This window comes from Pygocentrus nattereri, chromosome 7, assembly GCF_015220715.1.
Source record: "Pygocentrus nattereri isolate fPygNat1 chromosome 7, fPygNat1.pri, whole genome shotgun sequence".
Classification (NCBI taxonomy): Eukaryota; Metazoa; Chordata; class Actinopteri; order Characiformes; family Serrasalmidae; genus Pygocentrus; species Pygocentrus nattereri.
The window spans coordinates 28462971-28607149 of NC_051217.1; the positions used below are offsets into that span (position 1 = coordinate 28462971).

Genomic DNA, 144179 nt, shown 5'->3' on the forward strand with positions numbered 1-144179 from the left:
CACAACATTAAAAAATTTGTCCCATGCCAAAAGATATTGAGGTGGGTCCTGCAGAAATCCTTAAAGAAAGCAGACCTCTAGTCTCAGTCATGGCGCAATGTTGTCACTTGTGCATTTAGACAGGAATGCAAGGAAGGCAGAACAGAAATGGAAGAAAGAAAATCTTCAAGTCTCTTACCAAATCAGTGTGTGTGAGAGCTGATGTGCTAGCATAATCGCCAAACTACTGAAATTTGTGAAGATTTGGTTTTTTTGTCCACAAAATTGACACTGTAAAAGAACGTATCTCATTTTCAACCCATGACTCCTCTGACTTACTTACATGTTCTGTTTTCCCCAATGAGTTTGAGCCTGAGTCCGTGTCTTATCTAACCAAATTAATTATGCAAATGAGGTCTAACACTTGCTCCCTGGATGCACTTCCAACACCAATTCTTAAAGATGCTGCTGTCTGTTGGTCCAAGTATTTTGTCAGTAATAAAATGCAGTCTCATTAACAGCATAGTTCGTTGTTTTAAACATTGTCATTAAGCCTCTTTTAAAAAAGCCTGGCTTAGATCCGTCTGTCCTTGACCATTTTAGATCTCAAAAAGGTGGTTGCCTTTTTTCAACTTTCTTCATTTTTAGGCATACATACTAACAAAGACACATTTCAGGCTTTAGAGCACTTCTGCCTGTTCTTCTTAAGGTATCTAATGACTTACTTTTAGCTATTCATTCTGCAAAGTGTGCTATTAGTTCTCTTAGACCATAGCACAGCTTTTGGCGCTGTCTTTGACACACCATTTGGTTGGATCACCTGAAGTGAAAATGTGTTTCGCATCTTATGTGGAAAATAGATTCTTTTCTGTCAAGATGGGTCACATTTCCTCCCCCTCAGCACTTATTACTTGTAGGGTACATCAGGGCTCTTGGGTTCTATTTTGCTTTCTTTATGCATGTTCCCTCTTGGTTTAATTTTTCAGAAGTACAAAATCTCCTATCACTGTTACACAGATGACACACAGCTCTACCTCCTGCTTAAACCAGATGAAAAAGGCTCTCTGTGCCTCATTTTTGATTGTCTGAGCAATATAAAGTGCTGGATGTCTAATAACTTAATCTAAGCCAAGACAAAACAGACATTGTTATTTTCGGAAATCCTGATTCGTCCAGACCTATAGCTAATGATCTGGGGTCATTATCATCTTGTACATGTAAAAATCTTTGTGTAATTTTTTATTCTGCTGTTAAGTTTGAGAAGCAATTAAAGGAGTATAGCAAAACTTCAAAGCATTCTGTCTTTTAAGGACCTGGAAACATTTGTTCTTACTTTTATTTCTTCTTGTATTGAGTATTGAAACTCGCTGTACTTGGGAATCTGTCCATTAAGTTTGTCATGTCTACAGCTCTTAACTTGTACCAAGAGCCACACAATCTTCAAACCAGTTGCTTTTAGCCATTCCATACTCTCGGAAGAGGTTCAGAGGCATCCAGGTCTTTTCTGTAGCTGCCCAAAGACTCTGGAACGCTTTTCATATTTGAATTTAAAAACCCATTTATTTTCTCATGCATTCAAGTCTTTTTAATGACTGTACATCCGGTATGTTTTGTCTTGCCTGTGTAGCTGTTTTACTTTGTTTTATTGTTTTTATTTGCACGTTATTTTCCTTGTTGAATGTAGCTTTGAAGAGTTAGTAGTGGTCGTTTTAATGGATATTATTCTGGCGCACTTCGACCAAAAACTTTTTTAACCGTGCTCTAGAAATAAAGGTGACTTGACTTTTCTCAGTCCAGCAGCGACACTGACGTTTGAGAGCTCCAGCAGCACTGCTGTGTCTGATCCACTCAGACCAGCGCAACACACTCTAACACACCACCCGTATCATCGGTGTTACTGCAGTGCTGAAAATGACCCACCACCCAAAATACTGTGATGGTCCTGACCATTAAAGAACAGGGTAAAAGGGGGCAGTATAACAAAGTATACTGACATAGAGATGGACTACAGTCTATAACTGCTGAACTACAAAGGGCACCTGTATGGTAAGTGGAGCTGATAAAACGGACAATGTGAGTAGAAACAAGGAGGCTGTTTTAATGAAGTGGCTGGTCGGTGTATAATGACAATTACGTTAAAACGAATTGAACAGTGTGATATTAGCACGCGCATTATAGTCATTTTCACTGAACAAATTAAACCAAACTATTACCGGTGTTCTGTCGAGTTGTGCTACGCATCGATATTTGCTACTTTGCGCTTTTGCGCATGCGCAGACCCACAGCCTTGTCATACATTTCCACGCCCATTAATCTATGCTCCCTTTCTGTCGAGTATACGTTCAGGTGAGTAATTTCTTATCTTTTTTTATTGTTTCCTGACCTATAAACATTTATATAGGCTCCTTAATAAATGTTTTGCATCCTGCCTGCTCTCATCGCACTTTTCTGCAGAATGTAAAAACTAACTGATAATGGTTTGTATACAGAAGTTATAATAAAGAAGTTATAATAAACTGCATATCCATGCTTCCCTTGTCCATACGGTGCACATAGAGTAAGTAGTGATGTAAAAAGATATGGGTCTGTACTGGAAGCATTTTTCGATAAGGGATGCACTATTTGACATATGATATTAGTCTATCGAGATATGCTACACATGGAAAATATTTAATAAGGAAGTTATAATGGATTTAAATCCATGCTTCCCTTGTCCATACAGTGCACGTACTTGATTTTGTAATTAAATGTGTCATAATACTGAGTTAGGCTCTATTTAATGGGAAACACACAACTGGAAGTGCAAACCGATAAGGTAGCATTTCTCGATGGAGTAGCACAGATCGATAGAGTCTGCTGACGATTAACGCTACGGTAGCATTTTTCGACAAAGCAGCACAATTCGACAGAACACCGGGTCTTTTGAAACAGAAGGGGACTGAACCCTAGACGTGTTTCTGCGTGGCGTCGAGCGTCCGATGTTTTGGTTGCGACGTCCTGACGTCTCACCACTAAACCAGACTAAGCGCTGCCTGCTGTATTACTGAAGGTGTCCGAGGCGAGCGCCTGACTGAGAGCGTTTCTATGTTTGTCTGGTCGCGAGAGTTCGTGGTTGTAAAATGAGCTCTTCAGAGGACCGGTGTCAAGGGACAAAGCGACCCGCATCTCCAAACGAAGTATGTTCGATTCAAATAATTTTCTATCGACGCTCGTTATTACAACAACCAGCCATTCAGGCTAGCACAGATAGCTAGCTGCTAACGGTAAGCTATGTAAGTTAGTCATTAGGCTCTGCAGTGAGGCTAGCGTTAGCTAACTGGCTAGCGTAATAACTTGTTTATCTATTTAACGCTATTCTACTTACACTTGCGCTGTATCAGGAATGTGACACGGGCCACTGACATATTACAAATGAACTGCATTTCTTCAGAATACACAGTGGACTTGCAGTTTACATTGTTTTCGCAACAGATGACAGGATAAGCGTTAGCAGTGTTTTCTGGTAGGCTGTGTAGCTAGCAAACAAAGATATTTTAACAAAGAGCCATTTTAGTAAGTGAGCCAAAGATACAGTCGTTTGGTGTATGAAATAAAGTTCTGTTTGCCTAGTTAGCTAGGTTAGCTGAGTTACAATGATGTGATCTTGCAGCATCACCCAAATCGTGACATGCTGGCTAATTAGCCACCTGCTAAAAGTAGTTAGCAAGTCATGCTCTTAAGGGAGCCTTCAGTAGTGTCACTAGTTCTAAGTAAACTAAAACTGGATTCACAATTCATTCTGTTGCACAGGCAGGACCCACACAATGGGCATCAGCAGACTTGGGAACAGACGAAAGGAGGCAGAAGTTTCTGAGGCTGATGGGGGCAGGAAAGGTGAATATGAAATTGAGCCAAAGTAGTTGACAAACAGTTTTGCAGACACTGTTAACCTTTTTTGCAAAACATGTTAACTACCTTTTTGGCATTTCTTATTAGAAAGAGCACACGGGGCGGCTTGTTATTGGAGATCACAAATCAACATCAAATTTTCGTACAGGTGAGTAAACAAGAAATAGGAATCCAGTTTTGCACGTGCAGTGTTTGTCCTTTGTGTGTATCATTGAGGAATTCATTGTATTGATGTGAAATGGTTAATGTTAGAGCAACGTGCAGACTAGTATTTCTCTACAGAAATATAGCTGTTTATTTGCAGTCCAAAACAACACACGTGTCTTGAATTTTTATATTTAATAAATGCATTTAATTAAAAAAAAATCTGGGTACTGTTTTCATTTTACCCATTCCAGGCATGTATTTAGAAAATACATATTAGGTCAAAGCTTTATCTCTAAACTAAAGTAAAACAACATCTCGGACACCAGGCAGTGTAAGCATTTCATGTAGTTACTTTCTGTGAAGTAGGTTTTAGATGCTTTAAGTGCTTGAGATTTCACTTTAAATCCGAATTACTTCATGTTTATGATTGTGTGATGCAGATATTTGGAAACTTTGTTGGAATTTGCCTTTAAAGTGAGTTTAATTCACAAGATGCTAGCATAAAATATCAGTTCCAGGATGCCTTGTTCAGAGTGCTCCAAACAGAACGCCAGTAAAATAGCAGTTAGTTCATTCTGGATATTTACCCTCCTACAAACTTTAGCTCCAGTACTAATTTAACACACTACACTGTAATTGTTCACAACTTTCAGATCTCATTGTTTTGGTTAATCAGATGTGTTGTATTAAAATGGGAACACTGCATGATGAGATGTCTGAGGGGTAGAGTTGGGCACCCTTCTTCTACATGATTACCTGTTTGGATATCTGTGATGAAATTCATAATTGTCAGTAATAACATGCCTTTTCTTCTTCTATGGTCTCTTCAGGTGCAGAAGATCAGAGGATGAACTCTGAGCTCGAGCACCAGTACCAACAAGGACTAGATGGCAAGATTTCTGGCCGGAACAGGAGACACTGTGGCTTGGGTTTCAATGAGGTGAGACCACATTCACCCTGTCAAAATCCCATTTCTTGCTATAAGTGGTAGCAGCAGGTGCTTAGGACCCCTGAGCGAGCAGGGGGCTTAGGGAGTGTGCAGTTAATTGTTTTCCACACATTTATTCAACGTTCAGTGATATTGCCTACCCCAATATCATGATATTGTCTTATGAGTAATTACCTCACAATATGCTTTTCTCAGCATATTGTTATTGTCAGCACTTAAAGAACAAATTGCATGTTTCATTCGAGCATCATTAGTCTTGTTTAGCTATTTTAGGTGAAGCCCATTTATCGAGGTACTGAATAAAAATTACTGTACTCAGTTTTTATCACATTTTGAAATGTGACTCTAGTGGGGCTTTTTTTTTCAGTTTTAACTTCTTCAACTTCAGAAACAGTAAACATTGTGCTACATATTGTGTTGTAAAAATTGTCTTCAAGTATTGTGATGCTTGTTTTTTGTCATATCACCCACCGCTGGCTGATGGTCTAATCTAGATAGGCGAAGTTTAGTCTAGTTGTAATGCTGGGGAAAATATTTGGGACCCCCAAATATTTAGAAATGGTCCTGTTTATCACAATAACACTACATATTATAAGGCAAAGTTCACCACATTTGCGTAACATCTCTTTAGCTCAAAAAGACCTGTAGGTGGGCTGCTAGATGTGTATGTGAAGCTGTGGTCATTGTATTTTCCGTTTTCATTTTACCAAATGTGCACCATTCGTAGCAGTGTGCTTTGTCACAGTTTTTAATAGTTTCCCTTTCTATGTCACAGCCTGCTCCACAAACTGAGAGTCAGAGCACCGTTGAATCAGGAAAGCCAGACAGCCCCAACCAGACCTCTGAGAAGACGCACGAACAGCCGGAGGATCAAGAAAAGACACATTCACCAAGCACAGACCATGAAAAACAGGAACAGTCAAAAAACACGCAAGACTCAAAGGAGGACAAAAAAAAGACTTTTAAAATGGCATTTGTCAAGGCATCATAAAAAAAACTTCAGATTCTTTTGTTCTTTTCTCCCTAAAGTTCTCTCTCCAGTGAATGGCAGAGAAAAGGCAGTTTTTAATCAAAACTGCAGCTTTCTTTGAAACATCAATTTGTCAGTTTGGAAGGGTTGCAAAGACAATTTCCTCCCTTTACTTTTTATATGTGCACACATTCTGAAAAATAAAATCATCAGTATCAAGTGTAATAAATAATTGTCCTAACATCAATAAAGCAAATGTAATTTACATCGATACATTGTGGCTCATCGTGTATCATGAGAATGTGTAACATTAGTGGTATGTCAGTTGTGCATGTAGCAATATGATTGCAGAAGCTTATTTGTTCATACTGTTTTTGACAATCTGAAAAGACCATCAATAAGGACAGGATATCAGATGACTACAGTTACAGACATTTTTTATTTTGAATATACTGAGAAAAATATAAATGCAACACTTTTTATTGAAACCCATAAAAACTGTGGGTCATGAAGCAGGAGCCCTGCATAAATATGTTATGAGAGCACAATCTGCCTGTAGCAGCATGACACATGTCTATGAAAAAGTATTTTCATATATTCATATATTTGATCAGTATATTTATTATAAAAATAGCTCCTCTTAAGATGTGTGTTATAAATGTACCAAGTATGATTTGGACAATATAAAATACACAAGCCCTATACCATTGAAAATTTTAATGGTGCAAATGTATTTAGTTATTAAAAAATATGAAAGTCATAAAGCACTCCTGATACAGATACAGGGGATGACAGACAGATGAGAAACAGAAACACCAAACAAAACAGGACTTCAACATTGAAGTAACTAGATGACGATCACAAAGGCAACCACAGAGGTGAACTATATTAAGTTAATTGGCAGCATGTCATTTATAAAATACTTAAAGCTAAACAATTCCACATATCGAAGTGCCTTGAAAGGACAGTTACTAAAATACAACCTTTAATCCACCACATCGCTTGCTAAAACGGTGGCTCGATAATGTGTTATGTGAGAGTCAACTGGTCTGATGATCACAGGCAATATCATTTAACATGTAAGGTTATTTTAGATGACCTCTATGGTGCAAATGATTCAATGTGAAGAATACAAAGAAGACATTTCCACCTTCCTTATCCTTTAATTCATTTGAGGTGTTACCTATTTAAAAAAAAGGTCCAACATCACTACACAAAAAACAAAACAAAATGTTCAATGCTTGTAATGACAGAAAGGCAAAGAGCTCTTTTGCAGGAGCAATATTTTGCTCGGTGCATCCATTATTATGTCCCCCTGTAAGTAACTGCTATATCAAAATGTATAACGTCTTTCCATCTACAACATGCAGAAAATTAGTAATTATCCTAACAGCAAGGGGAAAAAAAGCTTATAAAAATTGCTAATAAAACGTTATGCAAGCACAGCAATTTAAATGAATTTTAATCAAATATTAAATTAGAATCGATCAAATATTAAAATTAGTTTCATCAATATTAGATACCATCTTTGGCAATTTTATATGTGTAAATCCTTGTTGTGAATCCAAAAATGAAAACTTTAGCAATTACACACTGAAAAACAGTATTTACGCATTCTGTTCATTATGTACAATCTTCATATATCTTCAGACGCAGCTTTGGCTGAGAAGAGGAGCAGAAATGACAATCAAACTCAACAGACAAACGCATTAATACCGAGTTTGCTAGTCATATATTACATTCAAGAAAGACCTGCATGTTTAGTGTCTGACGGAAAGTCAGAGTTATGTAAAAGAATCTGATGGATTATGAACAATCAGCAGTGCATTTTACCTTCACACCCAACTGTTGCATTTAATAGAAATTAAAATTCCAATTTTGGGGTCATAAGGGGCCTAAAGTCACAAACATACCATTGCTTTGAAGGATCATTTCCAAGTAATGGATCTTGTAAGGCAGAGGCCTAGTTAAGAACATATAGATGGCAAAAAGTAAAAGGAAATGAAAGGAAAAACCTGAATAAATACAGCACAAAACGAGAAAACATTACTATCAGAGTTCTAGCCATATTAATAATTTCAAATCAAGTAATAAATAAGTAAACAATATCACTTGTTTTAATTCAGACTCTTATCTGGTTTGTCTAGCAGAGCATAATGAATGGTTGATGGCGTACTGGCCCACTAAACAACCATACAGATACCAGGTCTGCCTCTGGTGGCTGAGAACATAAACAACTGTTCAAGACTGCAGCTACACAGGTCTCCTAACAGAAACTGTTAATAAAAATTGTAATATCTGCTAGTATATTTACTTTTATATTATGTACTTTTGACTGAAGTAGAAATATACTTATTTTACTAGGGGTGTTTGCACTTTCATTAAAGTATTTGCACATACAGAAAAACGTATTAAAATGATCTGTTCAATTCACTTAATTATCATTTTAGTTATATAATTATAGTTAGAAATCTTCCACAGAACTGATGTATGCAGCTTTTAACTGGGCCTTATTCTCTGCCTTATGAATTCTATTACTTTGGAATGATGCTTCCCAACAGTGTTACAAATGGAACAAATGGCCATCATTTTAGTTTAAGGCCCTTTTCATCAATACTGTCACTGACATCAATCTTATCGTCACGTAGCAATTACTGGCATAAGCTATTCATAAATATTTAAGTGTTGTTTTATATGTTACTCAAAGATTATGCATGTGTTATGTTCCTGTGTTTGTAGCCCTCAAATAAAATGCAACTCATACTTCTCAGGTTAACTAAGCTCAGAGATCTCCTACTATTTCACCTTCTGTGCATAGAGTTTTCTGTGGAAAAGTCCTGATCTGCTCCTGCTGCTGAAGGACATGGTCTAGGTCTGAGAAGTCCAGCTGCTCTGAGCCTATAGGAAGCAGTGCAGGTGGAATACTAAAAAGAAAAAAACATTTTCAGAGCTATTTTTCACCATAAGGTCCTATATAATAACTGGGGCTTAAAGACATTCTCTCACTGTTGGCTGATGTGGGCGTCTTGAATGCTGCATGTGTAAAAAGCATCCCAACATTTTCTGTTTGAACTTAGCAATATCAAGAATTTTGAAATCCATGGCAGTATTTTATGCATTTTAGTAAGTATATCATATATGAATCATATAATATAAAAAAAATCATATGAGAAAGGGTAACATACTGCCATCACTTAGACAGCACATAAACACTGCAGAGCAGGGAGAGCAGTGGTCTCCATCTTCAGTCCTCAAAAGACAAAGTCTAGCATGCTTCTCTGATCCAAAACTCTGATTAAATCTGGTAATTAACTGAATTTCATTTCTAAGGAAGGAAGTCACCACAGTCTGCTAGATTCCAAGCTCCCACAACCTCAACATAAAATACAAATGTGTCTAATGAATAAAAACTAACATAGCCAGCCAGTGCAATACTTTCATTCATAGTACCTTGATTTAGCAAGTAGGTTCTTTATCTTTTGCACATTACGAATGCGTTCTTCTTTCTCCTCCTGGCTTAAGGGTTCTTCAGGCTCTGTCTCCTGGAAGCGCTTCGGTATAGATATCTTTGGGGGAATAGAAAGCTGAAGGAAGAAAATCTAGGTAAATAAATGAAGGTGCTTCATATAACGCTCACGAAGGATCAGGTAAAGTAATTTCATTGTATGGACAGCCTTAAGCGTAAAAGGGGAATTCCACAAATTTTCTCTGCAGAACCCAATTCATATGTAACAAAGTCATTCTGGATGGTTTGTGAAATGCTTAATTATAGAGAAAGGTACTGCGTCAGAATTATTTGCAATGGATGAGATGAGAACCAAACGCCTGAAAAGTTGAATGCCTTTAATCGCACTCAAGAAATATTATACCGATTGGTATTTGACAAAAAAAAAGATGAAATTCAAATGCAATGATTTGTAACTACCGACAAAGATCAGAAGTGTACACGCTATGATTTTCTCATGAAAGCTGGGCAATACACAAATGTGACAGTAAAAATATTGATGCCATTTTGAATAGGAAAGTTTCTCTAAAATGGACTATACCACATCAAAACTTTCTAAATGACTTTATTTACATCTCATCAATTGACTTTTGTAGGATTATTTAAAAATTATTTAAAAATTGATGGAATTCCCACTTAACACTGAAAGCAGAAGATCAGATCATAATTTTGTGCTATTGAGAGATACATATTTATGATTCTTCTTATTTCATATTTTCATAAAACCACTAATGATCATATTTTTTATGGTATAAACAAACTGAGTACGCAGAAACATACTTCTCTGCTGAGGTCCACGTCAAAGTCGACAGGCTCCAAGTCATCTATTATCATAGGTCTGGCTAGAACTGTGAGCCATTCATCTGTTTTTTGGGGTCTGGTTTGTGGGCTGTGCTCCTCCTGGCCTTGCCTCTCTGCTGTCTGCACTATCCTCCCCGAAAGCTGCAAATCAAAGCCCTGCTCCCGCCTCAACTATGGGCGTGGACAAACAACATACAGCAGAGAGCAGTCAGTCTATATGTTAGATGTGTACACTGTACAGGGAAGACAAATTTCATTTATCTATAGCAAGCCAGGGACCAAAGGACCAAAAGGCGAACAACCTAAACCAGAAATGACTCCCCACTAAACTGACCCCTAAAAAGGTTTGGTTATCCTGGACAAGTTACATGGTTTATTGATGTTCTAATAGAAAATAAGTACACATCATCTACAGAGAACACACTTCTGCACGTTTTAATGCAAAATTTATTTGCTAAACTTAGTTTATAATTTATGTTTATCCTTTACAGGGGAAAAAACTTCAGTACTTGTCTGCAAATTGTAGTGCACATATTCTATTTTATTCTATTCTATTTGCTGAGTTTTACATACTGCGAACCAAAATTAAATATCAAGTTTACAGTGTTTGCATGCTATATTTCCATAGGCCACATTTTATTATGTATTTTTCCAATATGTTAAATTCAACAAATGAATTTAGCATTAAAATGTGCCAAACTGTGTTCTTACTTTCACACAGAATTTCAACAAAATATGTCACTGGACCAGGGATGTTTAAACCTTTGCAAATGACAGTACAAAAAATATGTCACATTTAAAGCTGAGAGTGACAAGGACATGTTGGACTATTAGTCTGATGACAACCGGCCTTCAGACATTAGTGGTCAGGAGCAGGACTAGTCAACATACTGAATTTTCTCAGAATAACAACCAATATGTAACAATTGCCTCGATCAGTATTTCCTTACAGAACTGCTGAAAAAATTAAAGAATGAGTTCCAGTCATTATCCACATCACCAAGAGTATGGGTTACAAACATTCTAGATTACAAATTTAAGCGGTAGAAAACCCATCACCATTTCATGTCATGCTTGATTAAGAGATGCAAGGATGTGTTCGGAATGATGTGTTTCCAGTCAGTGATTCCCAATACATTCAGTAATTGCACACTTCAGACATGCATATTATGAAACCCTCAAAGGCTTGTAGTATATGATATAGCAAACAAGTTAGTTTCATTTCTTCATGGCAAACATCATGCAAAAAAATTCAGAAATCTATGACCATATTAGCTTATTCATAAATCCAACTTGCTTAAAACAAATGTTTTTTATGTAGACACTTCGTACTTCTGCAGCAATAACAAACAAATTCCAATGTTAGTTTAAAATCCACAATTTTATTCATTATTAGTGCAAAGTTCTACATTAGAAAATAAAGTGCCTACGCAGTGTATGAGTTGAGGTGTTACTCTAATTGCTGCAGTGATAAGCCTTGTGCTAACTGACTGCAATAATGTTGAATCTTAGTCCTTTTGAAATGGTTTTACAGATAAAGTCTGATCTAAACTGCACAGTCAGTGGAGATTCTGGTTTTACTCCAAAACTAGGCTGGAAAACTGTCCCTTTGTGAAGGACCATTTCTCGTAAGATCATATCCAATCATCGCAGTCGTAGTAATTACACTGCCTAATGATTTGTCGCTTTTCAGCAGTAAAGACAAGAGTGTGGGTGGAATAGGATAACATGTTCAAGGTCTTCTATCACATCAGAGCAGAACATTTCCTTGGGTAATGCACTTTGGTAGGTAATGCAAAATTGCTGTTCTTACTATTACAAGTTGGGTGTTGATTGGAATATGTGTTCTATGATTCTAGATGATATTCAGCACTGAAGATGGTGATCAACATAGTACCCGTTAGAGAGAAGAGCAATTCACAATCACAATCATTATCTATCTAATCATCAATAACAAGAGAGACCAGTCTCATCCATTAAGGTAAGAGCTGATACAATTATTGTTGCTTGACTCAGCTCATCAAGCAGGACCTGACATCAACCAAGACTTTCGTGTGACTAACCCATGGATGAAGGGTTTTAGAGGTGTTTAAGTGCCAGCTCTTTACCATCTAAGTTCTAGCACAAGCACTGGCTATATAATACAAAAACAATATGTCAAAAAGGTGAGTGGTATTACTTCATATTTAGGATGTCTGTAGTCCTGTCAAAGACAGAATCGAAGTTTGAATCAAAGATTCAGGCAATGGTGTAAACAGGAACCAATGAGGTGGCAATTATAGCAGCAAGAGGGTAAGCTGTGATCTAGTGAGAAACAGATTGCTGCTATGATTCATAATAGCCATTTAGCTCAGCTGAAAGACATCTTTGCAAGGTATATGCAAGAACTTTTGACTGGTAGAAATGACAACAGTTACTAAAACTGCACAAAAAGACTATTATAGCATGTAATTAATGCTTTGGAACATATGGCCCCTGATTTCAAATGCAGCATGATTAAAGGACAGAGGGATGATGAGGCATATCAGGGTATGAGGAGGCACTTCACCAATTTGGTCAGCTATGAGGGAATATGTATGAGAATGTTTTACACACAAAATATATACATCCTTTTCCCAGTCGATCACCAAAAATTACTGAATAAGATTTACTCTAATTTATGAGGCAGCAAGACAGAATTTCTCCCACCATATCAAATTCATACAAAATATAGGTTTACAAATGTTCTCAGAAAATATATTAATGATGATTGTATAAATAACTGTGTGAATTAACATGAGAGAAAATGTACAATTAAAAAAAATGTAAAATCTGTTGTGGGAAAGAGAATAAGCAGAGCAGATTATGCCTTATTCACAAATGTGTACATTCACAAGTCAGAGGTCCAGAGGTTATGTACAGGACTGTCACCTCTTATTGCTTATCTCTGTGTCCCTGCCCACAGATGCACAGCAGACAAGCACACCTTCCAGCCAATTCTTGCACCCGCAGCATGGCCCAGTTCTGCCCATAACATAACATGTAGCTGTATCACCAGCATAGGTTAAGCTTGGGAGGAGGCATTTTGTTAGCATGTTAGCTGTCTGAATCTCAGGCCCTATGTAGGAGGGGCATAGCGAGGGTCCCTGTATCTGTGGGGGAGGGGATAACGTACTGGTCCCAGGTCGGAGCAGATGGTCCGAGAGGAGGCCTGCGAACTGGCTGACAGCCGTTCAGCCTGATTCAGGTTGCGCTTGCGCTCACGCACCAGTGCCCTCTGGTGTCTTTTCATCCTCTCCAGCTGTTCCTCCACACTCATCCTCCCTCGCTGGGGTAGTTGACGGGGCTCCTCGGAGTACAGCTGCTCCAAGGCACTCTTTGGTCTTTCCTGTGGGGCAAAGAAAACAGAGCTTGTGCAGTTGTACATAAGACAAATATCTGTAGAACTGGAAAACTGTTTCACATGTGTATAAAGACTATAAGACCGGTCAAATTACATGTTTTTCTGTTTTATAAGTGAAAATAATTGAACATTTAAATGTGGCATTTTCTGCAAATTTCAGTGCACAACCTTTACATTCTGAGTTTAACATACTGGAAAAAATTTAACTAAATATAATATTTGCACAGGTCACATTTTTTGTGTAGAAATGTGTTCTCTGTAGAGGATGTGTTATTTTCACTTCGAAAATCAACAAAACACAATTTGACCATGGGTCCCCAAACTTTTGCATATGACTGTATCTGTATGAAAGCTTGTGCTTACCATCATTGGTAGGTCTCTTTTCAAAGTGCTGCAGGAGGTTGACTGGTTGAGTCGGAATAAGGAGCCTGACAGACCTGCAGGGCAGAGGAAACTTCATAGTCTGCATTAACAAGACATAAATGTTCCTACTAAAGGGTTTTAAAGAAATGCAAGCAAGCATTCTTACCTGAGAGTCAACATCATCAGGTACAACATCATCACTAGATGGTGGAATACCGAAGTTCATCATATTTTTTTTAAATAAAGAATTTGGTTTAGTATGTAAAAATTGTTTCATAAAAGTTTCAAAATGTACAGGTCACTCCCCAGTCCAGATGGTCCACACAGTAGTTTCCACATATAGAAACTAGGCTGCAAAAACAGCCGAATTTGAGCTTGTAGTATTAGTGCTGTGACAGAAGCGCATTCACATATCTTCATATTCAGCCTACAACAGGGTAGCATTGCCCATTCATGCTGTAGTTAAATAGAGAGTTAAACAGTGTTTTTACAATGAGGCATAATATAAGGCAGCCAATCAGAGTTTAGGTCATTTACATATATCAGTATAGTAAACCATGCAAAAAAGTGGATATCAGGAAGAATGGAATGCAAGAAAAAAAACAGGATACTGGGTGGTACCAGAAATCCAATTATGGCCTCATCCATGCCTAAATATCTATTAAATTAGTGAATCTGAAAGTTATGAAATAGAAGTGCACCTCTGTTTGGGAGTGTCCGGTAGCCTCCTTCTGTCTGGTCTGACACATCCTTACTTCCAGGTAGCTCTGGTTCACTTAAGTACGAACGTAACTCTACCTGCGCACACACACACACACACACACACACACACACACACACACACACACACACGCACACACACACACACACACACACACACACAAATGCAAATCCATCGCTGTGCAAATGCTGTTGCAGTCATGAAGGTCTGTACTTTTTCTGCTCAAACAACTGAATCATATCATTAGCCAATTAAGAAATATGCTGGGAGATGAATCAGGTATCAGACCAGGGAAAACATGTAACATGATGCCAGCAGAGAGGCACAATTAAGCCTAATCCATGGTCAATTTAACACTAAGGCCAGTACTAATTTCCACAGACAAACTTTTTTGCATCGGTGATGTAAAGTCAACTAACCCTGCAATCTCCGTTAACATAGCTATACTCTCTGTCGCGTTTCCTCTCATCTGACTGCCTCTTGAGACCACGCACTGACGTGTGCCTGATGATAGAAGTCTCTTTAGGGAGGGGAGGAATTGCAGGAGGTATGTCCTCACTGTAGTGGAGGGGCAGAGGTGGTCTTGGTGGGGCAGTGTCTTCCAGCTGTTAACAGATCAAATACAGCCAGATTCAACATTTTAAAACAAATATTTTGACTAACTGATGTAAATAAACAGTAGAATCTCTTAAACGAGCTTCCAGGATAAGGGGCTAAGATTGTGTGTGTGTATTGCTACTTAGTCCAATGACTCATGTCATACAGTATAGTAGTAGCATTCAAATGCAGCACTTACCTGGCTCATCAAATTTAACACAGATCTGCCAGGATAAAAACAATAAACTGGACCATTGTTGACTGTGTGTCCGATTTCGATAATGCACCCCTAGTGTTAACTGAACATCTGTTTGGTGGCACCAAGCACATACCCACTTTGGCACAGACTGTGACAGCTGGGTACTGGAGTTCTCAGAGGGCATTGGCAGAGGGCTGGAAGTGAGACTACGCTGGGGGGTGCGTATCTCTGCTGGGGTCGCAGACCTTGAAGGCAACTCTGTCACTGAAGGCACAAGTTTCCTCCCTGCAAACACATGAAGATTGAGATTTATATTTAGAGGTTTACTAGTTCCACTGAATCATCCATCCATCCATCCATCATCTTCCGCTTCTCCGGGGTTCGGGTCGCGGGGGCAGCATCCTGAGCAATGAAGCCCAGACCTCCCTTTCCCCAGCCACTTCCACTAGCTCCCTGGGAGGGATTCCGAGGCGCTCCCAGGCCAGCTGGGCGATATAGTCACGCCAGCGTGTCCTGGGTCTTCCCCGGGGTCTCCTCCCCGGTGGACTTGCCTGTGACACCTCCCAAGGGAGGCGTCCAGGAGGCATCCTAACAAGATGCCCGAACCACCTCAACTGGCTCCTCTCGACGTGAAGAAGCAGCGGCTCTACTCCGAGTCCCTCTCGGATGACCGAACTTCTCACCCTATCTCTAAGGGAGAGTCCAGCCACCCTGCGGAGGAAACTCATTTCAGCCGCTTGTATTCGCGATCTCGTTCTTTCGGTCATTACCCAAAGCTCATGACCATAGGTGAGGGTGGGAACATAGATCGACCAGTAAATCGAGAGCCTTGCCTTATGGCTCAGCTCTTTCTTTACCACAACAGACCGGTAAAGAGCCCGCATCACTGCTGACCCAGCACCAATCCGCCTGTCAATCTCCCGCTCCCTTGTACCATCACTCGTGAACAAGACCCCGAGATACTTAAACTCCTCCACTTGAGGCAAGAGCTCATCCCCGACCCAGAGAGGGCTCTCCACCCTTTCCCGCGTGAGAACCATGGCCTCGGATTTGGAGGTACTGATCCTCATCCCGGCCGCTTCACACTCGGCTGCAAACCGATCCAGTGAAAGCTGAAGTTCACGGCCTGATGTCCCCAATAGGACCACATCATCTGCGAACAGCAGCGATGTGACCCTGAGGTCACCAAACCGGACACCCTCCATCCCCTGACTGCACCTAGAAATTCTATCCATAAAAATTATGAATAGAATCGGTGACAAAGGGCAGCCCTGACGGAGTCCAACTCTCACTGGGAAAAAGTCTGACTTACTGCCGGCCATGCGAACCAAGCTCCTGCTTTGTTTGTACAGGGCCTGAATGGCTCGTAGCAAAGAGCCATGTACCCCGTACTCCCGAAGCACCTCCCACAGAATACCCCGGGGAACACAGTCGAATGCCTTCTCCAAATCCACAAAGCACATGTGGACTGGTTGGGCAAACTCCCATGAACCCTCGAGAATCCTGGAGAGGGTAAAGAGTTGGTCCAGTGTTCCACGACCAGGGCGGAACCCGCACTGCTCCTCCTGGATCCGAGGTTCGACTATAAGCCGGACTCTCTTCTCCAGTACCCTTGCATAGACCTTACCAGGGAGGCTGAGGAGTGTGATTCCCCTGTAGTTGGAACACACCCTCCGGTCCCCCTTTTTAAAAAGAGGCACCACCATCCCAGTCTGCCAATCAAGTGGCACCACCCCCGATGTCCACGCAATGTTGAAAAGGCGTGTCAGCCAAGACAGCCCCACAACATCCAGAGCCTTGAGGAACTCGGGACGGATCTCATCCACCCCTGCAGCCCTGCCGCCAAGGAGCTTTTTAACTACCTTAGCGACTTCGGCCTCAGTAATGGACAAGCCTATTCCCGTGTCCCCAGACTCTGCCTCCTCACTGGAGAACGTGTCGGTGGGATTGAGAAGGTCCTCAAAGTATTCCTTCCACCGCCCAATGACGTCTTCAGTCGAAGTCAGCAGCACACCATCTCCACTATATACAGTGCTAGTGGCACACTGCTTTCCCCTTCTGAGTCGCCTGACGGTTTGCCAGAATCTTTTCGGAGCCGACTTAAAGTCACTTTCCAAGGCCTCACCGAACTCTTCCCACACCCGGGTTTTTGCCTTGGCAACGACTGAAGCCGCAGATCGCTTGGCCTGTCGATACCTGCCAGCTGCCTCTGGTGTCCTACAGGCCAACCATGTCCGGTAGGATTCCTTCTTCAGCTTGACGGCATCTCTCACCTGGGGTGTCCACCACCGGGTTCGAGGATTACCGCCCCGACAGGCACCAACTACCTTGCGACCACAGCTACAGTCAGCCGCTTCAACAATGGAGGAGCGGAACATGTCCCATTCTGAGTCAATGTCCCCCACCTCCCCCGATATCTGGTCAAAGTTCTGACGGAGGTGTGAGTTGAAGATCAATCTGACAGGTTCTTCTGCCAGACGTTCCCAGCAAACCCTCACTATACGTTTGGGTTTGCCTGGTCTGACTGGCATCTTCCCCCACCACCTGATCCAACTCACCACCAGGTGGTGATCAGTTGACAGCTCAGCTCCTCTCTTTACCCGAGTGTCCAGTACACATGGCCGCAAGTCCGCTGACACGACTACAAAGTCAATCATTGAACTGCGGCCTAGGGTGTCCTGGTGCCATGTGCACTTATGGACATCCTTGTGTTCAAACATGGTGTTCGTTATGGACAAACTGTGGTTTGCACAGAAGTCCAAAAACTGAACACCACTCGGGTTCAGATCAGAGAGGCCATTCCTCCCAATCACACCCCTCCAGGTCTTACTGTCATTGCCCACATGAGCGTTGAAGTCCCCCAGTAGGACAATCGAGTCTCCAGGAGGAGCACTTTCAAGCACCCCTTCCAAGGACTCTATGAAGGCTGGGTATTCTGAACTGCTGTTCGGTGCATAAGCACAGACAACAGTCAGGACCCGTTCCCCAACCCGAAGGCGTAGGGAAGCTACCCTCTCGTCCACCGGGGAAAACCCCAACATACAGGCGCCGAGTCGAGGGGCTATGAGAAAGCCCACACCTGCCCGCCGCCTCTCACCATGGGCAACTCCAGAAAAGAAAAAAGTCCAGCCCCTCTCAAGGAGATTGGACCCAGAGCCCAAGCTGTGTGTTGAGGTGAGCCCGACTATATCTAGTCGGTATCTCTCGACCTCGCGCACCAACTCGGGCTCCTTCCCCGCCAGTGAGGTAACGTTCCAAGTTCCAAAAGCCAGTTTCAGCAACCGAGGATCAGAACGCCAAGGCCCACGCCTTCGGACACTGCCCGATCCACAATGCACCGCACCCCTACTACTGCCCCTCCCATCGGTGGTGGGTCGATGGGAGGGGGGACTCATGTAGCTCCTTCGGGCTGGGCCCGGCCGGGCACCATGAGTGAATGCCCGGCCACCAGACGCTCGCTGGCGAGCCCCTCCCCCAGGCCTGGCTCCAGGGTGGGGCCCCGGTAACCCTGATCCGGGCAGGGTACACGAGTCCTGCTTTGTTGTCCTCATAGGGGTGGTTATGGATCACACTTTGTCTGGCCTGTCACCTAGGACCAGTTTGCCATGGGAGACCCTACCAGGAGCTTTTGCTCCAGACAACATAGCTCCTAGGGTCCTTCAAGCACACAAACCTCTCCACCACGATAAGGTGGTGATCCATGGAGAGGTCCACTGAATCAATACATTAAAAAACTGGAATAAAATATCCCTCACCTGGATTCTGCATTGAGTCAATGGTGATTTTAAAGGTGTCTTTGGTGGAACTGAGGCCAGCCATCACATCCTCAATCCTCCAAAGTTCTCTTTTCAACTGTGTTTTCTCCTGAACACATACACATACAGTGCATCACGCACACTATCCAGTATTACTCATCCAGTAATTGATTTGGTCAGTCAGAATAAGTTGTCTAAGTAGAGTCCTTGTCCCCATGCCCTCATGTAAGTGAAAGATAGAGAGAGAAAGAGAAGAGAAAGACAGACACTGAGTCACCTGAGGCACTGTACAGAGGTTCATCTGGGCTTGCAGTGCTTCTCTCAGCAGCTGTACTGACTGTTCTAGCCGACCATATTCCTCCCATGCTCTCTCCATCTCCTGCATAACACATCAACCAAAAAGTAAATCCTCTGCAGGACATATAAAGTACTGACATATAAGAAAACATTAAAATCAAAGGTTCTTGGTCTGCTGTTTACAGTATCACTGTAACCTGATGTAACACCCAATGTAGCTGGACATTAAAGATGGCTGTGCTAGTGTTATTTATGCTCAAACCCACCGTAGCCACTCTGGAGATCTCAGCACGGATGTGGACCAGGTCCTCTTGAAGCAGCCGCTGCTGGTAGGCAATTTTCTCTGTGTGTGCTGGCTGGTCTTGGTACTGCTCCATCTGCTGGTGTGACACATCCAGAACTGACTCTAGCTTGTCCTGGGAAAGGAAGAGAGAACGAAAGAAAAACAGAAAAATGAAAGTATACTGTATGGGTCCATCTAGATTTAACTGCGATAGAAAGTATCAATCTTGGTTATTTATTACACTGTTTTAAAGTGTTAGCAACATTTACAGTCGTATTCAGAAGTTTGATTATGTTGGTCAAATGAAATGTGTCATTTTTCTAAGTGAAAGTAAGTTAATTTTTCTTAGTATACATTTTGCAGAAACTTTAGTACATTACTTGTTCTTATTTGCTGAGTTTAACACATTCAGGAAAAAAAGCATGAAATAAAAAATGTGCCACAGCTTTTGCACTGGCCACATTTTATGTTTTATTTATTTTTTTTGGTCCAATATGTGAAATGCAGCAAATAAAAAGCAATTATGCATTAAGTGTGTTCTCTGAAGAGGATCAGTACTTATTTCCACTAAGAAAATCAACAAAACAATTCATTTGACCAGGGTGCCCATTTGGCATTGTTTAATTAAAGGCTAGAAATGATCAGGAAAACTTCAACAACAACACATTAACTGTGGAAGCCTGTGGTACAATTATGTGATGCGGTACGACTTTGAACCAATAGTACAGTACCTTATCCTCCTTTAGTGTGCTCAGTTTGATCTCAAGCTCCTGCAGGATTTTGTCCTGTTCACATAGACGACTCAGTTTCACCTGCAGATGGCAACAGATAACCTTAGAGACTAACATTTGAAAATAACTTACAGTATTTCCCCAGGCAAGACAGGACTGGGTAAATAATGTATATATACATATGCATATATATTCATACATATATTCTCCACTATTATTAAGACCTGATAAAGAGTACATGTACTTCACTGCTAATCCCTGGTTTGAATACTGTGGGTAGTTTGTGCATTTCTACACACACTGCTTTCCACTTTCCTTAGCTAGACTTCTGATTTCAGGAGCTTCAGTTGTAAGCAGAAAGAAAGCAGAATATTCAGAAGGAGCTTGCTGGGATTCTGTAGCACTTTTAATCATAGCTTGTTTACAATTACGTTGGCTTGAAAAAGCCAGTTTACTGTTCTTCATAATCTTCTTCTTATTATTATTCTATACTCAAAAAAACTAAATGCAACTCCTCGTACAGTTTTCGAGCTAGAGCCACTTTTCAACATCATGGATCCTATAACTGAGATTAGGTTGCTTGTGCTTTTCTAAGGAATCCGACTTACAGTTTTAATAAATTATCGTTCATAGATGATATTTTTTCCCATAGGAATGAATGGGCCGAATGTTAGCGACATTCACATTTGTGATGTCACAATGGGCACCTTTCACACACGCTCACGCACAGAACACTTAGTCTCACAGACTAATGCTCAGCAGTATGAGCACACATAATGAATTTTTAAGGTGGAACAGCTCTTCTTAAGGTAGCAGTAAAATTAATGTGGCACAGAATTTAAGGTGGAACTTTTTTTAAGGTGTCACTAAATTTAAGGTGGACCTTCAATCAATATAGAACTAAAATTAAGGTGGCATGGAATTTCAGGTGGAACTCTCTTCATGGTAGCTCTAAAATTAAGGTGGCACAGAATTTAAGGTGGAACTTTAATTAACATAGCAATAAAATTAAGGTGGCACAGAATTTAAGGTGGAACTTTTTTTTAAAGATAGCAATTAAATTAAAGGTGCACAGAATTTAAGTTGGAACCTTATTTAAGGTGGCACAGAATTTAAGGTGGAACTTCATTCACAGTAGCACCTAGCAACAAATTACCAACATGACGGACACTGCAGCTTCTGCTTAACAACATTTTGGCAAAATTCTATCAAGAGTTTTTAACCATTTAATATTTTAAGGAAATTAACTGGCTTTTTCAAGCCAACTTAACATTTGTTCAAGACCTTCCCCTTTCTAGTTAATTCATACTCTTATATTCTTAGTTGATGAATTCAATAATAAACTCTAGTTAATTTATATTCTTTCATAACATAGGATATAATGTTTAAACTATAGTGAGGTAAATAAACAAAACAATATAATTTCATCACTCTAGTTTGAATACTGTTTATAAAATGTGCTGTAGTAGTTCTTATCAAAAGGCTATTAAAGTGTTTTGCAAAGTGGAATGTTGACATAAAAGTGGAAAACAAATCTACTGCAGAATACACTTCTTATAACCATTTCCACTGAAAGCAACACCTTTTCTTTGAATGAATTATTCATGCCCTTAATCTCTTTGAGTTATTGTTGTTTAATTCCATAAAATATTCATAGCTGACAGAAAAATGATGGCTTTATAAATAGTTAAATATTCCAGATAAAATATTCTTTATGCACAAAAAATGAAAAATAAGGGCCCAAGGCTCTTTTTTCTACTCATTCAAACAGCATACACAGATGAAATCTCAAGAGCCCCAAATGTCTATAATTACCAAACAGTTGAATTAAGTTTATTTGGTAACTTTTTTTCAAAAAGACTTTATGCACTAAAAAATCTGTAGATGTAATGTAGTATATAAAGGAGCAATGACTGAAAGTTTTATGGGATTTGATCATTTCATACTCACATCAACATCACTCTCTGCCACCCTGACTGGTTTGGGCAGCCGTCCTTTCAGTGTTTCATTCCCAGCCATCTGCAGAACAGTGCAAAGAAAACTCATTTTCTCTTGGGTCTCCAAAATAGAATTACAGAAAGCAGAATACAGAAAACAGCTTAGTGTTCATAAATGAACTCTTTATAAATGAACATGAGTATGAGCTGCACTTGCCCTTGGACTCTAGATGAAGATCATGCTAACAAAATAACGTGACAAAAAAGCACTGTATAAAATAAACTCTACATAGACAAATACTGCATCCTTGGGTTTACTTTTTCAAATGAGAGAGCCAGAGAGAGGGACAGAGAGGAAGAGAGCAAGGAAAAGAAAAAAGGAGAGAAAGAGAGAAAGACAGAGGTAAAGTAAGGAAGAAGGCAGAAAGAAAAAACAGAGACTTGCTAACTACACATTATGCTTTGAACATGCACTTGGCCACCCCCCCCATCAAACCGCCAATCAGCCAACCAGTCGTCACATGATAGCAATTGCACAACATGTTGGGAGGAAAGGCATGTGGGGGTGTGTATGGCTTGAGCTAACATAAAGCTGTAGGCACACCTCACATTGTTAAGCAATGAGGGGATGGTGACACTCTGGAGGCAGTCAGTGCTTACGTTCCAGAGAGGTGCCAAACCCCCCGCAGTGCAGGTTTGTAACATACTGTGCACCATGAGGATCAACGGCTCTATGCTTTTCATCTGCATTAAACGAAGAAAAACATCTGGTCAAATGCAGCTCTGTCTCGACTGCTGCAAGCATTGCTCTAGTGTTAGCAAGTTGATCACTACTCTTTAAATTGGACTGAAGCAAATTAATACCAAAGAATAAGATTTTAATTCATCAGTTTGGTGACTTGGCCCTATAGATCAGTGTTGTTGTGTTGAAAACAGGAGAGGATAGTCAAGGACAAGACCCGATAATAGAGAGAAGTCTGACATCGCCAAGCCCCACCTTCAGATCCAGGTACTCCAAGTCCTTCTTCAGCTGCACATAAGTATCATCAGCCTTCAGAAGGAAAAACAAAATAAGACAATATGTAACTTTTCATGCCTGAAAACGCTACCAAACTATTGATTGCTCCATACATTCAGTCTGTAACTGCTCTCATTGAAGCACTGAAACACTCAATAATGAGGGGTGTTGTATGAAATACATGATTAATTGTTATATGTTTCCACCCCAAAGGTGTCATACACGGCACTGCTGAGTTCACATATATCAATGCTATTATTTTCTTTTTTTTTTTGTTTCCAGTTTTACATTTCAAACCATCCATATCAGTGTAGGCTAATGTCTATTGTAGCCCTCTTGTTCAAACACAGCTTTTAAATAGTCTGCAAAGAAGAAAAAGCTGAAGAATGATTATTAAATATATATATATATATATATATATATATATATAATATATATATATATATATATATATATATATATTTTAAATATACAGTCATAATGATTGGAATATCCAGCTACAGTTGCTCTCACTGGACGTCTTAATATTTCTATAAGGACAAACAAATAAAACAAATGTGATTAACCACAAAAAATGGAATGAATTACTATAACCAATCGACAGCCCTAGCTACAACATTAAATTCAAATCCTGAACAGTTTGGTCATTAGTTGATGAATTCAATAATAAACTCACTACACCTTGCAATGCTATGATCTATATGACTATCTTGCATAAGTGTTCTGCTCTTTGATCAATAGTCTGAAATTACATAACGATTTTACCTTTATTTTATCTTAGTTTCACAGACTGCTATGAGCTGTGGTGTGAGTGACTGTCTCACTGACCTGCCATGAAAACAGTATTTCATATTTAGTAATTTTGACATCTTTTCATATGAAGTTTTTATATATGGAAAAAAGAGTGCATCTCACTTGAAAACTTCAAGGCTGATGCACTTAAACCTTAAAACACTTAGGACGAAAACAAAGTACAAGAAAGAATGCATCCACCAAGCAGTAACACGGGCTATTATTTTTTTCTTTCTTTTCAAACAGCTTGGCTGAAGCTTTACAGCAGACAATGAGTTCAGGGCTCTGCTTTAGCTTGAAACACCAACCATGAAAAAAAACTGTCCTAGACATACTGAATATGCAAAGGTAAAATAGTTGGATAAATTATAAACTATTTATTGGTTATTTTTATCAGTTTTTCAAAACTGCCTTTCGTCTCAGCCAACTAATAGCTGTGATTAGTTTAACATTTCAGACTGATCTTGTCAAGCAATTTTTCTCATTCCACAACTGTATCAGTCATTTTACATTTCAGAAGGTTGGTTTGAACATACACCTTTTTCAAGCAGATACACAAACAAAAAACTGACAGCTTTTACTATGAAGCTCTGAAATGAAAACAGGCCTTTAGCAAATGCAATAAGCCAAAATCCATGCTGAAATGATTGTGGATCTAGAGGTGGCTAGTTGCATAACATGCCATGCCAATATAACACTCAAGAACACAGCTATAGCAGCCAAATGGACAGCTAGGCACTCTGGGGCAAAGGAGGCTGGTGTATTGATGTTGCCTGCAGTACAGACAGGCTAGAGGAGTGAGATTAGCCGGACCAAGGCCTAACCTTCGGTCGGGAGAGCTGCCGTAGATGGGCCAGAGTTTGGCTGCGCACCCCTGCCATCATAGCCTGATGTCTCCGGAGCTGGATAAGCAGGAGGGTAAGTTCCTCCGGCTAACCAGAGACACCACAGTGAGCAGAGAAACAGGTGTGATGATTACTGTATGTCAGCCCATGGCTCTGATAGACAGGGCCGATCAAAGACTGTTTCCAGTAAGAGACTTGCTCAATGTCTTAACTGATGCGTTAACCAACTATTTGTCCTATCATCCATTTTATTACATAAAAACAAGACAGTGCAAATAAAAAAAAACTTTCTAGAAAATACAGCAGTGGCACAAGGGTCTTACTGTTTTTCCATGAAGACTAGGAGTACTGACAGTGTGAGTGATGTAGCCTGATGGAGGTATGGAGCGTCTTTCGATTGTGGCAGACTCGAAAAACAAACAGAAACAGGAAATAAGTGAAGCTGTACAAAACAAGTGGAGGTAGCTATACAATAAAATATATTTAGCTCAGCTATTCACAGAAAAAAGAAACGAGCTTTAAATCATTATGTGACCTTTGTTTTGAATGTAACACCTTACTGAATCAAGAGAATGTCAACTTTTTAAGGGCACAAAACAAAACAAACTAAGTTAGCTTAAGCAAAGATTAAAAGGGGTCAGAAAATAAAGAGAACTCCATGTGGTTGCCCTTGAAATGCATAAAAACTCATTTCAATCTGGCATGTTAACATCTGATCTAGGCTGACAGCATTAAAGATAAACAGTTTTAGAGTGAGTTCTCCTGGTTTAGAATGGAAACAAAATATTTTACAATCATTATATGTCAATCATACAAACATCACCTTTACTGTGTAACTGAATTTCTGCATTAGTCAGCTACATACCTTTTGAGAGTATATTCGGTGGGGAGAACTGGACGGTGGCACCTCCACCATGGGTCTGTCCCCCAGGGGCTTAACCGTCACCCGCTCAGCAGGGGTGTGGGGTCTCCGAGGGGACAGCATGCTAGGCCCTGGGGGCCCAGGTGGAGGGATGTCAGCAGGAGTAGGGGGCACAGAGACAGAGCGTGCAACGTCTGGGTTCACTCTGGTGGAAGAGACAGCAGTGGAGTAGTCTGGAGCTGGAACATAAATGGGGGCAGTGGGGCTGGCGTGGCGATACTGCTGCCTCTGCTGCCACTCATACAGCTGCCAAACAGTGCCGTCCCTCGTGGTAGGCTGAAAAGGCTGGCCTTGTGCTGCCCGAAAGTGACTAATGCGGTCCTGGGCATATTTGTAATCGCTGGTAAGCTGCCGGTGTGAGTTTGGTGGACTGTGGTATGGACTCTTGGACATGAACTGCTGGGCTTCAGCTGCTCCAAAATTGGACTGCACTGGAGGGTTTTGGCGTGAGAGGTTACCTTCGCTGGAGATGGCTCTGGGTTTTGAAGCAGGTCTTAATTATTTCCACATCAATAACAAGACTTTTACAGAGAAAAAACTTGGATGCTGAGCTCTGAGGTGTTGTTAAAATTCGACCACCAGAGGGAGATGTGTGTAAGTAATATTTTCATGTAAGCCTCCTTTCACTGCTTATTTTGTTCAAGTGTGTCTAAAGGTAGGTGCAAGTATGCATGCTAAGGAGGGCTACAATGATTTGTTGGCAAAGGCAATTAGTCATTGACACTGATTATGGAAAATGTCAGTTTTGTCACAATAACACTAATATGATTGTTAACTAAAAAATAAAAGTGTTCTGTACTCAATTATGGTTATTTGTTATGCATAAATTTCCAAGTAATGTGAATAGAATACAACGAACTGTTAGTGTTAATATTTCTTCTGTTATATTACTGGACCACAAAAAAACTCTGTAGTTAAGAATGTAAATAATTAACCTAATTAAACTAAAATCAAGCTTGCGGCTAAAAATAGATAATTGTGTGCAAAATAGACATGGCTGTGCAAAATTCTAGAGAAAGGCATGGTAGACGGTGATGGCATTAGAGAGCTACTGAGGTACACTGAGTCAAAACTAGTCTAGTCAGGGCATCAATCAAGCCGCAATAATACGGTATTCAGTTGAAGTGTGCGTATATACAGGACTTTTATTAAGGTACCCAAGGTGGCTCATACGATTACATTTCAAGGACAGTACCCATCAAAATAGCATTAATAAAACTAGCAGTTTCGGTTCTGAAATCTGATTGGCTTGCCGGTTAGTGATTGATTGTTGAATAATGAGTTAGTTACTGCTCAAAAGAATTTGTAAAAATACTTGTAGCGCAGACAGAACTTTCAATAATGGTAGCGCTGTGCCTAGAGCTGGGTATTGTTCAAAAATTTTCAGTACCTCTACAGCTACAGATACCTTAATTTTAATACCTATTCCTGAATGATACTTTTTTCAATACCTTCTTAAAATACTGAGTTAAAAAGTCAATTACTGCTTTAAATAAAAAATTATATTTAACAATATACGTTTTTTGAATTAAGAAATGTTGACATTAATAATATGCTTAAGGAATGTCATTTGGACAGCTAATCAGCAGTCTAGATTTTGAAATAAGCATACTCACTGGCTTGCTGATGGTAATAAGACTGACTACCTAGCTACTTTATCCGATACTCAGTTGGTACCATAAAAGTACTGAATCTGATTATAACTCCTAGTTATAATAAAGGTTATCACACGATCAGCCCTAATTACAGATCTGATGTTTTTTGTGAGAAAACAGGATTGGGTATCCAAGTTCAGACTCACCCTCTGTGCTCTCCTTTTTGCACTTTGACCCAATTCTCCACCTGTTCCAGAGTGCTCTTCCTCCCCTGAGTGTGTGTGGGTGTGTCGGAGTGCGGCGTGGGGCCCCTCTGATATTCCACCAATCCATTTTGCTCCACGGTTACCCCACTCCGAAAAGAAGCTGGCAGGGTTGATGCAGCACGGGAAGGGATGCAGGAGGGGGCGTGAGAAGTCACTGCTACTTCTGGAGCTGACAGCTCGACCTCCAGTGTCCTAACCCCCGGTGACTTCCCCCTCACCTGCTCCATTTCAGGCAGGACAGCCCGGCTCTCCTCCTCCCCCACTAACACCTCCTGCTTCTGCAGCTCTGTCCTGTCATTTTGAGAAGCTTCTGCTTGGAGAAACACGTAGTTTTGGATGTGGTTAATCTGACGTATTGCCTGCTTCTCAACCTTCTCACTTGTGTCCAAGTTGTCTGGGTGATCTAACTCTTCAAAGACACTGTGTGGGAAAAATGAGAGGGTGTTATTTTCTCATTCAGCTGATTAATTTGTCTGGAAAGTGCCATGAGAATTCTACAATTAACCATGACTTAAGGTCTGGTGCCCCTAATAACCATGGCATCTACTGAATGACATAATGTGAGTACCAAAACACAGTTCTGCCAGCTTGAAATTGGAAGTGAAATTGGATGAGTTTAGATTAGAGCAATGCAAGCTTTAGGGCTCTTCAAGCTGTGGAAATTTTAATTAACCCCTCAACCTTCCAAAGGTGACTGATTTCTTGCTCATTCTCTCTTATAAAAGTCAAGTCCTTACTCAGTTACAGGAACAAAAGAGGTATTTAAAGGAAATGTATGTAAATTTCAGTTCCAGACTCGCTTACATTAAAAGATTTTCTGTAAAGACCTACAAGTAATCAAATTAAAAAAAGGATGAACAACACAGTGTTCTGTTAAGTTGGTCAAATTCAGGCATTGGTCATTTGTAAGGTTGGGTAGTAATGCAGTATTTATAACAATCCGGACACAAAAAGGATAACTGTAATCTGTTACAGTTACAGAAAAAACGGCAGTATTCAGATACATCAAAAAAAATCGAGTGAATAGCAGCAAGATGAGCAACTCGAACTCACTCCACCACCATTTATCGTCTCTGTAGTTGGCATAGCAACAGCCAGTGTCATTGGAGGGTTGAGTGCCAGCAGATACAACTTTAAACAACATCAAAAGACTTAGTTTGTCCTCCATTTCTATCACATACAGAGCTCCATCTCCCAAATCAGCTCAAACTGGCCTACAGAAATCTGAGCTAAGTGAGCAAAAGTGGTTGAAGCAATGGCATCCTTTGCCTTTTTTATGAGAGGCAAAAGATCTTTTTGTCACTTGTAGATGTTTTTCCATTTGTGCGCACAACACAGCAAAATTACATGGCTGCACAAAACCACAGATGAGGCACTGAACAGCACTTTGTAGTAGCAAAATGTAAACACTGTACTACCTGGCCATTGTTCATCCTGACTGTATAGCTGTGCTATTTCCTAACATAAGCTTCTATTTACATATCTATAGTTAACTAGGTAAGCCGTATAGGTGACCATGGTAAAGAAAACAGTTAACAAAAAGTTGCAGGGTCAACCATTTGCCCTAGACATCTACAGCTAGTGCTATAAAGGCAGGACAGAAAAAATAGCCTTTATCTTTATTAGTACTGTGTGTGCTAAATGGCTTTAACAGGAAAAGTAAAACAAAAGTAACGAAAAATAATCAGATTACATTACTGTAAAATGGTAATCCTTAGGATTAGGTTACAGTTTAATTTTTTAATATGTAATCAGTAATCTGTATTGGTATATATATTTTTAAGTAAATCTTCCAACCCTGTTTATTTTTATATACTTAATTCAAATTACTACTAGTATACAATACTACTTGTATACAAACCATTTGACCATATGTAAGCGAGTCTATGTCTTACTCCAACAAGACTCATTCAGGCCTCAGACTAACACAGCACCAAAGACGCAGAAGCTCCAAACATTTGCTTGCATTCTGAAGGATGAACAATGAATACATACGCCTCAAGGCTGTAGAATTTGCAGAATTCACAGATGGGACTGAGAGAAAAAAGAACAGAGGGAGATTTTGCACAAGCTTGGTAACTGCTCAAAAAAAAGCACCCACCCCCAACTTGTACAGAAATATACAGTATTATTTAAGAATTCAACAGAAAGATCAGGGGAAATGAAGTGCCAGTGGGTTTGAGTTGTAGATGGTTATGAAGCTATGAAACAAGGTGACTCATAACAGAGGATGAGGAATGGGTTGCAGAATAGAAAAGATCTTCATACACAAACTTACAAATGAAAAACATGGCCAAGTATTTGAGCAAGAAATTCTCAAGTACGGTGCTGATGTAACTGCAGGATGTTAACTGCCAAACTAAAGGAATAGCTCGCCCAAAATGCTAACAACAAGTGAAAGGGGACAATGGGAGTCAGACAGCATTATGTGAACTGTATAAAGCAAACCAGAGTTTTGTTTATTTTTCTTCTTTGTCTTACTTCTGAGTTAATCTATTCATTTAATACAGACAGAAGAACATTAACATGCTGCTTGAAAAGTAACAGTATTTACTGTGTAGGAAGAGACTTACATTGGGAAAACAAATTGAAAGTAGTAAATTGACAAATTAAATGAGCCCTATTCAAACTCTCTACATGAGAATGTTGACATAAACTGATCAAAAAGTTCAATATGAAGGGCATAGTGTTAAGTGGTGCGTGTACTGCACTGTCAGCAGTTGAACCATGAGGCATGTGAATGAGTCTGTTCACGAGCATTTGTGAGCGTGTATGTGTGTGTGCGTACACTATATATACAAATATCACTGGCTTTCTAACTGACACAGTAGCAACAAGTCCTATGTTAATATGTTTGGGCTCATCGACTAGAACAAAGAGTTAAAGCTGGCAAGATGCAGACAGAGAGAGAAAGACAGAAAGAAAAGCACCAGTGAGAGTTGTCACACAAGTCGCTGTTAACAATACACAGCAATCTGCCTCTTCTTTTGGAGCTGCAAAAGAGAGATGCATTGTCCCACTTCTTTCAATCACTCACACAGACGGCCTGCCACCCACACCATATACTCCCTGGTATTCAAACACTGCACAGCAGGAGGAGGAAAAACAGAGACTTATACAGCAACAGATAGACAGATACACACTCCAAGGAAAAAACACTTCCCCTACAACACACACACTTTCAACAAAAATACTGTATATTGTCATAGTTTAGATCCACAGTGATGAGTAAGAGTATAGGCTCTGTAGGAGTATGTGGCGCTAATACGGACCTCTTCACCGTGTGGTTCTGCATCAGCGCAGCCTGGTTCATGGCTCTCACCCAGCTGTTCATGTCGTCCTGCGTGTCTGCACTGAAGAAGTATGTCCTCATGCCGCTGTGCTCTGCCTGTGAGCCAACCACAGAGCTGTGTTTGTAAATGTAGGAGCGCATCCCCGTATGACTGGCCTGTTGAAAGAGAGCAGAGAACATTAACAGAGTAAAGGCAACCCGCACAAAACCAGTGGTTGGCCAGGAGTACACCTGGAAACCACTGCTGGAAAAAAGAGATGCAGAGCTTGTTAAATTGGGTGAAAAAAACAAACATACAGTGATACAACAATATAAAGCAGTATAACAGTAGACCTAGAATGGCCTAAATACTCTTTAACCAGGTTACCACAGACAAAAAGATGCTGAGCACAGATGCCATCAAAACATGCTGATATTATTCCAATATGAATATGGACAAAACACACTGTTTCAAATCGCTCCAGAACATTAGCAACAGCTAATAACTGACAAGGGGAAAAATAAAGAATGGAAAAAATAACACTCAGAGCCAACTTACACAAAGTAGAGCAGAGTTTACTAAAATGGGCGCTTCACAAAAACCATCCCCAGTAATAATCAAAACACAGTCAGCTTTTTAGGTTGGGCATTAAAATAAGTATATATAAATAAGTAATAAATATAGTTATAATAGATATACTGCAGTGCTTAAAAATGATGGCAGTGTTTCAAAATGATGACAGATTTTCAACACTATGCCTGTGTCAAATTTCAGCCCCACAACTATCTAGTGGTCAGTCAAATGGACAGTCAAACACGTATCACGCTTTGCTCTCTCGGACATTAGTTTTTATAGTCTACATTCAGGTCAGCAGAGCAGTTAGTTGGAATCAAAACTGTATGAGGCACTCACTGAATCTTACTGCATTTGTAAATCTGAAGATTCTAGCTACTGGCAACAGCTATCTGAACACTTTGGAAGTATTAATTATGGTTTTACTGCTGTTGCCTAGATGCTCTGTACCAGCCAAGCCTTGTGTATCCCACTCTAAAGCAGCAGAAAATTATTATTATATAAATATTAATCGCAACAGACAATTCACCTAACTGAAATAAGTAACATGTAACACTTACATGCTCCACTCTATGTATGATATCTTTTTCTACCATAAACATACTAGATATCAGACTGAGAGAGACTGAGATGGAGAGACAGGCTAAAAACACAAGGTCTAACAATAGCTTGCATTTCAATCTCTCCCCTAAGTACTCCTTGTACAATGCAGGGCTATTTCAAGGTGCTATCAGATTTGTAGAGCCCTCAAAAACACTTTCAACTGCTGGTTTCCAGCACTGTGTCCTTGGAGCCTTCTAAAAGTAGAATGGGCTGGAGATAAGTAAGAACTAAAGATAGTTAAAGGATATATGAATAGCCTACACTAAGACACCCACAAAAATTTAATTAAATCAGTATGAAATATCACATGACTTCATCACATGAAGTCTTTTTGAGTCATGGAAACTCTATTTTAAAGATAGTGTAACCCAATGAACCAAATCTATTTGCTTAAATGTTCTTTATCCTAAATTTAGTGGATCGGCCAAGACATGTTTGGTATTGGAACTTCTTTTTACTTTAGTAATGCAGCTTATGGAAGCAAGTACCTCACCAATTAGCATGCAGTTTGCTTGTGACTATCCACAAGTCAGTCACACTGGAGAAGAACACAAGAGCAATGGGAGGAAGGTACCTATAGTTACAGTAGACTGGCGCATGTGTCTCACAACTTCTCTGGACTGTCACGCACTCCTCACAGGCAGCCAGCCCACCAATCAGAACAAAAGAAGAATACAGTTCAGCAATAGAAAACACAACCAACTGATCACCACTTCTGTGCTTGAGCTATACTCAGTGGCTGCTGGACCTTATGTGTATAAACACTGGGAAAAAGCAAGTGTGATGAAACCACTACACTGTCAGCGCTACAGTGACAAGAAGATGACAGAAGCACACAGCGTGAACTGTAGCAAATAAACATGCCACATCACATAAGTAAGACTGCCAACATGACACACAATGCCAGCACCGTTAGAGCGAAGCCAGGAAAACAAACAACAAATAACGTCTAGCTTCTCTCACATCTTGGTGCTGCTATGTACAGGTCCAACACGGAAGCCATTTTGTCCCCCTGCCACAGTTGTATTAGCATGTAGAGCGGGGTTGCTGGCCGAGCAGAATGCGCCACAATAAGCTGTCTCTTTGATAAGGGATTAGGAAAAGCTTAGAGTGCCTCGTCTAGCCATCCGAGACAGTCCACTACCAAATATCCAGTGGGATTTGCTTACAAACATTCCCCCTCATACAAAGCATAAAGCAAATATCTCTCTACACAATGAAAACAACAGAGGCTTTTGTTGGTCACTACAATATTCAACAGAATTGCTAGCTGCAGCACAGGATAATGTGAGCAGCCACAGTTGTGAGGTGAAACATTGGGCTAGAAATGTGGAGCAAAAAAAGACAGGAAGGAAAGATGCTACTTACCTTTCTATACTAGTCTAAAATGTGAGAAATTATCTTGACTACTTTTTGGAAATGAGGCAATCCTCTCTAATGCATTTCATTTGACTTTCATGATGCTGTTATAGGTAAGAGGGGGCTTCATGAAGAACAGGTAAAGAGAGTAGAGACGTGCAAGCTAATTGTGGTGTTTCTCTAATGCCTAAACCATGCAGCTAACATACACTCACCAACTACTTTATTAGAGACACTTACTTTGTTGGTCCATTTTGCTGGTGTACAAGTAGATTTATAGTTACAGTTAGCAAGGCTAGCCATTCTCTAGCCTTTGACCAGTTTCTGACCACAGAAACTGCTCTTGGCAGGATTTTTTTTGAGCGTAGGATGATTCTTGACTTAGCAGTGTGAAAACCCCAGCAACACACCTACAGACTACTCTGCCATTACAATGTCTGTACAGTGTCACTGCTGTGTTGAGAATGGTCCACCACCCAAATAAAATCTGGTCAGCAGTCGTATGCTCAGAAACTAATGGAGAATGTGGTAGGGGTAAGCTGATAAATTCTCAATGACCACAGACATATACCGCGGACATATAAGTAGCTAATGAATACAAGGCAGGTCTTTCTAATAAAGTGGACAATAAACACACATAAACTAACACACCAGCTCACAACACACCCATGTCTGCAAAATGCACATACAACACCTCAGTGATATTCTAATGAGCAAAAAAAAAACAAAAAAAAAAACAAACACAAGAGCCTTCCAACAGTTGAGCCTGCAAGCAACAAAGCATGACAGACAACATTCAATAAGACAAAGTGATATGTATTGAAGCTATGTTGAGCCACAGGTATGCTTCCGAACTGGCAGCAGGAGGCTTTTTTTTTAAGGATTGTTAATTATACTATCATTGTGAACGTATCGTGGTATATAGTGATGGGTGCACGCTCAGATCTTACCTTGAAGGCATACTTGCGACTAATGTGGTCTTCGGGCCCCACTGGAGAAACTGTGTAGCTGGGCAGAGGGATGCTGCCCAGCACGTTTTCCTCTCGGCTGTCTGTGAAAAACAGGACTCTCAAAGTTTAGCTACTACTACTTAGTCATGCAAGCACAGCAGTTCCCTTCCACAGTGCTCTCTCTCTCTCTCTCTCTCTCTGGTAGGGTATTCCTCTGCTGCTCAGTGTCTCTCACATTGCTCTGCTAATATCATAATTCACACATTTATATTTAGTTCCACCACTGCACCCCCCCAACTCCCCAACCACTCCTCTGCAGAAGATGTGGCCATCAGTATGAGACAATTTTTAGAAACCATGCAAGATAGTGAGTGTGTATTTGTGTGCTCATGTGCCTGTGACAGAAATCAGTAGTGGTGACGGTGCTGTGATAAGTGATAAGGGTGGCCCGATTACGTGGAATAAAAAAAAAACTTCAAGGCTGTTTGGAGGAGACATTCTCCCAAATGGAACTTGGCACTTTTATCTATATGAGAAGGGGCTGACTGAGCTGAGGCAATGCAGAGCAGGCTGGCTGGAAAATGAGGACACTGATTGCTGTTACTCACTTTAACAACACAAGCAGCCATAGTTAACAAATTCTAGTAAGGCTTTGAAAGAAGTCAAAATAAAATTGATTTTGACTCTAATTTGGACTATGAATTGGAGAGAAAAACGGAGGGATTGAAGTTGATTTTCTAAGTGAAAGTAAGTTACCACATCCTCCATAGGGAACAATCTTAAATGTGACAGCTTCTTGCAGATTTTAGTGTTTAGAGTTGGAAAAATAACCTTAAAACATAAAATATGAAATGTGCCATAACTTTTTAGCTAAAAAAATTAGCAAATATACAACAATTATGCACTAAATTTTGCAGACCTGTGCTCTCTACAGAGAGTTTGTGCTTATTCACAATTAGAAAATCTACCAAACCTGTAATTTGATGAGGGGCAGCCAGACTTTTGCAAAAGACTGTAAATATTTGCTAGGGGTCAGCAAAATGACAAAAATTTAATATATTTTTTGTGACACATTAACATGCTTTATTATATTTATTTTTTTGGAAGTTTGCTAAGTTGGAACAGATGAATAGTTTAAAATCCAGTTAAACAAAACAATTTAGTTCTTTGTAATGAAACATGTAACTGGTCAGTGTTCTTTAAGTATTGATGATGTCATGATATTAATGAACATAGTCATATTATCCACCCTAATATATGCTCTTATTAGCTTAATCTAATTAAACCAAAATAGAAACTTGAATGCAATGACGTGCAAATCATTTAAACCCAATATTTAATTGAAGATAGCATACAGACAATATTTCAAATGTTGAAACTGAGAAATTATATTGTTTTTTTGAATTTAATGCCAAAAACTTGTGCAAGGGGCAACAAAAGACTGGTGAAGTTGTGTAATGCTTAAAAAAAAGCATTGCAACAATTCAAGAATAACATTTCTTAATGTAAAATAGGAAAGAACTTGGGGATTTGGGGAGTCATTTCTACAATACATGTCAATAAAAGATTCAGAGATTCCAGATGCTTTTTATGAAAGAGACAGGGCCAAAAATCAATATTGGCAGGCCATGATCTTTGGGCCTTCAGGTGGTACCGCGGTAAAAACAGACATGATTCTGTAGTAGGAATCACTGGAAATCACTGGCTCAAAAACACTCCTGAAAACCTGTGAACACAGTTCATCTCTGCATCCACAAATGCAAGTTAAAACTCTACCATGCAAAGAAGAAACTTTTTAATGATAACATTTAGACGCAGAGCATCCCAACTTTTTTGGAAACAGGGTTGAATAACTTGGTTAAAGACTTACCTTTGTAGTAAAAGAGGCAATAATCGGCCAGCACAAACCACTTCCGCCTCCAGAGCCGCATACCTGAACTGTCCTGGAAACATAAACATACACATCTCTGCCTAAACACTTGGCTTATGTGATGGAGACAGATCACTGCATGCACACTCTCACTGAAGCTGCCAATGCTAATTTCGGTGTGCTGGCAGCATATACACTATTATATATATATTATATATACACAATTCAGTTAAAGCCACTTTTTCTCTTGTGCTCAATCCACACATCACAGATATAGGCATGCGTATTTGTTTGTGTCTTGAGGATAAGTATAGTGTAAGGGTCCAGCCTGCACCGCCTGCTGCCAGCAGAGGGCATCGGCAGCAAGGTGCCCAGCCTGCACCGCCTGCTGCCAGCAGAGGGCATTCGCAGCAAGGCATAGCAGACTAATCAGGCTATCCTGGCACGCCTGTGAATTCCCCTATTTAAGGCTGAAGCAAATGCCAGTGTCTGTCACACCTTTATAGAGGGGTGACTGTTACAGTACCTACTCTTTGAAAAGAAAAGAAAAGAAAAAAGACAAAACCGCCCCAAAACCAAACAGAAAAATAAAAGGGGGCTGAGAAAAGATATTGCCACAAAAAACAAAAAGAGAGTAATTACCTCCAAATTACTCACAACACACACACACAAAAATATTCAATCCATGCAAAAGTGTTTGCTCCTGGAAGAGCTGAACCTTAAGCCGACCTTCCTCTTACACTCGCAGAGGAAGCACCCTGTTTTCTGTTTACCTTTTGTTTTACCTATCTGTAACTACCTATCTGTATCTAAAACTGCTTTGTTTGAGCATGCCATGCTTGGCGTCGCCTTGGTTTGCCATTGTTCCCCGCCCCCTCATTTCCGCCTTCCTTGAGGTGCTTTGCCTGTGGTCACCTCTGCACTCCAGTGGCGCAGCAGTAACGCTGCAGACTGCCGACTATCACAGCGGCGATTTGAATCTGGGTCACCTCACTAGCAGCAATGTTAAACACGCACTCTGTTGCCCCCATATATCTCTTTACTCTTTTTTTTCCTGCTGGGTTTCAGTTCTGCACTTGGGTCCGCCTCCCCACCACCCCATGTAACATATAGATAACCATGAATTTTTCAGATTGTTATTTTACTGTCAGATATTTTGTAAACTTTAAACAATCACTGTTTCTAATGTCTCTGACGTTGGCATGGCAGCAATCATAATGACCAATCAGTTGTGTTCCAGTAACCACTTTTGACAAACGTCCGAAGGAACTATGGACATCCAAACTATATGTGAATGAATTTTCAGCTGCTCTGTGAGGAGATGAAACTCTCTGTGCTACTTTTGGATTTTGGAATAGAAAGTATTCTCCCCACTGTGGTGAACTCACCTTTTTCCGTGCGTCCTAACAAGCTTTAGCAGCGTTAAATCACAATCACAATCCTCACAACTACGGCATCGTCAAAAAGTCATATTTAAGTATTAGTGCATTTCCAAGCAACGACAGTGAAAGAAAGAAGTGGGTTCATGTCAGTTACAGCCCTGATTTAAACAAAAGTAAACAGAGGATTGGAGAGTGGGAGAACGCTATCTTTAGAGGCTAGTTGTTTTTAGCAGCTGGCTAACTTGAAGTAGCGCTCTTTCACTCACACAACACAGCAAATTGATGATACTGTAGATCAAACATGACACAAAAACATTGCTTTTAGTTTAAACATACCTGAAAGGAGGACTCTGATTGACTGGTGTTACATATATTTCGGTTCAACCCTCAAACTACTATAGAGAAATCCACATGTCTACTAGCTGGTGTTTGAATACTGCGATATGCTCTGACATGGATGCGGCAGGACTGATGCCAGTAAGGCGGTGTGATCCATCACTGATGTACTGAGCCAGCTAATATTTGACATTGTTGAGAAACTAAACAGTTTAGCACTGGTTTTGGCCACTTGTTTAGCATTTGTAATGTGATAGCCGAGCATTCGTCAACAGATAACAGATAAAAAAAAGTTTTCTTAAATTATGACTATTACAAAAATTGCCACCGAGCTTTTCCAGCTGGTAAAAACAGCTCACCAGACACTTTCTCCCAATTTCTGGAGCAGTGGACTATTCTGTGAAATGACAAATCAAGCTTCTCTGGTGAACGCCAGGAGAATGTTACCTGTCTGACTCCTTTGTGCCATCTGTAAAGTTTGGTGGAGGAGGGATAATGCCATGGGGTTGTTTTTCAGGGGTTAGCCTAGGCCTCTTGGATCCAGTGAAGGGAAATCTTAATGTTGTAGCAGACCAAGAACTTTTTATACAATTGTATGCTTCCATTTTTGTGGGAACAGTTTGGGGAAAGTCCTTTTCTGTTTCAGCATGACTGAGCTCTAAGCACAAAGCAAGGTCCATAAAGGCCATAATAAAGCATAAAGCAAAAGTCCAAAAATGGATGGGTGAGTTTGTCATGGAAGAACCTGACTGGCCCACCCAGAGCCCTGATCTCAACCTCATCGAACACCTTTGGGATGAACTACAAGGGAGATTGTGAGCCAGGCCCTTTCATCCAACATCAGTGTCTAACCTCACAAATGCTCTTCAGAATGAATGGGCAAAAATTCCCAGAGACACACTCAAAAATGTTGTGGAAGAGTGGAAGCTGTTTATAGCTGCAAAGGGGGGGGCCAACTCCATATTAATGCCTATGGATTTAGAACAGGATGTCATAAAAGCTCCTGTAGGTGTAACGTGTGGGAATCCCATTATGTTTGTCCATACAGTGCATCTGAAAAAGCATAATTTCTAACACTTACCACTATATCTTTCTACAGTTATTTTGGCTCTACCTACAGCAGTGTGCAAAATTATTTTTGACCAAGACAGTTATAACATTTTTAGCCAATTACTATTGTCACATTCTTTCAGAAATACCCTTTCCCCAAGTTGCTCCTTACAGACTCTCTTTGTAGGTGGGTAATATCAGGCACCCTGGGTAAACTTGTAAACTAAATGACTACCCATCACTTGAAGAGAAATCTCCCCAGCATGGTCTGCCTAAAATGTAAGTAATCACATTTAAGAGAAATAGCCTGTATTTGCCAGTGAATAATCTATGGGATTTAATCAATCACATCTTTGGCTTGTGAGACAGGCTGCAAATTGTCTGTTTCTGATCAACACCAGAAATAGGTCTTAATGTAGATTAAGCCAGGCATGTGTCAGTGAATGCGCAAAGAATGCAATCATATTTTATTTTATAACCAGCTATTCTTATGGTCATTTATGAGGAGATTACTGTATAATGTGTATATACACTTCAACCCAGTGGAGATCTTAACATGTTTTCCATGATCACCATGTTTGTACAACCCCAATTCCAATGAAGTTGGCATGTTGTGTAAAACATAAATAAAAACAGAATACAATGATTTGCAAATCCTTTTCAACCTATATTCAATTGAATACACTACAAAAACAAGATATTTAATGTTCAAACAGATAAACTTTATTTTTTTTTGCAAATATTCACTCATTTTGAATTTGATGCCTGCAACAAAGTCTAGTACCCACACTCTTTTACTACGAAGCCACGCTGTTGTAACACGTGCAGAATGTGGCTTGGCATTGTCTTGCTGAAATAAGCAGGGACGTCCCTGAAAAAGACACTGCTTGGATGGCAGCATATGTTGCTCCAAAACCTGTATGTTCCTTTCAGCATTAATGGTGCCTTCACAGATGTGCAAGTTACAGACTCTCTTTGTAGGTGGGTAATATCAGGCACCCTGGGTAACCGTGGGCACTAACACACCCCCATACCGTCAAAGATGCTGGCTTTTGAACTTTGTGCTGATAACAATCCGGACAGTCCTTTTCCTCTTTGGCCCGGAGGACACAACGTCCATGATTTCCAAAAACAATTTGAAATGTGGACTCGTCAGACACAGGAGACTTTTCCACTTTGCGTCAGTCCATCTCAGATGAACTTGAGCCCAGAGAAGCTGGCGGCGTTTCTGGGTGTTGTTGATATATGGCTTTCGCTTTGCATGGCAGAGTTTTAACTTGCACTTGTAGATGGAGCAACGAACTGTGTTCACTGACGATGGTTTTCTGAAGTGTTCCTGAGCCCATGTGGTAATATCCGTTACAGAATGATGTCGGTTTTTAATGCAGTGCCGCCGAGGGGTCGAAGGTCACGGGCATTCAGTGTTGGTTTTCTGCCTTGCCGCTCACTTGCAGAGATTTCTCCAGATTCTCTGAATCTTTTGATGATATTATGGACTGTAGATGAATTCCTTGCAATTGCACGTTGAGAAATGTTCTTAAACTGTTGGACTATTTCTCATGCAGTTGTTCACAAAGTGGTGAACCTCGCCCCGTCCTTGCTTGTGAACGACTGAGCCTTTCAGGGATGCTCCCTTTACACCCAATCATGACACTCACCTGTTTCCAATTAACCTGTTCACCTGTGGAATGTTCCAAACAGGTGTTTTTTGAGCATTCCTCAACTTTCCCTGTCTTTTGTTGCCCCTGTCCCAAGTTCTTTGGAACGTGTTGCAGGCATCAAATTCAAAATGAGTGAATATTTACAAGAAACAATAAAGTTTGTCCATTTCAACATTAAATATCTTGTCTTTGTAGTGTATTCAATTGAATATAGGTTGAAAAGGATGTCCAAATCATTGTATTCTGTTTTTATTTATGAAGTGTCCCAACTTCATTGGAATTGAGGTTGTACTGGATACAATCAAAACCACTATGAAGCACTCTCTTCATAAAAGACCTCTTAATCATCATAAAGAGCAGATCTTAGTCATTCTCTTTAAAGATGAATGTAATTTACTCTTTTGTTAAAATCCAGCACAGCAGGGTCAACACTCAAATAAGTGAGGCCAAAGAAGTAACATTTGGCCAACAATTCTGAACAGTATCTGCCGAGTTTGCATACATTTGTGCTATTTACTGAGATATTTATGATTGTATTTTACGCTTATTAAGGCACAATGCAGTAATGCAGTCAATGCAGGGAAAACGATTATGAAAGAAAACCTCACCTGCTTGTAGAGCCATCCACGCATCACCACTGGGACATTTGGATTCCTCTTTATTGCACTGTCTCGCTTGCCAAAGCTATGCACCCTCCCACTCGATCTTGAACCCTATGAGACACAGGCGCACACACACAATCAAACACATAACACTAATAGTGACTCAGCACTCACTCATTGCCCAGCAGTGTTAAGAATCTGCCAGGGTCGAGTCATTTATTACAGATTCTTCTGTTACAATGCCCAGGAACACCAATGAGATCCTCTACACTCACCACTTTTGACACACACCAGCACGTTAATACATCTCATACATCATGACCATGTGCCATCTCTGCCAGGAGGTTTTGGCACAGACTGCCCAAGACATTCATCTGCACTAGTCAAAACAAAGGTGGTAGGTGACATGGGTAGCACTGTCTAGCATGGTCTTTTTACTAGGGGTGGGAATCTCTAGGCATCTCATGATTTGATTTGATTACAATTCAGAGGGCTGCGATGCAATTATAAAACAATTATCGATGCATCTTGATGCATCTTTGTTTTCTATACAGGATTTATATTTTCTCATTGTCGGACTTCGTAGTTTTAAAACAAAGTATTTGTAATGATCCATAATGAATTCAATTCCAATGTCTTTTATTAATAAATCAAATGGAAATGATGTGGCAAGTGAACTAGGCTCTCATTCACTGCTTTTGTTTGGAGCACATGAGATGCTGCTGCCACTCATGATGTGCTGTTTGGGTGAAATAAGATCCTGTGGAGGTGGATGTCCACACAGCACGTTACAGCCGCCCGAGCCGTTTTCTTTAATGATTTTATAACTTCAGTTTTGGTCTTGTTGTAGAGAGTGGAGAGGGAGGGTCGCTGTGTCAGTAAAATATTTTCGAGACTGAACTCTAAATCTCCAAAGTGTGCAGCATAGCGCAAAAGGCCCTGGTTCTCAATGACTGATAACTGCCGTGTAGACTACAGGTCACAGAGCAACGAAGTCTCGCCTGGCCAGCAGCTATGAAAAGAGATTTTAAGATGAACATTTAGAGACAAATTTACTTATTTGCATATATAAGCAGCGCAGTTGGTTTTCTGGAACATTAAATCTGCAACGAGAGACTGTCTCTCTCTATAGCGTTGCGAAGATGAAGTCGCTCCTCTTTCAAATCATTTAAATGGCACAACAGTTACATTCGGTGCCTCATGCACAATTTAAGCTGGAATGGGAAAATTCTAACAGAAGCTGGAGAATAAGAAGCGACTTTAGCCTCGTAAAACAGTCGAACGTTGAGAAACATTTTACAAGTAACTGTCCTAGTTTTGATAAAGATCTCTGATGTAAACGGGAGGAAATTGGCTATAGTAAGCAGAGAAAAGTAAGTCTGCATTTTCATTTATATTTTTTAGCTTGTACTAGAACATCAGCACACACTGAGACATACTGGACATTAAATGTTGTGGCTCCCAAGGTGGTTTGACTTTGTTGAAAGGACAACATGTCTCTTCTTAACATTTGGGCTGTGACTCCTGATCTAACCCGGCTTTTAATGCAGAGGAAGCCGGCCGGATTTCTCACTCATCCAGTAGTGCACTTACTCACTTCCAAGTTCCACCTTTCCCGTTCTGTCAACATTTGCTTTATAAATAAAAATGTAGAAAATAGATTTTTGAAATTTATGAATCGATTCACAATCATTCACGTCCGCATCGCGATGCATCTAAGAATTGAGTTATCCCCGCACCTCTACTCTTTACAGTTCTTTAATGAAACTTTTTTTAAGTAGAAATACAGCTCTGAAATTTGCTCAGACACAAAATCTATTGGGAATTCATCAAAGTTGTAATATGCATTGTATTTCTTTCTTTTTTTTACAGCAACATGACCCAAACTTCTCACACAGCCCACTGATGAAAGCTGTGTGAATTCCCTTTGGTCTTGTTAAACATAAGTGAAAACAACAGTTGTTGCCCAGTCAGTTGTTACCCTTTGGTTTGGTACTACACACAGCTACCACAAACAATAATGAAAACACTGGGCCTCGTTCATCAGTATCTTAGTTTCTTCTTAAATTTGATCTTGAGAAAGGTCCTAAGAAAAAGCCTACATAAGATTCATGACATGTTCTTAAAGCGCAGAGTTGTTTGCACCTTTGTTCTCTTGAGTGTGTGTAGATTCTATTCTTATAATACAACAAATCTCAAATAAGGAAACACTGGTGAATGTCAGAATCTTCGTAAAATCTACATAAGTGGGCTTGAAAAAGAAACTACTTCTTAAGAACACTTGGTGAATATGGTCCATTATATAATATGAATTATTTATCATTCATTGCTCCTCAAAAACAGCAGAGATGGTGCTGATTCTTAATTTTTTGATGCCACACTTCTATTCATGAATGAAGGAGATATTTTATAATGACAAATGTGATATCATCTACAGTCTTTTGCTAAAGGAAAAAATTGAATTGAATGTAAATTTATATGTAAATTATGTAACTAATTAAATGTGTAATTATACACCTAATAACGCTAGTCTTAGATCATCTAAAGACATTGGCACACCAAGCATAATTTATTTGTGCAACTTATTAGAACCTGAAGTATGTTATGTGTATGACTGATAATATCTTGTAGTATATGTAAGTATGTGTTTTTGACAGACATTTTACACATTTTTTCATGGCATGAACAAAATTAAAAATAAATGTAAAAAATGCTCATTGTGTATAGTTTTGCTGCAAAAGTACTGCGTCAAAATCTGTGTTTCTGTGTTGTCCGTTTATGTATATTATGCATTTGCGAATGCGAACCACGCCTTGGTAAGTGAGATAATGAAAGGGCTAGAATGAATTTTGGGCTAGAGTTCGGTACGGCTTCTGTGGGTCATGAGAAGGCCAACCCAAACACAACCCCTCCCCCTTCCCTTGAGGAGAAAGGGAAGGAGGTGGGGCACGAAATTAGTCATGAGTAGGAGGAGTGAAGGACTGGTATTTATAGGAAGCTAGAATCAAGTTCTAAGAGTTCAGATGTGGTCTTCAGTTATGCCATAACTCCATTTATGTTCAGTGTTTAAAGGCTTTTAGAAAAGTAAACCATTAGGTTGCAAAAATAAAAATTTATGATGAAAAATTTGGGGTGTAACGAAAACCTATTCAGAAAGCTGGTTTACAATACAGCTGCATCTATATTAAGGCCTCGATCTGATTCAAAGAGCAAAAGGAACCATTTAAAAACTGATTTTTGGCCACCACAAATTGATCCACGTGACACTAAATACTGTATGACTGTGAAACAACAGTGATGTTGCAAAATGAATATATAAATTAATAGTATAATTTATTAATGCAATTTTATAATTGTATCTAGCTAAACTAAAAAGATCACATAGCCACTTGAATGTCCTATGCCTTATTTTAAGCTTGCACAGTTGTTTCAGTTTTTTGCCTTAGTGTTGCACGAGGCCTGAGAAATATAATTTGCAACAAATAAATGGTAAATTTAACTGAACTAAATATTACTGTTTAGTTATCATTTTTGGATCATTAAGTACCCGAAAATATTTGAATTGCACAAGATTTTTTTGTGAGTGAAATAAACATTCATCTCTGCCAACAATGAAATTTTGATTTTATGAGGTAAATAGAATTACAGTCAGCAGTGCAGACATTGTAGCTGCGGATACATCATAGTAACAGATTGGTGGATCCTTTTCAAGGCTTCTAAAAACACAAGCCAGTTGCAGTCATAGTTCGCATCATATACATACAGGTCAACTTATTACTATTACTACTACTATTATTATTATTATTGATTTCATATTAAATAAGTATACTGAGCGAGTTACAAAATGCTTTGGGATATGCTCTCAAAGCACCTTCTAAAGGCAGCGACAGCAACACCGAAGTTGTCTTTCAAAATTAAGATTCATCTGACAGTTCCAGTCGAGCAAAAGCAGATCAAACACCAGGCTCCAAAGAAACAGAGAAAGTCTGTGCAATTTTTTTTTTGTTTTGTCGCTAGCTGCCTTGAGAATGTTTACTCCCCTGAGTTGAGAAAGCAAACTAATTACCAGATCCGCAAACTAACCACGCATGAAGAACATTCTGCAAGCAGCTCCCATCAAAACTGACTTGCTCATGTCAATCCACTGGAGATCCTCTTTTTTCCTGCTTTTCAAATCAGAGGAAATATTTAACAACAAATTATCAAAACTTCTGTTGTGTCTGGGTGACAGAGGAAATACTGTTAGTTGTTAAGGAGATGCTTTCACAACATCTGTATGTCATATTACATGCATATATTTGTGATAATTTTCTTTCAACTTTTTTGTCCAACAAATAAGGAGCATTTGAGCAAAAAGGCTCCTTGACAAAGGCATAATAAAGCATCACTAACGAACACTCAAACATTCATATGACCGAACATAGGGCTTCAGAGGGCTTGAAACGGAGTCTTTACAGAGGCTTTAACAGTTAATAAAATAGAACCTACAGCATAACTTCAGTGCATGGGACGAGTTCCTCTGTAACATCCTAAGCTGATTGGTCACACAAACACACTCCCAATGTTGACAAAATTAGGTGGCAAAGCTGATGGGGTGTAAAGAACACAGGAAAGAAGACTTGATAAACCGAAGAGACTGTGTAACTCTGGCAGTGATTGTTTTGATCAGAAAGGACAGAAGATCAGAAAAGGCTTGCTTAGTGTTTCCAAATTATAAATCATGACCAATGAGTGTGTTCAGCAACTACATTTCAAAAGAACAATGACACTGGCAGTTTGTCATCCAGTCAGAGACTGAAAGGAACACTCATAAGAGGTCATTTTCTTTTGCTGTGACTCAGAATAGAATATGCTTAATTAATCTCAAGGAAGTCAGCAAACAGACCTCAGTCACCTATAAAGCTAATTTAAATGCCACTGGACACACTGTATGAGTCAGTCATTGCAATTAGTTGGTAATCTGCATGTCAAAAATATCTGAAAGTCTCCTACTTACTTGTTGATAAGTATTTGATATCGCGGAAAGATTACATGTAAGCATGTAGGCATGTAAATGATTGACCAACCGTTAACTGACTAATAAAAACTGCTCAGCAAATGGTAACAGTTAAAACATTAATTTTAGAAAATTTCCAACAAACAACAGTTCCTGTTTGACTTTATTGTTCAAATTGAGAAACATTTTTAAATTGTATGCATGAACGAGTAACAGACGCTTGGTTATGCTAGATATCGCTGTTATACAGATAAAAAATCATTTTTGACGCTTTTCCGTTTTTTACAGAATTCGAAAATTCTTGTTACACTTTACATTGTATGTAAATCAGACTGATTATTCTTTGTAGGGCATATTAAATACAGTTTTGGGTCTTTACTTCATATGCATGCTTATGCCTGACCTCATTTATCATTACCACATTCTATACAATCTATATTTTTGATGCATTAATATAGAATACAGCTCAGCCAATCAGATTTTAGACCCAGAACCATCCATTTTTGTAGGGATTCTACAAACTAGTAGACTAGGCTTGTTATTGTTTAGTTGGGTCCATTTTTTTATTTGGCCTTTTTAAAAAATTCTGATTACTTGATTAAGCATATTATCAATAAAATAACATAAATAAATATAATAAAGTATTGCTAATATATATGAAAGCCTACCAATAAAGTCACTTTTAACCAGGAAAGCAATCACTCTACTGAAAATCCTCCTTTCAGCTTCTTTCAGCACATCAGATACAGCCCCATCAAGGCATTTCAGCGTATATACTTCTAGGTTTCACCCTTCTGGTGATGTTTAATTAAACATGCTATGTGTGAGCAGTACAGTGTTGTGCCAGTAATGGAACTTGCAATTCTCTGCCAGCCATGCTGTCCTGGGCTGTCCATTCATCACCCCTTTTACTATCAATGAGTCAGCAAACACAGAATGCACACTTGCGAGGCTGTTCGCCAGCTTGTTAAAATGTCTGCACCACAATAATGGGAAATGTCACCCATTAACCACTTTTAAGTCATAGGACCATGCTAACGTCAGCTTAGAGGTGGCTAAAGTGCCTGTGGCTACATTTATGTTAATTATATTGAAGGAAACACAGATGCACCATTACTGTGACGCTGTTACTGAGTCTATTCACAATAAAAGATTAAGAAAGAAGTGAAGCTCAAAACACCAGCCTGCAGTGGCATTGACAAAGAGCAGGAAGACATGTACTAACCTTAAAGACTGGTGTGGTGTCCAGGGTAGAGGAAGTGACTGTGGTGGAGGCTTCACTGACTGTACTGGAGGGCCGGAGGGTTGCCTGTAGTTTGGGCATGTGTCCACTCGGCCTGTAGAAGAAAAGCACAGCAGAGAACAGACAAGATAAGAGACATTTCTCTTTTTGTAGAGTTTTTTTGTGTAGATTAAACAGGTCTATATTGTGCTACCATCTAAAAAGTGGCTGCTGGCACTCTGTGAGCAGGAAAAGAACAGGTGTGCAAGACTGCCTTTCTTTGCCTGCTTGTCATTCAATCTCTCTCCCACACACACATTCTAAGCACATCATGCACCAACCCCCTGCAAGAGAGATCATATGAACAATACCAAGCATGCCTGTTTCATATCAGGATGTGCCAAAATGATATGTGGATTTTACATAGAAAGACATACTAATAGAAGAAGGAATGTATAACATGCATGTAAGCAAACAGGAAAGTGTTCTTCACATGCAACGTAACAGCACAGTGGAAATACATGCCTCTCAAAGGAATCAAGAATAGTTTTCCAGGGAAAACTTCACACTTCACTATATCTCACCTAAAGTTATTACAAGGAAGAGGCACCCAAAAAGATATAAAACGTAACAACTGGGAAGGAATTACAAAGGGTTAACTAGTATGTTCAGAAAAGGAGCCTAGTAAGAAGGGATTCTACAGTACACAGGTTATCAACTGGGCTTCCTCTTGACAGTATGTAAACTATATCTCCAAAAGTATCTGCTCATATGCCTTCACACGCATATGAACTTCAGTGACATCCCATTCTTTATCAACAGGGTTTAATATGATTTTAGCCCACCCTTTGCAGCTATAACAGCTTCAACGTTTCTGAGAAGGCTTTCAACAAGGTTTATTTTATGTTTATTTTAAAGTGTTTATGGGAATTTTTGACCATTCTGCCAGAAGCGCATTTTTGAGGTCAGACACTGATGTTGGACTAGAGAGCCTGGCTTGCAGTCTCCGCTCTAATTCTAAATCTAAAAGGTGTTTTATCGGGTTGAGGGGTATGCTGAAGCATTAAGAGATCCTTTCACTGGAACTAAGAGAACGAGCCCAACTCCTGAAAAAACAACCCCACACCATAATCCCCTCTCCACCAAACTTTACACTTTGCTCAATGCAGTCAGACAAGTACTGTTTTCCTGGCAATCGTCAAATCCAGGCTCATCCATCGGATTGCCAGATGGAGAAGCGTGATTCGTCACTCCAGAGAGCATGTCTCAACTGCTCTAGATCCAGTGGCGGCGCTTTACAACACTACATTCAATGCTTTGCATTGTGCTTGGTGATGTAAGGCCTGGATGCAGCTGCTTGGCCATGGAACCCCATTCCATGAAGCTCTCCACACACTGTTCTTGAACTAATCTGAAGGCCACATGAAGTTTGGAGGTCTGTAGCGACTGACTCTGCAGAAAGTTCAGCTCATGAGCTCCTGAGAGTGACCATTCTTTCACAAATGTTTGTAGAAGCAGTCTGTATGCCTAGGTGCTTGGTTTTAGACACTTGTGGCCATGGAAGTGATTGGAACACCTGAATTCAATGATTTGGATGGTGAGTGAATACTTTTGGCAATATAGTGTATTATTCTCTTCAGCAATGAAACACATTCTTAACACTCACTTTGCGACTTAAGAGAACAGTCAGGGCAGCGATGTGGAGTGAAAGTACTTCAATTCAGTACAAACATGTTCCTTTTATTACTGGTAACTGACCAGAATGCTGCCTTGGAAAATCTTTCTAATTCCTCTTATGTTTTGCTTTTCCAGAGTAAAATAAATAAAAGAATCTTCAAATATCAGTTTGAAATACAAATCAAATCTGAACACCGGTGTAATATCGATCACTTTAAGCAACTATCAGCTGATATCAAAATGATTACAATTTTGACGTGCATCCCTAGTTAATATTGAACTTGTGTGTAAATTTATGTCATGTTCCTATTCACAACACATCCATGCATAAACTGGTACAGGTATATGGTACAAGTAAAAACCTGAATGGTTACCATCACATTTAAATGTCATTTAGACAGTTGCAATGATTGTGCCTCCAGCAGTGACTTGACAACATCTCAGGTTAAAGGTGTTCCAATATTGAAAGATGCACTGGCAGCCTGACAAAAGGCCTGGCCTTCTGTCACTAACACAACTAATAAGCCAGACAGTCTTGCCTTCATCGCTCAATCTAATTGAAAGGTCACACATGGGCCAAAGCAATTTACAAAGAGCCGGAAATACTCTATTATAGTGGGGAGTTAGTACAGAGAGTCCCTTGTATTCTAAAAACTAACTAAATAAATGGCAGACAGGGTTACAGGAAAAATGTGAAAAATGAAGGACAGTTATAGTATTGATTTTAAAGATCAGACATCATGTTTACACTTAACTCTTGTAAATAGAGAGGAATTCCCTCCAAAGACAGTTCCACATGTGGCCTTAAGACTGCATTCTGAGAAGCAGCCTTGTGTCTGTCTGTCCCAGTTATACAAACAGACACATGATAACTTTTCAAAATACTTTAAAGTGCTTTTTAACATTTTCATTACAGAAAGGCATATCAATTACCATTTTATTTAAATAATATATTTGCAACTTATTTGCAAGACTAACATAAATGCTACTTTGCTCAATTAGATTAAGCTAGACCCTTATTAGTCTGACAACGGGGAAATTTCACCTCTGCATTAACTATTTTACAGTGTGGTGCTCTTAATCACAATTGTTCTCTTCAGTAATCTCTCAATAGGCAGGTCATGCATCTGCAAGTCTCTGGAATTATGAAAACCATCATTCTTTTCCTTGTAAACTGTCAAAAGGATACGACATTTAAACTAAACAAAACAGCACAAATGTATGTTATAATGCTGGACAATATATGGACAAAATACAGTTTTAATATTTGGCTGTGTGTATAGATATATATGCATTTATGTCCATTTTCTGTTATTTACATCCTGAGAACCTCACTAAAAGTTACCTTCTTACAGAGCAAGACAGATTGATCGGTCACACAGCCATGATGAGGGCTCCTGGCCAAATAGGTCATCACCTGTGAAATCTCTTCTTCTCCTACTCAGTAAAGAACCATTTAGAAAGAAGTGACAAAATTCCAGCCCGCAAGCATAATCCATTTATGAGCTATAACTATGATATATAATATAAACTATAATATAAACTCTAATTCATATAATTTCTTCATCACTACAAATGCAGCCAATCAGCCAAAGCATGTTTGGTGAATGAAGTTAGGTTTTTTCTTTCTATTTGCATTAGAACCATGAGAATAATGTTGTGAAAAAGTAATGAAAGTCTATGTCCCCAAAATCTTTCCTGGAAATACCTGCCCATGCACTTCTCTCAACTCGCTGAAACTGCATCCAGCTCGTAAGAAATACTACACATACTTGTTGCTGTGGTTTAAGACAATGTATAACTATGATCTTTAAAAACAACCAAAACATCACCAGGGGGGCAACCAGTTAACCAGAACCACTTTTCTTCTTAGCGCAGTATAGTAGATTCCACTGAACATAATAAAAGGTGAGGCTGTTTGAATTCACAACGCAGACACAGTCAAATAACACTTGCTATAGCAAAAACACTACACAAGTGTACCACAAAATCACCAAGATGTCTGCTAATTAATTTAAGGACCACTTTTTTCATCATAAATGAGCTGCAGGGATAGGGTGGGTGATATATTTTCATATGTATCGCAATCTTTTGACATACAGACACAAGGAAAGCCTTCAAAACTGTAAGTACGATTTTCATTAATTTCACATAATATGCCACACTTAATCCAATTAAATCAGACTATTTATGCTCACTTTACAACTAAACATGCAGCTAGTCAGGGTTCTTTAGGTGCAGACAATATCCACAGTATCAGAGAAGCCTGTTGTTCATCACAAATATTTAACACAATAACAATGAAATATCAGCATCCCACTGACCTCTGTTTCAGTAACACTCAAAAGCTCAACAAAACATATATAAAAAAAACGATGCTTACCACAAAGTCCCTGTGTCCCAGTTTGGACATTTTCTAGGAAATGGTACATGGCCAAAAGTTGCAGATTACATGATTAAAGATCAATAGGCATTCAATGGTAATCTACAAGACTACCCAAGGATTTTCCTGTGATGGAAACTGTAGAATGTTCGTTAATTCAGGTTCCAAACTCGAAAATACCAAAATAATTCATTTGACAAGGGAACCTAACCTACAAATCACTGTGCTAACAAATGCCCACTGGGTGATGCCCCACGCGGGATGGTGCTGCCTTACTTTCGTGCAGCATAGCACATAGTCTCTTAGTTAGTCGGCAGAGTAGCAGTAGCCTTAGAAGCTGCTGACAAACCGGAGCCGGGACCAGGCCGCAGACAGAGAGGCTTAACCGACCGTCTGTGAGCTGCAAAGAGACGTTACCTAGATACCAATGTATTCAGACTGTGTCTGTCCCCCGAGTCAAACATAAATGTCAAAAAACTCAAACAGTAAATCTAAATAACCTAACGTATATTAAACAATCATATCCAGACTGTAGCACTAGCACTTCAAAACTAAAGATTGGTTTACTTAACATAAGATCTCTAAATTCAAAAGCAGTAATAGTGAATGAAATCATAACTGATCAGAAATTTGATGTGTTGTGCCTCACTGAAACCTGGATTAGACCCGATGAATATTTAGCATTAAACGAAGCCACCCCTGCAGGCTATAATTATATACACAACCCCAGATCGTCCGGTAGAGGAGGCGGGGTCTGCATAATTTTTAGAAATTCCCTAGCTGTCAATCAGAAACACTATGATAATTTCACTTCTTTTGAGCTTCTTTACATCAATATAATTAATCCAATTACAAAACAGAATGCATTTTCTTTAATTAATATTTACAGACCACCAGGACCCTATGTAGAATTTTTAAAAGAATTTAGTGATTTCGCTGCAGATTTAGCAGTTTGTAGTGATAAAGTAATTATAGTAGGAGACTTCAACATTCATTTTGAAAAAGTTGATGACTCATTAAAAAAGGCTTTTGCATCAATTCTAGACTCAGTTGGTATTGCTCAAAATGTAACAGGACCTACGCATTACTGTAATCATACTCTGGATCTGGTTTTGACCCTGGGTGTTAGCATAGATAACCTAGATATTCTTTCTCAAACCTCAGTAATCTCAGATCATTATCTTATTTCTTTTAAACTTCATCTTAGTCATAATATACGTACATCCCCCAGCTACTCTATGAAACGTTCAATAACGCCCTTTACCGCTCAACAATTTACTGATAACCTTCCTGATTTATCAACCATAGTGTACTCTCCAGGTAACCCAGCAGAACTAGACAAACTAACTGATTGTTTAGAAAATACCTTCCGGTCTACTTTAGATGGTGTAGCACCACTTAAACACAAAAAAGAGAGACAGAAAAAACTTGCGCTGTGGTATAACGACCAAACTCGTACTTTAAAGCAATTAGTACGAAATTTTGAGCGAAAATGGCGATCAACCAAACTGGAAGTATTCCACTCTGCTTGGAAAGACAGTATTGTTGAATATAGAAGAGAAATTAATAAAGCCCGATTAGAGTATCTGGCCTCTCAGATCGAGATTAATAAAAACAACCCTAGAGTTCTCTTTAGTGTTATTTCTAAACTGACTAAAAATCAGGCAGGTACTGATCCTCAGATTCCAGCAATCCACACTAGCAATGCTTTTATGGACTATTTTGATAATAAAATCGAAAATATTCGGGACAAAATTCAACAGATAAATAGCACATCTTGTCTGTCATCTGGTGTGGCTGATATAGAACAAAATCCAGCTACCGGTTGGAATACCGGCTATCAGGTTGGAAGTTTTTAACCCACTACATCATTTAGAACTGGAGAAAATTATCTCCTCATCAAACTGCACAACCTGTACACTTGATGCAGTTCCCACAAAACTATTAAAACAGGTATTACCAGACATAATTAAACCACTATTAACAATAGTAAACTCATCATTAAACCTGGGGTATGTTCCCAAAGCCTTTAAACTAGCAGTAATTAAACCTTTGATCAAGAAACCAAATCTTGATCCTAGTGTACTATCTAACTATAGACCTATTTCAAATTTACCATTTATTTCTAAGATTTTAGAAAAGGCCGTGGCCCAACAACTTGGCTCTTATCTGCAAAGAAACCAGATCTATGAAAAATTCCAATCTGGATTTAGGCCTCATCATAGCACTGAGACAGCTCTAGTTAAGATAACAAATGATCTGCTTCTTGCCGCTGACCAAGGCTGCGTTTCTTTACTGGTACTTCTTGATCTGAGCGCAGCTTTTGATACAATAGATCATAATATCTTCCTAGAAAGATTAGAGAAAATGGTCGGTATAACTGGAACTGCCTTATCGTGGTTCAAATCATACTTGACCGATCGTTTTCAGTTTGTGAGGGTAAATAATATACCCTCCAATTATACAAAGGTTAGATATGGAGTTCCACAAGGCTCTATCTTAGGACCGTTATTATTTACGTTATACATGCTCCCCCTGGGCAAAGTTATTAGAAAACATAATGTTAATTTTCATTGTTATGCAGACGACACGCAGCTCTTCATATCAGCCAAACCTGATGACAAACAGAGAATAAAGAAAATGGAGGATTGCGTAAAAGATGTGAAATCATGGATGTCACACAACTTTCTTCTATTAAATAGTGATAAAACAGAAGTTCTTCTATTAGGCCCTAAAGCTGCTAGAAATAAATTATCACACCCAATGTTGAATCTGGCCGACTTCTCAGTCACACCTGGTTCAACAGCTAAAAATCTTGGCGTTATCATAGATTCAGATCTAGCATTTGATAAACACATATCTAATGTTACTAAAACAGCTTTTCTACATCTCCGTAACATCGCCAAGCTAAGAAATGCTTTATCCTTACATGACGCAGAAAAATTAGTACATGCCTTCATTACGTCAAGGCTAGACTACTGTAATGCGCTACTGTCAGGATGTTCTAGCAGTAACTTAAATAAACTTCAGCTAGTTCAAAATGCTGCAGCCAGGGTCCTTACTAAAACTAGAAAATTTGACCATATTAGTCCAGTCCTATCAGCTCTTCACTGGCTTCCAGTCAAATTCCGCATAGACTATAAAATTCTCCTGTTAACGTATAAAGCCCTACATGGGCTCGCTCCTGAGTATCTGAGAGACCTTATCTCCTATTATGAACCACCACGATTACTTAGATCACAGGGTGCTGGCTTCCTAGTAGTTCCCAAAATTCAGAGAAGCTCTGCAGGAGGAAGAGCTTTCTCTTATAAAGCGCCCCAACTCTGGAATAATCTCCCCGATAATGTTCGGGACTCAGACACAGTCTCAATCTTTAAGTCTAGACTAAAAACTTACTTGTTTAGTTTAGCTTTTGGTAGTTAATGTTAATTCCCTTTAGATAAGGCTGCAGATCCAGGGGTTCATGGACATAGTGAATTGTGGGTAAACTGAGATGCTGGTGCTGCTGTCACTCACTACATGCAGTCACTCAGGTTTGTGGACGGTGGAGTGGGTGAATGCCAGTGTCTCAGGGAGCCTCCGTGTCTATGTTACCTTCTGGCTCTCTCCCTTTAGTTAGGCTGTTATATTCAGACCTGCCGGAGTCATTAGTCACACTCTGATAATTTTTTACATTTTCTGTTCTTCATAAATCCAGTCTAAACTAATTCCTAAATCTTTCCTTCCTCCGAGTTACTGACTGTCCACCGGTCCGGCCCAATACTGATGGATGTCCCACCCTCAAGTCCCCCTGTCCCCCTGATTGACCAGACTGATGGAAGTTTCTGGAACGCAGCTTCTCCACTACAGATCACATCCAAATCTATATGAACTCTAATTGTTTCCACTGTTGATTATACACACCTGAATATATTAGAACTGCGTGGATGTAAAATTGACTTTTCAATGTTTAACTTATAAGTTGTCTGACCAGTGGTAGGATGGTCCCCCCTTTAGATGTGAGTCTTGGTCCTCCCGAGGTTTCTTCCTCCTCCAGCTCTGAGGGAGTTTTTCCTTGCCTCAGCGCTCACGGGGGTTCTGTATATTCTGTATATTATGTTCAGTGTTTTGTCTGATTCTCTGTGCTGTGATTCCCATTTTTGTAAAGCTGCTTTGTGACAACATCAGTTGTAAAAAGCGCTATATAAATAAATTTGATTTGATTTGATTTGATATTGCCAAAAGTGATATATTACAACTAGTGTGAAGACAGAATTATAACGAGAATTTAAGAGCTAGAATTTGTGCAGACAATACCACAGTCCCACTTCAAACCTTGAAATTTGTAAATAGTCCATGCTATTCTACTAAACAGTTCATTTAAAGATGAAATTAGTTAGTTTAATGACATTTGTAGTACATACATAAAGATGTGGGTACTTATTTATGGATAAGTTTTTGGGTGACTGTAGAATTTATTGTTAATTAGCTACTTTGGCTTGTATCTTGAGTACAAAACTAAAAAAAAATCAAATCTGGACACCAAATGTTGGCTGTATGACTGCAGTTAGGCTGACTGGAAAACTGTGTGAACTTGCTCTTTCACTGAAATGTATCTTTAACTCTGAATCAAACTGAAAAACCTATTTACACTACAGTGTATTATTATTAGTAGTACTATCTCTCTTTTCCCATTTGCTTTCTTTTCATGGAAGTAGTTCTAGTTAATGTAGACATTTTAATGTGATTTTAACAATTTGATGTTATTGGTTTTAAGAAGTTACATAAATATAAGGCAGTTTTGCACTGTTTATAGATCAGCTGCACTGTTTTGAGATGACGACTCTGCACAAGAGCATAGAATTTTGGAATATTTTGTTAAAAAATAAAATGGTTTATTTTTCTTTAACCAAGATAATCAGTGCAGCATGTGATTAGAGTGCTGTTAAACTAAAACATTTTGATTTTGATCTAGGAAATTATAAAAACAGAAAAGAGAATAATATCAAACCTAAATTACATCCAAAGTTCAAATATCTTATAGTCTGTCACTGCAGCTCCTTAAAAATGATGTAAAATCAATGACTCATCCAAAAATGACCAAAATTGATAAGGTTTAAATGTCTCCTTATGCTGAATGAATGCTGATTTGCATTAAATGTTTTAATCTTGCACTGGCTTCAAATATGAGGGTCTATGTCTACTTTGTTTCTCTTTATCTGACAGAGTCATTTAAATGCAGTGCATTGTCCTCTTTTATTGTTTATTTATTGTGAAATGAAATGTCATATGTTATGAAATGAAACCTCAGCTGCAACTACTATAAAGAAAAGGAAGCCATCAAGAACAGTGCTTTTTGATTCAACTCTGAAGATCATGTTCTGCATGCACTGTTGGCTACTATTAGTCACTGACCTTGGGCACTTCAAAGCCTCTTGACTCAGCATAAGAGAGCATCACCTCCCACAATCTGACTGACTGTTGGGAAAACACATGATTTTAGGATTAAAAAAAACTGTGTGTGTGTGTGAGTGAGGGAGTGAGTGAGAGAGAGAATCCTGAGGTCTCTTTCCACCTAGCACAGGCAGACCAGTTAAATTTCTACTCAAATTTTATGTAAAATAGAGAAACTATGGTTACACTATATGATTAATTCTTACATGATTACATTCAATTAATAAACATTATATCCCCCTGGGTCCCCCATGTGTATCCTATATTGTGTCCATATCTAATAGTCATGGAAAAATCCTCAGCTATAGGAGCTCTGGTAATCTGTGGATTTGGTATATTTTAATGTGGAATTAGCAACAGTGAAATTGGAGCTATCTGGAGCTCACAAGCCAAGTTTGCTTCTGAGGCAAAAATGGACATCCATTACTAAAATATAATTCAATTATTATGCTTACTCTATCCAGTAATAATATAGCCACAATCTAATTCATCCAAAAACTCCATGCACAGCAGACACAAACAATCGTGTACCCTGCCTGGGAGAGGGTCACCGGGACCTATCCCTGGAGCCAAGATTGGGGTAGTGTTCCTCAGCAAGCGCCTGCTGGCTGGGCAGCCCACGTAACCTGGCCGGGCTCAACCTGAAGAGGCAACATGGGGAGATCATGTGGGCCCACCACCCACAAGGTCCAGGCTTGAGGAGCGGTGCAGTGCCATATAGGCAGTAGGAGATTGCAGGGAGGCCCTTGGTGGCCTAGGCCCCTGTGGCAGAAACTGGCTCTTGGTACGTGGAATGTAACCTCACTGTGTGGAAGGAGCCGGAGCTTGTGCAGGAGGTTGAGAGGTACCAACTAGATATAGTTGGGCTCACCTCCACCCACAGTGTCGGCTCTGGAACCAAACTCCTGGATAGGGGTTGGTCTCTCTCCTACTCAGGGGTTGCACATGGTGAGAGGCGCCGGGCGGGTATGAGGATACTCACGAGTCCTCGGCTGGTGACCGTGCAGTTGGAGTTTGTCCTGGTGGACAAGAGGGTCGCCTCAATGCAAATTAAAATCGCAGAGAGGTAAACTCTGACTGTTGTCTTTGCTTATGCACCAAACAACAGGTCAGAGTATTTGGCCTTCTTAGAGCGAGTGGGTGGGGTTCAGGAAAGGGTCCCGCCTACAGACTCCATAGTCTTACTGGGAGACTTCAATACTCATGTTGGCAATGGCTGGGAGACCTGAACAGGCGTGATTGGGAAGAACAGCCTGCCTGATCTAAACCTGAAAGGTGAATTGTTATTGGACTTCTGTGTCAAGCAGGGATTGTCCATAACAAACACCTAGTTTGAACAAAAGGATGTTCATTAGTGTAAATGGTACCAGAGCTCTTTGGGTCAAAGGTCAATGAACGACTTTGTTGTCGTTTCATCTGACTTGGGATCTGGATGTTCTGGACACTCGGCTGAAGAGAGGTACTGAGCTGTCAACTGATCACCATCTGGTGGTGAGACGGATGGGCAGACCCGGTAGGCCCAAGCGAATAGTGAGGGTATGCTGGGAACGACTGTCAGAGGCAAATGTTCAGAATGATTTTAACTCCCACCTCCGGGAGAGCTTTTCTCATGTCCCAGAAGAGGTAGGGGACATGGAGCCTGAATGGACCCTGTTTAAAACCTCCACTGTGGAAGCTGCTAGGCATAGCTGTAGCCAAAAGCTTGTGGGTGCCTGGCTTCAAGGAGGTTCTGGACAACTATTCAGCGACACAGGAGCAGTCGGGGTGCCTGTGGCCAAACTGTATTCGGAAATTGTGGAGAAACTCTGACTTCCAATAAGGATATTGTTGGTCGGTGGTACAAGCACTTTGAGGAACTCCTTTTGGCATGTCAAGCTCCATTTCCCTGGTGGAGGTCACTGAGGTAGTTGGCAAGCTCCTCAGTGGCAAGGCACCGTGGGTGGATGAGATTCGTCAGGAGATGCTTAAGGCTCTGGATATTGTGGGGCTGTCGTGACTAACATGCCTCTGCAATATTGCATGGACCTTGGGAACAGTACCCTTGGACTGGAAGACAGGGGTGGTGGTCCCTAATTTTAATAAAGGGAGACCGGAGGGTGTGTGCCAGCTATCAGGGTACCACACTGCTGAGCCTCCATGAGTCTATGCCAAGGGGCTGGAAGGGAGACTTTGACCGAATTTTCCTCCTCAATCTGAGGTTCAACTATGCGGATTCAGTCCTGGCCATGGAACAATGGACCAGCTTTTCACCCTCTCACAGACTGTTGAGGGGGCATGGGAGTTTGCCAACCCAGTCTACATGTGTTTTTTGTGGACTTGGAGAAGGCTTGTGAGAGGTCCTCTGGTAGTATGGGGTGCTGGGGCTACTGCTCCGGGCCATTCAATCTCTGTACTCCCAGAGTGAGAGCTGTATTCGTATACTCAGCATTAAGTCAGACTCTTTTAGTGTGAGCGTTGGACTGGAGTGGAGACCAGGGTTGTGCCCTGTCTCCACTCTTGTTCATGATATTCATGGACAGAGTTTCAGTGCGTAGCTGGGATCAGGAGGGCATTATGTGTGGAGGCTGGAGGGTGGCGTCTCTGCTATTTGCAGATGATGTTGTTCTTTTGGCGGAATCACATGGATGCCTCCAACGCTCGCTGGAGCGGTTTGCAGCTGAGTGTGAAGCGGTTGGTATGCGGATCAGCACCTCCAAGTCTGAGTCCATGGTCTTATCCTGGAAAAGGATGGCATGCCCACTTCAGGTAAGGGGAAAGGACCTGCCCCACGTGGAGGAGTTTAAGTATCTTGGTGTCTTGTTCACGAGTGATGGGAAGAGGGATAGTGAGATTGGCCGCAGGCTGGGACAGGTGGCAGCAGTGATGAGGTCACTGTACCGGACTGTAGTGGTGAAGAGGGAGCTGAGCCATAAGGCGAAGCTCTCTGTTCACCAATCGGTCTATATCCCGACCCTCACCTATGGTCATAAGCTGTAGGTAATGACCGAAAGAACAAGATGGTGAATACAAGCGGCGGAAATGAGCTTTCTTCATAGTGTGGCGGGCTACACTCTATTTAATAGAGTGAGGGGCTCGGTCTTCCAGGAGGAGCTCGGAGTAGAGCCGCTGCTCCTCCGCATTGAGAGGAGCCAGCTGAGATGGTTCGGGCATCTGATCAGGATACCCCCTGGACGCCTCCCGGTGGGGGTGTACCAGGCACTGCCTAACGGGAAAAGACCCTGGGATCGTTCTAGGACCCGCTGGAGGGATTATATCTCCAAGTTGGCCTGGGAGCGGCTGGGGTCCCCAGGAATGAGCTGGAAGAAGTTGTGGGGGACAGAGTCATCTAGGATTCTCTGCTCTCTCAACTGCTACCGCAACCTTATCTGGACTGAGCGGTTAACAACGATGATGATGATGAATGACCCATGTCTGCCCTTATAGTTCAGCAGGGGTCAGACGAATGTGGATCTTAGTTAAAGAAATGGTTTTATTTACTTGAGACAATGGAAAAGTCCAGAAGCAAGCGTGGGTTGATACCAGTACAGCATAGATGATCATCTCAGCAGGCAAACAAGGACTCGAGGGTAATCCAATATTCAGAATAATCAAAACAAGCAAAACGGTCAAAACCAGTAATCCGAAATCAGGCATGTAGGTACAAAAGGGCAAGGCAAAAATCCAGGTCAAAAACAACAGGCAAAGGGTCATACACAAATACAGAAACAGGCAATCAAAGAGAATGTTCATAAATGAAACAATACCTCTCAAAGATCACTAGCTAAAGCCCGGGCTTAAGAACTATTCTGAACAAGTCACATGACCACCTAGCACAGGTGTAGTGAGATCGTGTGATCGGAGATAGGTGCGTGGCCGATCGTTACCAGACACGTGACCTCCCACTGTCTCCTGGGTAATGGAGTCTGCTATGGACTCCGAAGCTGTCAGGAAGTCCGGAGTCACGTTTCCTCCCAAAGTATCTTGGGAGATGGAGCTGACAACACTGAGAGTATCTGTCCGCGGCGTGACACCCTTGTTACCAAGTTTATTCTATGCTTTGATGCAATGATTCTTGCCTGGTTTGCAATTAAAAGCCTCTAGCAAATCAGCAAAAGTTAATAAAACAAGAAAGGCATTCTACAAACAGAAGTACAAAACAGAATAAACATATTTGGTAACGGATGGAAAGTGCAGATATGACACTGATTCAATACCAGCTATCGATACAGAGCTGATATTAGAAGAAAACCATAAATCAAATATAGTAGTGGAAAAATTAAACTATTATGTTTCGATCCCATTAAAAATTAAGCCTGAATTACCACACACACTTTGTCATGTCATGTTCTTAGGGTAGTAGTAGTGTTTGAATAGTTTGAGCATGATATTTTAGTCCACCTTCAGATTATCTTGAATGCAGTGAATTGCTTCAATTGAAACAGAGCTCATTTTAAAGCTTTGTAGCTTTTAAAGAAAAAATATCAGAGCTGTATTGGATAATACTCAAACTATCAATACTGGCATTGGTATCGCTATCACATCGCCTCTATGAAATTGTCAAGTTTTGAAATATATCACACACAGACATGATTGTCTCTGCATAAAGAAGCCCAGTTCTGCTATTTTCACAGATAAGGGCTGAGTCACATGCTGAGCCCTTTTCAGCAGATGCTACGGCTGGCTGCTATGCTGAAAGCCTATGACACATTGGCTGAAGCCCTCATATAGCCATGTACGCCCACATAGCTGTTAATGAGACGCATCCATCAGAACGGGGCCCTCCTGCTCTCAGGCAGATGGGAAAGAGAAAGAGGACTGGCTTTGGCAAGACCAGCTTTAATTTGAGCCACTTTTAGAAAAACTGGGGCTACAACAGTCTAGCGGATAGCCGTTAAAACTGGACTCCAGCGTTAACACTGGAGAAACAATGGAGACATCTATCTAGGAAAGTGTGAAATGAGGAAGCAGATAATGAAATTGTGTTTGCTCTATCTTGTATAAGCTTGGATGAGTTAACACAGTCATTTCTGATGTATAACTGATGTCACTGCATCAAGTAAGCAAGGTAATAAATAAATGCATAAATAAATAAATCTGCATTGTGTACACAGAACTCACATTCTCGGAAATCTGCATATGGAGACATGTGACAGCATCTAAGTGTCTCTGAGAAAGTTCCCTTTCACATCGTTCAAAAAATGACAGCACCAGAAAAATCACTTCAAAAGCTAGTGCTTAGGGATTATCACACTCAAAGGATGGAGAAGGTACAATGTACAGAATCTCACACAACACCAAGGATGATGCAAGAAAAAATGCTGCAGTTCAAACACTAAACTGATGCCAACATAACGCTGTATGAAGTCCCTTTGGTCTCCTTAGGAGCAGAACACAGGTCTAGCAGATGAAGAGAAATCAAGTCCAAGTGTTTGAGTAGAGGAAATGTCTCTTTTATTTATACACATTCTTTAAACACTAGGGGGCATTTCTGAGTTCAGCAGCCTGCTGCCATCATGTGCCTGAAGTGGTGAGTTTCTGAGTTTGGAAGGTATGGCACAGGGGAGCACTGGAATCGAGGGCAGGGCCTTTTTTCCCCAGCTGCATGTACAGTTTGGGCTGCTCTTTATGAGACACAGAGTGATAACTCAGATATAGACTTGGGGCGACCAGGGAAGAAGTGTCTAGCACACTCAGTCATTTATGAAATAGGATACTAGAACAAACTATAGCCTTCTAGCTGGAGCTGTGCCAGCGGCTCTGAGAAGTCTGAGCTGCAACAAGCTCTGTTATCTTCAAAGCAATTCCCTGAAATGCATCAGGATTCACAGAAAAGTTAGCAGTAAACTGGATAAACTGCCAAAACTGTACATTTCCAATGGAACATAACTAGCTTTTTATACGTTATATATGTTGTATGTTATGAATAAACAAAAAATATTATTTTCAATCATTTTATGCACATTTATCACAACACATTTTTCTTACTTTAGTATTTTATGCATTTGAAAGAAACAAAAATATATAGGAAATAACCTAAACCAAAAGAAAGAGTCCCACTTTCCATTACATCTTAGGCAAATCACTTCACTTATCTGCAACAGCTTGCTCACAATCTGACACTGCTTCATGCTACTATAAAAATAATGCCCCATGACATCATGTTCATGGCACCACTTAAGAACATTTCATAAAGGTAAAGCTGACAATGACAACAGCTAGCAACTCCATTATGCTACAGTATAAAGCTGATAATGTCATCAACGCACTGCAAAAAATCATTTGACACTGATAATTCTTTTTAAAGGTGTTGATATGTTTTGGTATTTCTGAGCGGGTACAAAATACTCATTCTCAAAATCACCCTTAAAAGCAATAATGTCTCAAGTGGTTTTAGTCATACACCTAACAGTACAAATACATTTCCATTTTAATCATTGTTTCAGACCACACCAGCTTTCCATCTGTCTTTGGCCCATCAAAACACAAGCCCTTCAAACCTGTCACATTGAGTTGAGTTAATTTTTTTAACTTGAAAGTAAAATAACTGTAAGCTCAATAGTGATCTAGTCAAATCATACTCTTCAACAGTCTACAGCTTTCTAAAACACATTTAATGATTTACTACATTGTAATTGTAGTAGAGTTTTGTAGTTGCAGAGCAGATCATGCACTGCACTATAGGTGTGTGGAGGCAACGTTTCCCTGATACAGCAGTAAAACATGACTGTGATTTTGTTGAAATAAACATATCTGCTGTTCGTGGTGCCAAGTTTTCAACCATGTAATTATAAAAGAAAAGTAGAAAATAAAAAGAACTAATATCCCTGCCTGAAGCGGTTATATGATGGCCTTGAGTTGGAGGCAGCATGGATTTTTGTACTGATCATTTGATAATTCTAATTGCTCCACATGTGATTTCTTACTCATCTTTGCTCTGTTAGCATCAATAGCCACCTAGAGTGTTTGGGGCACTCTGAGGTAAGGTGACATGGATGTCTAGAATGGCTACATAATGCACTCAACCAGTACAGCTATGATTTAGAATAAGATGACACTGTTCACTACTAAATAGAGAAAAGAATACCGTTTGCAATTAATTAGTTCTCAAGTAATTAAATTGATTAAGAATATCTAACAGCAAAGACTCACGTAAACAATTTCCATGTGTTATATTATAACACATATGTGTATATGTGTTATAGTTATATTTGCCTAAACTCTGCATGTATAAGCATGCATAGGTACACAGTTTATAAATATGATTTTCTGAGGCCTGCATACGATGCCACTACCAGTAAAATGCTTTGTTACTGGAAGTGCACCTTGCAGGTTTGAGATCACAGCGGATCAGTAGCCCTTGTTCAAAAGACAAAGGAGCAAAATGTGAGTGGGACACAGCATGTAAAAGTAAGCTGAAAAAAGAAAAAGATTACACAAAAGAAACAAAAGGAAAGAGAGGCACTCACTGCTCCTGCAGTCTGAACTCCGTGTTCTCTGTTGTGAGCTGGCCTGTCACTGGGTGTCTGAACACTGTTGTCCTCTGGTTATGGCTGAGGGCAAAAGAAAAACAAAGCAGCACAGCATTAGCACGATGGTAGTTTGGCCATTTACCACTTACATGCGAGCATGCACACGTGCACACACACGCGCTCACACACACACACACACACACACACACACACACACACACGGACACACACACACACGGACACACACACACACCATTTAGGAGAAAAGACAGGATGTGATGATATTGCCCATGGCTTTCTCTGAAGGCATTACAAACTTAGGTGAGCTAACAAAGGCTTTCTTAGATAAGCTTATGTAAAGCAGCTTGACATGAATCAAACGTGGCAGCAATTATTGATCCTAGTTGACATTTTGCTGCTCTCAATATTAACAGACAGCAAAGACAATCAAAGCCTGAATTTGTCTGTAGTAAAACCATATAGCATATAATGTCTTTGAAACGCAATTGTTTGTCTCCAATTCTCTGTTTTATATGCTCTAATTTAATGACTGATTTACCACAAATGAACAAAAACATGGCTAATTCACACTGAACACAAGCACACAGTCAAAGCTGAATTAAGCGTTTTTTTTCTCTACACAGAAGTATTTCTTCTAGTCCAACAGCCCTTCAGACTAAAATACATTTAGGGGACATATACATATAAAAATATGAATAAAATGTTGCCCAGAACCGCCAGAACATCCTCAAAGCACATTGGTGCATTTCACAGCACTACAAAGTTTCAGGAACTTCAGTTTCATTCTTCCAAAAGATATTCCTTCAATTAGTGTTTGATGATGGTGGTAAAGAGCACAGCAACACACAGGTCCTAAATTTCCCATAGGTGTTCAGCTAGGTTGAGATCTGATGACTTTTCATTGTACTGTTCAATAAAAGATATAATATTCACTAAGAGAATACACACGAATGCAGAGTGAATGTCAAGGGAATTACAATATTTTAAAGTTTAATGTCCCACTGCTTTAAAAAACAAACAACACCGTCCATACTATTTCATCTGTAGAACATAAAGCTACATGCAACTAGGACATATTTCTGTCTCTGCTCACAACCAAAAGCTTTTTTTTACCCATTTTAATAGCTAAAAAAATGCAGTTCACTTAAGACATCCATTGTGTGAAATGGAACTGGTGCTCAAACGGTCAGAGTTAATATACTTTCAGCTTTAATTTCAGAACAGGCTATTTCACTAAGAAGCCTGAATGACTAGTTATTCTAGATTGTAAAAATCACTTCAAATTGCTAGAACTATGGTGGCTTTCCTTAATGTATAGAAGAGTCTGGGACAGAAACTGATTTCATAATATCCAGTGGCAAGTTGCATTTTCAATCTTTAAAACTGAAGTTTGTGTCATGAAGACAGGACTTTATTCCACATCACTGTCTAAGGTCTGTGTTGACGTGACAACCCAGCTGGCATGAAAACCTAGGAGGCCCCACCTGATGAAGTAAATGACAGAATGATGGATTGAGGCCGATGCTATATGCACCAACTACAAATCTGTAAAGGACACTGAACCAGGGCATGTCAAATTCAACAGCTAATTCACCTGTGGAGTTATGCTGTCACTCTTGAGTGTAAACAAACAGACCTGAAGATCATTGGTCCACAGCAGGCTTCAGAGACATGGAGTAAACAGATGTCAGCTCTTTCCCAATGTGCTACATATTGTGTTCACTAGTGTGCACTGATAAATATCTTGCATTTTGTTGGCTGTCATCATGATGAACATGACTACATCAACTCATTTAATAAGATTTGAGATTTTTTAAGACTTTTTTTTTTTTGTAGATTTAAATGGAAAAATCTGGAAAACAATACAGTCACACAGTCATATATACAGTCGTATACAAAAGTGGGAATACCTCATTATTATACATAGTTTGTCAAAAAAGCTATAATATAAAATATGCCCCAAACTTTGCAGTTTTCCCACATTTTTTTTTCCCCCAATATGTTAGTCATCAAATAAACAGTAATTGTGCATTAAAATGTGTACATTTCTTCATTAATTTATTTTTTTTAAATGTGTATTTCTTCATTACCAGATATGCAATGTGCCATACATAGACTTACATAAACAACATATATACACCTGACTCACACTTAAACCTAAAGAAATGTCTTGCATGTTACAGGAAGAGCGAAAGAAATCGTACACATGAAATTACACAACTATGGAATGCATGTTTACAGGGATCACTGGCTTTCTGCATTGCATCAAAAAAAATTGCCGTTTTTGAAACCTGTTTGAACTGCACTAACCACTAGTTAGAAGAGGAAACTTCTAAATTTGCACAATCAGTATCAAGTGGCTGCAAAATCAACACCATCTGAACATTTATAAGATGGCTACTTGATTAGCCCTTTATACGACTGGCAACTGGCATGATACTTCTTGTAATCCAATCTTGATGACAAGAAAATCACAGTGACATTAAGCAGCATTGAATTTGAAAACATAAGGGGGAATCAGTAGTATTGGCTTTAGAGTTACATAAAGCAGCAGAGGGAGAAAACATAAAGGTTTCTCTCTATAATGGACAGCTCTGAGTACATCTAAGTGAAATAATTGTCTCCATGTTGCTTGACCCATGTTGCTGACATGTTATAAAGGGGATTCGAAACACACAGCTTCAACACATCCATTTGCCATGTGAGTGTGTGGAGTCCAAAGGTCACGTCTATTTAAAGACATCCAGACGAGTTGTGTTTGAAATGCAGTGGAGGATAGGTGAAGAGCATTCTGCTGAGGGGCTGTCCTGCAGGAACAAGGTTATTCCTATTCACATCACTGACAGAGTACTATGTGAGATTTTTAATGAATCTTTTGACGGCAAATGAGCAGAATCACTCCATAGACATAAGTTCTGAATTCCGCAGACTGCCACTGGAACGCAAGTCTCCTAAAACCAATGAAAGCGCTAACAAAGGCAAAGGCTGGACACCCTAAATGTTGAACATTTTAATGCTGCTAAATAAACGCTTTTGGCCATTTTTCCTGTTGCCAGGAAATGAACAACTTATACTTGAAATTATTAAATAAATGGGATGGGTGATCTCTGTATATACAAAAATTGGCAGTTCAGCCAACAAATAAGCAGAAATCTCTCAAAAAATACATCTAAATACATCTATGCGTCGTTTAAGTACAGATATTTACTTATAATAATTTATAGTGAAGTTCCAACAAAGGTAAAATCACGAACTAAACATTAATTCAACACTATATGTTCCAATTCATTTAGATTTGCATTTAGAATAGCATTCTTGTTAAAGAAATATCAATGTAACTAACTCTCCACACCCAACAATCCATCTCAAAACATGACTTGAATAAACAAAAGTTCTCTGAATTAAAAAGAAACACTGAAAATTAGAGCTAACACTGTGTTGTATTATCCAAAACATCTGCCAGGCCTGAGAAACTGTACTTAAGCTCTACTGCGGCTGGCTTCCAACCAAGCTGTAAGCTGAGACTGCCAGGGTTCCGAGCTAAACCTTTTGTTCTGAGCATAAACATGACCTTGTCCCCACTCAACCTGACTCTTCTGCCATGAGGCGTGAGGAATAGAGAGAGCACATTTTTCTACCTGTCACCTCGTGGCTCAGGGTTTCAGATTCTCTCATGAACTGCTCATATTTGTTGGTTGTTACCGGCTGCATTTGCCCTGTCTAGCATCAGTGAGACGGGCGAAATGCCAGCATTAGAAGTGGTGTAATGTGGCAGTGACAACTTAACAGGCAACGGATGGGGGTGGTGGGGTGGTGGGGCCTCAAAGCTCACATGTCCACAAAAAATAACTGCTGCAGATTTCATGCTATTTAGCAAATGTTTGATAATAATCTCAGCTACATTTCTGAGAAACATTAATGTTAAAATGTATGTTTTGCTATATGCTGGATAATAAAGCTATTAGCTTTCTTGTTTGCTTCATACACTTAATAAGGAAGAGTGGCATTGTGTATTGACTGTGTAATCAGGGTACAGTTTAGATGGCAAGCAGATACTGCAGCAAAATAGACTGCCAGCAGCCTTTCGTGATGCAGGTTTAATTTTTCATGAGGCTAATCAAAAAAGTAAAAAAAAAATCGATGTACCGTTCTTAACTCAAGACTCCTTGTAAAAATATATCTGAAGCTGATTTTGTAAGACCCACTGAGGTTTGTGTACTACCCATGCATGGTGAAAAATTTAAGTGGTTGTGTCTGAGGGGGCATACTGGGCAAAACTAGATGTTTTTTTTCCTCTTGTCTAGTCTAAGCCCTTTTTTCCATTCACCACCACCACCAGTCACTGGACTGCCAGTAAAACTTGGCTGAGAATGGTTTTGGAGAATTCGTAAAAAACAGGGGTGCCAAATCCTGGTCCTGAAGATCTACTACCCTGCTGACTTTAGCTCCAACACTTTTAAGTGTTGAGAGTGTTGGATATGAACTCTCCAGGGTGGAAATGCACCTGGACCAGGATTGGGCTCCCCTGAGTAGCACAGGCCTGGCCCTGTACATTCTGAAGAATTTTCTAATATCAGCCTTTTTTTTAGCCTGATCTGTCTAAAGCAATTTCAACTATATCTCATTTCCCGTAGTTCCTAAAGCTCCCTAACGAAAACCATACAGGATATTAAGGGAAAGTCTGTCTCACTTTTCTGGTCCAAAAATACACAGCAGATCCCACATTAGCATAATGCAGAATAGCAATGCTCTATTTAATATGAGCCACACAGACATACCTATGTAGCCTGGGTTAAAAATCTGTTTATTGTTTATAATATATGTAAAATATTCTCTTGTGTTTACAGTTCATTTAAAACACACACGCTTACTTTTGTTAAAATATGATCCGGTTTCTTTAAGAGCAGAGCTCCCCCCGCAAAGCTAGGTTGGAACGTACTAGCTCAACATGTGCTTTCTGCCAGCAAGTTAGAGTAACTTTTATCTCATTGGTTTAGTCCGTATAACTAGCCTATGGTGGCGCTCTGGGGGTGGGACTTAGAGAGACGGGAGAGTGAGCGTGATCGAGAGCGAGAGAGGCGCGGAGTAGCGACGAACGGAGAGCGACGGGATATAGCAGTAGCAAGGAGGTTTGGAGAAAGTTCTGTGAAGTTCCAGAGAGTTCTAAAGCTTGTAGCTTTATAAATTGTTCTAGCTGAGTTCAGTGTACAACTGACAGTGGACTGATTTAGAGTATCAAAGCCACAGTGAAGAAGTTTTGCTGTGTGCGCGCTCTGTTAGCTGCTTGATTAGCTACCGCTGCTAACTCTGAGTACTGGAGGTCTGTTCACTCGTGCTTCGAGGGAGGACATTAACCAGATAGCGTTCTGAACTGCCGCGTTGTTCAGAGTTCCTCGTGCTCGGAGGGAGGTCCTGCTCTGCTGCGTGCTGTTCCTGTCGTGAGTTGTGTGAGACTGCCGCTATTCCGACCACTGCTCCACTAGCTACCAGAGGTAACCTTGCTTTATTTGGCTCTACGAGCGAAGAGGCCATTTTCTGTTTTTACGGCCACAACGTACCCGAGCAACGACACAGGCCTGCAACGAAGTGTGTGTGTGGGCCCACATTTAGTTCTGAGTTTTGTTTATTTAGTTACCGTGAAGCTAAAAGCTACTATTATTAATCTGTTAAGTTTGTATTAGAACTAAGTTGGATACTGCAATTGAAAAGTGAGTCGTTTAGTTGAATTATTGGGATATTGAGAGACTGCTTGAAATAGGAGCTCATTCCAGTTATCTAGAGTATTCTATATACATATATATTTTTGTATATTTTTTATTTGACAAAGGGATATATTGCATTATTATTACTATATATGTACCTATTTTTTATATTGAATATAATTATATCGACTCTATTATACTTGTGTCATATGCATTTACTTTCTGGGGTTTTAAGTTTTAAGTTATGCTAAAGACAAATCAGCCTATCTATCATAACTGCTAATAGCATCAGGTTTATAGGAATAATATAGCAGTTTGACATAGTCAAGAGTTTCTTAAAAGAACCCGCAGCCCCTCGTTTTAGTAACTTTCATCCAGAGACAAGGGGAAGGGAAGCGAGGGCGCTACATAAATGGAGGCACCGCTGGGATAGGATAGAGTTGGGCTATTAGCTAACTTAGCTTAAAATTTTTTGTTTCTTTCTTAAACCCAGTTTTACAGCTAAAATGGCAGATCAAACAGAACTTGTTACAACGCTTCAGGGTTGGTGTCGGGGTGAGGGCTTAGATGAGGCCCATGCACTTTTAGTTATCGTCCCAGAAGACACAGACATATCAGAAGTGGAAGACGCATTGCAGACTGTTAAATGTCTAGGTCGCGTGCGTGTCAGAGGGCGAACATTTAATTCAAAGCTGAGCAGTCTCATGGTCCTATGTGAGTGTAGAGAATGCCTAACTGCAGCGCATGTTCCGGCAGAAGTTAAGTCTTCACGGGGTCTTGAGAGGTGGCCTATTGTCACTATGAGTGAAACCCCAAGCAGTGCTACACAGTTCAGCCAAAAACTGCTAAATTTGCTGAAGACAGAAGGTAAAACAATTGAAGACCTTCACACTGTGTTCCCTCAACCTAATTGCCCTACCAGCCCCACTGAGTCTATCCTGAGAGCTGTTGCTGATCTGTTAGACAAGACCAGACCTCAACACGAGGGTGGTAGTTATCGCAGACTGCGACTCTTTTCAGGAGTGCTGCCTACTCCTGCAGGTGAAGAACAGCTAGAGCACTGGCTAGAACAAGCAAGGCTCATGATTGAGGAAAGCAATTCCTCTGACAAAGAGAAAAGGCGTAGACTGATGGAGAGTCTTAAGGGGCCAGCACTCGAAATAGTCAAAACAGTTCGAGCAACTGCTCCTGACATTAGCGCAGAGGAGTGTCTTGACGCACTCGAAAGTGCGTTTGGAACTGCCGAGTCCGGAGATGACTTGTATTTCGCCTTTCGCTTGATGCAGCAGGAACCAGGTGAAAAGATATCTGATTTCCTCAGACGCTTGGAACATTCCCTGGTGAAAGTGGTCCAACGAGGTGGTCTTCCTGCTAGCTGTGCTGACAAAGCCAGATTAGAGCAGTTGTTACGAGGTGCTGTGAACTCTGACCTCATGCTGTTACATCTCCGTCTGCGAGAGAGAAAGATGGAGCCACCATCTTTTCTAGAGCTTCTGAAAGAGATCCGTATGGAAGAAGAATATGAAGCTTCCAAGCAAAAACTTCATACTTCAGCAAAAAGAGTACAAGTAAAACAGGAAAATGATGTGAAACAAACTGAAATTCAGAATCTGAAGCGTGAAATAAAAGAACTGAAGTCTATGGTGTCTGCAGTGGTGATCAAGCCCGCTCAGACCAGTGCTGACCAAGTACCGGTGAATGGATCACACCACTGTGAGAAACCCCATGACTCAGAATCGATGGCTTTGCAGAAACAAGTCACACGACTTCAACATAAGTTTGAAAAGAGGACAGTTGAGCCTGGTTCTTTAGCTTCCGTCTCAAAAGTAGAAGCCTCAAAACCAGCATCCTTTCCCAAAGAAGCACCCAAAAATGCAGAGCAGCATTTCTGCTATCGTTGTGGTGAAGATGGCCATTTCGTAGCAAAATGCAGAAACCGTGAAAATCAGGCAAAAGTAATTAGAAAACTCATTCATGCTCTGAGATCAGTCAATGGCAAGCCTCATTCCAGTGACGCTGTAGGGAGAGAAGTTAACTGTGCTGTAAAGAAAAGTGCTGTTCCCAGACACAAGTCTTCTCTTATTCCTGATGGTCTAGTTGGTCCACCTAGCATTATGCCACTGAAGGTGAATGGAAACCCGTGTAACGCACTGTTTGACAGTGGTTCACAAGTAACCATCATCTTTGAGCCCTGGTATCAAAAGTTCCTACCAGATGTTCCTATTCATTCTGTTTCTGGTCTAGCTCTCTGGGGTTTAAGCGAGTCCAACCTCAGTTATCCTTACCATGGTTATGTTGTGGTAGATCTTGAGTATCCAGCAGAAGTCTTGGGAAGAAAAAAGACTGTGACTGTACTTGCTCTCATCTGCCCAAGCCCCAGAACTTCAGATCAGACCCCTGTCATTGTGGGAACTAACGCTAGCCACGTTCGACAACTTGTGAAACAGTGCAAAGAAAATGGCATTGATATTGCCCACGCCCTTGGTATAGAGCTGTGTGATATGGATGAGCAGAGGAGCTCCAACGATACCACAAGTTCTGTGAAAGAAGAAGAGGATGTAGTTGGCTATGTAAGATGGCAAGGCCCAGGTCCTTTGATCCTGTCCCCTGAGTGTGACTCTGTTGTCACATGCAAAGTTGAGCTGAAGCACGGAGTTGATCAAGAAATTCTGATGGTGGATGAATCTCTCACAGCCCCGCTTCCAGCAGGTGTGTTGCTACAGCCCATGGTGGTCCCAGGTCGTGCTTTAGACCTGAACAGCTTCCGAGTCTCGGTTAAGAATGAGTCTTTGAAAGAAACCGCCATACCAGTAGGCACAGTAATTGGACACGTACACCTCACTGAATCAGTCGCAACCATTCCGTCTGATAAAGCTGTTTTGCCTGAATTTGATCCCAATCTGATCAACTTTGGAAATTCGCCTGTTTCAGAGGAATGGAAAGCCCGACTTCGAAGAAAACTGTCTGAACGAGCCAGTGTTTTCTCTCTACACGAGTGGGATGTTGGATTGGCCAAAGGAGTTGAACATAACATTCGGCTGTCAGATTCCCGTCCCTTTCGTGAGCGATCCCGACGTCTTGCCCCTGCAGACATCGAAGATGTAAGAAAACATCTCCAAAGTCTTCTGCAGGCTGGTATTATTAAAGAGTCACGTAGCCCCTATGCCTCTCCGATTGTAGTCGTGAGGAAGAAAAATGGGACTGTTAGGATGTGTATCGATTACAGACTGCTAAATAGTAGAACTGTCCCAGACCAGTACACTACACCGTGTATTGAAGATGCTCTGAATGCCCTGTCAGGGAGCAAGTGGTTCTCTGTACTTGACCTGCGAAGTGGCTATTATCAAATAGCCATGGCAGAAGAAGACAAGGAAAAAACAGCCTTTATCTGCCCTCTAGGGTTTTACCAGATGGAGAGAATGCCGCAAGGGATTATGGGAGCTCCAGCTACCTTCCAAAGGTTGATGGAGAAGGCGGTTGGAGACATGAACTTATTACAAGTTCTCGTGTACCTAGACGATTTAATCGTCTTTGGACGGTCCCTTGAAGAGCACGAAGAGAGACTGCTTAAGGTCCTTGATCGACTGCAAGAAGTTGGACTGAAGATTTCCCTTGACAAATGTCAAATCTGCTTGCCAAAAGTGAAGTACTTGGGGCATATTGTGTCAGCTGATGGTGTCTCACCTGATCCATCAAAAATTGAGGCAGTCACTAGTTGGCCCCAGCCCACCAACCTGAAGACTCTGCAATCTTTCCTAGGCTTCTGTGGTTATTACAGAAGATTTGTTGCTAATTATTCTGCTATAGTCAGGCCCTTGACAGAGCTCACAAAGGGCTATGCCCCTACTCAGAAGGGCAAAAAACAAAAAGACCAGGACAAAGTGTACTGGAAAGACTCTGAACCATTTGGCGAGAGATGGGACCAGTCATGCACCGATGCTTTCCAACAGATCATTCACTGTCTAACGCATGCACCTGTTTTGGCATTTGCAGATCCCCAGAAACCATACATCCTGCATGTGGATGCTAGTTTAAAGGGACTGGGTGCTGTGCTTTACCAAGAATACTCTGAAGGTTTTAGACCAGTTGCCTATGCCAGCAGGAAGTTGAAGCCATCTGAGAGAAACTATCCAATTCACCAGCTTGAGTTTCTGGCCTTGAAGTGGGCTGTTGTTGACAAGCTACATGATTACCTTTATGGGGCAAAATTCACGGTACGCACCGACAATAACCCTCTGACCTACGTACTCACGACTGCTAAACTAAATGCTGTTGGGCACAGGTGGCTGGCTGCTTTATCGACATATGGCTTCAACGTCCAGTACCGGCCAGGCAAACACAACATAGACGCTGACCTACTCTCGAGGAACATGCCTCATGAGAGCTATGGGGACTGGGAAACTATCACTCAGTCTGGTGTGAAATCCATTTGCCAGCGAGTGAGTATTCCTGATACTTCTGAGCTTCCCACAAGGTGTGTGGACCAGTTAACTGTGTCTCCTGACTGTGTTCCGGATATCTATGCATTCCCGACTCAGCTGGAATTGACGTCGCTGAGACAGATGTCAAGAGCAGAGATTAAAGGGGCTCAAGAGAGTGATGCTGTGATAGGACCAGTTATGCGGGCCATAAAAAGTGGAAAATGGCCAGAAAACCTTGATTCCAGCTCAGAACTTGTGCGCTTGAAGCGAGAAACGGGGAAGTTGGTCTTAAAAGATGGGCTGCTCCACCGTGTAAGTCAACGATCTTCTGGGGATGAAGTTGTTCAGCTCGTACTGCCACAGGAGTTCCGAGAAGAAGTGCTGAGATCTATGCACGACCACATGGGACACCTGGGACTGGAGAGAACTATTGACTCCCTTAGGAGTAGATTCTTCTGGCCGAAAATGTCAAAAGATGCAGAGGAGTACATAAAGAACTGTGGACAGTGTGTCACAAGAAAATCACCTTGTCAGAGAGCTTCTCCCTTACATCAGATTGTAAGCAAGGGACCAATGGATCTTGTTTGCATTGATTTTCTGTCTATAGAGCCAGACTCAAAAGGCATGAATAGTGTGTTGGTGATAACTGACCACTTCACCCGCTATGCACAAGCCTTTGCAACAAAAAGCCAGAAAGCTCAAGTCGTAGCCAAGACTCTTGTGGACAAGTATTTTGTGCATTATGGACTTCCAGCACGGATCCATTCGGATCAGGGAAGAGATTTTGAAAGCCGCTTGATCAAAGAACTCTTGAACTTGATGGGAATCCGTAAGTCAAGAACCACTCCGTATCATCCACAAGGTGATCCTCAACCGGAAAGGTTCAACCGGACTTTACTGTCCATGTTGGGCACCCTAAGTCAAGAGCAAAAGCGACATTGGAGTCAGCATATGGGACACCTGGTTCATGCTTATAACAGCACAAAGTGTGATGCCACTGGGTACTCCCCATATTTTCTCATGTTCGGACGGGAGGCAAGGCTTCCAGTTGACTTGTGCTTCGGGACATCCCCAGATGGCATAGATGGGGACAGTCATTCCCGTTATGTTGCCAAGCTCAAGAAAGACTTACAACAAGCCTTCAAGCTTGCCTCTGATGCATCAGATAAGAGACATCAAAGAAACAAGAAAAATTATGACCAGCAAGTAAGATTCCACTTACTGGAAGTTGGCGATCGAGTACTGCTAAAAAACTTGGGACTGAGAGGGAAGCACAAGCTGGCGTGCAAGTGGAACCCGAACCCCTATGTTGTGGTGGGAAAAATGCCGAACCTTCCAGTTTACAAGACAAAGCCTGAGAATGGTAGAGGGGGAGTGAAGACTATTCACAGAGACCATCTGCTACCTATCGGTCAGAGTGTGAGAATCCCAAGAGCTGGCCAAGACAACCATCCTGTGGTTAAACCAAGAACCAGAACTGGGACTTGCTGTAAGGAAGAGGAAGACTCATCCAGAGTGCAAGAATCAGAGTCAGAGCAGACTACAGATTCAGAGTCAGAAGCTGAATACTATCCTGCTTCAAGACGTCATAGTCTCACAAGATTGAACCCAACTGTGCCGGCAGACCTGGTACAACACGACAATGACACTGCTCCTTGTGTGGAAGCTAGTACTGTAGATGATTGCTCATCAGCTGATGACAACTCTGAGCAAGAGTTTCAAAGAATGAGTGAGCCAGAGTCTGAACATGATGTAGATGTTCATGATCCTAGTGAAGTAACAGTTTTAGAGCCTGACCCAGAATCAGAAACTGACATAAACCTAGCTGAAGAGACAGACCAAGCTGAAACTAGACCAAAAAGGGTAGTGAAACCTATTGTCAAACTCACATATGATCAGCCAGGTAGTTCTAAAGATCAGACTCTTACTATTATACATAGAGGAGTGATAATTAAGGTTATTTCATGTTCGTAAAGTAGACTACATACACCCTTATATTTAGGTTTTTATTTGTTTGTCTGATGAGGACATCCAGACGTTTGGATGGGGGAGGGTGTAGCCTGGGTTAAAAATCTGTTTATTGTTTATAATATATGTAAAATATTCTCTTGTGTTTACAGTTCATTTAAAACACACACGCTTACTTTTGTTAAAATATGATCCGGTTTCTTTAAGAGCAGAGCTCCCCCCGCAAAGCTAGGTTGGAACGTACTAGCTCAACATGTGCTTTCTGCCAGCAAGTTAGAGTAACTTTTATCTCATTGGTTTAGTTCGTATAACTAGCCTATGGTGGCGCTCTGGGGGTGGGACTTAGAGAGACGGGAGAGTGAGCGTGATCGAGAGCGAGAGAGACGCGGAGTAGCGACGAACGGAGAGCGACGGGATATAGCAGTAGCAAGGAGGTTTGGAGAAAGTTCTGTGAAGTTCCAGAGAGTTCTAAAGCTTGTAGCTTTATAAATTGTTCTAGCTGAGTTCAGTGTACAACTGACAGTGGACTGATTTAGAGTATCAAAGCCACAGTGAAGAAGTTTTGCTGTGTGCGCGCTCTGTTAGCTGCTTGATTAGCTACCGCTGCTAACTCTGAGTACTGGAGGTCTGTTCACTCGTGCTTCGAGGGAGGACATTAACCAGATAGCGTTCTGAACTGCCGCGTTGTTCAGAGTTCCTCGTGCTCGGAGGGAGGTCCTGCTCTGCTGCGTGCTGTTCCTGTCGTGAGTTGTGTGAGACTGCCGCTATTCCGACCACTGCTCCACTAGCTACCAGAGGTAACCTTGCTTTATTTGGCTCTACGAGCGAAGAGGCCATTTTCTGTTTTTACGGCCACAACGTACCCGAGCAACGACACAGGCCTGCAACGAAGTGTGTGTGTGGGCCCACATTTAGTTCTGAGTTTTGTTTATTTAGTTACCGTGAAGCTAAAAGCTACTATTATTAATCTGTTAAGTTTGTATTAGAACTAAGTTGGATACTGCAATTGAAAAGTGAGTCGTTTAGTTGAATTATTGGGATATTGAGAGACTGCTTGAAATAGGAGCTCATTCCAGTTATCTAGAGTATTCTATATACATATATATTTTTGTATATTTTTTATTTGACAAAGGGATATATTGCATTATTATTACTATATATGTACCTATTTTTTATATTGAATATAATTATATCGACTCTATTATACTTGTGTCATATGCATTTACTTTCTGGGGTTTTAAGTTTTAAGTTATGCTAAAGACAAATCAGCCTATCTATCATAACTGCTAATAGCATCAGGTTTATAGGAATAATATAGCAGTTTGACATAGTCAAGAGTTTCTTAAAAGAACCCGCAGCCCCTCGTTTTAGTAACTTTCATCCAGAGACAAGGGGAAGGGAAGCGAGGGCGCTACACCTATCTATCCTCTCAGGCCAAGATCTACCCACAGGCAGCTGCATGATATGAGTCTGCCATAGTGGAATCATTAGTACTGAAGCCTGAAAGCAGTGTCCAACGAATCAAACAACTAAAATAACCAATATTTCTCATGGCCTTGATAAACTGGATCAGGCATGTTAGATCAGGACTGGGCATCCCTGCTGTATATCAATCAAACAATCTTTGTGAGGGAAAATCACACTGCTAACTGTATCACAAAGCTAACACAGTGGTAACTGGACCGGGCCCAAAGGATAAGACTGATTTTGGTCTCTTGGGGCTACAGTATGGAGATTGTCCTTGGCTTGTGCCTGTGACAGAATCACAGCAGTGATGTTATTTGTGATAACACACTCTCTCTCGTGTTCTTGCTGCATTTAAAGAACATGTCACGGAGTAGCCATGACGCTTACGCCAATCACACACCCACACTCATACACCCAGTCATTCACGCAAGCGCACAGGTGCAGAGGCAGCTATCTGCCGGCATTTTTAAAGCTCCAGCTGACTGACTGAATTTCATATTTCACCCTTCGCCATAGCATCTCATTCGCATTTGTTACAGTGGGCAGGGAGGCCTACCGCCACTTCGTAGCATTTGTTTGTTTTCACTTCACCACTCACATTTTCAACACACGCCACAGTCCTAAATATCCATCCATCTGTTTAAAACATTGTACCGGTGACAGTAATAACCACACTTACACATGTCCGTTTTTTTTTTAGTTTAATGGTTGTAGTGATCTCTACAAATACCACGGGTTCGGTGGGTTTGCCAGCATGCCAAACGCTTTCTTTTCCTCGGACGAAACCGAGGGACTGGTCCATTCTACAATTATTGTGGGGGAGTCAGTGCGCTCCGGGCGGCGCAGACTATTTTAGCGGGGGTGTTTTACTGAGTTTGGGGAAAATGTATTTGACAATGTGTAGTGGGGATTTTTGTTTAGTGAAAATTATTTTGGGTGTTTATGTATTTTGTGTTTATTCTTTTCTGTTGTTTTTCATTTAGAATGTTGTTATTTAGTTGATTGATTTACTTGTGCAATTGGGCTCATCTGTGTGGAGGGGCTACGGGTATAGAAGCCCAGTAGAGGCTCCAGAGCAGAGGGCTTTTTGGGTGTAGATGCTTTGGGAGAAGGTACTGTGTCTTGGCTGTTTAAAGTAGTTGTGTTCAGGGTCATTCATTTGACTTAGCCCGGCAAACTTGAAGCCTGTTGCACTGTATTTGCTTTGTTTGACGAAAAGTTTTAGAAAAAAGAGAAAAAATAAATAAAACGGGAAAGAAGCTTCACTACATCTCTCTGTCCACTCCACCGCCGTTCATCCTTGCAACAGAACAGTTGTGCAAAACAGACAAAAGCCTAAAGCAAAGAAGCCCAGAATTTTGTGTCAAAAGTGCTCTAATACTAAATTTTGTATAAAATCTTATTTTATACAAGTTACTGTGCGACATGACTGTGCAAACAAATACATCAATATTAGACAGGTCAACACTTCTGCATGGTACAGACTGTAAATACCACAGCCAGGTCAACAAACATTTTCTATTTTATGATGGAGAGGTCTACATTTATGGCACCAGCACTAAAGTTAAAGGCAAGTGAATATTACAAGTACACTTGAGGGGTTATTAACTGATAAACCTCAATTTACAGTTTAAAAAAGCATAAATAAGTTTCATGTATGTGTGGCGTAAATAGGATCCACTTGGAACAACACAGACCTGCTTCCTGATTTTCATTTATGAATAGCCTAAATAAAGTTGAACAATCACAAAATTTATATACATATAAACATATTTATATACATATGAAAAGAAAAAAGTAAACAAATAAAATAAATTAAAAAAGAGTTCTAAAGAGCTGCGCAGCAACTGTTCATGTGACTAACATGCAAATTCTCATAGCTTATAGAGATGGTAGAGACTTCAGTCCAGTGGCTATCAAGCTATCGGCTATCCAGCTATCGAGCCCAGAAAAACACCAAAAATATTTGTGGTTCAATTCCTGCTTTGTGTTTATTGGGAATAAATGGCATTTGGTGAAGTTACCTCACAGTGATCCTGATGACCATGACTGCCATGTTATTTCCAAAGAGGATAATGTATTTATGAATAGACTATGTCAGATATGTCACACAAACGTTACAGCTCAGTTCACTGACATGATCTGGTCAAGATCTTGTTTACAGCAGCAGAGTGTCAAAGAAAATAGAGCTAGTGAGATGACGTGGAAATTCACCTCAGTCCTAAGTCTTCACTGTGATAAATGGGGAGGGGAAGGGTTCTCATGTAAATTTCAGAACCAGTGTGAGGCCCACAATTACAGTCATCACAAAGCTGAAAATAAGATTTAAATACAAAAATAATGTTAATCACACAAATTGCAAGCACAAAAAACAAAAGAAAAATTTTAACCTGCTTGGGGGATCATTAGAGAGCTCAGTGTTAACCATGCAGGGGAGATGATATAAAATAGAATACATCGATACCAATACTGGTATTGGGTACAGGGCTGATACTGTGCTCATTTAATCATTCATTGATAGCAACATTCTGATACCCACTGATACCATGTGAAGTAAGACAAATGAACACTGCTGCACTAACAAACTAATAACTCAAGCTGGCAGTAAAGGGGGTTGCTCAACCGTCTGGGCACATTACCACCAAGAATACAGTGTGTAATTTTAGTCCATTTTAAACACACAATTACCAAACATTGGATGGAGACAAGACTAGAAAAACAGAGGCAATCGAGTCAATACATCCTACCAAAGTTTGTCTATGCCGACTTTAGTTTCTACTCTTTGAATGCATATAATGATGAGGTATAATCATTAATACTGTACAGATGACCGTATTGTTATATTGTGAGCAACACCACCTGGTTTTAGCTTCAGTGCAGTGTTAGTTCTCAATAGTACTCAGTGCACAGCATGTCATTTTGAATAAAACAGATTTACAGTTTGAGCCAAACTAAATACTTCAGACATAAAATTCCACAATTAGATCCTCAGATTAGCCTCGGATATGATTCCAACTGTCACTGTGCTACAGAGACTGTTGCTGAAAGACACAGGGGTTAAAACTAAGAAACATACTTTACTTACAGCTGGAACTCAACCTGTTCTTCTTTACTGCAGCACTACTTGAACAAATTTAACCAAAGTAGCATAATTAGCTAATGCATATCTTTAATATACACCTCTCTGTCTCACATATACACACACAAACACCTTATCTAAGCCGCCCTATCCTCTTGGGTCGTGGAGCATCTCCCAGCGGTCATTGGCCAGAAAGCTTCAAATACCAGGGCTCTGGTCCATCATAGAGCAGACCGAGCCAGATTTTACATTAAAATCAGCTAGATTTCAATATTACAATGTAGTATCACATGTATGAGAACACAAAATTCGTAGCATTAGTAATGACACTACTACATAATGAATATTGATCACTGTGACTCAGTGTGTAGTGGTCAGCGTCATGGTCATACATACTTTCAGCAAGAGGTTCTTTATGCTCCAGCTGCCTCCCACGTTAGGTCCCTGCCATGGAATTAAGGTCTTGGCACAAAATTAACATGGCTATAAATATTTATGAAGGATAATCTGAGGTGATTCCCCATTGAGATTTGGAGATGACGGCAGTGTACTCTGAGACTTTGATGGCTGTTCAATTCCAGGATCAATAGTGACAGAGAGACAGGCAGGATGCAGGAAAGTAAAATGCAGGGGAATCAGAGAGTGTAAATTAGGGAGGAAGAAGAGTGAAGAAGCCACTTTTAACTGTGTTACTTTTGGCTATACGGTTTTACAGGTTTCACGTACAGGAAGCCAGCAATATAAGTGGGATACAGAAAAACTAGAAATGCCTGTTACACATTTCAGTGCACACACCAAAAAAACAGAAACCAATAATGAAGAAGGCATTTTACATGAAAAGGAGAGAGAAGGGTTAGAGAAAGGTCAACTTTGGTTAGAGGGCTTCTATTTAGTCCAAAGGAGGAAGCATAGAAAGAGTACTGCAGCCATCTAAAACCTATCACACATCGCACAAACGCTGCAGCAGAATATACCTCATAGGAATAGTTGCACAAATGCAACTATAAACAACACGTTCAAGTTAATTTTACACTCTGCGCATCCAAACCTAATGGAAAAAAACTTTCAACATCATACAGTGCAGGGGTGACCTGGTGATTTACCAACCTGCAGAGTTTAGTTCCAAATCTAATCTAACAGCTGACTGACTGCCTTTTTTAATGTGCATTTCACCTATTATGGTTTTTTGTGGTCTGGCTGAGTTTAGAAACATTGAAATATGCTGGGAGTTTCTAACTATCAGCATGTGACAACATCAAATGTTGGCGGTGTTCTGTGCACTTTCATTAAAAAAGGTTTTGAATGTTTTGACACCACATGTCATTTGCTTAGTGTAATGTGCACAGTCATAATACAAATAAAAAAATATGAATGTAAGATTCTTTTCAAAAGTGTGAGCAAAATGTCCAACCCTGATTGGTAACCTTAAGCTCATAACTAACAATAAATGCTTCATTCAAAACAATAAAGCAATACATTAACTTTTTAGACTCAACCTGTTAGTCTCCATTTGATGCTGCACGCTGTTGAATTCACCTTTTTAAACTTCTGAAACTTTCAATCCACTCAGAGTCAGTGGGCCATACATATATTGTTTGGGCACTACCCTCAAAATTTCTTTAAATATTTGTTTAAACATCGACAATTTGAAGTTTTATATAACATCTCATTGTGAATGTTGTAATGCCATGTGCATTTTTCAGGTGTTTTCAGACATAAGCGGAGAATATAGCATTATTATGAGTTAAGGCTAGAGCTGGATCATGACAGTAACAAATCGCTGATAGAGCCCATGCACCATGGTTGACAATCATATTTGATTATTTAAATTAACTACATTAATCATATTTGTCTTGTGACCTTTGATTTCTTTGAGCATGCTTACTTTCAATTTGAGGTCCATCTTCATATCAGTCTATCAGTTGTGTGGCTTCAGAACAATTTGAACATTTATTAAACCTATAGCAAAAACTACTAAACTGTGATGTGGAGCGATGAAGCGGATGCATACGCTGAGATAAGCGAGTTTTATTTTGGGCAAAGCCAGGGTCATGGTTGATACAGTCCAGGTTCAGGTAGCCAACACGAAGAGCAGGAGGGACAGATATGACAAGGAACACAGAGGTCCAAACACTTAACAAAACACTTCCAACCATATAATACATACAAACAGCACATCAAAACAAGCATACATGCAGCACAATCAAAAATACATCCAAACAATACATCCAAAGACCAACAAGAAACTCAGGAAAACACAGGGCTTAAATACAAACAGGGATAAAGAGTGATAACAGGACGCAGGTGGAAAATACAGGTGGTAACAATAAGGGGCTGAGTCTGAAAACAAAGGGGCTGGACTGGGAAGAAATCAAAACATGACATGCACATAAATGATACTTTTTTTTTTTTTTAATAGACAGGACTAAAAGGTAAGTGGGGCAGTCGTGGGCTGGAGGTTAGGGAACTGGCCCTGTGACCGGAAGGTTGCCAGTTCAATCCCCAGTGCCGACAGTCCATGACTGAGGTTTCCTTGAGCAAGACACCTAACCCCCAATTGCTCCCTGGGCGCCGTGGATAGGGCTGCCCACCGCTCCGGGCAAGTGTGCTCACTGCCCATGAGGAGACTGGGAAGGGCCAATCGTGACAAAAACCATAGCAAAAACAAAGTGAGCTTTCAAGTATTTTGGATTCAAGAATGTTTTTTTTTTCTCTCTTAAGCAGGCTTCTGTATGATGTTCCCATACAACCTGCCATGTGGAAATGGGCTACTGGAGAAAAGAGTTGCAGAAAGGAGCAGCGTTTTGGTCAGTATCTGCCTGCTATTTAGACAGCTTTTAAAAAATGCATACTTTTAAAAACATGTTAGCTTGCATCTGGTTAGGTTTGGTTAGTTTGGCTGTGCTGACCCCCCCATAAGGAAGATATCAACAAGAATGAAAACCTCTATGCCAGTGGTTCACCAGCCCTGGTCCTGGAACACACCTGCCCTGTATATTTTAACACACGTAGTCTAGCTAATCAACAGTAACAAGCCCTTCCAGAGATTAAGTAGGTGTGTTGTATGCTTAGTATTTTCCAGCAATTAATTAGACAGCAAAACGCATACTGCCAGTGTCAGCTTATCAGTCACATAATCTTTTCCTCAAAGTAACGGCCTCATTAGCACAGAGCAGAGGTTCTGAAACCTAGGCATGTAGACGTGCACCTAAGATGTGCAGCTGAAAGCATTTACTTTGTGGGATGGAATTATTGTTCAAAGCAGAATAAATGTATTCATTTTCTGAGGACCAAGAATTTGAAGAGGTTCAATTCAAAAGCACATATAGACAAAAGGGTCATTCTTTAGAAACTCATCTAGGACCTCATGTATTTCCATTTAAAGAAAAAAAATCTGTTTAACTAATGCAGCCACGTAACATTTTAAAGATGTGCCTTAATTTTTTTTTAGTTAGCATTAGTTTAAGTTCTTACAGTATTACAATATTTTGTTTGAATTTTGTAGAAATCAGTGATGCAACTGGACAGGCCCTGGGTAAGTTGACCTAAATTTAGTCAGGCCTTGCCCCCAGGCCAAGAGAAGCAGGAACTATCCAATATAGAGTGTACTTATACTATGTAACTACATTAATCATTCAACATTTATGGACAAATAAGATATTAATGATACAGCTGAGTGACATATTTAACTGCAGTCATTTTCACAACCAGTCCCATCACCACAATTTGAAAGAGCTCCTACAATGCAGAATGCAACAAAGATATTAACTGAATATTAACTGAATATCAACTGAAGACCCTCCAGGGAAAAGGATCAATGAAGAAGTACATTCATTTTGTGCGGATAGTGCTGAATGCAGAAGGGATGGTGTAGGCTAGATTAGAAAATAACAACATACCTTGAAGCTTGAAGTGAAAGGTGAACAAATAACATCACCAAGTCTTGTAAACATAACCTGTGCTATAAGTCTATATCAGTGATATAAGATCTCAAGAGAGCAGCTTTCTGTTTTGAACATACACTGAGCAGCACTGTAATCGTTTGCATGGCAGTGGGAATGACTCTCTTTGGTTTTGATCCTGAAAGCCTATGGGAATGTATAACTCAAAAGTATAACTCATGCTGGGGATGCAGTACTTAAATGTTATGAAAAGAAACTCAACAATGAGCAAAGTCCACACTGCATAACTGCATCAGCTGCACAAACAAGTGGATTAATTAAGGTGGCATGAGTTTAAAATGTAATGCATGTATTTAATGTGTGGCCAAAAGTCTCTCCAGTTTTAAAGATGACCGTGTGTCACAAGGCACATAAGCAAGTCTATTTCAGAATACTTAACAATTCATTTGTGGTTTGAGGCAAGTGCAGGAGGGTATACAGGTGCAAAATAATAACTGGAGGTGTAAAAGTTTCCATTCCTTGTTAGCTACATTAGCCTTACTCCAGTACAAAACTAAAGAAGCAAACTTCAGACACCAAACATGCCTTGGCTGATTAACTACCATTGGGATGAAAAGAGCACTGTGTAAATTGTATTTCTTAAACTACTGCTCTAATTTTCAAATGTGAGTATTTTTAAATAAACCACCTCTGTCTCACACATACACAGACACAAACACGTTAGGTGCTTATTCTCTTGGGTCATGGGAGGTGCTAGCGCCTCTCCCAATAAAGCAAAAATCTTTATTATTATACCCCATTTCCAAAAAAGTTGGGACGCTGTGCAAAATGTAAATAAAAACAAAAGTCAATGATATGTGAATCATTTAAACCCAATACTTAATTGAAACAAATCAAATGTTGAAACCAAGACCTGTTAATGTGGTGAATTGGCAAGAGGTCAGTAACATGAGTATAAAAAGAGCATCCCCTTTTCAGTCTTTCAGAAGTAAAGATGGGGATGAGTTCACCACACTGTGAAAGACTATACGAACAAATAGTGCAAAAAAATCAAGAATAATGTTTCTCAACATAAATTATCAAAGAAATTGGGGATTTCCTCATCCACAGTATATAATGTCATTAAAAGTTTCAGAGAATCTGGAGAAATATCTGTATGCAAGGAACAAGGACGAAAACCAGCATTTGCTGGCCATGATTTTTGGGCCCTCAGGCGGCACTGCATTAAAAACAGACATGATTCTGTAGTGGAAATCACTGCATGGGCTCAGAAACACTTCTGAGAAATACTGTCTGTTGCTGCGTCCACAAATTCAGAAACAATGCCACCTTCTCTGGGCCCGAGCTCATTTAAAATGAACAGAGGGGAAGTGGAAAAGTGTCCTGTTGTCCAACGAATCAAAATGTGCAATTCTTTTTGTCCTTTGGGCTAAAGACCACTCAGTTTGTTATCAGTGCACAGTTCAAAAGCCATTATTCATGATAGTATAGGGGGCATTAGTGCACATGACATGGGTGATGAACAAATACATGTTTTGGCAACATATCCTGCCAAATTCATTTTCTTCAAAACTCTTTCAAAACTTTTTCAAGTTTTTCTCCTTAAGTGTGCTACCCTAGCACACATAAGACAGTGCAAATCAAGAAAACATGTTGAAATGTCAAAACATTATAATTTTGAAGGATTCATCATCACAATGTTAGAGGTCAGCAAAGATGCTGCAGGCAGTGCCCGAGGTGAACTACCTTCTGGCCAATTCTCAAGGGCGTCTTGAGGGTATATGTTGCCATGATGGTGACATAATAAAGTTTGTGGGACATCTGGTGTAGAACATTATAGGATAATTGAGTAATGTAACTAGACTGTTCCCAGAAAGGCAAGGAATTCACATAACAAATTTAATCACGTTCAATTAGGAAATACACTGTAATAAGCCTTCAAAAGCCTTAAAAACCCTTACATAATGTAAAATCTATTTTTATTTACACCTTCTATCACAGCAAGATGTAAAAGCCATGTTTACAATACAAAGAGGACCTGAGACCAAACAAGCTATTCAGAGTATGGTGGCTGGAGAATCTGGGTTCACATACCACAGCTCATTCTCCCAGGGTGGTGGCATCATACAGTAGAGGACATGTAAAGCATCTTTAAATAGCAAATTAATACCTAGAATGGGAAACATGGAGGGGCAATCCATACCTTTTGTGAGAATCAAGATCAAGTTATATACATTCCAAAATACATGAGATACAGTATTTGAAACTCTTCATAGAAAATCTGTTGAAACTGCTAACAAATAACTCCAACATCAACAAAATAACCAACAGAAAATAGCAGTTTTCTACAAAAACTATTCTGCATTCAATTACAATGCAGCACATGTTCTACACTTAGTACAATTGCCTAATTGACAGCCAAGCTCCAAAGCCAATTAATCCATCCAGTGTCATTATAGTCTGGACACAGGCCATCAGCACACGCCTATCTGCTCATGCCCTAGGTTTCTCCCACTAATGGGACTAAATCGAGCCAACTGGACTCTAGTGTTACCATGCCCGAGGGTACTTCTGACAGCCTGATCTGATGTATGGAGCATCCAGACCAAGACAGACATAACACATCCAGTTATCATTATGCTTGTGCATAATCAATCATATGTATAATTCATGTAAGAATTAGACAGAATAACTCAAAGCCACAAGGCCTATTCACCCATGTCAAGCTTTAAACATTAACAATTATAACTTCATCAGATACAAGCACACAAAGCTGCTGCACAGCATCATATCCTGTTTATTGAACTTGCAAAATAGGCTATTAACCAGCATCTGCGTCTTTCAGTTGCAATGGCACTGGCCCCCCATTATTAGCGCTAAAGAAAAAAATTATCGGACTTGATGTTTGAGTGTGTTAAAACCATAAAAATCAACTTGGTGTGCAAAGATTTCAAGACGACTAACCAGTAATCAATAATCAATTAAAAACCATACTTCTGATGCCATTTTACCTGTGTGCCAGCTCTCCAGCATGACACTCACTCATGTCTCCAACTGCTGTATGTGTAAATTAAAAGAGTCAGTTTTTTTGAATAGCAAATAGTAAATAAGGACCTTTGATATGCAAAATTAGAAACTCTGTAACATTATATGTTCTCCTAAAGCCATGTCTGAACCCCACCAGAGGGAGGCAAAGAGTCTGCATCTTATGTTTTGTGAGAGTTTCTTATCTGGAAGCACAGAAAGATTATTAAAGCAAGTTTAAGACTACCGTACACCTCAGAAGATGCTCTGTACTGCACCAACAGAGGGTCTCTGACACAAGATACCAGACAGTATAGAGCTCAGTTATTTACACCCTACTCATATAGATGCAGTGTAATAAAACTGTCAACACCTTTTAATGAATATATCAGATTTGCTATCAACTACATAACTCTACAAATTCACTGGTATGCAGCTAAAATTATGAGGTGATATACAATGTGACTAGACTAACAGTCAAGTCAAATGTCATTTATAAATCATTTATATTTTTCTATAAAGCTTGCAAAGCAGCTTTACAGAAAAATCTAGGTTTAAGCCCCCATGAGCCGCAATGATGACAGTGGCAAAGAAAAACTCCCTAAGAGCAAAAGGAAGAAACCTTGAGAGAAACCAGGACTCACAAGGGGAATCCATCCTCCTCTGGTCAAGACTGGATAGAACAACAACAACATAAGAGCAATAAGGTTTTAACATCAGTGTGAAACTTTAGATTGGCTGCTTTTCTCAGTGTAAATTTCAAGCTTCAACTCACTTAGTTGAATTTCTGATATGGAGTTGAGTATTTATTGTAGTACAGTAATAGAAAGATGCTGAGTGGCATTCCTGTCTCTGGTTATTGTTTCTCGATGTGTCTGGTATGTGGTAGCCTGTAGCCTTAAGAAAATTGTTGGTGTTTGTTTTGTTTTTTTTTATTGTGGTGGTATTAATGCCTTACAAACTCAAACATCAAACTTGATCGAAATGCTAATCTGTAGTAAAAGAGTCAAAATAGGAGTGCTATTTTGGATAGTGCAGAACACTCCTACATAGAAAAAGGGTAGAAAATCAGTAAGTGGTCAAAGCCTTAAACTCCATAGCTGATTAGTAAAAGTTCCAGCCAACTTCAAATTATTCTGTCTCTCACCAGTGCCTTATTCGCTGATACCAGGGTTTGCTTACATTCAGAAAGTGCATCAGGGTTACAGACCTTCTACAGCCAAACAGATGAGACGCTGATGTCAAAAAATCCTTAAAGTGCTAAAAAGAGTGTACAATAAAACATGTGGCACTTGGTTAGATAAAGAACACAGCTGTTTAGGTCAACTCAGGCTAAAAGAATCTTTTGGCTTAAAACAGCTTTTAACTTCACAAGGCCTAGCTCTTTCCTTGTGTGGAATAGACTGAGGTTTTGTCACCAGAGAGGCTGTGGAAGAGCCTCTAGGCATAGGGACAGAGAGACAGGAAGCAGGTAGTGTGGTCCTTTGATCTAAGCCTCTTCCAGCTGACCGTTTGTTCTGCCAAATCCATTGTTCCCTCCTGATTCAATCTGCTGCACATATGAGTCACACCACACACATGGGTGTATACACATATGCACAGAGGAAGGGAAGATTAGATTAACTAAGAAATGCACCGTATTTAGTGAACTGTGAGTACATGTGGGCGTGTGTTCCAAACTGGTAGACAGAGGCTGAATAAGAAGCATGCTGAATGTTACAGGGGCTCTGAAAGTGGGGGGACACATTTCTTGTGTAGCCTTAAGGTCAAAAGACAATAACAAGATAATCCAAGTGCTTGGAAATTCTGGTAAATTGAACACACAGTTCTTTGTCTCTCTGGCCAGAGGTCACAGGATTAGAAAAACGCAGAGGAGAGTGCACTGGAGCTCAGATTTCATAGTCATTAGACTGTTTATGCACCAAATTTGAGCTGGACCAAATGCAATCAGTTGTATTTCATCCAACTCTAAATCTGCCTGTAGTTCACCACTAACCACACTGACCTGAGATATTGATTATGCTTAGCTGCACAAAATAGTAACTGAGCCTTCTTTAATTTTATGTAGCTGCCATAACAAATTAACTCACTGCTTTTGCAATGAATAAAAAGTGAAGGAACAGTCCAACAGTCTGTTTTTGTTGCTATTGAGATTTAGTTTTTCTATTACACACATGTGATGGAGAATGTGATGCAGTAGCCCTGGGAGAGTCCAGGTCAGAAATCAAAAAATAATTTTCACTATATAAAAAAATGAATGTCAGCCTTCCTGTGGTAAAACAATGTGCTGCCATGGTTTAATGTTTAGCATTTATGGTCTTATCAGGAAGTTACAGAGCATTTAAAAACTGTGCATTAAAAAGGTGCATTAGATAGACAGTTCAGTAAACAAAGTTTCTGAATAGACTAGGACCTTGGATTAATAAGGTTCTTAAACAATAACCTGCATGACGAACACAGCATCAGCATTGTTTTTTTTTTAACAAGCAACGAGGTAGAAAAACAAACAGAAACAGATTTCCCACACACTGTTCATCTGTCAACAGCCAAACACAAGCTAATTCCAAAGAGAAGCTGAGCATAAACTGGACTATGTATCATGCAGGCTATGCAATTAGCATATGATTAGCATATGATTTTTCAATAAATGTGTGGATCAGGGGTCAACAACTGGTGAACTGTGGACTGGTTGAGGACCCAACAAATTATATAAGCTGACCAATATAATTTAAAACCGAAGTGTCTCATCTGTTCACAGTCCACAACACTGGTCAAAAGTAGAAATGTTAAGCGCAACTGTGAAAGACAAATTACACAAATTATTCTACCAACAACAGTTCTGAGGACAAATAAAATCATAATCATGAAAGGTCCACCACAGTGCTCAGTGCAAAAGCACACAGTAGCCAATGTCCACACAATTTGCATTGGACTAACTTTGCATTATCCATATTCACTTATGCTAGATTGGTAAGCAACAAATTTGATGTAACTTTTCCTCATTTTACATGAATTGCTATGTAAAGAAAATGAAGGATCCATGACTGCTGGATCCAATATGGGAGTTTTTAATTGTCGTTGTTTTGTCCCAAAACATAAACTAACAGTGCCTTACTGATATGCTGATTCATTTTCATTAAAATGCATCACCATTGTGCCAAGATGATATCAGATTTACTTTTCCCATGTTACAAGTGACACAGAATGGAAAACTGTATTTACATTGGCAGGTAGAGGGTGGTAAAACAGGCCAATTCCAAAACCCTCAACTGTTCCACTGTTAACAATTTTGACTAATTAATATGTATGCCCCCAAAATTGGCATACACAGCCTATTTTCTAGCCCAGCAGATATTGTGAAGAATGAAAGCAGCACAACAGAGCAACACCACTGAAAATGGCAGACTCCTTGCAGAAATGGACAATATAGAGTGGGCTTTGCTCAGCATTTGACACTAAACAGACTGAAGAGGAGGGCAGTTTAAAATGTATTAGCATCACAACTCCTACAGCAACCTGTAAGTAGCAGCCATGCTGTGTGATTTTGACATGGCGCTTCTGTGTGTGCCATCATGGTGCCTCGCTGTAAACCAGCAAATCAGAGGAGAGCTTACCAAATTATTCATGAATTCACCAAAAAAGGGTAAAAGGCTATTTCATTCTTGAGCCAAATTATAGGGTTGGAACTGGACATGTAAAACCACAAGAGGACATGCGGGCATATTAACCCTGACCAAAGTCACATACGTTATATATAGACTTTAGAAAACAATTTAAAATACTTAATAAATTAATTCTATTGCAACTTTAATACAACAACACAAACCTTGCTTCATTGTGGGCAATGGAACAAGAAAAACACAGCACAAGGAGTCAGGGCTTTAAAACAATCCCACATTAAAAGAATATCAACACACATAACATTACTGTTTTACATTTGTTGACATTTACAATACTAATGGACAGACTTGATGTTTTCGCTGACCCAAAGTTTCAGGATAATTCCAGCTTTGCATATCATTCATTTGTGTCTCCTGGTGTGTCCTCTCGCCTGCTAGTCATCGCTCAGCACACACATTTCCACTTATGCAATTCTATGCTGATACGGAGCGCACATTCCATTTACAGTTGTATTTAATTTAGTCAAGATCTGTCTGTGACTACCGCTGAATGTGGTTTGAATAATTTGATCAAAATCTGATCACAATGCATCCTGGCCGTGTTCATATTGGCTTTTCAAATGAGTGAAATGTGATTGCAATCCAGTCATCAAAAACGAACATTGATGCAGGGTATGGACAAAGCCTCAGAAAGACCTGACATACAGAACTGAAAAGGGCCACTGAAAATGGATAGATGAACTGTACATTTAGAAAACTTTGCCTCCCTAATTACTCCTAGTGCATTGTTAAACAGTCCATTTAGATCATGAAATAATGATGTAATATTATGAATCCTGTTTTTGCGTTTTTCACATATGCAGCCTTGGTTTTACGTGGTACAGAGTCACACTAATTCAGCCTGACAAAAACAGAGCTTGTGCATAAACTCACTGACACAGATGAAGCGCCACAGGGGAGAACAGGCGTGCTTAGGGGTGCAGAATTAAAATTCAAATGTGCTAAAGCATATTGTTGGCACTCATTCCCAGATCATTTTGGAGGATGATTAGACACAACACTCCCTCCATCTTTGGCTATGTCCTTACACACCTTCACCTCATTCCAAAGTTATATTTAGGTACCTTTTTACTGAGGCAGTTTGTGCTCCTTTTACTTTTCCCTAGATTCCATCCAATACAACGGATCAATCTTTGTACTCCTTTTTGGTGATTCAGATGCTATTGGCTCCAGGTCTTTTAAGATATTTGGTGGTTATGGGTTCTGTGATTGCACACAAAGCTACTGGGGATTATGATGGATCTGCCTCCAATGAGCATAGCATTACCCAGAGGCCCTGAGAGGTCTTCATAAAGGGCTAGCATGAATTAATAATGAAGGCCACACATACACACACACAGCACCCGAACATAAGCTAGGCTGCAGCCCAGGTCCCGTGTTGTGTTGGAGACCGACATTTAAATGCCAGAGTTTAGAGACAGACATGAGAAGCCTACAAAAAACTCATCAGACAAAAAAAACCTTCACAACATACATTTTAAACTGGCCAATCCGTTACAAATCAGTACAATTAAATACATCTATATTTTATGTTATTTTGAGTTTCTACAGTATTTCCAGGAATCTGCAGCATCTTTTTAACCACTATTAAACAAGAAAGCTCTGCATACATTCTTACCTTATGTGACCCTGCCCGAAGCATTTCCATAGACAGCTGCCTAGCATGTTGAGCCTCGGGGCTGAAGGCACTAAGCTACGATATCTGCTTTTTCCTAACCAAAGTCAAACCCCTTTTACTCACGGAACAGGTGGACCCTGGGAAGCTATCGTGCCAGTCCCTGCACATCAGGCAAACAGATGGAGATGGGACAGGAGAACAGGGTCTGAATTTCATTTGCTGTTTCCCTGGCTCACACCAATCACGCATTCACATCTGATCATCCCTCCCTGATCTTTGATCCTCTCAATCTTCTCACAGTGCTTGGTAAATCAGAAATCACATCAGGCTGCAAATTACAAGTGGGGCTCCAGCTTAGACACTGCATTTTCTTTCTTTCTTTTTTTTAAGCCCTTTAGTCTTCGCTAAATAGCAAACTCTCAGTCTACCGTACCCAAGATCTGTTCTGGGATGGAACTGGTTCATGTTCAGATTGCAGGAGCAGACTGGTTTCCTAAGAAAAGTTCTTTATAAATGGTATTGGAGAATTGAAACAGCGCTGTAGGTTTCTGTTTCTGCAGATGTGAATGTCTCAACTTTACCCATCTTATCTGTACTCAGACACAAACTATGGCTGAATATTGCAGATTTACAAAGGCAAAACAGACAACCATCTGACGTACGTCTGAAGCATGTCTGAAGTAATGGCTTAAGTGTTTATTGCAAAAAGGGCATAAGAAGGAATGCTTACTCATTTGAGAGATACAGGTTGGTTATCCCTCACTAATCCTCCATGAGCTGTGCTGTGTGGCGGGTAAGGGAATGAGAGCAGGATGGGCACAACACGATGAGTCACGGTTCTGAAACAATCTGCTTTCTCACTTATGCCTGCTACGCACCCACCCCAAAATATTTACTGTACAGTGACAATTGATGGAGCCCAAACATTAACACAAACCCACAGGCAGGCACACATTCATATTGCTTACTGATGAGATCAACTTCAGCTCTCTCTCTCTCTCTCTCTCTCTCTCTAACTTACACACACACACACACACACCATCACAACATTTTTCTTTACTCCCATAAGACCTTTTCTTCAAATACAAGACAGACAAGTCCCCCAGGGAGGCCATCCAGTATCACACAGGCCTTCCTGCTGAGAACAGCAGCCTGGCACAATAGCACCAAGGAAGCTTTCCTGCACACCAGCACTGACAACAATTACATTAGTGTGGAAATTCAGCTTTTAGAAACAAGTTGGACAAGTTTTGACATGCCATTTCTTACTCAACAAAAATCATCTGTTTGGTCTACAATGAGAATTGATATTGCAGGTGTCCACACTTAAACAAAGCCAAGTTCTAAAATTATACATGGTCCAGACCACATTAAATAAGTGCTTAGTTAGGAGGTTTTAAATGAATGTTGTCTGCTTTTCACAAGGCTTTCACTAGAAAAACTGTAATTATGAAAGGGTCTAACATGAAATTTTCATTTATGTATGACTGCTCCGTCCATGAGGCATTATTACCTGAAACTTATTTAGAAAAAAATAAGATGACTAGATTAACTACATTTACTTTCCTTACAAAATGGGTGGCAATAAATAAAAACAAAGCAATTTTTGTTCTTATATCTATAATTACAGCACACTGAGAATGTCATTTCCAAATGGTAATGAGCTCCCTTAAAAAGAAGAAAGTGAGATGTGAACACAATCAAAGACAGAGCTGATGAACTGCAACTGTAAGATAAGTGTAATTATGTAATGACATAAGTGAATGTAATTTGAGGTCTACTGAAAAAACAACCCTTTTCAGTGCTTCTATTTCCTCTACATTCTGACATGCATCCCTAGACAGTAAACAGCAGTTTCCCTCTGTGGAATCAGAGGCTCTGGGCCACATTACTGGGTTGCAAAGCAATTCAGGATTTTGATCCTGACAATTCAGTCAGCAACTTAGCCTAGGTATTCGATTTTTCATCACAACTCTTGTTTGTAAAATGAAGTGCACTGAAAAAAGCACACAATGATCTCACATAAAGATAAATGAAGGGGGGTAATGCTGTTTTGGAGCACACCTATGACAGCGTGGACGTACTTTATCAGATAGAGTCAACTGGGTGTGCACCGCAAGACGAAAAAAACATGCAAGTACAACTGTTTCCCCATTGTTCTACTCCTCCCAAAAACCAAACATTACCTAATTTTCATGCCATAGTGATGATGTTTTCCGAACCTGCCCTCAACACTAGAAGAGATTTGGGCTTAATTTCACAATGGTCTTCCCAGAAAACATTTGTAGGCACTGCAGGTTAAGTGGAACATACCTTAACATTCCAGATTTTTATGACATATTTCTGGAACCACAAAACCTCTTCCACCAAATTTACTCAACCAGCCAGTTCAACCAGTTTCAGAGAGTCTGTTGGAATTTTCTGATTCACATGCAGTTGTAAAGCTTGTTCTTGTTCACAATTATTACTATGAAAGCTACCATGTAATACAGGTGAGTGCAGTTTGACAAATTTATGGTTTGGGCCAGTCCAAATGGAATCAGGTGAAAATCTAAAACAAAAACTTAAGCTCATTAAACAAAGCTATCATACTTAAAAGAGCTTATGTAGAGTATAAAGAAGACGTTTCATCCATCCACCAAAACCATTATGACTGGGAGGTATTCCATCCGTACAGCAATCACTGTAGACATGGATCTGAAATCTTTTAAAATGCCACAAATGCTACTAACAGGTTCCTAAACGTTGAACATATAAGCATTTGTAATGTGTTCTGAACATCTGTACCAGATGTTCTTCATGTGCGATGCAAGAGAGGGAGAGTGACCCACCTGCCGGGCACATGGTAGAAGGGATGTCCAGGGTTTGGTGTGTGTTTGGAGTAGCCTGACTGACTCCACATGGCTAGTTCGTAATCCAAACAGCTCCAGGTGTCACAGACACACTTCCAGTCGGAAGGCTAGAAAGCCACATTTACAGCACTTGCATTCTGATTGCTTTCACTTCCAGATGAAGGTGAGATGGGGAGAGAGGAAAACAGAACAAGTGTGAAGTCTGTATGAGGACGAGAAGGAGATGGAGAACAGGAAGAGAGTCCACAGTCAGAGAAAGCTGAAGAGCTAGTGGTAGTTCACGCATCTGCTACAGTCCGCTGTCTGAAGCCTGGTAAGTGTGAACATCAGCAAAGAGCCGTCAGAGATTTCAGCCGAGAACAGGCAAAAGAAGGAGATGCTCCAGAAGCTGAACGTTTGCCTTACACACGCTGCAAGGAGCCTCAAATCTCTGCCTCCGTCTGTTTCCTCCACTGGCTCACGCAGTCACCAGCCTGAACGTTCACACACACACACACACGCACACACACACACACACACACACACACACACCAGTAGGTTGCTCTGACGTACCACTACACACACACACACAGAGGAGGAGGAGGAGGGAGGGGAAGAGAGAGAGAGAACCTGCTCTTTTACAATCACTCTCACTCTGTTTCAGGCAAAATGTGCTTGACTGAGAGGAAAGGTGAGAATGAATACAGGGTAAGGCTGACAGATAGACTGAGAGAGGTCTATCTGGAGAGAGGTCTATGGTTTTGTTTTTTAAGGGTTTTTTCTTTGTTTCAACTAGACCATATAGCTAAGTTATATAAACAAGAGTGAGAAGAAAAACATTTTCCTTTTTCAGCTAATTAACTATCCCCATAATCTGCAATCTGAATCATAATCAGAATCACATTACTTCTGAATGGCAAGCTTTACTGTCCTGACATGACACATTTCATTCTAAATGACACAGCGCAGGCAGGTCAGATTATTACCCTGCTGCATGAGCCATTACGCCCCAGTTACTGCAAACAGAAAAATAACACAAATACATACTTTACAGACGCAAAGCCAGGTCTTTAATCTGCCAGGCAGTAACCCAACCACAATGTCATTACAGAGAATCTCCAGGTTAAACCCACTTAAGAAATTATAAGCAAAGTAAAATTTTTGTTGCATTCAGAGAATTTTACAAAACACAGCAGGTTTATCTTTTCAAATCCAAGTACGTCCACTAGAGGCACTGTAACATCATATGCCACGTCAAGGCTGATTAGAAGTGAAATTAAATCAGCGAGCAGGAGTTTGGGAGGCTGTGCTACATTGAACATGATATTTAGGTAGTGACGTGGCTCAAGAACGCAGCAGATGAGTGCTATATGAATCTTAAACCATAGACCCATCACTACCAGACAGTCATCCAATATTTATATCAGTATAACAGTATTTTTAGACACATTTGATCACTGCAGATTAAACTATAGAGGTTTCTACATGTAGGCTTTTGATTGCATGATTTCTGCAATGCAATGAACACTGACAGAATCACGAAACTTAACTTTTCTGAACATATTAAATTGTGCAATTTGTCCCTATACCATCTAAATATATTCACATTTGTTGCTCATTTAACAACCACTAATCTTTGCAGAAATCCTGTTGTGCCTCCAGAGTTTGGCAGAATACCTGGAAGGAAAGGTAATGGCTCAATATCAAATACAATGTGCTGGTAACGTATTCTGTTACAATACATTAAAAAGCAAAGTATTCAGAACACATTAGGGCTACATCTTGATAAAGCATGTGGGAAAAAACGCTGCTGTTGTAATTTTTACTTCATTCACACTGTACCTCACTGCTACTGGTTGTACATTAGTATGTTTTACAAAAAGCAGGAAATAGTGATCCCACAGCTCCCTGAGCAGGATTGCCAACTGTCTCAGGAACTAAGCAAAGTGAGTTACAATGCTTCTAAAAATAAATGAATCTCAATGCAAATGAATACAGTTTAATTGGATATTACATATCCTCACTCCACAAATCAGTATTAGTGATCTAGTGCAAATTGCCTTCTTTATTTAATTTCCTTTTTTAGTAACAGCTTCTTGACAGCGACACACCGTATCAGGCCCATATTATTTTGTTGTCTTCTCACAGTGGAAGGATGGACTGAAACAGCTGTGGATTTTTTTCAGATCTGAAGCAAAAGTAGAGCTTGATTTTCTTCTGTCTCTCAAAGATGAAAGCTTGAAGTACTGCTATCTGGACATGATAGTTTTAGTGGCCTATTGTGTCTTGAAAAGTTGTTAAGACTCAAATTTTCCCAAAAAAATCTTTTTATAATTATTTTAACTCCAGATTTGGAAAGTTCAGTTTTTTTCCACTAAGTTTCTTTTGAATTTCCCCTTCCCTTATGCAAGCAGATTATCTCATGTCTAAACTCTATGTCTAAGATATGTCTAAGAAATATCTCATTTAGTAAGACAGCTAAGGTGTGTTTGGGTATTTGCTTGTGTGAGTGTCAGGGTTTCTTTGAATGGGAAAAATGTCAGTGAATCCTTTGGGAACCTCTTTTGTTGGGACCATGTAACTCGTTTTTAAGATTGGAAGGACAGAAGAGTTCAACTGGCAGTACAGTGCACAAAAAGTAAAGAGTGGACAAATTAAATACTGACAGATTTGATGTTATTCTATGTGTTGGGGGCTAATGTGTTATTTTCTGTTAAATATATGTTTCAATTTGTATTTGTTTCCTGACACTGAAATTTAAATAATGTACATAACAGCTATTTATTTATTTACTAGAAATTAAACAATTATAAGTTATATAGTTGTCTCTAAATTCTACACTGTACTGTACTCAATTTTGCTAAAGTCATAACACTTCAAAATAAAAAAATATATCCTATACAAAACTTGTCATAGTTACAAAAACAACATTTAGTAGCTGTGTGATTTTCAGGTAATGATGTGTGGTAGTGTGTAAAGTCCAATACAACACAGATACTAAGCTAATTCCTGAGGAGATTATAAGTTCAATTATCTCTATTGATCAAGAGAAAGTAATGCTGAGATAAATATCTCTCTCTTCACACTGATTTACCAGGAACTTCGGTGTCTGCTAGGAAGTCATTTGTTCCTCTTCAGAGTCTGTCTGGGTTTAAAAAATAATAATAAATAGGTTTTGATAGTGCCACCTTGTGGAGAGCCTTCAGCATGCTAAACATGAGTGAGTTAGTCTGTGAAATTGTGTGAATTTGTTTATAAAGTTGAACTTTATAATTTGAATTTTTAAATTTGAACAAAATTTTCTAATTTGCTATTAATTAATATTTTTTAAAAGTTCAAAAAAGCAAAATACTATTTCTTTACTATTTGTGTTAGTGTAGTTTTTTAAAATACACAGTAAAGTAAGAAATATAAAAAAATAAATCTCTCAAAATTAAAAAATGAAGAAAACCCCCCCCAAAATTTAGTAAAGAAAGTAAAGAAAAAAGTGGCCCAAAAAAAGTTGGAAAAAAATTAAAGGGCCCAATTTGCAATGCTTGGCAGGGGATTGTGTGCATGGGAGATCCTTTAAGGCTGTGATTGAGCTGTCAGGTAGTTTTCCAGTCTTGTCTTAAGGCTGCAAATGTGTCTGTGCTGCTGCATGTATCTGCTGATCACCACACACCCTCAGCCCACCTACACAATTCACAAACACACACACACACACTCACTCGCACACATATAAACCATGTAAACAAATACTGGAGAGCTGACTAGCTCATTTAAATAAAGGACAGAATTTTATTTTTTTTCTATTTATTTATTTACTTATTTAATTATCATTATTATGATTTATTATTATTATTATCTTTTTTTTTTTTTTTGTCTTTCCTCCCTTCTTCTCTTTCTTTCCTGTCCTCTTTTATTGCCTGTCAGGCCTGGCCAAACAAATAAAATACAAACTTTAACAAGAATAGGCTTTAGTAACCTATAGAGCTTTTTCTTGTGAAAACAAATATGTTTGGTACATCAGTACATTCGGATTACCATTCCGATTGCAAAAATGGCCAGACATGACAGGTTTTTAAAAAATAAATAAATAAATAAAATAAAGGACAGAAACCTAAAGACACTAAACAAAGTAATAAAAATATGCATATGCAGACGAGCATATATATGTAACATCATACAATCTTCATCCCTGAACTGATTATGTGAATTGTGCTATAAATGAAATCAAAGGAGAGCCCATGAAGCGATATTTCAAATTAGCTTACCTACACTGCACACAGACATGCAAATACACTTACTTCCCACAGACAAGGTGAAATCTTTACTGAAATTCAACCCTTCAACCATACAAAGACACAGATATGCACTTACATGTTTGCTTAGATATATGAAATTAATAAGATTATGCAGGTATTATTTAAGGAAATGTATTCCAATATAAGAAACATCATATTTTACAGTGATAAAGAAACACTCTTTATGAAACAGACATAATGTATGGATGTACTGAAGGCGATTAAATGTGCTAGGGCTGAAACGTAACTCGAATAATTCGATTACAAAAAATGTTCGAGGCTTCGTTTAATTCATGTCACCAAAGTCCATCTATTTTTAACGTCTCTGCTATCGTATCACTCCCGCTTTGTAGACTACTGCGCATATTCCCGTATCATTGCACTTCTCCAGGCAGACTCGGAGTCTCTACAGCGTGCGTTTACGATTGCTAACTGATATGAACACCAGCATTTGGTAGAGCGTACAGTATTTGTAATTATTTGTAGCCCATGTTATGAGTCGATAGTGACTAGGCATAATATGTAGCAAGACAGCAAATGCACCAAGATCTCACTCATGTAATTTATCTCTCCTCATCTCTCCCTCCCGCACACACACACGCTCACACACACACACACACACACACACACACACACACACACACACACACAAACACACACATACACACACACACACACACACACAGACGGGTTACATCTCAAAACACACCTTCCCCATACATGAGGAAGTAATAAGAGGAAGTAATAATAAATGCAACAGATAGACAAATTAATTTATGACTACATTCACTACACCCTTTTTCCTTTTTTATTCAGATAAAACTAAGGACAAATAGGCTAAACTATGTTTGTGAAGCTGTATTACATAGTTTTTTTCATGTACATCATACAATTTTAAAGAAAGGTTGAATAAATGGGCTTAGTTCTGGAGAAAATAAGCCAAAGGTTTTAAGCTTTTTGATCTAGTAGAAGTGTTGAGTTTGAATAAAAACCTAACCTTAACCCTAACCCTTGTGAGGAATAACAGCCAATTGCTCGCTCATTTTAAGAGACCTTTCATGTTGCATAACACACTATCGATATAGTTGTTTAAAAACACAAAAGTGTGATTTATCTGATTACTCGATTAATCAATGAAAAAATTTACAGAATACTTGATTCCAAAAATATTCGATAGTTGCAGCCCTAAAATGTGCATTGTATTCACTAAATCTGCTTCACAAATAGTTACATTAGTAAAAAGCATGCAGGTGAAAATAATCTCAATGGCAACTAGTAATCTATGATCAATAGCGCTGAATAAACTTAGATTTGTTGCATCTGTTTCTCTGCATACTTTGTTAGCCCTCTTTTACCCTGTTCTTCAGTGGTCAGGACCCCCACGGACCCTCACAGAGCAGTCACAATACAATATGATATAATACAATACACCATGCAGATATAATACTTTAAGAAGAATGTTTATGCTAATATTAGCATAACACTTCATATACCACCTGATATATTATGTAGCCAAAAAATGGTCACCATCTCTAATTAGTGGATTTTGCCATGATGACCATGGCAGCAGAACAGCTGTATACAAACATAAGTTCACCGTAGGTGATGCCAAGCACTGGCTAGTGTGCCATAAAAAACTACTGGTTCTGTTGGACTCTTCTGTTGGACTTCTGTTGACAACATCATTACAACGCAATGAAAACACCCACTGTAAAAAGCTCGATTTCACTGTATGAAATGAGCTAAATGGAATTAACCATTAATTAACCTGTAATATTAAAACAAAAATCCACGCTATCACTTTTTGTCACTTTTTAAATGCTAATAGCACCTCTTGTGGAGAATTGTAGCATGCTAAACACGAGTGAGTCTGCATAATTAAATCGTTGGGATGTAAACAAAGTCTCTTTGGTGACAGAAGCCAGGACTTGCAATTTCTACAACATAAACATAGCCATTTTATTTACTATCCACAATAACCAGTAAACCTACATGTCTGCTGAGGTTTTATATGGAATTTTGACATTTGTAAAATAATCCTCCTTGCAGACAATGCCTTAAATATCTGGTTCTAATCACCAATGAGAAAAAATATCTCTCTAACTATCTTTATCTCTATCTTTCTAACATGCCAATGCAGCTGTACATTTCATTTTGATGTGGGAGAGTGTGTGAGTACGTGTGCCTGTCTGAGTGTGTCTATGTTTTACTAATTTTATTCTCCTAGTCTCATGGGTCTCAGTGAACCAGATATTTTACTCCAGGTCTGTGAAATTACTTCCTGTTATTATTACATTTAAAAATTCCATTTAAGCCTAGTCCCTACAAGTTTAGATCGCCACACATAAAGAGAGTAATGACTCATCCCAAAGGAATAGACTGAACTAAGGGACATTGGGAATCAGAATCTCTTTTCATCTGAGGACTGTAGATAATGCACAGCACCACTACAAAACAATGGAAACCATGACATAAAATTTAACAGTGCATTACATTCAGTGCTTGAGGATGTAAGTACACGGTTTGCAGAAAAATAATTTAAAATGTTTCTTCTAAGATCAAAGCCTCAGCTGCCTCTTTAATCTGGCCCTCTGCAAATTGCAGTTCTGTGATTTCTGCAGATAAGTACTAATTATACTAATTACTCCTATTATTAACCCGAGTAATACTCTTATTTTAGTAGGGCAGCCAGCTTTATACAAGTCTAGGGACTAAGCGCTTTAAATTAAACCCATCAGGACTACTGTATTGACACTTTTTACAGAATTCTCTCTTTAGGAAGAAAATAATATAATGAGGCCAGGAGTTACTAAATTAAAACCACAAATCAATATATTGAGACCACATATCAAGTTTCCTGTGGCCATGTGGCCTCAATATATTAATTCATGACCATGCCTGGTCGCAATCATTTAATTTGTTGTTTTCTTATTAAAAGATAATCCCCATTAGTGACAAAGACATATGACATGATATTATTGTGCAGAGGAAAATAAAAATAAAAAATAAAAAGCAAAACAAACTCATAAAAGAAATTTATACAAAATGTATACTTAGCAACTTTTCTGTTGCTAGGTTATTCAAGCAACTTGTATTGCCGGCACTGTGCCACTGCATCTTGCTGCATTATTTAAACCGAAAAATAATCAAATAGGTTTAGTTCACTCAAACAGACACCAAATGAATGAAAGAAGAACAGAAGAAAAGAGGCGGGAAGAGAAATTGTTGGGATGTGTTACCCACACACATGCTGAGACACAGAACACATACTTAAATTCCACACACACGCTTCAAAAATACAATGAATGGCACAATCATTCATCCCACATGCATTCCTGCACTGTAAATTCTCAGAACACATGACTGTGATCTACATAATCAGTTGAAATATACCAGGGCCAGCCTGCCAAATGAATAAATCGAAATGTAAAATCAAATGATTTCACCATTAGGTGCTAGACAGAAAGAAAGACTTAAACCAAGACACTGGGTAATACATAATAAACACCGCTGTACACAAAAGTGCATGATAATGTCATAATCACTGTATCAGCAGATAATTGCTACGTGTGTTTGACAGACGTTTAGATTTGAATTATTGCTATTTCAAACCAGTATTTTATGATTTATTCCAGGTGAGCAGAACGTTTAAGTACTATAGCTACACTACATGGCCAAAAGTATGTGGACAGATGACCATCAAACCTACAGTCATACGAAGATGTTAGTATACACCATGAAATGTTTCATTTTTGACACATGTGAACATATCAGTATTTGATCTTCAATTAAATAGCATGTAGAGATAAACGTTATGTATTAAACAAAGAACTATGGAAATCTGAAATTACATGAGTATTATTGTTAAAAAAGTAAGAATAGCCCTGGCTTCAGTAACTGGTATTCCCCCTTTGGCAGAAACAGCTTTATGTAGGTGTTTTCTGTACCTGTCTTCCAGTTTACTACAAATGCTGTTTTTGGTTTTCAACAAACATAACTTTTAGCACTATGCAAACTTTAGTCTTGCCCCAATGTTCTTTTTAGACAGCAAAAGCTTCCTCCTGGTGCTGCTCCCATGCATGTCAGAGTTATGCTCTTTTTCTAAAGGCAGGCACATGCACTTCTACAACAACAGTGGCAAAAGCTACCTGCAGGTCCTCTGATGAAATTCCAGGGTTCATTAAATACTTTTTAGCATCTTACAGTCTGCTCTCAGGTTAAATTTGCTGGGGTGGCTAATTGCCAATGGTTTTAAATCTTCTCTACAGTGGAATGATGGATTTCCAATATTTTCAATATCTTCTTAAACGCATACCCAGACTCACTGGCATCAGCAACATTCTTACTCAAGTCCGCAGAAAGCTTTTTTGATCTAAACACTACAATAATAAAGAGCAACCCAGACCAGATATCTGAGGTTTAAATAAGTTCCTCCAAACCATTCTTTAAAAGAGTTAAAGAACCTGATCTGGTGCACTTCATTTCAATTTGACATTGATTGAAGTGATATGCAGGGTATACTTACTTTTTCTACACAAGAAAACTGCATTACTCTTTGTTTCAGTTATACAAAGGATGACAAAAATGTTACTTCTAAGTGTCATGTTAAACAGGATATTTGGTGGCAGTCATGGGCTGGAGGTAGGGAACCAGGCCTGTGACTGGAAAGTTGCTGGTTCGATCCCCTTAGCTGACAGTACATGACTGAAGTGCCCTTGTGCAAGGCACCTAACCCCCAATTGCCTGCCGGGCACCATGGATAGGGCTCCCCGCTGCTCTGGGCAAGTGTGCTCACTGCCCCTAGTGTGTGTGTTCACTAGCATGCATGTATGTGGGTGTTTCATTGCACGGATGGGTTAAATGTGGAGGTCTAATTTCTCTGTGTGCAAACACAGTAGGCTAATGGTTCTGAATTCAATCATACTGAACTCAAATGATATAACCTTTATGTATCAACAGTTTAAGTGAAGAATTGGTATCTGTAACTCCAAATATGTTGAAAAAGTAAAAACCTTTCATGGGCTGTACTTCTTCACATGACTATATGTGAACTTGTTGGACATCCTCTTCCAAAACCATGGGCATTAATATGGTGAACAGCAGTTTTTTTACACGCAACACACTTCAGCGGCTCTGCTCAGTGAGTTAGCATGGTCTACCACATCATGGCTGAACTTGTGTCACTCCTAAACACTTCCATTTCACAATAAGTACTTACACTTGACTGGGGCAGATCTAGGCAGAAATTTCACAATCTGACAAGAGGCAAAAGTGGAAACCTATGACACTGCCACCTTTCAAGTCACTGAGCTCTTCAGTATGACCCATTCTACTGCCAGTGTCTGGAGACTGCATGGCCCTGCGCTTTTAGACAGCTGCAATAGTCTACTGTTTCATTATATCAAACAGTTAAGAAACTCTGACCAAAATGGATGATGGAGGCCCTCTGGTGGAACACAGAGCTCAGACTGCTCATGATTCTTAAACATGAGAATATATAACATTAGAGAGAAGGTAATTACTATTCAAATTATATTTTATGTAAGAAACTGAAATCATATCTCAAAAAGCATTCCTTATTTATTTATTTGGCTAAATCAGAACATGTAGCTGCACAGCAAATGAAATGAAATCAGACAGAGCACTTCAACCCACTTCCTTCAGAGCTTCAGAGCTTGTTATACTTGTAGCCACTAGGGCTGCCATGATTAGTCGACTAGTCACGATTATGTCGACTATTAAAATAGTCGACGACTAATTTAATAGTCAATGCGTCGTTTGTTTTTTTGTTTGTTTGTTTTTTACTTTGTTTTTCTCTCCAAACTGCTGTGTGCTGTGTATATAATTTTCTTCATTTTGCTTACTATTACAAATCATCTCATGTCTTTAAGGTAAAGGAGACCCTCAGGGGTGTCAAAGGTTTCCTCACGCTGACTGCTGATGTGTGGACCAGTCGTGCAACAGAGGCTTACCTTGGTGTGTCTTGTCATTTCCTGAGTGAAGATTGGAAAATGAAGACCTTAAATCTTTCTACCATGCCTCTTGAGGAGAGGCATACTGGTGAAAATATAATGACATGGATAGAAGAGGTTTTAACAAAGTTTGACATCTTGCCGACCAAAATAAAAGCAGTGGTGCATGACAGTGGTTCCAATATGGTGGCAGCAATGCGACTGCTTGAAGACAAACATGGATGGGCCTCTATCCGCTGTGCTGGACACACTTATAGTCAACACTGCTCTCAAAGAAACCACCATCAGCAGAGCACGAGGTGCTGCTAGGCAGCTAGTAGAGCACTTTAAGAGAAGTGAGCTGGCTAGTACAAAGCTAAAGATGAAACAGGAGCAAATGAATGTTAAGAAAAATGCACTGATCCATGATGTCAGCACAAGATGGAATTCCACATGATTGGGAGACTCCTTGAACAGCACTGGCCTGTCACTGCCACTCTTTCAGATCACGAGGTAACTCTGAGGGGGAAACACTACTTTGACTTGAAGCCAGAGCAGTGGGAGCTGCTTGAAGAACTGAAGCAAGGGTTGGCACCTTTTGAGACTGCTACTGTTTACCTTAGTGGACAGCAGTACACAACCATTTCAGGTCTTCCACAGGTGGTCAAAGGGCTGACACGGGCAGTACACCAAAGCCAATTTGAGACAAGCTCAGGAAAACATTTCATTACCAATGTAGAAAAAGGGATAACACAGAGATGGGGGAGTCTTTCCACTATTTCATCAGACAAAGAAAATCCAGTTATTATTGCAGCTGCTTTGGACCCCAGATACAGAAAGCTGAAGTTTTTGACTCCTGAAGATGGCATCAGACTGCAGGGGAGTGTTGAAGTGCTTGCTGTCAAAGAAGCAAAAACAACTGGGACACAGGATGCAAAACTGCAGAGGGCCAATAGTTCAGATAGAAAGAGTGCTCTGGAAACCCTCCTTCAGTCTGACACAGATAAAGTGAAAATGAGGATAGAGAATCTGAGTACCGAAAGGTCCAAGTTGTGATAAGTGAAATTCGGCTGTACTTTGGTGAGGCCCCACTCTCTAAAAAGGATGATCCTCTCCAATGGCGGAGTGAAAATGAGGGGTGTTTCCCCACGCTGTCAAAGCTATCTAAATCTTTTCTGTGCATCCCTGCAACCTCCACCCCATCAGAGCGGATTTTCTCTGCAGCAGGGAACATCTGCTCTCAAAAGAGAGCAAGCCTTTCTCCAAGACATGTAGAAATGCTAACTTTCCTGGCTATGAACAAGAGCCTTGTGCAGTTTGGGATTGTATAGTCAGAGTGTAGTAAGTTGAATGCAGTTGTGAGCACTGAGCACAAAATGCACTTTTGTTATATTTGAGTCAGTGAGACCAAAACTTTATTTTTGTGAATAATTCCTTAGTTTCAGGTACCTACCTAATTTGATTTAAATGCATCATTAAATAAACCTAAATGATTTAAAGTTTGATGCCAGAGACAAAAAATTATTTCCTTATTAATGTATTTATTTTTGTGTTGTTTAAGCCAGTGCCTTATCCTTATTTTACACAGTTGTTTACACTTTATGCTAAACAGTTATATAATTGTTTGTTGCAACAAGCTGCATATTTCATTAAAGGTTTAATGAACTATGATCTTAATTGTTTTTATTTTTAGGTAGCATATAGCTGAAAACTAATGATGGTTATATAATAGCAGCTGCATTCTAGTGCGATAAGCTGTATTATATATATATATATATAATATATTTTTTTATATATAGTTTTATATTCAATTAACGTATGATCCGATTAGTCGACTAATCATAAAAAATAATCAGTGATTAGTCGACTATAAAAATAATCATCTATAAATAAGACGTCTCATAAACTCAGCTCTCTGAGATTTTCGAGATCAGAGAAAGCTTGAAGCTCAATGGATGAATAAAACTGCTGTGTGGGACAAACAGTGTGTGTAAAGTCTGACTTTTTCTCAATATAATCCCTGTAATTACAATGTTTGCATTTAGTTATGAGCATCTAAAATTGGTAGTAATGTAGTAATGGGGTTGGACATACAGACCTTAATGATAATTACTCATCATTAAAAAGCATTCACATATGTCCTGTGTGCACCATAACACAGGTGTAAAACATATTAGTTATTACTGAACTACAACATTAAGGAGAAACAAATGACACTTGCCATAAGTGAGCTTTTGACTGAAGGGAATATTCATGAGATATGACACATTGTGAATGGATAATCTGCCTCTGTAGATAGCAAACTACACTACAAGTCACATGATTTCATGCTACAGGCCGGGTAAACATTTACTCTGTTTAGCATATCCAAACAGTGCCTCACTTGTTTCAGAGAACCACCCTCTTACACAGCAAAATACTAAAAAAGTGGCAAAAAAGTATTAAACCTTCGATTCAGTAACCAAACCCTGCACCATGAACATTACTGCTGAAGTCAAAGAAAAACTTGCATCATACTTGCATAGAAATAGGGCCTCATCACAGTACACAGATGATGCCACTTAAGGAAGCAAGTAGAGCTGCAGCCAACACTCAGTAATATTCAATAATATTAATATATTTGAAAATGTTAAATGAATTTGGATACTAAAACAGACAATTAATTTAACTGAGTAATTAAGATAGAAACAGAAATAGTTTTAATCACATTGTCATGACATCACTGCTGGTTACTCCATATAACACCACATAGACTCAACAAGCCTGTTCTCAATTTGCTGACACCCACTTGAAAAACAGGACTCCCCCACCTCCAAAATTCCAGTTTAACCCCTAAGACTTTTGCCACATCGTCCAGCTATAATTTAAAGTACTTTTAAACATGGCTATGACTCTCAAACAGCTAGTATGCCCATTAGTAAAAGATCCTGCTGTCCTTCCCTCCCAGTGAGAACTTTCTCAGGTTTCCAAGCCATGGATGGCACATGGCGCTCCTAGGACACAAATCTTAATCCTGTTCCTTAGCTTAAACAACCTTCTTCTACATATCTCAAATAATGTATGGCTAACCAAGCTGATGTCATGAATATTCAAAGTTCAAGCATGTTACACTAAATATTCAATAACCAGCTACTATTAAACCGAATAATATCCTTTCAAAATGATAAGGCAACACTCAACATATGAATTTGCCTCCCAAATCCTGTCCATTCCTTTTAAAGAAATATTCTAAACTCAGTCACTAAGTGTGCCAGCTGCCTGCAGTCTACCTTCATTTGGGCCAATGAAGCAGGGCCCAGAAACTGCTGAATGTGCTGTACTAAGGGTGGGATCTGCAAAGAGGAGGGGGGCACACAACAAGCTTAAACCTTTAACATATCCAATTAGCCTTCACACAGCACAATGCATATAAAAATGACTATATATCATGTATTCTCCAGGTAAAAAGTACCAAAGACAAATACCTGTCTACTTTGAGGAATGCCTTGTCTTCCTGTGGCCACGTAAACTTGCGTTTGACCACAACCATCTCATGACCCGAATCCCCTTCAGAACTAAACACACAGCAATTCCCCATTTCAACAGCCGCAGTAGTTCTGAACCTGTCCCTTGCAGCTCCTTTCCTCTCTCACACTCATTTTCCCGTTCTCTTGGGCCACATCACTATGCCAGGACAGGACACATGATCCTCTGACGCTGCACTCAGATGCCAGTGCTAATGTTTGCAGTGCTAGGGGTTTTTGGGGGGAAGGGGGGTGCAGCAAAGAGGGATGGAGCCAACGCCTTCTGTTATCCTGCAGCATGACATTAGCCACCAGCTTCGTCTGCCCCATAATCCCTCCTTTGTCTCTCCACCTCCAGGCAGAGCTGAATACATCAGAGCCCACAGCACAGCCAACAATCAATGATAAACATCAGAATGAGGCACCAAATAAACCAGAATGTTCATGGTTGACCATACAGATGACCTCATGTGCTCATGTACAACCATGCAGAGGGACAATGATGAAACAGTTTCATTAAAGAGTTTTTTCCAGGTTAGCCAAGAAAAGGAAAAGAAGAAGAAAAGAAGCTAAGCTTAAAAGTGTATTCCAGCACACTGAATCGTGGTTATTACAGTAAACTAAAAGGAAAATAGATTGAAATGATTAAATAACAAATATTTTCCTACAACTCTCTAACAAATAAAAAAACATTTTGTTTTTTAGCAATAAGATCTCATGCCTATTTACCACAAATGGGACAACTTTTGAGAAAAAAAATCTTTAGTTCCACTAAGTACTCTAAGAGATGGTGCATTACTGGCTACTGTACTGCACTAAAACTGAAATTATAACATCAAATAGAAAAAAAAGAAAACAGGAAAAAATACACAAAACAGAAACAGAAAATACCACAGAAATAATATTCTACATTAAAAGCACATAACTATTATAAACTTACATTGAAAAAAATGTTAAAAAAAAGTTAAAAACAAAGTGGTGGCCAACATGGTAGTTTAGGTCTTTTATGAATGAACAGTACTGAGAGTCAGACTTTTTGTTCACTTAATTTCCACTCAAAATGGCCTTTAAGTACATGTCATTCATTTTTCAGGAGAAATTTCTGAGAAGAGATTTTCATCGGGCCACAACTGTCAAAGTTTGGGGCATTTCAATAATAAAACATCTTGATGACGGCCAATATGGATGCTGTGCTTACAGTATGATTGTAGAATGACATGTTTGAGGAACACACACACGCCTACCCCTACTCATAAGTAATGCTGCGGCCAAGTGCACATCAGAAGGTTGTATATAGCAAATGGTTGACCAGTCAATGTGACTTCACTTCTTTTTGGGTGCTTGTTTGTAAATACACCAGTTACACTGGAAAAAAAAGCATGGAGGTCCTTAGAAAACATATACTGCCTTTTCTCTGCTGTGTTAAAAAGAGTGCATCAGTCACATATTTTTCACAATCACTGCACAAGTTTAGTGTTTTTCATTCATGTTAAAGGGGAAAGGTCGAGGTATACACTCAAAAAAAATTAAGCCATTCACACACACACACACACACACACACACACACACACACACACACACACACACACATATATATATATATATATATATATATATATATATATATATATATACACATTTCAATTTTCACAAATGTTAACAGCAAAAATAAGAAATACAGGAAAGCATTTCTTGTGATGTAGGTGTAGAAAATAGAGAGTGGGCTAAGTGTGTATTAGGGCAAAGCAGTCTGTACAGCTGGCGCAGAGGTGAAGATGACTCACTGCCAGATGGAACAAGGCTGTCTCCAACCCTCTGGAAAGGAGGAAAACTAAATAGATAAAATAAGGATGGAGAGAGAGACAGAGAAAGACTGAGATCCTGAGGTTGTCTTATCTCTGAGGCAGGTATCCTAAAGGCCTTTTATGATTAAAGCTCCTGCAGAGCCCCGATAGCGAGTGATCAATCAGTATTTGAAAAACAAACCTCTAATGGGCAAAGCCAAACGTTGATGGCATCACAGCTGATAGGGATATACATAGGTTTCATTGTTTTTAAAAGTGAATGGACAAGAGTTAACATATGGAAATGTTACTAGGGTCAGCACATCCTTTAAATGATAGTCAGGATGTGCTTCATACATTAAAGCAGGTATGTACCCAGACAGACCTCAGTGGGGATTGAGCCTCTGCCATTTTGGTTGTAGTGTATAATAATTGTGCTTTAAATAGTCACTCCAGAAGATCTGTTTCATTGAGGCTTAGCTCTGCGTTGCTCCTGAAGCAGAGTTTGGGGGTCAGCTCTGATTCACGGCCCTTGAGCACATCTGATGCAGTACTGATCACCAATGCAGATTCTGGCAACTCCGACTTCATGGATGCATGCAGGACTACAGTGCTGGAACTCCAACCAACAAAGCACAAAATCTCTTTAAAAACATGTCACATTGCATAATATGGTTACTTTTAACAACCTAATGCCAGCGACCAAGAGTTTTATTGTGAAAAATAGGTCCTCAGAATAGTAGCAATTAGAGCACATAGTGGATGACATTACAGCCTTACAAGGTGTATATATATGTAGAGCATGTCACTTCTTAATAAGACAATAGAATTGTTCTGATCGAGGAGACCTTGATTGCAATCAGGAAAATAGGAGCAGAGTGCCTAACATTTCTTCCTCACTCTCTATACAGCAGCAACCGAGTCAGAACCAGCCACTGAAGCATTGCTTGTGAAGCGAAATGAACAGACAATAGCGCTCAGTGGATTTCTCCCACTCACACAACCCGCAGGGCACATATAAATATGCAATATGGCTCTCAGAAGTTAGCTGCAGTCATTAAGAAGACACATTAATATCAAGTACAGTATGACGTACTGTTTGGATTATGCTGTTTGGAAGTGACCTAGATTTTTACCTCAAGAGGGGCTGCAGTGGTTGAACATAACTATACAGTACAGGGTCAAGAAACTGCGGCACAGTTGAAGGAAATGTTAGTACTTGATGTGCTGAAAAAAAAAACAATAAGCTAATAACAGAAGGTTCTAGGACAAATCTTTAGACACCTGACTGGTAGCTTGTGTGACATTTAAACCAACAGTACAGTCTGTAATCACTCTTATGATTTGCCTGACATCTACGGGAGGCAAATCCAGCCAATAAAGAAATAAAAATTAAAACAATAAAACGTAAATGCCATTTTTGTTATTTCTTTTTCCAAACATCTGCACAAATATCCTGCCAAAATTGAAAGTAAAACGAAAAACTAACATTTGCCATTTCATTTCTGACATGAGCACAAGTAATTTCTGACAAAAATAAATTTAAAACAGGTATTTCTCATTTCATTTTAGTAATTTTTATTGTATTTCTTGGCCACATGTAAAATGGAAAAGCTAATAAAGAAAATCCAAGCTTCACTTTTTCTTTGGCTTTTCTTAAAGAAATGCAGAATATGTTTCAAAACTAAAATCAAAATGCAGTGATTACATTGTTATTTCTTTTTCATAGCAGTAGGCTGCACATCTGACAAAATTAAAATGAAAATGCAAAATTGACAAATCAACAGCATCAGATCAAATGCCGTCAGCGGAAGTAATGCGGAGGTAAAATTTCCCCACTGTGGGACTAATAATGGTCTCTTAATCTTAATTCCCTGAGGACATCTGGTCTGATGTTCAGTTTCACCAGATCTGAGATATGACGATGGTTTTTCTCGAGACTTGAAGTCATTTATCTTAAGGAATGATGCTGGTCTGAGGTCTGAGGATGTCCTAAAATGTACCCTGTAGCCCTGCCTAGTACTAATTAACATATATTTGCATGTTGAAAAAGCAAAGAGGGAACTGAAAAGTAAATATCCAGCAGGTGGTGCTGATGTTTATTTGCCTTTTCATTCTGACACTTAAAGCGCATCCACGCTGAAAACTGAATTACAAACCATCACTTTGCTGTTGATTTATTCATTTTGCATTTTCAATTTGTCAGATATGCAGCCTATTGCTATGAGAAAGAAATAAGAACATAAATGTTGTGTTTCGATTTTAGTTTTGGCACACATTCTGCATTTCATGAAGAAAAGTCAAAACCATAGTGAAGCTTGGAATTTCTTTTATTAGCTTTTCCATTTTAGATATGGCCATGAAATACCAGAATAATGAGTAAAATGAAATGACAAACTTCTTGTGCTTATGTGAAAAATAAAAACGCAAATGTAGGCATTTCATTTCATTTTTAATTTTGGCATGATATTTGTGCAGATGTTTGGAAAAAGAAATAGTAAAAAGAGGTTTGCACTTACATTTTATGATTGTAATTTTACCTACTTTTTAGGCTGGATTTGCCTCCCATAGATATGATGCTACAGCCACAGATTCCAGATGCAAAAGCCAAAGCCAGAATCAAAACTAAATCCTCTGTTGGCTTTTTTGAGCACATAATGCAAAAACATACCACTAAGCAGGCAACAGCTGAGCAGTCAATTTTGTCCCATAAACATGGGTCATGTAAAATTGATTGTAATTTCTAAATGATTCACCTGATATAGACATACCCTTAAGATGACTGACTGCAATTTAACCTCAGATTTACTGTTTCATTTCAAATCCAAAGTGCTGGACAACAGAGCCAAAACAATAAAACTATCCACTATCCACTATCCAAATACCACACTATCCAAATGACATTCAGCATCCAGATTATAGATGAAAATTTGTAGATTGCACCTAGCATTTATCATGCTAGCTTAACAAATGATTACAGCTGACTAATGTTTGAATCTTACCATCATTTTCACGTAATGAGGCAACTGAAGAGAAGCCAATTTCAGCTTCTTCCGCTCTTCAATGTTCAGTGAAAAACATTTTTTTCATTTTCGTTCCTCATTCAGTTTCTAATCGCTGTTCACTGCAATCCTAATTATGAAGGAAATTAAGAGTTTTTGTTATAAAACGTTACATCATATGGAGAGCAGTGTTAGCATGTCATAAAGTTTGGTAAAGTAAATCAAACTTGCGCTACTCAAATTGTTTCTTTCTTTAAACACGCCTCTATCAAACTGTCCCCAAAGCCAATTACAATAGAAAAACACAGAGCCAACAGAGTAAAAGAGTCAATGGCAGAGTGTTGACACCAACTCCTAGATTAGTGGAGTTGTAAAATGAATTCTTTTGGAATCAACTCTATTACTATGCAGAATCCCTGCTAGAGAGCACCGCAACCCCTTCTGAGAGCTGTGAAATCCTCCAAACATAAAGTAAAGCATGTGATATAGTAGTAATTTCTTAAAAACACACTTGACCAGAAACAGCAGTTTACTTGAATAAAAGGGAAAGAGATCACACAACTTTAAACGTTTATTCCGCATTACGCAACCTGGCACATCTTCAGTCATAGTATTCACTTCATAGATGTAGAATATATTGACGTATTAACTGAGGTGTTCACTAATTGTTATTCAAACACTGCAGTAGGAGCTAAACTGCTGTAGAAGACACCAGCTCACGACCTGACCAAAGCAAAAAAATAACTGGAGCTCAAAAAAAGTTTTAATTCTTTTTTATTACGAGCTTCAGTTCTTTTGTGCTTTGCCGGTATTTCCTACTGCACTCCTACTTATTATTGTGCTTGTTTAACTCTTTTTAACTGGTTTATATTCTATATTCTCTGTAATGCACTCATTAGATTAGGCTGACCAGTTCAGCAAAAAGCTACCAACAATGAATATTGAATACAAAATATCATTATAGAGTATAATATTAAAGTTAAAGTAAAGTTAAAGTAAAGTTTTTAAACACCAGCATATTTTTTATATACCACAGTACTCTTTAACTGTATTTAAACTAATATAAAATAAAGCTAACTTCACCGTAAGTGTTGGTGTAAATTAGATGTTAATGGTGATTCTACATTGATCGCAACACTCAATCTATAAATCAGCATTGCAGAAACTAGAAAACAGAAAAACAAAATATTAACACAACCAAAGCAAAGCAAAGCTCTATAAATTTAGTTTTACTCTCACGCAGGCTATTTTGTGCAAATGAATATTCATAAAATCTCAAACAACCACAGCAAAAATTCATGCTCTTAAGTCAAATAAACCTAATGTTTGTAACATATCCCATCACTTCATTAGAAAATCAGGGTCGCACTCTATGGTTTGAGCAACACACGTTTGTTGGTGCGTTTTGAAAAGTTAAATCTTCAAAAGTGTCAAGATACATGTGGACAAGGCTTCAATTTCAGATTTGTAATCCTTTCCTCTCCTGATATAGTCACAGTGCTAGAGTGATACTTCAGTCAAAACCTTACACTCAGTGGTAAAGATAAAGTGTAGTTACAGACTTAAACACAATGTTTCAGAGCCCATCTCTGCCACAACTGACCAATTTCAACTTAGAACCTGTAATGAACCTAATTACTTAATTCTAAGCTAATTCTAACAAATGTGGTTTGTCATTCCATTACAGTTACATTTAGGGTAGCAATTTAGTACAGTAGCGAAAAACTACTATGCCTTATGCATAATCAAATTTACACAGTAAGCCACTTCTGATGTGATTTAGCTTGTTCAACATCTTTAACTTCAACTACTGTCCATTTCCATGAACACGAACTGGTAATTACTGGTAAGTGACATTTTTATTATGTGGCTTTTTATGCCTCTTTCAAATGTATGGCTTTTGATAGCTTTCAACTGTTAAATGAATCAGGTCAGGTCTGAGGCTGATCTAAAATTCAGACGGCATGAGTGGGTCCAAACAGTGAGTCAGACAGTTGCTCTCAAACGTAAAACCTCAAGAGAAAATAAGAGACTCCCACCTGCTTCCCACTAGAGTCTGGGCAGAAAATCCATAAAAAGGAAAGAATCCAAACACACAGAAAAAGGTACTCTGAAAGCACCAAATAAATCACTGACAGTCTCAGGTAGGCCTATGTTTGCCTCAGTTGCATGCTTACTATAAGTGCATCAATTGCAGCCCACATGTATGCAGCAGGCAAATTATCTACAAAACAGAGAAAATTATTCCAGAATTTCAAATCAGTTGGTCCTGAAGGGACACAAAGTTTCTCTGAAACTGAGCACCATCTAATTTTCAGAGAAACTTTGTGTCCCTGGCTGATTCTGCAAACCTACCTATCTTCCTCTAGTACCATAATATGAAATAAACCCATTCAGGTAAGGGGTCTGTTTCAAATATGAGCAAGTATTTCATATAGTAAAAAAGGGGTACTGTATTTCTTTTTTCAAGAATTTTGTTTGATGGTAAAGGGTATTTCTACAAAGTTTGACACATATGAACAATTTTATGCATGTATCTGCGACTAAATTGGTTTTATATTATTGCAATCAGTGATTTCAAACTTATGAACAGTAGCACTATTGCACAGACCATGAAAGCTGAACTACACCACTGCACCACAAAGTAGTCGTTGATACATTCCCCAGCAGAGAAAACAATTCACCTTTGATGTCAATTCTAGTTAATTATCTACTAAACCCAACGGATTACTTTCCTTGTTTACTTCCTTATTGTTGGATGCTACACAGTTGAGTGGGTAACTTTATCCTAATGAGGGGGCAAACAAACCAGAAAGGAGGTGAAGAGAATCACACAATAGATCACTATACCACAACTGACAACAGTTTTTTATTAATTGCATTTTGTTGAGTTGCACAGATCTGTGTACATGTACCTTGTTTTGAGACATGTGTTTTTCTTTATGTGTGTATTTTGCTCAAAAATTGCAATGTTTTTGTCAGGAAAGCAAGCAAAAATTGACCGAGCTGAAATGACCTTGAATTAGTTTGTGGAGACATGCTCAAATTTATTTCACTGAACATGACCTACAAAATACAATTCATTTGTTAAACATTCACTAATGCATTATTAACATGTTCATTATGACTTATGATTGGATTGATTTAACTGTATACTTTGTATGTTTATAATTATTTATATAAATATTAATTTCTGAACTTAAAGGTTTAATTCAAGGCAAATTTAGAAGTGAAGCATGAGCCTCAGTGAGTTCTGCCTGATAAAAAGTCAACTGGGCATTGGTAGGTAATTCACAGTATGGTGTGTTTCAAAATACAAGAGAAATAACAAAATAAACACACAGGCATATTATCTGTTATTGTCGTGTATTAAGTCATGTATATGTCATATATTATGTATTATTCTGTATAGAGAAAATCAATGAAATCTATTTGAAAACAGGGCATGTCATGAAAAAGAATTCCCAAATTAGTGTCTAGTATGACGACCATTTGCCTATAGCAGCACATTTCAAAGAAACAGTCCTGTATTTTGCGAAACGGGAGCAAAACCAAAATCATTAAATGTATATCTTTGGTCGGTAAATATGGAATAAAACAAAAACGATGCTTGTTAGGGTTAATGGGTTTAATGTAATTCCTACAATCTAATATCTGAGGTGTATGTCTACAAATTTATTTCATAAACAGCATTTTATCAAAAAAAAAAGTGCACAGAGCACAACACTGGAGCAGTTATGCCACATCATTTGCATCTGATCACACTACGCCTGTGTCTGCCTACAGAATGTAATTAGTGAACAGTCAGTGCTTATTTCAGATTAAACTGCAAGCTTTACTTTCCTAAAACACCTGCCATTTGTTGTGACTAAAGCAAGAACAGGTCAGGGTGGTCTCTCCCTTCTGCATCACTGGTCAAAAAAGCCAGGTGGCTCTAGTAAGCTAGTCAGGTAAGTCCAACAGGTGCCACCCAGTTCAGAGGTTGAGAACCAGAGGTTGCAGTGTTGAGAACCAAACAAACAAGGAAAATGAAGCACCGTCAACCTCACTGTGCTTCATTTGTGTTTTCTCATGTTCCTTTAATCCAAACAGGCATCACATTCGTAGTGTTGACTTTAACTTGAATACACTGAGCAATACATTTTGGAACAGGATGTTTCTGTTTGATTAACAGGAGAACAACCGTTAGAAGCACGAGTTGTACTATATATGAATTGCTCCATGCCTTTTAACAATATAAAGAAAAAACTTGCAAAAAGATTTTTTTTGATGAAGGTCTACCACATTTCCATAAATGGATCACTGTCTGCCTTGATTTTCTACTAAAGATGAATGTACCATCTGCTGCTCAGTGTCCAGATCATGCCTCAAAACTCACACAGGCAGGAGTTAAGACCCCAGGGCGACAGAAATATATTCCTCCCAGGTTTATCCCCCAGTTTTCCCCATTTGTACCAGGGATTTGAGCCCGCTCTGTGGCTCAGTGCACTCCTGCGGAGAGGCTGAGACCCATCTGTGGCCCACCATGAGCCAGAGAAGATTGTCTCAAGCATGCAGGTGTTCACGCACATGCATTAACAATTCTCATAAAGCTAACTCATAAAAGCAGGGCTTAACAAGGGGTCAGCTACGCGAACATATATGTACTGCAACATCCTGCAGCAGCACAGAGACAAGAACCAAGCACAGTGACCTTTGTAAATACCAGTTATAACGAAAGTATACAGCAGCTTAGCTTTCTCACTGATTTACCCTACTTCAAATCACACAATGAAAAGACGCAGCTTTCGTTGCGTCACCTATTTTACTGAAATATACTTAATAATCTAAGCAGAAACTAGACAAGACACCTGAAACTGAGCCAAGATCACCAACCAGTTAACAACATTAACGCCGCCTACGTGCAACGTTTATTACAACCATTACCAGCAAAGGCATCCCTGACGGACTAGAACACAAGACTAAGTACAGTATAAGGGTCTAAACAAGGATTTTACTGCTCAGGTCTAACATTTATGGCTATGTCGTTATAAATCTAAACGATAAAATCAGGGTGGGCGTGTCGGAGGCCACACACTCACCACAGCCACAGACTTTGAACTTCGACCACAGGGTGCAACAAAACCGTGCGCTGTAAACGAACCCGACGCGTTGTTAACCCATTCGTCGATTCAGCCGTAGACGCCTCTCATTAGCCTAATACACAGTAATTCTCTAAAGCCCAGTGAGGATGAGCTGAGCCAGAATTAGCCCACCTACTAACCTCGAGGTAACGAGGCTGAGACGTGCTTCGTTTACACGTTAACTGACGTGAGGGGGGAGGGGGGTCGCAGACATTGCTGCAGCTTCAGTAGCTTAGCAAAATCCAAGTTGACTTACTCTATAAAGAAGCTCGCTCCCTCTTTAGTGAAGCCCTCCTCCCAGCCCTTCGGCAGGTCTAGTGCGGAAAGAGAAGGACACACGTTTCAAACATATTATTACCAATAATGTTAAAAAAACTAAACTTTCGGCTCGTTCAGTCACAGCTTCATCTCATTCCCACCTACCTGAGCGTATCATGTGTCCGGAGTTCACCGGCTCTCCGGTGCGCGGATGGAGCCAAGTAGTGCTGCGCGTTTCATCGCTGGCGGGGAAACAAACCACCTGTTAGCGGATGCAAGAAAAAAGCCTGGAACATAGCGGCGCTCACACGGAGCCGTGCGGTGCCATTTCTGTTTTTTTAGTTAAAACACTCACTCTATGAAAAACACCCGGCCGTCTCGACACACCCCGTATGACCAGTGCTCAGGTAAAGTGTCCCGTTGGAGCGGCGCCGCCATGATGCCGCGTAAACGGCGCTCGGGCTCCGCTCTCCCGGGAGCGGCTTCACCCATTAGCCGCTCCAGAGTACAGGCTCTTAAAGGGGAGGGGCCAGTCCAGTATACACTCAGCCGACGAAAAAGGCTGCGTTCAAACCCGCATACTACATACTAAAAAGTGTGTCAAAACAGGGCACTGCACGTAGTACGTTCGTAATACGCCTGCCAGAGAAATGCGTTGGTGGTGTTATAACTGTTGATAATGAGAATGCTACCGCTGCAAGAACGTCACCAACTGATGTGCACTTAACTAAAATCCTAAAGCACAAGCGTGTTTTTTGAGATAGGTCTTTGGTTTTGGAACGCATATCAACTATATTCTCGCCCTCAGATGCTGCACTCACACTAAACTGGCCACAGTCTCTCTAATTCTATTCTGAGTGGCTATCTGTACATCATGTATGCTCCATGTTTAATCTGTTTTATGGGAAATTGGGAAACAAATTTTGCAAGTAACCGCTTGCTCTGTCTGCGGTGACAAGTACAACCCCAATTCCAATGAAGTTGGGATGTTGTGTAAAACATACATAAAAACAGAATATGATGATTTGCAAATCCTTTTCAACCTATATTCAATTGAATACACTACAAAGATATTATGGCGCGGTGGAGGAGGAAGAGACTGCGAACCGATCCATTTTGACAGAAAAATGCTCTTTTATTTCGATGTCTTAGCAACGTAATCACCCAAATGGGTAAATGGACCTGTCTCCCACACAGCACACGAGGGAATGACATCAACAACAATACAACACACGCACACGGCAGGTGACAACTTATACAGTACAACTACATAAAACGGTAAGGGAAGACTCAAGCTACATAACACACATAACCAAACACATAACTAATAAATACATGCGCCAACATTACACATAACAGGAACCAATACCGGAGCCGCAGGGGCTCATGGGAAGTAGCACTGTCCCCCTTTGGGCCGACGCTACAATATTTAATGTTCAAACGGATAAACTTTATTGTTTTTTGCAAATATTCACTCATTTTGAATTTGATCCCTCAACACATTCCAAAGAAGTTGGGACAGGGGCATGTTTACCACTGTGTTACATCACCTTTCCTTTTAACAACACCCAATAAGCGTTTGGGAACTGAGGACACTAAGTGTTGAAGCTTGGTAGGTGGAATTCTTTTCCATCCTCGCTTGATGTACAACCTCAGTTGCTCAACAGTCCGGGGTTTCCGTTGTCGTATTTCGCCCTTCATAATGCACCACACATTTTCAATGGGAGACAGGTCTGGACTGCTAGGCAGGCCAGTCTAGTACCCGCACTCTTTTACTACGAAGCCATGCTGTTGTAACACATGCAGAATCTGGCTTGGCATTGTCTTGCTGAAATAAGCAGGACGTCCCTGAAAAAGACATTGCTTGGATGGCAGAATATGTTGCTCCAAAACCTGTATGTACCTTTCAGCATTAATGGTGCCTTCACAGATGTGCAAGTTACCCATGCCATGGGCACTAACACACCCCCATACCATCAGTGTTGCTGGCTTTTGTACTTTGTGCTGATAACAATCCAGACAGTCCTTTTCCTCTTTGGCCCGGAGGACACGACGTCCATGATTTCCAAAAACAGTTTGAAATGTGGACTCGTCAGACCACAGAACACTTTTCCACTTTGTGTCTGTCCATCTCCGATGCGCTCGGGCCCAGAGAAGCCAGCAGCGTTTCTGGGTGTTGTTGATATATGGCTTTCGCTTTGCATGGCAGAGTTTTAACTTGCACTTGTAGATGGAGCAACGAACTGTGTTCACTGACAATGGTTTTCTGAAGTGTTCCTGAGCCCATGTGTTAATATCCGTTACAGAATGATGTGGGTTTTTAATGCAGTGCCGCCTGAGGGATCAAAGTTCACAGGCATTCAGTGTTGGTTTTCTGCCTTGCCACTTACTTGCAGAGATTTCTCCAGATTCTCTGAATCCTTTGATGATATTATGGACTGTAGATGATGAAATCCCTAAATTCCTTGCAATTGCACGTTGAGAAACGTTGTTCTTAAACTGTTGGACTATTTGCTGATGCAGTTGTTCACAAAGTGGTGAACCTCGCCCCATCCTTGCTTGTGAACGACTGAGCCTTTCAGGGATGCTCCCTTTATACCCAATCATGACACTCACCTGTTTACAATTAACCTGTACACCTGTAGAATGTTCCAAACAGGTGTTTTTTGAGCATTCCTCAGCTTTCCCAGTTTTTGTTGCCCCTGTCCCAACTTCTTTGGAACATGTTGCCGGCATCAAATTCAAAATGAGTGAATATTTGCAAAAAACAATAAAGTTTATCCATTTAAATATTAAATATCTTGTCTTTGTAGTGTATTCAATTGAATATAGGTTGAAAATAATTTGCAAATCATTATATTCTGTTGTTATTTATGTGTTACAGAATGTCCCAACTTCACTGGACTTGGGGTTGTATTTTGGACCAAGATTCTGATATAGTTGCAGGATTGAAAAAAAGTGAATTTCATGGTAACATGTTTAAATGTTATTCAATAGTTTACTTTTTGCTGTACCCCATTATACAAATCCCATACATGTCAGAGAAAACAGTGGTTTGTGGCTGGTTATGTTGCAAGTCAGTCCTCAGCCATGATGAGCGCCTGAAACATTTCATAAATGCATGTAACCTAAACAACTAACAACAAGCATCCAATACTTAAATATACAGACAAATAATACATACCAGAAAAGTTATTTGTTAGAATGTAGTCTCCAAGTATCTGCAGGGCACATTAACCCATGGCTGCTGCTTTAGTTCTCAAGAGCAAAGATACCAAAATTAATATTATTATTTATAGCACATTTTGCAATGGATAGTCACAACACAACTTTACAGAAATGTGGTTATAAACCCCTCCTGAGCAAACATAGGGTAACATAAGCCCTAATAATATAGAGAAGAAACACTGAGAGGACCCAAGACTCAAAAAGGGAAGTACATCCTCAGTTAGTCCACATACTTCTTTTTAACATGATCTTTTTTACTACTATAAAAGGTTGTGAAGATTAACTTTAGAATGATCCTGTGTGTATTGCAATAGTTCTTGACCAACTGCACTGTACATTATTATGCTTCCCTAGATTAACACACAGGTCTCTGGAGGCTTGGGATAAAATATTACAATATATGTATTATGAGTAGGAATCTCTTGGCACCTCACGATTCCATTGCGATTCAGAGGGCAGCGATGAGATTATAAAACGATTATTGATGCATCTTTTTTTCTATACAGGATCACTTTTTTCTCACTGTGTGACAACTTGGTACTTTTAAAGCAAAGTATTGTAATGATCTATAATGAATTTACTTTCAGTGTCTTTTATTAATAAAAAATGGAAGTGATGTGGTGAGTGAACTGGAAGACTCTCATTCACTGCTTTAGTTTGGAGCACATTAAATGCTGCTGCCACTCATCTGCGATAAAATGTGCTGTTATGGTGAAATAACAACCAGTGATAATGGATGTCCACACAGCACGTTACAGCTGTCCTGCCCATTTTCTTCAGTGATTTTATAACTCTGGATTTGGTCTCGTTGTAGAGAGTCAGGGTCTCTGTGTCAGTAAAACATTTTTGAGACGGCACAGCGCAAAAGCCCTGTTTCTCAACGAGACTGCAGGTCACTTAGCACCTCACTTAGCAGTCTCTCCTGGCTAAGCTAGCAGCGAATGACAAGGCAGAGAGAGATTTAGCCGAACATTTGGAGATTTATTCGCATTTATAATATTTTTTATATAAAAAAATATTTTCCCGTTCCACCTTAAACGGTGCCGCATTTAAATTCGAATTTAAATTGGAACGGAAAAAATTCAAACAGGAAGCGGGAGAATAAGAAACGACTTCAGCCTCGTAAAACAGTCAAACAATGAGAGACATTTTACAATAAGCTGCTCTTCTGAGGAAAAGTTTTCTGGCAGAGATGGGAGGAAAGCAGCTAACTACAGCTGAGCTGAAGCTTAAAGCAGAGTAAAGTAAGTCTGCATTTTCGTTTATATTTTTCGCCTATACTAGGACATCAGCACACTCTGAGACATACTGGGCATTAAATGTTGTGACTCCCAAGGTGTGTGTTTTCTTCTAAAGGACAAAATGGCTCCTCTTAACATTTGGGTTGTGACTCTGGGAGCCGGTCGGATTTCTCGCTCATCCAGCTGTGTTCTTGTTATGTGCTGCCAGAGGCTGTCCGGGCGCTGCACTTACCCACTTCCAAGTTCCGCCCTTTGTGTTCCGTCAACATTAGTCTTCAGAGTCCGTCATTGTTTGTCAAGCTAACTACATTGAATATTTGGTTTATATTGTATCTCTGGCTGGAGTAACTTGTAACCTGAAGGCACTGTATTTATGGGAATGGACATAATAATGCTAACACCAAATAAAAGGCCATATAGCACCTGAATCACTATAATAAAATCTCAGTAGCACAGATGCTAATTCACAGTATGTGTCCACTAGTAAAGAGGTCTACAAGTCTTTGCTTTCATATGTGGGTTTTCAAAGCAACATGAGATGACTAAAAGTACGCAAGATGCCAAAAAATCAGGTCCTGAGTTGTCAGGAGAAGAGTCATGACAGCAAGTACCAAATACAAAGAAACTGCATTGGCACATACAATGGTTGCAAGTTAAAACACTGACAGGTGTAGACAGACAGTCAGAAGGCTGCTAAATACAGAAAAGGTTTGGGTCTCATTCACCAGTATCTTCCTGGCTTTTCTAAAATGTGTTCTTGAGAAAGGTCCTAAAAAAGTTTAGATCAGATTCATGATGTGATCTTTAATCGCAGAATTGTTTGCACCTTTGTGCTGTTGAGTGTTGTAGATTTTGTTCTTACCTAAGAATAGACCTCAAGTAAGAAAACATTGACGAATGTCTGAATCTTTGTGACAACAGCAGAAGTGTGTTTCAAGAAAAAAATTATTCTTGAAAACTGTTGGTGAACGAAGCCCTATGTTCTTAAAAATTACCACAGAGCAGGATCATCATAGATCTCAACACAAAACTTGTGCTGTGGGCTTTAGAAAGCTGCTTGGTATTCAAGGTCAAGCACAAGACTAGTGGTGCAACTACAGTCATATGGGCCCCAGTGCCAAAAGAAATGAATGGGCTCCTCGTATGAAAGTTATTGTAAGTTCAATCAATAAAAAATTGACAATATGCGAGTTTATTCCATTGTTATGCCTCAAATGAAATGATGTGCTCAAGGCATGCCATGTCACCCACCAGCATTTAATGTTGCAAGTTTGTTAGACTACCTATTTGAATGTCTCGCTGTACTGCAGACATTGCATGGACACAAAACTGCACTAATTTAGTGAAGGATAGATCAGATAAAACAGTTATTGGATAGTAATTGTAAATGCTGAAATTCCTCAAGGAAGGAGAGCTTTGGGAGAAACTACACATGTAAATTTGTGTGCATTACAGGGGTAAACATGATGAAAGACAGTGGAACTGCCAAAAGCTAGAACTAACAAGAGCTCAGCCACATAGCAGTAGACCACACAAACTCATAGAGCAGGGCTGCCGAATGCTGAACCACATAGTGTGTAAAAAAATCACCCATTACTCACTAAGGAGTTCCCGGGAAATGGAATGTGTTTTTTAGAGGATGGACAATGGTCTGGGTCTCGTCCTCTTAGTTCCAGTGTCGGTTAATGCTACAGCATTCAAAGATATTTTAAACAATTAAATGCTTTAATTTTGTGGCAACAGTTGGGGCTCTTTCCTATTCCTTCATTATTGTGCTCCTGTGCACAGACCAAACTCCTTGGATTGATGAGTTTTGGGTGGAGGAACTGCACAGAGCCCTGACCTCAACACCAATGAACACCTTTGGGATGAATTGGAAAGTCAATTGTGAGCCAGGCCTTCTCATTGATCATCAGGGCCTGAACTCATAAATGCTCTTTTGACTTAATGGGCACAAATCACACACACACACACACACACACACACACACACACACACACACACACACACACACACACACACACACACACACACCCACACACACACACACACTTTAAATGAAAGTTTGGACTCACCTTTTCAATAATATAAAACCAGTTTTGTTGTGTCACATTTACAGTAAATAATACCATCTTTACAGTTAGTTGTTTATCACAGAATAACTTTGGGTTCACAGAAATATTAAACGATTGATTAAAACTTCTAAAAAAGCCCTTTTGGCAAATTTGTAATAATTTGGTAAAGTTTCTAATAAGTAACAAAATTTTTAATGTGTCAAGCCATTCCAAACTTTAGTGTATAGTGTACAGGTAGTGTATATACAGAAAATGTTTAACCCCCCCCTGGTCAAATTATGAGAATAAGTTTACACATCCTTCACAGGGAACAAACTTAAATATGCTTAAATATGCTTAATGCCAATTGCTAAACGTGGTGGTTGCTCTAAGATGGTATAATAGTTCTACACGGTTGCATAATAGACAAGGATATAAGGTTGGTTTACAGGACCCTAGGGAGCAAGCACTGTTCCAACATGATGTTTACATATTCTAAGATGACAAAGCCTCCATACACACTGCTATACAAATTCAAGAGTCAAATACTAGACACCAGACCTGCGCATCATTGCACTTTAGGGAGAAGTTCTGAAGTGAAGCGTTAGCTTTACACTTTCTTCATCTTTACAACTAGATGCTTTTCTTATTGATCAGTAGCACAATAATTCTCTATAAACAACCAGGGTAATATTAATACAATGAAATACATATTTTACTCACCCCTGCATGCACTCAAAATATAAGTACAGTTAAATTTTACATTAAAAGAAAGAAGGATAGTGAATACAGAACTTGAAAGAGCAGTTTAGTGATTTAGTGAATGTCATGACTACTCTGTAGGCTTAATTAGCCTAGAACATAAACTGCTGTCTAATATAGATCATGCAAAGTGGTACTTTAATCAAAATATTGCCTGCTACTGCTCAAAAGCCTGTAATTACTTGTAATTACTTAAATACTAATACTTTATTTTACTGTGCAAAATAAGAGACCAACTTCCATTTATTTAATTTCCAGTCAAAATCTTTTTTAAGTACAAGTTGTTTATTTTTCAAGAGATATTTCTGAGGAGATTAGATATGAGATATTCCATTTGAGTAAAGAGAGGAAATTCAAGGGGAAATGGATGAAAAACAGGAACTGACAAAACTAGAATAAAAAATATATATCGCAAGATGTAGAAAGAATGTGACTCTGCGTTAGACCTGGTAGACCAACAGTACAGTCACCAACCATCAGATAAACAACACAAAGCTTTCATCTTTGAGAGAGGAGAAAATCAAGCTTCCCTCTTGCTTCAGATTTGAAAAACAAATCCATGTTTATGTCCATCCTTCCACTGTTAGAAGACAACTCAAAAAGCCTTTCAACCACCAAGCAGATGTTACTGAGAAAAGGAAAAAAGGAAGAAAATTTGTAGATTAAACAAAAGAAGCTGCTGGTATTCTCAGAACATTGGACTGGCCACCCCAGAGTCCAGACATCAACACCACTAAAGGTTTCTAGGATTAGTCGAATTGTGAAAAGCAGAAAAAGCTACCAAATTTTGACTCTTCTGTGAACTGGGGAAAAATATTCCTGCAGATTTCTTTGAAAAGTGCAAAGTGACAGAACCAGCCAAACAAGAGGCTTTACTTGTAAAGGGTTTGACAAGAATTGTAGTCAGTGAATAGGTGTAGGTCGAATCTAAAAAAGACAAAACCCAAAAAAAACAAACATAACAAGGAAATAATCAGGCAACCAGATCCAAAAAGGTGAAGTCAGAAAATCCATTAACACTGTCAGAACACAAGAAGACAAAATAGCCGACAGGAAACGCTCAGTAGCTCTACTAGGAGAAGCAATACCTCTCCAAGAATTGAGTCTTAAGCCCAGGTTTAAAATCTAAACTAAGGCTAGTCACATGCGACACAGAGGAGGTGAAACAGATCAGTATTCAGGTGATCGTAAACGGTAATAGGTTCTACAGTCACATGATCGTCCCCGGGGATTCTGAGAAATTGAGTCAGTGGGTGAGTCAGAGGTGGAGGGATAGGTGACATACAGCTGAAAGCAAGTATCCCAAAAAGAATGAAAGCTATAATAAAGGCAAAGAAAATATATATGGTACTGAAAAAGCATATGTTGTAACAGTTCGGACTTCTGTGTATTTTGTGTTAAGTATATATGTTTTCTGATGTGCCGATGCTGAAAAATAAATGACTTTTTTGCCAGGAAATTAAAAAATGAAGGGTTATCTCTGACTTATTCACAGTACTGCATAAGCAATAATAATTTATCGTGTGGATTTAAATGTTGTAAAAGACATCAAAGGCACTTTAGAATAAAAAAAGAATTGTACGCTGCTACCTTTATCGTTCAGCTAAATATAATATGTTTGACCACAGTAATATGAATTGTCATATGTCAGTGTTTGAGTTCAAACACTACGAGTTTGTATGCAGCGCTTACCAATTTTAAATAGTTTCTTCTTGACGCCTCAGGATTCGAGCTCCCTCCATTTTGGATGAAAACTGATTTTGTCTCTCAGAGAGTTGTAGCTGGCACGACTGTGAGCTCGGAGGTGATCTGTAGGAGGAAACAGGCCAAGGCTCTGCGTATGGCTCCAAGCCCAGTGCAGATACAGCAAAGCCTCAGAATATCCGGTTTGCTACTGATCACTGAGCTGCAGTCCAGTCGACTAGGGTCTGCAGAAGAACAGTTCATCAGGACTCTGCCACTCTGTAAAAATAACTGTGTGTGCTGATTGTCTCCTAAAAAACTGGAGATGAGACAACTAAAGATTTTATATCCTATACACTTGTATTTTAAAATTGCCCCTAGCACATTTTTTTTTAATCCAAAATTTTATCCAAAATTCTATATTTTCTTTTCCTCATGGCAAAAAGTGAATAGCAGACTTCATTTTAGATGGTGATCCTGTAACTAAAGATTTTCCTGGAAATGCTTCTTGTTTGTTGCTTTTATCTGCTTGGCTTGAACTTGCTTTGAGGTTGTGTGCTGGACCACTGCACCGCTTGCACAAAGCAGATTTTACAAACACAGCAAAACATGACAAGTTTAGAGTATATTGCATTAAATCAAACAGGGTTCAAAATGCAGAAAGGCTGGTACAATGCAGGCACATCCATAACAGGAACAAAGCAAGAGTAAAAAATGAACAAGAGAAACAATCCAATGACCAAATCTAAGAGATGCACAGGAAACCACAAGACTGTTCAAAGAGCGAAGCCAAACAATGTAGTATATTTACGAGTTAAGCCGCTGGTGTGAGTGTAATCATGAGAGTGTGGAGCTGCAGTGAGCCAATCCTGGGAGGCAGAGTGCAAGTACAGTCTCCCTGATCTGCGTCCCCTGCCTGATTTGCACCATGCATGCACACCACTGTGACGCATGCTTAGAGAATATTACTTTTACCATCTCTACCCACTCTGTACTGCATATGCGTGAGCAACTTACAGCAAAAAACATAAATAAAACATAAATAAAAACAGAATACAGTGATTTCCAAATCCTTGTCAACCTATTTTCAATTGAATACACTACAAAGACAAGATATTTAATGTTCAAACGGTTAAACTTTATTGTTTTTTGCAAATATTCACTCATTTTGAATTTGATGTCTGCAACACGTTCCAAAGAAGTTGGGACAGGGGCAAGTTTACCACTGTGTTACATCACCTTTCCTTTTAACAACACTCAATAAGCATTTGGGAACTGAGGACACTAAGTGTTGAAGCTTTGTAGGTGGAATTCTTTCCCATTCTTGCTTGATGTACAACTTCGGTTGCTCAACAGTCCGGGGTCTCCGTTGTCGTATTTTGTGCTTCATAATGCGCCACACATTTTCAGTGGGAGACAGGTCTGGACTGCAGGCAGGCCAGTCTAGTACCCGCACTCTTTTACTACAAAGCCACACTGTTGTAACACGTGCAGAATGTGGCTTGGCATTGTCTTGCTGAAATAAGCAGGGACGTCCCTGAAGAAGACATTGCTTGGATGGCAGCATATGTTGCTCCAAAACCTTTCAGCATTAATGGTGCCTTCACAGATGTGCAAGTTACCCATGCCATGGGCACTAACACACCCCCATACCATCAGTGATGCTGGCTTTTGAACTTTGCACTGGTAACAATCCTCTTTGGCCCGGAGGACACGACGTCCATGATTTCCAAAAGCAGTTTGAAATGTGGACTCATCAGACCACAGGACACTTTTCCACTTTGCGTCAGTCCATCTCAGATGCGCTTCGGGCCCAGAGAAGCCGGCGGCTTTTCTGGGTGTTGTTGATATATGGCTTTCGCTTTGCATGGCAGAGTTTTAACTTGGCCCATCCTTCCTTGTGAACGACTGAGCCTTTCAGGGATGCTCCCTTTATACCCAGTCATGACACTCACCTTTTTCCAATTAACCTGTTCGGCTATGGAATGTTCCAAAAAGGTGTTTTTTGAGCATTCCTCAACTTTCCCAGTCTTTTGTTGCCCCTGTCCCAACTTCTTTGGAATGTGTTGCAGGTATCAAATTTAAAATGAAGGAATATTTTCAAAAAACAAAGTTTATCTGTTTGAACATTGAATATCTTGTCTTTGTAGTGTATTCAATTGAATATAGGTTGAAAAGGATTCGCAAATCATCGTATTCTGTTTTTATTTACGTTTTACACAATGTCCCAACTTCCTTGGAATTGGGGTTGTACAAGTGTATAGTAAAGCTTTGGGAGGCCCTGGCTATTTAAAGGGTTAACAAAGCCTATTGTTGATGTCTAATTATTAATTTAGCCAGGCCCTTAAGAGTAAAATATCATAACAAATCAGTCATCCTATTTCATTAATAATGATTCTTTTCATTAATAGATGTGTAATACAAACGCTATGATAACTTTTGGGATAACAAATTCTCCCAGAAATGTCCACACAAAAAGTCTGATATTCCATTTCAATTTTTAGAACATATAAGATTAACTTCTTCTTTCGGCTGCTCCCTTTAGGGGTCGACACAGCTGATCATCTGCCTCCATCTTGCCCTATCCATTGCCTCCTCTACTTTCACACCAACCATCTCCATGTCCACCTTAACTACATCCATAAACCTTCTCTGAGGTCTACCGCTTCTCCTTCTACCTGGCAGCTCCATCTCCAACATTCTTTGCCCAATATATCCACTATTCCTCCTCAACACATGTCCAAACCATCTCAACCTGGCCTCTCTGGCTTTATCTCCAAACTGCTCCACCTTCACTGTCCCTCTGATCTGCTCATTTCTAATCTTGTCCAGCCTTGTAACTCCCAAACAAAATCTCAGCATCTTCATCTCCGCAACCTTCAAACCATACATCATAGCAGGACGCACTACTGTCTTGTAAACCTTCCCTTTCACTCTTGCTGCTATCCTTCTGTCACACATTAGCCATGACACCCGTCTCCACCCACTCCATCCTGCCTGCACCCTCTTCTTCACCTCTTTTCTACACTGTCCATTGCTCTGGATGGTTGACCCAAGATATTTGAAGTCATCCACCTTTACGACCTCTACTCCTCGCATCTTCACCTTTCCACCTGCCTCCCTCTCATTCACACACATGTATTCCGTCTTATCTCTACTGACCTTCATTCCTCTCCTCTCCAGTGCAAACCTCCACCTCTCCAGATTCTCTTCCACCTGCTCTCTACTCTCACCACAGATTACAACGTCATCTGCAAACATCATGGTCCATGGAGCCTCCTGCCTGACCTCATCTGTCAACCTGTCCATCATCATTGCAAACAAGAAGGGGCTCAAAGCTGATCCCTGATGTAACCCAACCTTCACCTTGAAATCATTTGTCACTCCAACTGCACACCTCACACATGTCCTGCACCACCCTAACATACTTTTCAGCTACACCTGACTTCCACATACAGTACCACAGTTCCTCTCTTGGCACCCTATCATATGCCTTCTCTAGATCCACAAAGACACAATGCAGCTCCTTCTGACCTTCTCTGTACTTCTCTACCAACACTCTCAACGCAAAAATTGCATCTCTGGTACTCTTTCTTGGCATGAAACCAAATTGCTGCTCTCTGATCTGAACCTCTCGCCTTAGTCTCGCTTCAACAACTCTTTCCCATTCCTTCATGGTGTGGCCCATCAACTTTATACCTCTGTAGTTACTGCAGCTCTGCACATCACCCTTGTTCTTAAAAATGGGGACCAATACACTTTTTCTCCACACATCAGGCATCCTCTCACTCTCCAAGATTTTGTTAAACAACCTGGTTAAAAAGTCAACTGCCTTCTCTCCTAAACATCTCCATACCTCCACAGGTATGTCATCTGGACCAACTGCCTTTCCATTCTTCATCCTTTTTAAAGCTGCCCTCACTTCCACTTTACTAATTCTCTGCACTTCCTGATCCACTATCTCTCCCCCCGTTGTCCTCCTCTCTCTCTCGTTTTCCACATTCATTAGTTCTTCAAAGTACTCCTTCAATCTACTCATCACTCTCTGTTCACTCACTAGTACATTTCCCTCTCTATCCTTTATCAGCCTAACCTGCTGTAAATCCTTTCCAGCTCTATCTCTCTGTTTAGCCAAACGATACAAGTCCTTTACTCCTTCTTTACTGTCCAACCTCTCATACAGCTCATCATAGGCCTGAGCCTTTACCTTTACCTTACCATTCTTTTTGCTATACGACTAGCCTCACAGTACTCCTGCCTACTTCCTTCATCTCTCTAGTTATCCCACATTTTCTTAGCTGCCTTCTTCTTCTGAATATTCTCCTGGACTTCCTCATTCCACCACCAACTTTCCTTGTCTTCTTTCCTCAGACCAGACGAAACACCCAAAACATTCTTGCCAGTTTCTCTCACCACCTTAGCTGTAGTTTCCAAGTCCTCAGGTAGCTCCTCACTGCCCCCAAGGGCCTGTTGCAATTTTTCCCTGAACTGCCTGCAACCATCCTCCTCCTTCAGCTTTCACTATCTAATCTTTGGCTCTGTCTTCACTCTCTTCCTCTTCTTTGTTTCTAATCTCATTCTACAGGCAACCATCCTATGTTGCCTTGCTACACTTTCCCCTGGCACCACTTTACAATCTCCAATCTCCTTTAGGTGGCATCTCCTGCTAAGGATATAATCCACCTGTGTGCACCTCCCTCCACTCTTGTATGTCACCCTGTGTTCTTCCCTCTTCTGAAAATACGTGTTCACCACAGCCATTTCCATTCTCTTTGCAAAATCTACAACCATCTGACCTTCCGCATTTCTGTCTTTCACACCATACATACCCAGCACCTCTTCATCCCCTCTGTTCGCTTCACCAACATGTCCATTGATGTCTGCACCAATCACCAATTTCTCCTCTCTAGGGACACCATCTACCACTTCATCCATCTTACTCCAAAATTCCTCTTTCTCTTCTAATTGACAACCAACCTGTGGTGCATATGAACTGACCACATTCAAAATCACACCATGAACCTCCAACTTCAGGCTCATGATCCTGTCTGACACTTTCTTTACATCCAGAACACTTTTTCCAAGCTGTTCCTTTAGGAATCCCTACTCCATTTCTCTTCCTCTCTACACCATGATAGAACAGTTTGAATCCACCTCCAATGTTCCTGGCCTTGCTTCCTTTCCATCTGGTCTCCTGGACATATCTACCTTCCTTCTCTCCATCATGCCTGCAAGCTCTCTGCCTTTACCAGTCATTGTCCCTATGTCCCTACTCTAACCTCCACACTCCTGCCTTTCCTTCTCTCTCGCTGCCTTCTAACCCACCTTCCTCCTCTCCTCTCTGATGGTCTTCGACCTACAGTAGTCCAATTTCCACCGGTACCCTGCTGGTCAACAGCACCGGAGGCGGTCGTTGTTAACCTGGGCCTCGACCGATCTGGTATGGCAATAATATTTGTGATCCGCATGATAGTTTTGGCACAAGTTTTACGCCGGATGCCCTTCCTGACGCAACTCTCACCATTTATCCGGGCTTGGGACCGGCACCAGAAGTACACAAAGTACACCCCTAATGGCTGGTTTAGAACATATAAGATTAACAATTTATTTAAATTCATAAGACGTTACAGGATGTATAACTTACTTCATCAATAGTAAAATACTGATATAAATACAGGTCTTACTATTTGCATGAGTTTTAGATAATACAGTGTCATGCAAAGTTGAGCCCCTTTCAAACAATATCATTTATGAATTTCTGGTCTACATACATGAACTAATTTTAATTCATGCATATACTTATTGTAAAGCATTACCGAATTTGTATGTTTATAACACCTTTCACATTATACAGCTTCTAGACATTCATTCAACAATCATCTGTATGTCCCTAATTATTAGAGTAACCAGTTTCAGACTGCTGTGTAAGAGAGATGACATCCAAAACAGAGACACTTACAGCTGCTTTGCCAAGTCTTCACCCCTCACAGTCTCCCTGTGCTTATAGAAGGATCACCCAGTCTTCAGTCCTCCATCAAAACAGCCTAAAACTTATGCTCAGTACGCAGGCTGTGACAGCCAGGCTTGTGACTGTTACTAATAGAAACAGAGGCAGCAGAAAGCAGGACATATCCTAGGATGACCCAAATACAACAAACAGTCAGGAGACCACCGTCTCTCACAGCCCAGTGGTGGTCCATTTCATCACTGCATGAAAGCAGACTGAGGCTGTGGGACTTATGTTCTGAGCTAGTAACACATTTAAATAAAAAGATAACTACTGGTCAACTGTAATATCCTTCAGTGCTGTCTGTGTTCATGCTGTTGAATTATTGTCCTACAGCAGCTCAGTATGAAAGCAATGGAGCAAAGAGCGCAAAATTACAAGCCTTTGTTAAATATATTGTTTTATGACAAGCTGTGCAACAAATTACATGAGTGATATTTGATGACTATGTTTCAACTGCAGTAGGATGATGTCCTAGATGAATAATTTCCCATGATAACAGAAAGAGAGCTCTTATATTCTTTTTTTGTGAATTTAGTAAGAGCTCTGTCAGGCTTGTGGTCCTATAAAACAGGGGTTGCACGCTCACACAAACTAAACACACAAAGGTAATCAATGTCGCCCTCTCCTGGAGCCTCTACTACAGTAACTCCTTCAATGCTATACATATGACAGGAAGAGCTTTAGGAGACACTAAGACGAGAGTGAGGCAGAAACTAATGTGGGATAAAACATATATTTTTTTTATGTAGTTAAACAAATACTATGCTTTTGGCTATGTATTCCCATAAAAATAGCATCTATGAATATTAACAGCAATCAAACTGATGTTTACCAGAATTCCCCTCGAGTCAGTTTTTGTACCATTAAAGTAGCTTCTTTAATCATACATGTATTTAATTAAGCTGTGTTCACACTGTCAGCTGTACTGTTTTATTCCCTCTTTTGGTGGCAGATGCAATGTCAATTAATATTTAAAGTTTTAGAATTCCGTCTGGCGACTTGTCCAGGGTGTATCCTGCCTCGCGCCCAATGACAGCTGGGATAGACTCCAGCACTACCCTGTGGTGCAGACGGATTAGCGGTTTAGATTTTATAATTCCCATATTAGCTCTTCCACTTTGTGGTCAACAACAAATGTGCCAACTTGATACAGCCTAATCATGTTTTTGAGGCATATTTTTTTCTGTTGAAAATACATAAAATGTACTTGAAATACATAAAAAGGACATACAATGTATTTCAAATACATAACTTGAAAGCTTGTCTCATTCCAACAATATAGCATTGTATTGAAATAATTGTGTTTGCACGTGTTCAGTTTACCAGACTTTATTGCAATGGTGACATCTACATCCCTCCTCAGTGCTTTACAATTAAACGTACCTGTGGAGCAAGTTGTAACATTTGCATTCATGACTATTAACATTCATAACTGACCATTCATAACTGACCATTCATAACGGTTAACGGTAAATGCTGGAAACAAAAAATGATCTTTTTATTTGGAGCAGAAATGTGCAGGCTGCTTGTTTAGATAATAAATATATTAATCTTGCTTAAATACTATTAAAATGATTTAGCAAAAATGAAATGTGTTACATTCTCTCTCTCTCTCTCTCTCTCTCTTTCTCTCACACCTACACAGCTCCACCAAAGGCTAGGCAGTAAGGCAGGGGAGAGTGGAGCACACACAAAAATAATAAGCATAAATGTAATTTTTTTGGAATTAAACAGATTCAAGTAGAACATGCACACACACAGACACACACACCTGCACTGTATCAAAATATAATTACTGCATTTCACTGAAATACTTCACTTGATTTAACTGTAGATCTGACTACTTGCACATTTTTTAGCTCACGTTAACATTGTTACCTGCTAGAATACTGTATCAGCCAAATATTATATTCCATTGCATTCCAAGCTCATATATGCTAGGTTATCTGCTAATATGCTAATATGTCACAGTATGATACATCCTCCTTTGCACAACTCCACATACTTTTCAGTACTGTGTACTGCCTGTGTTCTGTTTTGTATTTATTGTAAGATTTTGTTTCTGTACTGTATTGTCTGCACTGTGTATGTTGTACTGTCTTGTAATGGTATTTCTATGTTGGTCCTGGAGGAATGTTCTTTTCGTTTCACTGTGTACTTGTATAGAGCGGAAATGACAATAAAGCCTGGCTTGACTCTTCTAGTATTCACATAGCATTGTGAATGTTCACAGCTCTCTGACAGATATTTTTCAAGATTCACCATAAAGACCTTTTTTGTATTGTAAAAGGATTTTAAAATTATTTTCATGATTTTAGTATTTTATGATATAAAAGTATTTTATTGTTAAGTTATGTAAGTCACATAATTCAAACCTATTATTGTAATAATGCTCTTGGTTATTTTACCAAAACAGATGGATGGTTAAAATAGAGGCTAAAATAGAGCACATGGTGGGGTTATTTATTAAAATGTATTATGTTGAAAAATTCATCTGGTTTGAACAACATTGAACTGTATTGGATTAATTATATCATTAAGAAATCATTCTACCATCACTCTTTTTCTCAAAGTCAAGGACTACAGTAATTCACATTACTACATACTCTATTACTTTTTACTTTATTTTAATATTTAATTAAAACTTTATGCCCAATTGGCCAAAAACTTTTTACAATGAAATGTATTTTCAATATTAGCAAACCACAATAACAGTTAGGTCTTGAAACATTTGTGAATAAAAACTACAAAAATCCCCTTCAAGAACTGAATTAATAACGTGAGCTTTGAAATTACAACTACATTATCTTTGCCCACCTAAACCAATGGGGTATCAACATGTGAAAAAAATGCATACCGAATTCTTCTTACTGATTTATCAACATGAGGAAGTTCAGGTATCACTCTACTTGAATGAGACAAAGGATGCTGGCCTTGGTAAATCAGCCCATGTCTGTAAAAAATGTCATTTTCAAAGAATTAAGTTTTAAATCTCAAGCACAAGGGCAATAATGAAGTTTTACAATATTTTTTAGTTGTGGGTGTCAAAAATCTACTTGAGCAGGGACAGTTTGCCTACACTGTCAGAAATGTACAGAACCCTGCTGGTGACATCCTATATAAATAAAAATAATGCGTGGCCACAACTTAGTAAGGTGTGGGAATGAGATGATTAAGTCGTGGCCATGACTTAGTAAAGCATGGGAACGAGATCCTAATGTGTGGCCACTACTTAGTAAGCCACAGTCTCATTCCCACGCCTTACTAAGCCGTAGCCATGCATTAGCATCTCGTTCCCAAGCATTAATAATGCGTGGCCACTCATTATTTTTATACAGGATGTCACCAGCGGGGCTCCAAAGAAATGAAGGTTGTGTGCAGGTACATTTCTTATACTCTTATGGTACAAACAATGTAAACGTGTCTTCAAAGGTACATCAATGGTTTTAAGGTCCAACTGTCTGTCTTAACCCTCGTGTGGTGTTGGGTTTTGTGGGACCCATTTTCCATGTTTACCAAAATAAAAACAAAGCTATTTATTATTATTTCAAACATCAGATAACACATTGTTATTTTATGTTCTCCACAGAAAAATGATCAAAGGCCAAGGAATCTGACATTGAAATAATACATTTATTATTACACATTTATAACACACATGTGGTGTGGGGTGATCCCTGTGTGTAATGAAAGTGTGGAGGTTCTGTGTCCCTTCACTCTGTTCTCCTCCTACAAGGCTTGCTGTTATTGTGTGTGTGTCTGTGTGTGTGTATGTGTTTGTATGTGTGTGTGTGTGTGTGTGTGTGTGTGTGTGTGTGTACGTGAGGGTGGATAATATGGGCAGGCTGCTAACTAGCTAAAGCTGCAAAAATTTCATATCTATCTAATTTATATCTGGTATTTTTACATAAATTGATATGTTTATTTAAAAAAAAAACAACAATAATGCAGTGGGTCCATCAGACCCATTGAGTAACAAAAACATGAATACCACACAAGGGTTAAATAAGTTTATTTCCCAGTAGAAAAGTATGTATTTGTATATTTTGACAACCTAATGTTTTAAAACAGAACAATAAAATAAAAAGGCTGGAGATGATATGGGGTGTGGAGTCACCAGGTCTCTAAAATTATAAGACGGGTAGATGTAGGTTCATTAGGTGAATAACTCATTTTGATAATGTGCCTCTACTCTTCTTAAAGCATACATTTGAGGGGAGTATATTGTCTACATTCCTGCTGAGTTAACCATCATAGCATTCATAAAACAAGATAAGCCCAATATAGAGCACTTTGCCCAACATCACCAAAGAGACAGATTCAGTACAGAAAGCAGATATTCATGCAGAAATATATTGAATATATATATACAGAACATATTGTCCCTGCCTATAAGTATGGTGCTGGATCTGTGGTTATGTCAGGCTTGCTTATAAAGAGTTCTGGGAACCTTGTTGTTCTGCAATTCACCATGCACATTTTTGTCTATATACCTGATACACTTGAATATCTGGCTATGCACTAACTGTCTATACGTCCAATACACCTATAACACTTGCCTATTCACATCTTGTCTACGTTCGACACCTGTACCTTGCACTATGTACTATGCGCATTTTGTCTGTCTTTTACTGTCTTTTGTCTTTGCACTGTTTACTATGCATCTTTTATTACTGCACTGGAAAAGTAGCCCCATAGTGTTTCGTTATACTGTACTACCCTGTATTGTATAATGACAATAATGTTTAACTGAATTGAATTGAATATGTAGCATATTGGATTCCAAGCTTTAGGATATGTAAGAATTGTGACTCTCTCCTCCAGCAGGACCAGCAGAGTGATGCCTGATTTAAAGCATTGCTTGAGATGCAAATGTAATAACTGTTCTCTAAGGAAAAAGCATTATAGATTATTTTCTAAGCAATGGCATCACAGTTAGATTATAATTTTTATAGTGATGCTCAAATAATGTGGTGAAAAGCTTTTTGTATCAATTATTTTTAAAAAATAGGAGATCAGCTTAGTGTTATCACTACAGCTCATTGCCTAAACAGAAACTAAAAGAACTGAACATCTCCAACATTCCTGGTAAAACAAAAGCTACTAATTACTGTAAACTTGGCAAAAGATGACAACAGACTAGATACTAAACTAACTGACAGTGTACTCATCTTGCACACAAAGGGCTGGTGTAGTTGCAAGTTTTCATTTTCATGCATATGATTACACTTGTTTGATCAATTGGGTCTCAGTCTTCAAACACCTGATCATGTGTTATCCTACTTTTTTGGCAATGAAAACCTACAACCACACCAACCCTTTACAGATTGACACATCCTTTTGTACCTTATCATTGACCTCTTTGTGATAACACACAAGCCTGGCAAACAACAGTAAGCATCTCGGCCTGTGCACACACTGGATGGTTGGCAACACCTAATAGGTAGACCCAGGAACTACAAAGACATAAAGTACATGAAAAATCAGAGACCACCCTTTTGTTCATTGAATTTCCAGTCCTAAAATATGTCATTATCAGAGAAAGGCAGAGAACATATTATAGAAAATGTTTATAAACATATGTAATATAATGCTATTGTCGGATCAAAACCTCGTGTCTCCAAAAATGTAACTTTACAGGTCAAGGTAAAAACATGCTCTACTTTTAATGTAAGTCAATGGAACCAGACTTTTTAGTAACTATGGATACTTTCAAATTATGTCAAAAACTGAAAAATGACAAAAATGGAGATACAAGGTTTTGTTTCGACAGCTGTGATAATCATATTATATGTGGTCTGCAATGTTTATAAACATAAAACAAAATATCAATATAGCAATATTAAATTCAGCAAAAAGAAATTTTAAACAAATCAGCTCATGAAATCTCTTCTCTCCTACATATTTCACAGTGTGTTTAGGAACCACAGCAACGGGAGCTCTGAGGTGCATAGTGCATAAAAGTCACCAATGTTCTGCTGACTCACTAACTGCAGAGTTCCAAACCTCCTCTGACATTAACATGGCCAAGCAGCTGTATGCAAGCCTTACATCATCAAGCACAATGCCAAGTGTTGGATGGAGTGCTGTGAAGCACACCGCCACTTCACTCTCGAGCAGTGGAAACGTATCCTGTGGTGTGATGAATGCCTGACTGCATTGTGTCAACTGTAAAGTTTGGTGTAGGAGGGATAATGCTGGGGTTTTTCAGGGCTTGACCTAAACCCCTTAGTTCCAGTGAAGGGAAATCTTAATGAATCAGCATACCAAGACATTTTGGACATCAGTCCGGGGAAGACCCTTTTCTGTTCCAGCATGACTGAGCCCCAGTGCACAAAGCCAAAGGTCCATAAAGGCATATTTGGGTGTAGAAAACTTGACTGGCCTGCACACAGCCCTGCCCTCTACCCTACCAAACACCTTCAGGAAAAACTAGAACAGAGATTGCAAGCCAGACTCTCTCATCCAACAGTGTCTGACCTCACAAATGCTCTTCTGGATAAATGGACAAAAATTCCCACACAGTCCAAAATCTTGTAGAAAGCTTCCCAGAAGAGTTTAAGTTGTTATAGCTGCAAAGTGAGGACAAATGCCATATTAATGCCTATGGATTTAGAATGTGGTCATAAAAGCTCCTGTAAGTGTAATGTGTAGGTGTCTCAGTACGTTTGTCCATATGGTGTAGTTGAGTGAGCAGAAATGCATCTGCCAAGTGCTGACAGAAAAAAACAAAGAAATTAAATATGGAGGACACGCAAAACTGAAGCTACTCCTAAAGCAAGAGCTTTCATGCATCCAGGCCAATGAAAGTGTCCAGGCCAAGCTTGCTTGTGTTGTAATGGGGAAAAGAGTAAATAAAAGTAAAATGGAAATAACCTATGTGTTGATGTTTTTATGTGGGAAAAGTACAACCTAGTCTGCTCTGTACACTTTGAATGAAAGGTGTAAATAGAATCTGACCAAAGTATATCCAGATATAACTGGCCATGAAACACATGCAAACACAAGGTGTAAACAAGCTCAAACATTCCTCCTAACAAATAATATGCAACTACCCAAATCCAAAAACAAATGGGACGAACATCTGTGAGAAATAACACCTGTGAGAAGGGTATGGGTCTGAAATGATGTTTAAAAAGCTGTTTCTGAGAAAAGGAAACAGATAAAAAATGAAAATGAAAATTTGCACTATAATACAAACAATGTGAAGTAAGATCTAATGTACTGATGAGTCTAAAGTTGAGATCTTTGGAAGCAACCAAAGGAAGTACGGACATCACCATAGTAAAGAAAGACTCTTCAAACCACATCTATAACCATCAGTCATGTATGGGCAAGTTTGGGGATGTGTAACAACATCTGTAGTTGGGAATTCATTATTGATTGAAGACATCAAGAATGCTTATAAGTACTAACAAATTTGAATGCATCATGCGGAACCCTCTGGAACATGCTTGACTGGAACAACATTAATTGTAACCCCAACTTCTGAGAAAATACAGATGCACTTATCAAAGAACGATGCTGGTTCTCAGAACAATGGACTGGGCACCTCAGAGCCCAGACCTTTACATCACTGAATGTGTTTGGAACTACATGGTTCAATAGAAGTACAAAATACAACCAATTTCTAAGACTTGAATTTTATAGGTGTGGAAAAATATCCATGCAGGTTTCTTTGAAAAAATGAAAGGAAGCATCCAGAAAAGAATAGCATCTCTAGTAAAAGCAAAGGATGGACACACTAAATACTGACAATATTAAATTTGTATTTAATTGTTGATGCTTCTCTGTAATTGTCTGTTAAATATATGTTTTCTGCTTTTTTGCTGATTCTGGAAATGAATAACATTTTGACTGTAAATAACATACATTAAAGGTTGGTCTTGGATTTCTGCATGGTATACCATACATAGGTCTAATAGTTTGACTATTAAAAAAATCAAAACAAAGGAATCAGAAGCCTGAACTAGACTCAAGATATAGTTAAGTATAGCCAAAATCACAGCATTCACTGCTTTACGATCACAGATTGACAAGGTGACTCATCTCAATGAACGATGTAGATCATCTCCCTGAATTATGAGAAGCTGAGAAGCTGTGCCCACTATAAGCCCAGAGGGGATGTCTGAGTTTACCTGCGCTGCCTTTGTGTTTCACTCACAAAGGCTGCTGACTGTCTTATTGCATCAGGCAGTGTGTGCAGGGTAATTGAGACTCCAGAGATACCCCCACTACCACAACCCCCCCCCCCCCCCCCAACCCCCCCCCCCCCCAGGTTCAGAACTCTTCAGGATGAGTAATAGAGGCTGGGGCCATGTTGGCTGCCCTCCCACAACACACCCAGCCCTGCTGCAATCCCTTGCAATCCTTTCACAGCCACCAAACGCGACGCTCTGTTGCCTGGCTACCAGGTGCACCAGAGCCCTGGCTGCCCTAGGAGATGGAAAGACACTATAGCATTCACCCACACACACACACAGACACACACACACACACACACACACAATGATCTATCCATATGGTGCTCTGTCAATCAACAACAACAGATTATGTTACAGTTGTGTAAACAAAGCCAGTGGACAGACTGGTTCACCTCTCTTGCCTTAAGCCTGTTTGTTGAAGAACTTTCTGAGAACTTGTATATAGCTCTTCCACAAAGGGTCACTGGCTTAGTCAAACTGCAAATCTGGTGTCACAATCAGCTGTAAAGATTGCGTACATCGTTGCTCCTCTTTACACCATACAGTTTGTGCTACCAGTGATGTGTCTAGGGGAGATGCTAATTGATTTCTCCTCAAGGGAGAGAGTTTCATCATGCC

At 39.6% G+C, this 144179-nt stretch overlaps 3 protein-coding genes across 11 annotated transcripts in view; 1 reads left to right on the forward strand and 2 right to left on the reverse strand.

The window, feature by feature from the left end:
- The first annotated feature begins 2981 nt into the window (after positions 1–2981).
- Positions 2982–6206, forward strand: c7h11orf58 (chromosome 7 C11orf58 homolog). Its single transcript, XM_017711098.2, has 5 exons — positions 2982–3155; positions 3769–3852; positions 3955–4015; positions 4845–4954; positions 5739–6206. The coding sequence occupies exons 1-5, from the start codon at positions 3099–3101 to the stop codon at positions 5952–5954; spliced, it is 528 nt and encodes a 175-aa protein (XP_017566587.1). The 5' UTR covers positions 2982–3098; the 3' UTR covers positions 5955–6206.
- A 147-nt stretch (positions 6207–6353) lies between these two features.
- plekha7a (pleckstrin homology domain containing, family A member 7a) lies at positions 6354–120882 on the reverse strand. 9 transcript variants are annotated; one of them, XM_037540239.1, is made up of 29 exons: positions 120735–120882; positions 120545–120621; positions 120378–120435; positions 64757–64840; positions 47822–47933; positions 41607–41711; positions 36570–36642; positions 34700–34800; positions 31215–31330; positions 27883–28362; positions 26025–26556; positions 25483–25566; positions 25139–25246; positions 23502–23555; positions 23165–23248; positions 22518–22586; positions 20568–20648; positions 19820–19969; positions 19534–19635; positions 19257–19365; positions 15635–15786; positions 15125–15310; positions 14686–14782; positions 13985–14058; positions 13394–13606; positions 10219–10410; positions 9384–9517; positions 8739–8857; positions 6354–7595 (listed from the first exon to the last, which is right to left on the reverse strand). In XM_037540239.1, exons 1-29 carry the CDS (start codon positions 120869–120871, stop codon positions 7570–7572), a joined length of 3909 nt encoding a protein of 1302 aa, XP_037396136.1. In that variant the 5' UTR covers positions 120872–120882; the 3' UTR covers positions 6354–7569. The 9 variants fall into 9 exon arrangements, with proteins under 9 accessions (XP_037396136.1, XP_037396134.1, XP_037396137.1 ...); XM_037540237.1 differs by having other exon boundaries at positions 31215–31390; XM_037540240.1 differs by lacking the exon at positions 25139–25246 and having other exon boundaries at positions 31215–31390.
- Positions 120883–143760: 22878 nt separating this feature from the next.
- The window catches only part of ppp1r15b (protein phosphatase 1, regulatory subunit 15B), a 3895-nt gene continuing 3476 nt past the window's right edge, over positions 143761–144179 (reverse strand). Inside the window, exon 3 of the mRNA XM_017711097.2 lies at positions 143761–144179. This exon is cut by the window's right edge and continues 770 nt beyond it. The gene's annotated coding sequence lies outside the window, so the exon portion shown is untranslated.

Bases quoted from the DNA above. Each gene is read 5' to 3' on its own strand.
- plekha7a (XM_037540237.1), bottom strand. From the start codon at position 120,871: ATGGGTGAAGCCGCTCCCGGGAGAGCGGAGCCCGAGCGCCGTTTACGC. The intron at 28,363-31,214 runs GTCCGTATTAGC...TTTCCCACACAG, and splicing joins CAGAACCACACGGTGAAGAG to TGTCTTTGAAGAGTTAGATC. The intron at 22,587-23,164 runs GTAAGCACTGAC...ACTGTTCTGCAG, and splicing joins GTTTGGCACCTCTCTGGAAC to ATGGCTGGGAATGAAACACT.
- c7h11orf58 (XM_017711098.2), top strand. From the start codon at position 3,099: ATGAGCTCTTCAGAGGACCGGTGTCAAGGGACAAAGCGACCCGCATCT. The intron at 4,016-4,844 runs GTGAGTAAACAA...TGGTCTCTTCAG, and splicing joins AACATCAAATTTTCGTACAG to GTGCAGAAGATCAGAGGATG. The intron at 4,955-5,738 runs GTGAGACCACAT...TCTATGTCACAG, and splicing joins GTGGCTTGGGTTTCAATGAG to CCTGCTCCACAAACTGAGAG.